A 144,179-nucleotide genomic window follows, 5' to 3' on the forward strand; every position below is an offset into this window, starting at 1 on the left:
AGTTGCAGAGAACTACTCCGGAAACGAAATTCGGACGGACGGATGGACGGGCGGAAGGACGGATGGACGGACAACGCCAAAACTATATCCCCTCCCGATTCCATCGGCGGGGGGTAATAAGAAGTGAAGAGTACCGGTTTTTGTGGCACTGCACTTTTATCGTCATTTATCATCCTATTAAGTTTCAAGTCCATATACCTATTGTAGTTGAAGAGAAATGGCCCGGACAAAATCAAAGTATGAAAATTTACAAAGGGCAATAACTCAAAAATTTAGAAGTGCAGATAACTATTTCTTGTGCACTGCACTTCGGGTTATTGAAAGAAGCATGCATACCAAGTTTGAAGTCAATCCAACTTATATATATATAGTGACTGAGCTTTGCCCGACAAGCTTTAGGGGACGCCGACAACGACACCGCCGATGCCAACACCGCTGCCAACACCGCCGACAAAAGTAACCCCTATATGTCGCCTTTTCAAGGCAACACAAAAAGGTAAGAGGCTTTGTGGGGATTTCCAATTTGCAGGAAAATTCAGTATATTTCAAATTTGCAGACAATTTCAATATATTTCAAATTTGCAGGAAAATTCAGTATTTTATCAATATGGCGATTTTTTTTCTTTGCATTAGTTATGAAAATAGTCTATTCTTTCTTAGTCTATTAATGCAATATAAAGATTCTAAGGTTTATCATTATGAACTATCATTTTAAAGCTGCCTGCCTGCAATTTGTTCAATAACTTTGAAGATTACCAGTCATCGAATTTAGCACTGGCCCGGTGGACCCGGCCGGTGAAAATTGCAACAGTAAAAATTTAAAAAAATTTATTAAATAAAAAGGGGTAGAAAAATTCAAAACTGGAAATTTGGGTAGGAATTCAAAATCTTAAATTCATTGAAATGGGTTCTTATAAAAATAAAATAAAAGTTGTGTTAGAAAAAAATAAACCCCATGAATGTGTTTTTTAACTTTAAAAAAAAAAAACGAAAATTTGAGAAAATTTCCTGATTTTCAAAAATTTTACCCTTGAATGCCAAAAACATTTAAAGTGTGAAGGCTAATTTAAAAGAGGGGTCCTTTTTAATTGTTTGCCTCATGATATTAAGGATTTAGTAATGGTAACCAAAAAGAAAAATTATTTAACAGGGCAAAAATTTAAAATTAAAAGGGGCATAAAATATTTCCCGTCATTCCTGTATAGTTGAAATTGAACCTGTAGTTCTGATAAGTAGTCCGGACAAGCTTCTATGTAGCTGCCAACAAAAAAACCACCTTTTATATTCAAGGGCCATTATTTGACCAAATATTATTCAACCTGAAAATCTGTGTAATTTGGACATGTACTTGAGCTACAGATCAAAACTGTAAAAGTTTAATTAAAATTGTATTACTGGTTAAAGAAGAGTAGTCCTGACAAACTTTAAAATAATAATTATTAAAGAGCCACAACCCTGACAAAAATCATTGAACCAGAAAATGCCCAAGATATGCACAACTTAACTTGGTACTGATAATTCCTGTAAAGTTTGGATGAAATTGCACCAGTAGTTTCTGAGGTGTAGTCCATAAAAGTTTTGTGACGAACAGACGGACTTGCTCAAAGTTTGGTATCCAAGTGGTTACTTATTTATTCTCTATTTTGTTCTTTCAGCCACATAAAAAATGGCCACATAAGAGCTTACTGAATGAATAGCATCAAAGGAAATTTACTGTTATCTATTGTTCCAATAGCCCCCTAAATATCTATATGTTTGTACAGACAGACATACAGACAAACGACGGAAAGGGTGATATCTACATGTTGCCACTACTCTGTAGAGGCGACACAAAAATTATACTTTTGTGCTATTCTTAGCTCAATTTGAGGGAAAAGCGTAGTAACTTAGTAAAACTTTTGTGTCACTGTTCACAATAAGAATAACTTTGCTGGAAAAACAAACTGAGTCAATGGTCTGATTTTTTTTAACAAAAGTTAATATCGTCTAGACCTACATGAAATAGAACATTAATCTTGAAAAAATATTTCAGTCCGGTATGACAAAAAACTCAGTGGAGTCCCTTTATACATACAAGAAGCATACATGAAGCATGAACTTAGTATAGTTTATCTTTATCTTATCTTGTCCAAATAGCTTGTCAGTAAGTTTTCTTCAACAAAGGGAGACAATGTCAGTAAGTTTTCTTCAACAAAGGGAGACAATGTCGGTCAGTTTTCTTCAACAAAGGGAGACAACAAATGTCAGATATGAAATAACAGCTCAACAGAGTTATCTTTTTAAGATTAAAAGAGAAAGAGGAAGTTAAAAATAAATCCAGAAAAACCAGAAAAACCAAATTACTCTTATTGTAAACTTCTAAAATATTTTGTTTTTCTTTAAAATACTGAACATCTAGTGACTTCATGATCTTAAATCTGCAGCAGATATAAACAAAAAGGTAAAAATTTAATGATTTCTCTACACGACTGACAAGTTTAAATTGATTTCAAAAAGTGGTCAAGTTTTGTATAGGATTAAAGATAATATGAAACTGACTAGTGTTGATTAAAATTTCAAAGTTATGGATTTGATTGAGATTTTCGATTCAGAGGGTATATAGAAATAAACAGCATAAATCAATTTTCACCAAATAAGGTACATCAAACTTGTGAATGTGCTACTCCTCAACATTAAATGGCAGTTGCTGAATTGCAAAATAGAGAAGAGTATTGAGTAAAAAAAGTTAAATTTTAATACGGGGAAGTCAAAGACCGGGCCCGCGAAGCGATTCCGGGCTTTGGCTTGCCCAGCTATAGACTACACGTGTATATGTAAAAGAAAATCAAATAAAAAACAATTTAAAAATATATAGAATTCTATACCTATCAATGATTTTTTTCAGTGTCAGTTCTAGTCGGGCGCCGCCATTTACAATGTAACTCAATGATAATAGGCGGGGTATTCCGATAACGGAACAAATCTCAACTTTTCGGATAAATGATAATCGTCGAGTGTTCCGAGTGAAAACGGAAGCGGTGCATGTAATACCGAATAACACCTTTAAAACGGAAAGAATGAAAGGAATTTTTAACGATTTCCCCGTTCATAGGCCTTGCCTAATTTCATATTAAATATATAGGGATATGTCATCATTGGAGTAACTTATTTATTCAAAAATTAAAATATGACAGTGTTGCAAAAGTTTGAAACTGAAAATTACACACATACTGCTATGTCAAAATTTGGTTTAATTACGAAGTATTAGATACAAATTCTTTCATAAACATTAAGTCAATATATCAAATTAGTGCACCCGAATGATAAATTTCGGTTAAATAACCTCCTTTACGTATTCCAAACTTTTCACGTGCTTCGGCATATATTTTTGACCCGCCATTTTATCAAATGTGTCTTTTTTTACGTCGTTTTTTCCCAAAGGATATTCTTCTTATGCTTCGCTTTTTTAAATAAATTAAAACTGATTAATATTCCCATGAAGAAAAATATTCATACACCATACCTAAATACACAGAATTTCATTTCGATCGCTTTATACCTGACATAGTAATATCTTTCTTGTATTTATTTACATTTTTCGGCTTTCTGTTGACCGCATAACGAACACAGGTTATCGGCGTGGGACCAAGCCCTACCCCTAAGGTACCACCCCCCAGGACCCACTATACTACCCAAATATACTTCAATACATTCAAAATACATGTTTATAGTATCAGTATTATATTTTTTGATAGGATTGTTTGATTTTGTATTGACATGTATTTTGAATGTATTGAAGTATATTTGGGTAGTATAGTGGGTCCTGGGGGGTGGTACCTTAGGGGTAGGGCTTGGTCCCACGCCGATAACCTGTGATAACGAAAGGAATTAAAAAATATTCATACACTGAAGTAGACCTGACCTGAAAGATCGGGTAATTTTGGCGCATATTAAGGAAAATGACATTTCTTTTATTGTTTTGTTTTCGTCTTTGTTAAAAAATATCAATATAACAAACGTATTTCAAATACACGCATTATATCATGGAACTTTGAACAATCGCGTACATTCTTTTAATTCCGTACAATTGGGCGGATATGGATTTCGTATGGTTACCCCAATGTCGTGCGCGTTACGATTACTATAGTTTGTTAGAATGGGTACCAAGTAATTAAACATGGCGGAATTGTAGACACGTTGTGGCGGAAAATCTTCTTTTCAACTTGTATTGAGTTATTACCGGTAAGATCAGATGTATTAAGTATAATTTATACACTGGTACTTTCTTCACTTTCTTTATTCCATAAATTGTTATACCGATCGGCCAAGTTGTACGATGATTTAGCATTTACAAATAAGTAACTTTCGTTTTCATTCAACAAAATGTAAACAAAAACAACAGGTTCTCGAATGCCCTGTAAAAACAATTTTATGAATTGTATTTTATTTCTTCTGAATAATTATGCAAGTGTAATATTATAATTAAGTTTTGAAGGTAAGTTAGCCCGAAATTTGTATTGTTTTACAAAAATATTTTTCAAACTAATGAAGCGTGAAATGACATGAATGAAAGTGGATATACAAGTAACCAGTATGGTGTACTGATGTGCTCAAAATTCCTGGAATTTAATTTTAAAATATATTTTATGGAATTTATTTCAATTGTTGTGTCTGTGTATTCATTAATTTGGAAATATTTTATACTTGGATAACTTGTGGTGAACATATAGCTTGAAATTAAAGGAAATATTGTAGTGGCACAAGAAAGTTTTAATCCACCAGGATGGGTAATAAAAGAAATCAGAAAGGGAAAAGACAAGTTTTTAATAAGGCCACTGGAATTCATAGTTTGAAATATAGAAGGAAAATTGTCATTAAAGATGAAAATTTGAGAAGAAAATTTAGGAATATTAAACATGTGGACCCATTCTATATTAGGCAGAAAAAACAAGGTTTGAAATTTACACTTAGTAAAATTATTATTCAGAGAGCTAGAAAATTCAAATGTTTGCTCGATAAAGAAAAAGAAAGACTGTATATAACATCATTGAAAGATAATTAATAAGGTAGTAGAATCATTAACATGCATAAACTGAAAAATCACATTTTAGAAATAACTTCACATGCCGCTCTTTGCACTGAAGCTCACATGAAAGCCCTTTCAAATGACAATGTTATTGTCCTGGAAAGTGAAACAAGAGCACCGCTAGGCGGAGCATTATATGCCCGAAAGTGATTTTTTTTTATTAAAGATGAAGCATTTGTAAGACATGGGAGTAAAATAAAGTATTACCTCCTTCAAATAACAATCCTCCTTTGAAGTTTCAATATTGTGGTCCAAATGGAACTTTAAGTTATGCCCCAGAAACTGTTTTCAATTCTAAGGTAAAAGTGACCTTGACCTTTGACCTTGTAACCCAAAATCATTAGGGGTCTTCTACCCAAAATGGACAATCATACTATGAAGTTTAAACACAGTAGGCCAAATGATACTTAAGTTATATTCATAAAACTGTTTTCAGTTTTAAGGTAATAGTGACCTTGACCTTGTGACCCCAAAATCAATAGGGGTCTTCTACCTAATATTGACAATCATCCAATGAAGTTTGAATATTGTGGGCTAAATGGAACTTAAGTTATGCTCCGGAAACTGTTTTTAGTTTAAAGGTCATAGTGACCTTGACCTTGTGACCCCAAAATCAATAGGGGTCTTCTACCCAATATGGACAATCATCCTATGAAGTTTGATCACTGTAGGCCAAATGGAACTTAAGTTATGCTCCGGAAACTGTTTTCAGTTTTAAGGTCATAGTGACCTTGACCTTTGACCTTCTGACCCCAAAATCAATAGGGGTCTTCTACCCAATATGGACAATCATCCTATGAAGTTTGAACAATGTGGGCCAAATGGAACTTAAGTTATGCTCCAGAAACTGTTTTAAGGTCATAGTGACCTTGACCTTTGACCTTGTGACCCCAAAATCAATAGGGGTCTTCTACCCATTATGGACAATTATCCTATGAAGTTTGAACACTGTAGGCCAAATGGAACTTAAGTTATGCTCCGGAAACTGTTTTCAGTTTTAAGGTCATAGTGACCTTGACCTTTGACCTTATGACCCCAAAATCAATAGGGGTCTTCTACCCAATATGGACAATCATCCTATGAAGTTTGAATATTGTGGGCCAAATGGAACTTAAGTTATGCTCCGGAAACCAAATTGCTAACGGACGGACGCCAGGGGGTATAACATAATATGTCCGAAATTCTTTCGGGCATATAAAAAGGAACGGTTTTTATACCATCATCACCTGTAAATGCCAAGGATGTGGTAAGACATTTGAACTGGAAAATAGTGATATTAGTTTGGTTATACAAATATGGTTGATATCAATGTGCGTTCAGTTTGGGGTAGCATGGTAACAGGAGGAGGTTGCTCTTCGCTCAATGAATGTTTTGGAAGTATAGGAATTCCAGGCATTACTGAAAAAAAGTACTCTTCAATTGAGAATGAGATTGGACATATGTGGAAGTCCCTTCTTGATGAAGAACTTGTGAAAGCAGGTCAGGAAGAGCGTGCATTGGCAGAGGAAAATGACGAATATTTTCAAGGTATTCCAGCAATAACTGTCATATGTGATGGAGGCTGGAGTAAGCGAAGTCACAAACATAGCTACAATGCCATGGCTGGAGTTGCCGTCATTTTCGGGGCTAGAACAAAGAAACTTCTGCATGTAGGTATCAGAAATAAAATGTGTTACATATGTAGCCGTGCTGAGACTGTAAATGAAGAACCAGTACAGCATGAGTGCTTTAAAAACTGGATTGAATCTTCCCAGGCAATGGAGAGTGATATAATTTTAGAAGGTTTTTTAAATTGTGAAAAACAACATGGAGTGAGATACCTGCATGTAATAGCTGATGGAGACAGTTCCCTGTATGCAAATATTATAAAGAATGTACCTGTTTGAGGGCAATATGTCAAAAAAATTGAATGTGCTAACCATGCCACTAAATGCCTTAGATCTAATTTAGAACGTTTAATATCTGAAAAGCCACATTATAAAGGAAAAGGTAAACTCACGAGAAATAACATTAGAAGAATTTGTTGTGGAGTAAGATGCGCTATTGTAATGCGAAGTTCTGAACCAAATAAAATGACAGCAATTAAAAAACTTAAACAGGATATACGAAATGCCGGGAGACATGTCATTGGCTTACATGATTTATGTTCCATAGATTTTTGTAAAAATAAGGAGAAAGATACAGACATAACAAAATCAAATGATAATAAAATGGAAAATAGCAATAATGATGAAGAAGATAATTGTCATAATAAGCCAATGCGAGTACTGGACTGATTCTGTAAAAAATTATTCTGAAAGTGAAATTGAAATGTTAAGAAAGGGCGGTAAGACAATATCACAGAAAAATTTTAATATTGAAGAGTTGTTAAGAGACATTTTTCTATTTCTGAATCGTCTATCTGAAAAGGCAAACCGTTTGATTGGTAACTTTACCAGTAATTTAGCCGAGTCCTGGATGAGCATTAAATGTAAATTTGAAGGGGGTGAAATGTTCAATAAATGCTTCCGTGGTTCATTTTACGCAAGATGTTATGGTGGAGCGTTGAGGTCTTTGCTAGGTCCAGCATGGTCACCACAAGTTTATAATCAACTTACAGGTAAACGCCCAGATAGAGTTTTTATTAACACATATAGACAAAGGTTTGTACGCTACAGATGTACCAAACGTGCCAAAGGTAGTGAAATAAACAGGAACAAAAGGAAATTGAAGAAAATGAAAGCATCTGTTGAAAGCAGCAGTAAGAAAGCAAGAAAAGAATATGGCGAAACTGTGCTGCAAGATACAGCTGATATCAGTCCATCACAATTAAAAAAGGAATGTGATACGTTTTATAAATCAACAATATCTACATGCAATAGTAAATTAATTGAACAGCAAACACGTGGTCCGTCAAGTAATATTAACTGGTTTGCTGAAAGAAAGAAAAGACTCACAAGTTCTGTATTTGGAGAAGTGATGTCAAGATCACAAAATAATAACCGTCCCAATTTAGTGAAAAGGCTTTTGTATTCCAACTTTAAAGGAAACATGTATACTTTGAAAGGGTTAAGTGAAGAGGATAATGCAAGAATTGAATACATTAATTTGAAAGAAAAGAAGAAAATCTTAAATACAAAATTGATATTCCGGGTCTAATTATTGACAAACTGAATCCTTATTTAGCAGCCTCCAGCGATGGCGCGTAGTGGGATCCAAAGGTCCTGAAGGTCTCATTGAAATTAAGACTTTATTACAGAACAAAAAAGCAATGATCAAAGAATCAGCAGAAAATGATAAAGCCTTTTGTTTGTCAGTGCAGAATGGCATTATTCAACTGAAAAAAAATCATAAATATTTTTATCAAATACAAGGTCAGATGAATATTATGAATTACAAATGGTGTGATCTAATAATTAGAAGAGTAAATCCACATGATATGTTTATTCAGCGCATATACTATGATACAGAATTATGGAGAAATGTTATGATTCCCAAATTAAAGGCTTTCTATTTCACCCACATGCTACCTGAATTAGCAGTTCCAAGACATGGTACTCTATCTGGAATAAGAAAACCTGAATTACCATGGGTATGTTCCCCATAAATGTAATACTCATTTTTTATAATAATAATGTTTTTGTTTTTTCAGCATATTTACATGTGCTTACATATATATCATCATATATAATAAATTACCATGAATAATAATAAAAATATATTTATTGTAACCTGTATCTTTTGTGTAATCCTTCATTTTTATATTTTACAGTTTTGTGGTACATCCTGCAAGAGATCAGAGAAAAAGAACTGTAAGAAAATTGAAGGTGACAAATTGGACCAAAAAGACTCACATACTCAGATTAAGACAGACACAGATAATTTACATTGCAACCCCATTAATACCAACACCAACACAATCAAGTAAAAGGTGATTTATTTTAATGTATATATAACTATATATAATTAAGATCTTTAAAGAATTCTGTTAAATAGGAGATATTACCAATTTGCACTCTTTTTACAGCTGTAAATTTGTTTAGGAAATACCAATATGCAGAAAACATGAAAGTGTTCTTTAAAGGCAGGTGGTCTTCAGTAACAGGTAATTTTGTTTCTTACATTATGGAAAGGGACAGTTGAAATGTACTTTTTAAGTAAAGTTGGTATCTAGCAGTATTAATGTTTAGATTGCTCTGTATACATGTACATGTATAAAGAAGTATTTTTAAATTTTTAATGATGTTTAGAATTTTCAATATACCCTTATTTGAATTTTATAATTTTTGAATGAAGCTGTTATATTAATTTATGTTCATGTACTTTTTCACTGTGTACTGTAACACAAATGTTGACAAAATATTGTGCATTACATGCAATCCTTTCCTATCATGATGGTTATAAACATATATTATTGCCTTTATACACTATAAGCAACTGTAAATTGTTCTCAAATTAACTTTTGTTTACTATTTTTAAACATTAATTTGGCATAACATCCAAATATAATTTGGCATAACATCCAAATAAATGAGCAAATTTAACTTGCAACTTTATTTTAAGTTTAGAAATGGCTAAAAATTATAAATATTTATTTCAGATTTTAAGTGCCTTCAACATGTATTTGAAAAGGATAGTTAATATTTTTTTATACAAATTTGCAGATCAACAGGTTTGAGAAAATTAAAATTCCTTGGAAGGAGAATCAACCACCAGTGGACAGAATCAGACGGCTCTCTGAATTGGTACAAAGGCACCCTGCTTTCTGTTTCTTCTGGAAAAGACGAAAATCCTGATGCAGTATATGAGGTGCTATATGAAGGCGAAGATGCGTCATATGAAGTAGATTCTTTGATCAAAGACTATAATGTAGGCACCTTAACTTTCATAGATTTGTAATGGTATACTTTATTTCTCTTCCAATTTACATTATACCATGTACTGTATGTTTTTATATTTAAAAATTGATTTTAAAAAATATTTAAATAACATTATGCATAATATCTTTTTAATATTAACATCATATTACAACAGCTTTGAATGTAATTAATCCTATATAATAATTTACAGTTTCTGATTTTATGGTTTTTATGTTTAATTAATTTTGCAAGAAGGTTATGTTTCAATTCATTTTAATGAATTATTACAAGAAGAAATATTATCCTGCTTATCTTATGGATTATTGCAGTAAATTTTTAGTCCCCTACCGGTTTAACGGAGGGGACTTTAGGTTTACCCTCCGTCCGTCTGTCCGTCCGTCCATCAGTCTGTCAGTCCGTCCACAAAACTGGATCCCGTGATAACTTGAAAAGTACTGAAAATATTTTTATGAAACTTGGTATATGGATAGATAGCAGTATGGAGATTATGCACGTCTTTTTCTTTTCTTCCTATGTTGAAAATTCTGGTTGCTATGGCAACAAATAGGCTGAAAATATGGCAAATTTTACGCATGAACTGGATCCCGCGATAACTTGAAAAGTACTGAAAATATTTTTATGAAACTTGGTATATGGATAGATGGCAGTATGGAGATTATGCACGTCTTTTTCTTTTCTTCCTATGTTGAAAATTCTGGTTGCTATGGCAACAAATAGGCTGAAAATATGGCAAATTTTACACATAGACTGGATCCAGTGATAACGCAAAAAGTACTGGAAATATTTTTATGAAACTTGACATATGGGTAGATGGCAGTCTTGAGATTATGCATGTCTTTTTCTTTTCTTCCTATGTTGAAAATTCTGGTTGCTATGGCAACATATAGACTGAAAATATGGCAAATTTTACACATAAACTGAATCCAGTTATAACTCAAAAAATACTGGAAATACTTTTATGAAACTTGACATATGGGTAGATAGCAGTCTTGAGATTATGCATGTCTTATCCGTTCTTCCTATTTTGATCAAATATCAGTTGCCTTGGCAACAAATAGGCTTAAAACATGGCAAATATAACAATAATTGTGATTAGTCAAAAAGAGCTGAAAATTTTTATGAAATTGCATCTTTAATTCAAGAGTTATCTCCTCTTTAAGAATTTTGCTTTTAAAATGTTGTATTTTGGTAACAGGGATGTTTCAAATATTAACTTTAGAGTGTCCTTCAGTCCGTCTGTCTGTTCATAAAAACTGTTTCCTGTGATCACTTTTAAAGAACTTTTCCAACAAATTTACTTAAAATAGAGAAAAATTGAAACATTAGTGAATGGCCAATGGCCCTTCAGAATGTTGATGGGGTTCTAACTGGTAGGGGACTTATGGATTGCTTGCAATACTATGATAATTGCTTGTTTTATCAGTAAGCCATGTCCATAATAGTACACCATACTTAACCTTGCACTACTTTTGTGTACATGCTATGTAAACATTGGACTAAGATAATGCTGTGTTTACTGGCCTTATTGGAATACAAATTTTCAATTGATAAATAATTTTTTCAGGTAATGGAGATTCAGTGTCACTAAAATAGATGTTACTTTAAAAGTTTTCATTCATCATATCACATATTTATCATTGGAAGGAACTTTATTTTGACATACAAGTTACATGTGCTGCAAACTGATTCAGGTAAGGCTTTTGCTTTTATTTTAATTTTCTTTTTTCTTTTTAGGCAATGTAACAGCTTCTTTATAGGTAAAGGATTAATGCCTCAACAGTTTCCTTTTCAAATGTACCTCACAATACTTCAGTTGAAAGTTTTAATTTTTGACCTAAAATTTTCAACAAAACAATATGGCTGCCATTTGATGCACCATATAAATTCTACAATACATTTGTCATAAAATAACACAATTTGATAACCATCATCATTCATTATGATGATGATATCAACTTATTTTTAAACAATTTTCTATAAAGGAAAATTGACAATTTAACAAAAAAAACAATATTAATCTGATAATGGTAATCTTAGATAAAAAAACAGAAGAAGAAGTAAAGAAATTGAATATGTTAGAAACAAACATTAATGATATTTTCAGAATGTATCAAGTACCAAATTACACCCAGACTGTGTCAATGAGATTATCAGAGGTTCTGGCTGATATAGGTGTTGATGAGAGAATGATACTGAAGAGGAGAAGAACATGGCTTCTGAGAGAATCACTAATAAATATAAATGACCAACTACTTGATAAGAATAGTATTTTAACACACATTTTTGGGAGTCAATCAGAAGGTACAACTACAATAGGAATGCAATCAGACTTAGATCAACTTATATACAATAAAACATTTAATGTGATACAAGACTGGAGTGACTGGATACCTGGTGTAGGTAATCTCTTGATGATTCAAGATAATTCTGTATCTCCTGGGTATTGTTTACTTCAATGTCTGAGAGTTGATGTACCTCTTTCTGCTAATGGTGATTCTGATCAATACTTCTTCAAAGACAGAACAGGAAAATTGTTTTTTACGAATTCTATAGTAAATATTTGCAATAGAGACCGCGAAATACATGGGCCTGCAGGTATACTAAAAGGACAATCAGGCTACAATGATTTAGATAAAGTGTTTGCTCTACATTGTACAACATGGCCCCAACAAGCTAGACAATGGTTGGATCAACAAGATGAAGATCAATGGCCGTCTGCTGAAATGAAACAATATTGCAGCAGAACTGGATGCTTTGTTGTTGGTGTTGGATGTAGAGGCAGTAAACATGAGCAACTTGAATGGAGAATATCAACATCTTTAGCAGAAAGGTGTTTAATGTTCAACCTGAATATTACACAGATTCGCTGTTATGTCTTAATGAAAGTGATCTTAAAAGCATATATTACTCCATTCTTTCAAGATGTGATATCCAGTTACATGTGTAAAACTGTAGTCTTCCACTGTATTGCTAATACACATTCTAACATCTGGAGAAAAAATAACTTACTTTCTTGTCTAACACAATGTTTATATCTCCTGTACACCAATATCATTAATGAGAATTGTCCACATTTTATCATACCTGGGAACAATTTAATGAGGGGAAAAATTTCACCTGCAGTCAAACCATATATCCTGGAAATACTCAACAATATTATCAACAGTGAAGGAGTGGCACTACTTGGCATTAAATGTGATGCTCTTGGTTCAAGGCTTCATCTCAAGTTTTATAACTTATGTCCATTCAAGGAAAGTGATATTATTTCAGGAACACTATTATTTAATCTGGCTCTCGGAAAATCTCACACACTAACAGAAACTTGTAATCTTCTTAAGGACAGTAGTCCTAATGAAGCTGTAGAAAAATTAAAAAAATATATATTAAAAGCATTCTACTGTCAATATGAAGGATTGGCTAAGACAGCCAGTCTTCTTCTGTTACGGTGGTATTGTACAACACTTGGATCTGTCCTGGCTTCACGCAACATCTGTCTATACAACACTGTATCAGCCGATGCCCTCAAACTCATCTCACTTGGTCTGACTACAGATGTTGCATCAAGTAAACTTAAACTAGCTTCAATCCTTTACTGTGTTCAAGAAATACAAAAAGCTGACCTAGTAATCAGTGAGATTGAAAGAAGTTATGATCTTCAAATTGTTGAGTCTGTCTGTTGTTGTTATCAATTTGAGAAAATATTTAAACAAGGATTTGCGCAATTATGTGACAATTATAATGAAGAAGTCTTACAGTATACAACAGCATCATGTGTTAGATTTCTGCCATGTGAAATTCACTGTGTACCAACTGAACTCAGATATGAAATGTTTAGATCTACACAAGAGGACAGAATGTTTCGTACAGAAGATGATGAATGGATGGATTGTGCTGTGGTGGATTCCCTCCCTTACCTCTACTTTCTACAATACAAAGTTTACAACCATTTAGGGAGACATGATCAGAAACAAGCTGCGCTCTTAAAACTTATCAGTACCATAAAAGAAGAACCAAACCTTGGACATCGGGAAACAGCTCTAAATATTCTTGGAAAGTGCATGGAACAAGAAGGTAGAGCTGGAGACGCTTTACAGTGTTATTCTATGTCACTAAATATAAGGAGGAGAAACAATGCTGCAAAGTTTCATATGAGTATACTCCTATCTGTACTGATAAATACAAGGACATAAAAGTTACGACAAAATATGACAATGACAAAAGCAGGACAGAAAAAGAAAGTTGGAATAACTACAAGCTAGATAAGGACAGCAACATTTACACTATTTAAATATTATATTCTTTTTGAAATAGCATATTTCTTGTAAACACTTTGGAATGTGTAATAAAATTCATCCATCCCTGTATGAAAGGATAAAATATCAGTTGATGTAGGACAGCTCACTTGACTATCCTCAGAGCTTTATAATAAAACAAATAAAACAAGAGCTTGGATTATGTAGGAATAAACTAAAATCATTAAAAAAAATACATTACATAATTTTGAGAAAAAAGAATACTTTTTGTATTCACAAATTGTCATCCATAATTAAAAGTTAAAATACATGCCAGAGTCATGGGCCTTAGAGGGTTAACTCCTATTATGATCTCAAATATGTGTAACTAGCAAATATCTTTGGTGTTTAACAAGATATGATGTTGAAAAAGTAACAAATAATAACTGTAACCAAAGTGTTATGCCAACTCCAGGATGAGAAGAACTATGAACACCATTCTTCTTTGAATATTAATATAGTATAAACTTCATGTTCATGACTGCAAGAGAGAACCGATGTGATTTGAAGTACATGACATACAAATATGTTATTTTACCTATTTTTAACCTATTCTAAGCACGGTCTTAATGGTCATATCAATACTGTAATTTAAGCAAGAGGGCTATGATGGCCATGAAATCACCCATCCGAATATAGAAACTCTCCATGACAAGGGACAAGTAATAATGTAAACTTTTAACAAAAGTAGATATAAAATCTTAATCTTAAACTGATATCATAAAGTTCATATTTGTATCTGAAATACTGCTAGTGTAAAATCATTACTGGTGGCTATTGCTAAAGTAAAACAAATGTTCCAAAAGGATGTGTACATATAAGGAAAATGAATGACCCCACCAGGCCAAATTCATTTATTAATTTTTTTAATTTTTTACAATATACATAAAAGGAAAATCAATAACCCACTTGGGCAGGGCCAATTTATGACCCTAAGGGTTTTTATGTGTAATGAACGAACTTGGTAGACATCCATCAGAAGATTTTTATTGCCAAATATCTAAGCTCCAGCACTTTTATTTTTTTTAAAAGATGTTTTAATTTTTTTACTACATGTATATACATATAAGGAAAATCAATGACTGGGGCGGTCCCAACTCACTAAAATATATTTCATGCTTAATATCTAAGCTCTAGCTATTTGTCTTTTTAAGAAGATGTATTTTAGTTTTTACTTTATTCATATAGGAAAATCAATGACCCCCCGGACAGGCTAATTTTAACCCCGTGGTATTTATTTGAACCAACTTGGTAGACACCCATTAGAAGATGTTTCATTCTATATATCTAAGCTCTAGCTGTTTGTTTTTTTAAAAAAAGATTTTTTTTCAATATATATGTACATATAAGCAATATCAACGACCCCCTAGGGCGGGCCAATTTTGCACCCCAGGGCTTTTATTTGGACAAACTTGGTAGACACTTACTAGAAGATAGTTATGCTAAATGATTTAGTTTTCACTATTTGTGTTTTTTAGAGGATTTTTCTAGTTTTCCACTATATTCATATGAGGAAAATCAATGCCCCCCAGGGCAATCCAATTTTAACCCCAGGGCTTTTATTTGAACAAACTTTGTAGACACCAATTAGGAGATCTTTCAGGCTTAATATTTAAGCTCTAGCTCATTTGGTTTTTAAAGCAGATTTCAAAGTTTTTACAACATACATATAAGGAAAATCAATGAGCCCCCCCCCCCCCAGGGTACAGCCAATTTTGACCCCACGGCTTTTATTTGAACAACCTGGTAGACCCCTACTAGCAGATGTCTCATGCTTAATATCTAAGCTGTAGCTATTTGGTTTTTTTTTCAAAAGAAGATTTTGTTAGTTTTTTCTATATACATATAGGGAAAAATCAATGGCTTTTATTTGAACAATTGTTTTACCTATAATAATGTCAACAGCTATCCCTAACAGTGAGACATACTTATTTACAGTTTATTGTAGAGATATAGTTATATAATTATACAATTAACTATTAATTTAATGATCATGTAATCTTGCTACAAATGTAGCTGGTAACTACTGACAAATAATTCCAGACAGGATTAAATGGTAAGTACTGATAAGTAATCCAGGAAAGCCGTTGATGTGGACTGACTGCCAAGTTCTTGAACTCAGCATAAAAAGCACACATACTTTGACAGTCTGAAAAATGTCAGTTGTCATTTGATTTAAGTGAAAATTCTGTACAAAAAAACTTTAAAATTTCATACAATTTATACTCTTTTGTTTTATTAGACATACAATAATAAATATCTATATGTATACTATATTTAGTTAAATAAAGTTTAAAATATGAAGCCTTAAATTGTTGTGATACTAGTATTCAGGGGTGAGTAACCCGAAGCTTTCGTTAAAATCACGCAAACGAAAGCGTTAGCGATCGTGTAACGAACACGTTAGTGATTTTATCGATTGTTTTTGTTGCATAACCAGAAAGCATCGTTATGTTATCGCTAATCAGTCGTTAGTAACATTCATTAACGAAATCGTTGTGAAATCGTTAAGGGTATACACAGCATTTTGGCACCACCTGTTATTAGCTTTTCCTGCATAGATTACATTGCACGTACAAATAATTGTTTTTAAACTGTTTATAATTTGTTTAAATTTTTTGTGCAAATGTGCAGCTATATAAATCTGTGAACACAGTTTGTTTGTTTGTTTGTTTTTTTGTTTGTTTGTTTGTTTGTTTGTGTATGTATGTGTATGTATGTATGCCATACGTTCGCCGTTAAACGAATCTAAAGAAAGCAATTCTAAGTCTTCGGATATACAAAACAGAACAGAACATTATTTTATTTTGACATGTACATAGTACATAATCATACTAAATGTGATGATACATTGATAGAAATGCATCAACAATACAATTTCAATACAAATTTTCAATGATTTTTAAAATAAACTTTGAAGATAATGTCACGTTACATTTTAATGGAGTTATATATAGTACGAGCTTCAGTAATTATACAAGAACGTTATTTCAAATCAACCAAAATTGATATTATAGTGTTGAGGATAAACTGTTTTAAACGTAATTAAATATGCATTTTATATAACAGATTTATCATCAGAAAAATTCTACAAGTTACACAAAAATGTTAGATGGAATTTGTATGTTCATTAATACAGACATATATATTCACTAATCAAATTTATCAATACAATACAATACAATACAAAACAATACATAACGTTTATTTGCTTTAAACATTATACAACGTTTCTAGCAAAAACTATAGACAAGAAATACTGTTACATGAACATAATTACAACTGAACATTTTGGATTTGTAACAAAAAACAAAAGGAGAGTATAGATATAAGTTCATGGCCTCATCTTTAAGATGTAGAATATTTTGGTATGTGTGTGATGAAATAGAGTAGTACACTATCTAAGAGTAATTGTTAAAAAATAAAAATCAATAAAATTTGGATACTTTTTGAGACAAATATACAGTGAATTATCTCCTCGATGAAATGCTATATATATACATTTATCTTGATTTGATATTTCTTTGTGATGAAAAATAAATAAAGATTTAAAACAATTTAAGAGAAAATGTTAATCATCTTTCCTTTAAAGGCAAAGTATACATTTTTTAATAAATGTGAATCATTTTTTAAGAATAAGGTTATAAAATAGTTTCAAACTTTATGATTGTTGGCCAATGGCAAATATATCTTCGCTAATATCTTAATCGATGCTTTTAAAAATATTGACGCTAAATAGCAAAGTGATTTTTGTTTTGATTTAAATGATGCAAATAAAGAAATGAATTGCTTTTTCTGTAAAACTTTCTTTACATAACCTTTGTTACACACTGGTGAAAATATTTAATAAACCTTCGTATGTTGCTAGCTTGAAAATTACATAAGAGACAAAGCAAGTTTCGATTGATAAACTCTACTTTTCATGAAAATAGAGATTAACCATTTATTTAAAGTATATGAAAGATATATAATGTTGTTTTTTTTTTAAATATAATCCGCTGAATTTCATATATAACCAAACACGTCAAAATTTATCCATATACTGTGTTACACTCTTTCATTGTACATGAATGTCTTTATGCTGAATTCTTTAATTTCACTTTGTATATAGAACTAGTATAACTTCTAAGTCTTTTAGTATTAAAAAATTGAAACTTTAATGTAATATTATATCTATTTAATTTCATACATGAAAGAATGTGATGTATTGCTAAACATGCAATACACATAGTGTTAGCTTGTTTTGAGATAAATAAGAAAGAATACTATTCCATAAGATAACTAAGGCGATTAACAGGTCACTTTGTATTCTCTATGTCAGTTGATGAAATTAATCAACCTCCTTAGAAGCATTTAAACATATAAGTGTCCAAAGTCTATCAGTTATCTAAATACTCTAGCAGCATGGCGGCCATTGTCTGCGAATGAAAAAACAACATCACTTGTATTAAGATATTTGGAATTATTCTTAAAATCATTTACGAAAGAAATGCTCACTTAAGTTTAAGACATTTACCGATTGCAACATCATATCAAGGACTTATTACAAGAAAATAGGAAGAAAATAGGTGATATAAATAATACATACTCATAAAAAGTTTGTTTAAAGAGCTTCAGACGTTGTTTTTTCCTTCAACGAAGGTCTAACGTGTACTCCGAGGTAGTCGTTATTTTACGACAGTTTCGTTAGTATTTTTGGTATAACGAACGTTTCGGGTTAGAGGGTAAATTACTAACTAGAGCTTAACCAAGGCCTAACGATGATCGTAACTCTAACGAATGCTTCTGGTTACTCACCCCTGCTTCGGAATGTTCTGGCTTATTTTGTAAACCATATACATTCATTGTATATAAAGCTGGACAAACACTTGTTCATCTTATCAATTGGTCAGTTGCAGTAAGTGAAGAGAAAAAAAGTTAAATTATACAAGATGAATTGTAATAAAGACTGTCATGTAAAAATTAGTGAAAGTCATAATCAGAATTGATTGTACATGTAGACAATCTTCAAGTAAGTTCATGTTTTTTGCAGGGTTTCAAATCATTACAGCACTGTAAAAGTCATATGGAAATTTCTTAGCGAAGACCTTAGACGTCCCTCTGCATTACTTCAGTCATGACGTTTCTAAATCAATCAAAATACATTATAATACTCTTCAACATGTACATTTATTTTCCTGGCTATGCCAACATCACTGACTGTTGTAATATTGTAAATGATACATTATTCGGTCTCCTATACGGTCTAAGATTAAACACAATGCAGTCCTCTGGGATATAGAGATTACTAGATCTGTATTCTTCTAAGTGATAGAGATTCTTTCTATTTGCTCCTACTGCTCTTGTTCAGACCATTTCCAGCACTTTTCCTATTTCCTTCAACTGATTGGTAAAATTCTGAAGAAGAAAATAATAGAATTTTACAGGTCCAATTAATATTACAATAACATCATCCACCTTATCTTGAATATAAGCATGCGACTTGAAAATCAAGTACTCAAAAGTTCTGATGTAAGGCAATTTTTACATTTTGCAAGATTATTAATATTATTAGTACTTCTTTTTGTTCTCAATCGAAGAACCGTTTTTTTTTTTTTTGGTGGGAAATAGATTGTTCTGGGAAATATACAAGTGGAAATGAGGGATAAAAAGTGATTTATTGCCCTCTAAAAATCATACAAACTTCATGAAAAACTTCTTATCACTGCTTAGTACAAATGAAATTTTATCTACTTTGGATTTGATATGTAGTCAAAACAGAAAATTGTAAGCATTGCCAAAACATCTGAAAAACCATAGTTTCAGTAACATGTATTAACTATTCTACATGTAAAATTTTTGTAAAAATAAATCAGTTGATTCATTGATGGTAAACAAATACTTTTAGCATATGTTACTATGGTATAATTTTGCCATAATTTTAGAATTTGAAATTAAAATTCAAATCAATGTTTTTCATTTTCAATTCATATTACACAATAACAATAATTATTCAAGTAAAACAGAATTGATTATTCTAGTAAAACAGAGTGAACAAATTGATCTGAAATTTTGCACACAAGTTATTGGTATAAACCCACATCAAATGGTATAAAAATCTCTATAAAAATCAAAATTAAATGTTATTCAAGTCTGTTACATAAATTTAGCAGAGGAAAGATGCAGCCAGTGCTTTCAGTGGATGATAACTACGAGTTTCTATACATACAAGGAAGGTACAGATATGATCATATGTGCATGGGTTTACTTTTCAATGGCACAGAAACAATCAAGCAAATTCAATAATAGCCATAAAAATGCATAACATTTACTATTCTATCTTTCAATACAAAAAAATAATAAATAAGAAGCTTTTGGGGATTTCAAATTTGCAGGAAAATTCAATACCCCCGGTATATTTCAAATTTGCAGGAAAACTCAGTATATTATCAATATGGCGATTTTTTGCAGCATTTATGTAAATAGTCTTTTCTTTCTTAATCTATTAATGCAATATAAAAATTCTATGGTTTATCATTATATTCTATCATTTCAAAGCTGCCTGCCTCCAACTTGTTCTAAAGCTCTGGAGATTTCTCATCAAAACAAACAAGATTGCATTTGAGAAAAATGCTATGCCACCGCATTAATACAATACTAAATAGTACTGTAGGAACAGATTTTTTTTTGTTTCAATACAATTTTAAAGATTGTCATAATGCATAGATCCCTGACCTTATAAATAATCTAATTCTTATTATCAGATAAGTGGTTAAATCTGTTGTTAACTCAATAAAAGATCAGAGTAGGAATATATCAATGCACTCGAGTCTAGTGAATTTGGTGGTGAAGGTCATATTTCACACAGCCTAAATTTCATGACTACATCAAAGGACAACACAGTAAGACACTTTATCAAAATCTAGGTCAGCTGAAATCAACGTTCACTTTACATCTTAATCTGTGCACATGGTTCAAATTTCATAGCTGTACATCAAAGGACAAGAAAGTAGGTCACATCATCAAAATCTAGGTCACCTGATATCAAAGTTCAATTTTACAACTAAAACTGTGCACATGGTCAAAATTCATTGCTGTACATCAAAAGGACAAGAAAGTAGGTCACTGTCCCCTTGGACAAGGCAACATTTTGGACCCAAGGGTTTAATTAAAAACAATCTTGATACAGGTCCACCAAAACAACATTTCAAGTCAAATATCTAAAAGCTGTAGCTTTCTTCCATTCAGAAAACATTTGTTTTATTTTCTGTTTTTACTATGTGTACATAATGAGAATCATTGCCCCCGGGCAGGGCCAATTTTGACACCAGGGTAAAAATTTGAACACCTTTGGTAGAGGACCTATAGATGATATTATATAGCAAACATCAAAGCTCTATGTCTTGTATCTTCAGACAAAAATATTTTTTATTTGTTTACTATATGTACATAATGAAAATCAATGACCCCCGGGGCGGAACCAATTTTGACCCCAGGGCTATAATTTGAACAATCTTGGTAAAGGTTCACTTCGCAAAGTCTCATGCCATATATTTAACCTCTAGCCTATGTCAATTCAAAGAAGATTTTTCAATTCAGAGAAGAAAATTTTTCAAGTTTTTACTTTATACATATAAGGAAAACTATCGCCTCTGGAGCAGGGCAATTTAAACACTAGGGGCATAATTTAAACAACTTTTGTAGAGGACCCATAGATGATATAATATACTAAATATCAAACTCTAAGCCTTGTACCTTCAGACAAGAAGATTTTAGAATTTTTTACTATATGTACATAGTGAAAATCAATGACCACTGGGGATGGGGCCAATTTTGACCCCAGGGCTATAATTTGTACAATCTTGCTAGAGGTTCACTACACAATTTTTCATGCGAAATATCTTAACTCTAGCATTTGTAAATTAAGAGAAGATGTTTTTTTTTAAGTTTTTACTATATACATATAAGGAAAACCTATGGCCCCCGTGGCGGGGCAAATTTTGACACTAGAGACAAAATTTGAACAACTTTGGTAGAGTACCTATAGATGATTATCATTTAACAAATATTAAAGCTCTAAGCCTTGTATCTTCAGATAATAAGATTTTTTTGATTTTTTTACTATTATGTATATATTGAAAATCAATGACCCCCGGGGCGCGGGCAATTTTGACCCCAGGGCTATAATTTGAACAATCTTGCTGGAAGTTCACTTCTCAATGTTTCATGCAAAATATCTAACCTTTAGCATTTGTCAATTGCAAGAAGAAATTTTTTTAAAGTTTTACTGTAAGTTTTTACTTTATACATATAAGGAAAACCAATGACCCCCGGGGCGGGGCAGATTTTGACCCCAGGGCTATAATTTGAACAATCTGGGTAGAGGTCTACCAAACAATGCCTTATGCAAAATATCTAAGCTCTAGGCCTTTTGGATTTTTACAAGAAGGTAATTTAAGTTTTTACTATATGTACATATAGTGAAAATCAATGACCCCCGGGGCGGGGCCGATTTTGACCCCAGGGCTATAATTTGAACAATCTTGGTAAAGGTCTACCAGACAATGCCTTATGCAAAATATCTAAGCTCTAGGCCTTTTGGGTCTTTACAAGAAGAATTTTCAAATTTATTCTTATAATTCCTTTTGGTTGCCATGGCAACCAGATTTCTGCATGGAATGTTATTTTTTGAACATATTTGGAAGCCCTTCACCCAAGGATCAATCCTGACAAGTTTGGTTGAAATTGGACTAGTGGTTTTTCACAAGAAGATTTTTTAAATTCATTATATAATCTATATAACACACACACACACGCGCACACGCACGCGCACGCGCACGCACACGCACACACACACACACACACACACAGATGCTGCGGTGGCATGAAAATAAAATATGTTCAGAAAACATTATATTAATGCCCCTGTGGCATCTGTTCATAACTGAAATTTCCTGAATTTTTAAAATCTGACCTTGAACGTTAAGAACATTTAAGTGTGAAGGCTATATTTCAACAAGAGCAATCAGTGATCACATAAGGCGCCTCATGATAGCCTATTGCATGTTCTAGCTACTATATAGCAAGAGACACATAAATCATTAACAGGGCAAAATGCGATATATATCTAAGGGCCATAAATTTTTTTTCCAGATAATTCCTGTTAAGTTGAACTTGAACCTGCAGTTTCTGAGGAGTAGTCCTGACAAGCTTCTATGCAGCTGGCAACAAACAAAAAACCACCGTATAAACCGTATTTTCAAGTGCTATTCCTCGGCCAAAAATTATTCCACTGGAAAATCCTTGTAATATGCGCAAGTACTAGAGCTACATATCAATCCTGTAAAGTTTCATAAAAATTGCATTAGTGGTATAAGGAGACTAGTCTGGACAAACTTTAAAATAATATTAATTAATGAGCCACAACTCTTACAAAAATCATTGAACCAGTAAATGCCGAAGATACGGACAACTAAACTTGGTACTGATCATTTCTGTAAATTTTGGATGAAATTGCACCAGTAGTTTCTGAGGGGTAGTTCATAAATGTTTTGTGACGGATTGACGGACTGACGGACATGCTCGAAGTTTTGTATCCTAGTGGTTACTAATTTATTCTCTATTTTGTTCTTTTAGCCACATAAGAAATAGCCACATAAGAGCTTACAGAATGAGTAGCATCAAAGGAAATATAAAGTTACCTATTGTTCCCATATTCCCCTAAATATTTGTATGTTTGTACAGACAGACTGACTGACAAAAGACGGAGAAGTGATCTCTATATATCACAAAAAATCATACGTTTGTGCTATTCTTAGCGTAGTAACTTAGTAACAGTTTTGTGTCACTTTTCACAATACGAATAACTTTTCTCGAAAAAACAAACTGAGTCAATGATCTGATTTTTTATAACAAAAGTTAATGGTCTAGACCTACATGAAATGGAACATTAATCTTGAAAATATATTTCAAGTCGGTATTCATGACACAAAAACTCAGTGGAGTCCCTTTTACATACAAGAAGCATACATGAAGCATGAACTTAGGATAATTTATCTTATCTTGTCTTAATATCTTGTCAGTAAGTTTTCTTCAACAAAGGGAGACAATAATGGTAAGTTTTCTTCAACAATGGGAGACAACAAATGTCAGATATGAAATAACTGCTCAACAGAGTTATCTTCTTAAGATTAAAAGAGAAAGAGGAAGTTAAAAATAAATCCAGAAAAACCCAATTACTTTTGTTGTAAACTTCTATAATATTTTGTTTTTCTTTAAAAATACTGAACATCTAGTGACTTCATGATCTTAAATCTGCAGCAGATATAAACAAAAAGGTAAAAATTTAATGATTTCTCTATACTACTGACAAGTTAAAATTTATTTCAAAAAGAGGTCAAGTTTTGTATTTGATCAAAGATAAAATGAAAAATTTCTCAAAAACCGGGTTGATTAAAAAGTTTTAGATTTGATTGAGATTTTCGATTCATAGGGTATGTGAAAATAAAAAGTATAAATCAATTTTCACCAAATACAAATTCTATAATACATTTCTCATATAATAACAAAATTTGATAACCATCATAATTCATAAAGATGATGATATCAACTCATTTTTAAACAATTTTCTATAAAGGAAAATTGACAATTTAACACAAAAAACAATATTAATCTGATAATGGTAATCTTAGATAAGAAAATCAGAAGAAGTAGTAAAGAAATTGAATATATTAGAAATGAACATTATTGTTATTTTCAGAATGTATCAAGTACCAAATTACACCAAGACTGTGTCAATGAGATTATCAGAGGTTCTGGCTGATATAGGTATTGATGAGAGAATGACACTGAAGAGGAGAAGAACATGGCTTCTGAGAGAATCACTACGGAACATAAATGATCAACTACTTGATGAGAATAGTATGTTAACATACTTTTTTGGGAGTCAATCAGAAGGTACAACTACAATAGGAATAAAATCAGACATAGATCAACTTGTGTACGATAAAACATATACTGTGATACAAGACTGGAGTGACTGGATACCTGGTGTACCTAATCTCTTGATGATTCAAGATAATTCTGTATCTCCTGGGTATTGTTTACTTCAACGTCTGAGAGATGATGTTCCTCTTTCTACTGATGGTGATTCTAATCAATTCTTCTTCAAAGACAGAACAGGAAAATTGTTTTTAAAGAATTCTGTAGTATATTTTTTTAATAGAGACAGTGAAATACATGGGCCAGCAGGTTTACTTCAAGGACAACCAGGCTACAAAGATATAGATAAAGTGTCAGGAGAAATGTCTGCCTTGATGTTATTTAATCTAAGAAAAGATTTAGTAATAAATACTAGAACCAATTTCCAAGATATGGAGGCTGGGCAGCACCGCCTGACATAAAAGTGAAATATTCTCAGTTGGAAAACTAGCATGTAATTGTTTAGTTAACACTATCTTTTTTTAGGTATTTTTATCTTTTTCTATCTCAAATCAATATATACATGTAAACAACAAACTCTGACTATTACTTACACCCAAAACAAAGAACTCTGATCATTATTTACACCCAAAACAAACACACATCATTTATCAGCCACGTATATGAAATATCTTTTCACGTATACGTCTTTTATACGAAACAAGACACCTGGCGAGCCAAGCTCTAAACAACTTATGATCAAATAACAATAAAATCACCACAAAACGAACAACACAAAAAATGAATATTTTTACAACTCGAAGATACAGTATAAACCACAAACATTCATCCAACAATATTAACTTCACGCCATCTATATCAGCATCAGAAAACAACTTAAACTAAAGCATCCATATTTACATATATCCTCAAAAACAAAGCAGCAACTAAATAATCTTGATATAATACCAAACATTCAACCCAATATCAACCAATTATATTCTTCACAAACAGATATAATTCAACAAAACAAATTACAACCAATAAACCCTGATCAATTAAGATCACCACAATTATATTCAAACCACTTCAACAAACCAATAAAACTGACTTCAAAACAACAAAATTCTCTTCCCAATAAAAAAAATAACCCCTCAACACTATAAGCGTGGTTGTGTCTCCTAACTAATGTAAAATCTCTCTCTAAACGCGCATATTTACTAGCATAAACGATCTGACATTTAAACATGTGTAGATAAATTTTACACTCCCAGCAACAGGTTTTATAAATGAAAACTGTACATTTGAAATATGATACACTTCAGTGTATCGCTGACTCGTTGTTTAAAAAAAAAAACTATGTACAGTAAAAAACTGTGATTATTCTACAGCCCCCTACTAAAGAAAACACTCCACTGTTTTCAAACAAAAATGAATAATCTACAATGTCTCTTTTCAGGTATCGAGTCTACTTAGGTAATCTGCACACACGTTGTCCTTTCCTTTCAAACAGCTACTATTCTAAACTTATAGTTCTGTAGAAATAATGCCCATCTCATTATGCGGCCACTTTCAACTTTACATTTCTGAATGTACGTTAAAGGAGCATGTCTGTATGCAGCTCAAATTCTTTCCCGTACAAATATTTGTTGAATTTCTTTATTCCGAATACCATTGCAAGACATTTCCTTTCGATAACCGAGTAGTTTCTTTCTCTATTCAACAATTTCTTACTCGCGTAAGCTATTGGAAGCAGACCATCATCAAACTGTTGAAGAAGTGCAGCCCCAACTCCGGTATCTGAAGCATCACATTGCAAAACAAAGGACTTTGAAAAGTCTGGAAGTCGTAGTATTGGTGATCGTGTCAGTACTTGCTTCAATGTCGTAAAGGCTTTTTCATGTTCTGGTTTCCATATGATTTTATTTGGCTGTCCTTTCTTCGTAAGATCAGTCAAGGGTGAAGCAATTTCTGCAAATGAAGCAATGAATTTTCTGTAGTATCCAGCTAGACCAAGAAATGATCTCAGTTGCTTCTTTGACTTTGGTCGCATAGCGTCTCTAATTTTGACTAATTTGTCATCTTCCATTTGCATTTGTCCTTTGCCAACAACATGACCGGTAAATGGTATACTTTCAAATCCAATCATACATTTAGAAGGCTTAACTGTGATCTTTGCGTTTCGTATTCTTTCGAACAATTGTCTCAACATCTTCATGTGTCTCTCCCATGTAACCGTATGTCCAAGCACATCGTCAACATAGTTATCAGTATCATTCACTCCGGAAAGCAACTTCCGCATCATTCTATTAAATGTTGCACCAGAATTGACCATTCCAAATGGCGTCTTTCTGAATTGGTAACTACCTTCTGTTGTAGAAAATGCTGTGAGATGTCTTGATTTTGCTTCAATTGGTATTTGCCAAAAACCTTTTGGTCAAATCAATTTTCGTGAAGAACTTATCTTCTTTAAGTTTCGCCATCACATCCTCAACATTACCCATTGGTTCTGTATCAAACTTTGTTACAGAGTTGAGTCGTCTGAAGTCAATACAAAAGCGGTTTTGTATTATCCTTTTTCTTCACCAAAACAATTGGAGAATTATAATCAGAATTTGCTGGTTCAATGATACCACATTCAAGCATTTTCTTAATTTCTTCCTCTACCGCTGTCCTTTTTTGCATATGGTATCGTATATTGTCTAACACGAATTGGTGTTTTGTCAGTCAACTCAATCTTGTGAGATTCAAGATCTGTAGTTCCGGGAATATCAGTAAAAATATCCTCAAATTCTTGAAGCAACGCATTTACTTCTGATTTTTGTTCAAGTGTTAATTGATCATTAATATTAACATCTCTGTATGTCTCTTCACCCTGTGTGTCTACTAGTTCTAAAAGATTTTCATCATCAACAGCCCCAGTATCATCATTATTTTCGGCTTCTATTACAGCTACACTCGCACAAATTTTATCTTCTCGTTCTTCATATTTCTTCAGAAGATTAATGTGGTACATCCTAATTCTATCACCTACTTTAACTTTGTAGTCAAACTTGTTAACTGCATCACTTACAACAAATGGACCTTTCCATTGTAACATCAGTTTATTGTGTGTTGAAGGCAGGAGCAATAAAACTTTGTCTCCTTTCTTAAGACTTCTTGGTCTAGTTTTCTTATCATAATGATGTTTATACTCTTCTTGTGAGTTGCTGAGATTCTCTCTAGCAATCTTGCATGTTTGTTCTAATCTATTTCTCAAATCTAGTACGTACTCATACGTATTACGTGTCTCTGGTACTTCTGTCTCTGTCCATAATTCTTTTAGTGCTTGCATGGGACCTCTAACAGTTCTTCCATATAGAAGTTCAAATGGCGAGAACCCTGTACTTGACTGAGGACTTCTCTGTATGCAAAGAGAACCGCAGACAAATATCTATCCCAATCCTTAGGTCGTTCTTGGCACATTTTCTTCAACATGCTTTTTAAAATACCATTCATTCTCTCACAAAGACCATTACATTTTGGATTGTAAGGGTCGTAAACAACTGTTTTAGTGATACTAGCCTACAAACTTCTTCCATAAGTTGTGACGTGAACTGACTTCCCCTATCACTAAGTATTTCCGATGGGAAACCTACTCTTGCAAAAATATCTAACAATGCTTCAGCTATATTTTCAGTCTCAATTCTTGGTAAAGCAACAGCTTCTGGGTAACGTGTAGCATAATCAACTACAGTTAATATGTACCTATTTCTCTTTTCCGATACAGCGTTATTGGCCCTATCAAATCAACCGCAAATTCTCTGAACGGAGTATCAATAATAGGCATTTCACCTAAAGAGCTTTCTGAAGTCTACCCCCTGGGCACCGTTTCTGACAAATGTCACAGGAACGACAAAATCTAGTTATTTCACTAGAAATACGCTGGCCAGTGAAAAACTAGACTGTATCCTGTCTAAAGTCTTGCGTACAGACAAATGCCACCCACTATAGATTCATGAAGCTAAAATGACATAACTCTTTTGTGATATTTAATAGGAACAACTATTTTGTCTTGTTTCGACTCTCAAATCACCTTTCACCGTCTCAAATTTCTATACAACACACTTTTTCTAACTTCATATCTAAAAATTTGTTACCGCTTTTTGTTTTCATGATCTTATTTTCCCTAGCATACTGCCACACAACGCCTGTAACGTATTGAGTCATTTGATTGTCTTTGTTAAGAACATATTTACGTAATTTCATTATTTCGACCCTTTGGAACTTTTAAGAAGGTTTCATTGCTTTCTTCTCTTTTCGGGGCCTGTGCTCTAGTAAAAACAGCAGCTTATGTTTTTACTTTTCGGCTTAAACGCCACTTCTTTTTGGGTTTATCAAGTACACCCTGAATATTTGCCCCAAGACTAATCCACAAATTCTGACTCTAAAAACCCAGTGCTTCTATTTTACCCTTATAATAAGGGTGTTCAATGTTTATTTTTGCCATAGGTACCCAAACCGGCCCGGACCCATCTATTTCTATCTTGACAAAATTTTTATTCAGCAATTTTGAATCTTCTTCCACTAACCTTTCTTTCTAAACCTTACTGCTTAAAACCGCAACCATGTCTCTAAGAAATTTCAGCCTCTTTGATTACCAACATATCCTAGTTTCAAATCCAATTGACGTTCACCTTCTAATGATTCAAGTTGTACAGCTACTTGTAATGACAGGCACAGAATTACCATTGGCTAATTTAAGTTTCCCCCTCTTCAATACAACCATCATAAGAATTTGTTGGAGAAATTGACATACATAAGCCCCGATATTTTCTTATCATCTGATCTCCAATCACGTCTATTTTCTCCAGGCCTACTACGCCACGTTCCTTGGTGAAGAATCCCGATTTGTTTTAAAGTAATTTCTATTTTGCTCTCCATATGCCATTGCAGCAGCCCCATATCTTTTCTTAGTCTGATCTCTACAATCTCTGGCCACATGACCCTCTCTATTACATATGAAGCATGTAACTTTTCTATTTTCTCTGTGATAGTGCTGTATTGGTTTCGATAGATTACCTTGATTAAGGCGTATTGGTGATTTATTTGAAAAATTGGCAACTTTTGAGCTTTTACTATTTGTAATTGTACCGCCATGAGCCTCTAAGTATTGTTCAGCCAAAGATATGACATCTCTACGATCCTTTAGCTTTCGTTCTTTAAGAAAAAGAGCTAGCTCCGTTGAACAAACTTTGACAAATTGCTCTCTAATAATAAGATCTTTCAATTTATCTACTGTATCCGCAGCATCGGCCATTTCTGTCCATCTACTGATGTACCTATCTAATCGAGCCATAAATTGGTTTACAGTCTCTCCTTGTTCCGGCTTACTCTCTCTAAATTTCGTTCTGAAACCGTCTTCTGTTAATTGGTATCTTTTCAAAACTGCTGTTTTTAATTCTTGATAATCTGATGCTTGCTCAGGAGGCATACTAGTGTAAACTTCAAGACCTTTCCCCGTTAATAACGAACTTAAGCTTATTGCCCATGTGTCTTCTTTCCATCCTTGACTGATAGAGAATCTTTCAAAACGCTCTATATAAGCATCTATGTCATCTTTTGACTCTTCAAATTTAGGCAATCTTGGCCTCAAACCGGTGCTAGGTGGGGTATCAAGGCGATCCCCAGCCTCAATTTTTAACTTCATTAATTCTATTTCTTGGTCTTTCATTTTCATCTCTACTTCAGCTTGAAATAAACGTTTCTTTTCCTCACGCTCGGCTTCTTTTTCTAGACGCTCGGCCTCAAATCGCCGTCGCTCTTCCTCACGTTCAGCTTCTTTTGCTTTATGCTCGGCCTCAAATCGCCGTCGCTCTTCCTCACGTTCAGCTTCTTTTGCTTTATGCTCGGCCTCAAATCGCCGTTTATCTTCTTCACGTCTAATATTTCTCTCTTCTCTATCAAGATATTCTGATTCTTTCTTTTGAACATAATCACGTAACTCCCCGTCCTTCAACCCAAGCCTCTCTCCCAATGATACCCATTTATCATAATCCATAATTACTTAATAATGGATTACTATTACAAAAATAATAAACTTTTACGAAACCCGTAAAATAAACACTTATTACTCATCAAAATGGTGTACCTCTGTAGCACCGCCAATCGTTATTCCAAATTTAATCTCTATATAACAATGGCACCTACCGGGCACCGACAATGAACTTGTATCAACAGTAACAACCAGGGCACTGATAATAATCTTCCTGTAGTGTTTAACAACTATGTAAACTTTAAGAAAACAACCAACTGAGCACCGGCAGCAAAAACTTTCTATTCAACTATGATAAACACTTTTATGAATAGTCACACACTGAACACCGGTTATAAACTTTAATCAACTACTGATGTTTATAACCTCAACGAATTATAAGTTATATATCTTTATCATCGATATAAACTTATTAACACAATGACTCAAACTATCGAAACAAATGTCTCCCAAAAACCACTTAATTCTATCACCGTATAAACAGTATTCAACAAAGGGTGCTCTCCTGCTAAAATGCAATAACTTCTTCAGTATAAATAAACTTTTAAACACAGCCCGTCACCGCTTCTATACATATAACTCTCTACTTAAACTCTATTGCACAGAGAGTTTACTTGTATAACACTACAACGAAGGTTTATCGATTTTCGCCTAACAGCATTTTACACTGCAGTATTTTACCAACAGATCGTAAATGATTTAAAGGTTTAATAAATTTTTTATCAAAGTTTAACAAACAATATTTTGCCAGGAAAAATTCCAACTTAAAGAGAATATCCCGGACGAGCCCCCAAATTGTCAGGAGAAATGTCTGCCTTGATGTTATTTAATCTAAGAAAAGATTTAGTAATAAATACTAGAACCAATTTCCAAGATATGGAGGCTGGGCAGCACCGCCTGACATAAAAGTGAAATATTCTCAGTTGGAAAACTAGCATGTAATTGTTTAGTTAACACTATCTTTTTTTAGGTATTTTTATCTTTTTCTATCTCAAATCAATATATACATGTAAACAACAAACTCTGACTATTACTTACACCCAAAACAAAGAACTCTGATCATTATTTACACCCAAAACAAACACACATCATTTATCAGCCACTTATATGAAATATCTTTTCACGTATACGTCTTTTATACGAAACAAGACACCTGGCGAGCCCAAGCTCTAAACAACTTATGATCAAATAACAATAAAATCACCACAAAACGAACAACACAAAAAATGAATATTTTTACAACTCGAAGATACAGTATAAACCACAAACATTCATCCAACAATATTAACTTCACGCCATCTAATCAGCATCAGAAAACAACTTAAACTAAAGCATCCAATATTTACATATATCCTCAAAACAAAGCAGCAACTAATATAATCTTGATATAATACCAAACATTCAACCAATATCAACCAATTATATCTTCACAAACAGATATAATTCAACAACAAATTACAACCAATAAACCCTGATCAATTAAGATCACCACAATTATATTCAACCACTTCAACAAACCAATAAAACTGACTTCAAAACAACAAAATTCTCTTCCCAATAAAAAAATAACCCCTCACACTATAAGCGTGTGTCTCCTAACTAATGTAAAATCTCTCTCTAAACGCGCATATTTACTAGCATAAACGATCTGACATTTAAACATGTAGATAAATTTTACACTCCCAGCAACAGGTTTATAAATGAAACTGTACATTGAAATATGATACACTTCAGTGTATCGCTGACTCGTTGTAAAAAAAAAACTATGTACAGTAAAACTGTGATTATTCTGACACTCTACATTGTACAACATGGCCGCAACAAGCTAGACAATGGTTGGATCAACAAGATGAAGGTCAATGGCCGTCTGCTGAAATAAAACAATATTGCAGCAGAACTGGGTGCTTTGTTGTTTGTGTTGGATGTAGAGGAAGTACACATGAGCAACTTGAATGGAGAATATCAACATCTTCAGCAGAAAGGTGTTTAATGTTCAACCTAAATATTACACAGATTCGCTGTTATGTCTTGATGAAAGTGATTTTAAAAGCATATATTACTCCATTTTTTCAAGATGTGATATCCAGTTACATGTGTAAAACTGTAGTCTTCCACTGTATTGCTAATACACATTCTAACATCTGGAGAAAAAGTAACTTACTTTTTTGTCTAACACAGTGTTTATATCTGCTGTACACCAATATCATTAATGAAAATTGTCCACATTTTATCATACCTGGGAACAATTTAATGAGGGGAAAAATTTCACCTGCAGTCAAACCATATATCCTGGAAATACTCAACAATATTATCAACAGCGAAGGTGTGGCACTACTTGGGATTAAATGTGATGCTCTTGGTTTCAGGCTTTATCTCAAGCTTTATAACATATCTCCAAATATATACAAGAAAGATATAAACAAGAAAAGTGACCTTATTTCAGGAATACTTTTATTTGATCTGGCGTTAGAAAAATCTAACACATTAATATATACTTATAATCTTCTTAAGGACAGCAGTCCTAATGAGGCTGTAGAGAAATTAAAGAACTATATATCAAAAGCATTCTACTGTCAATATGAAGGATTGGATAGGACAGCCATTCTTCTTCTGTTACCATTGTATTGTACAACACTTGGATCTGTCCTGGCTTCACGCAACATCTATCAGTACAACACTGTATCAGCCGATGCCCTCAAACTCATCTCACTTGGTCTGAATACAGATGTTGCATCAAGTAAACTTAAACTAGCTTCAATCTTATACTGTGTTCAAGAAATACAAAAAGCTGACCTAGTACTCAGTGAGATTGAAAGTAGATATGATCTACAAATTGTTGAGCCTGTCTGTTGTTGTCATCAATTTAAGAGAAAACCATTAAAACAAGGATTTGGCCAATTATGTGACAATTATAATGAAGAAGTCTTACAGTGTACAACAGCATCATGTGTAAGATTTCTGCCATGTGAAATTCACTGTGTACCAACTGAACTCAGATATGAATTTTTTAGATCTACTCAAGAGGACAGAATGTTTCGTACAAACGAAGACAACAGATGGATGGATTGTGCTGTGGTGGATTCCCTCCCTTACCTCTACTTTCTACAATACAAAGTTTACAGCCATTTAGGGAGACATGACAACAAAAAAATGGCTCTTTTAAAACAGATCAGAACCATTGAAGAAGAACCAAACCTTGGACATCGGGAAACAGCTCTAAATATTCTTGGAAAATGCATGGAACAAGAAGGTAGAGCTCGAGACGCTTTATACTATTATTTGATGTCACTAAATGTAAGGAGGAGAAATAATGCTGCAAAGATTCATATTTGTATACTCTTATCTGTACTGATAAATGCAAGGACATAAAAGTTATGATAAAAATGTGAAAATGACAAAAAGCAGGACAGTAAAAGAAAGTTGGAATAACTACAAGAAAGATAAGGAAAGCAACATTTATACTATTATAAATATCATATTCTTTTTGAAATAGCATATTTCTTGTAAACAATACACTTTAGAATGTGTAATAAAATTAATCCATCCCTATGTGGAAGGATAAAGCATCAGTTGATGTAGGAGAGCTCATATGACTATTATCAGAGCTTTATAATAAAACAAATAAAACAAGAGCCTGAAAAAATGTAGGAATAATCGGAATCATTCAAAAAATTACATTACATTATTTTGAGACAAAAGAATCTTATTTTATGTTCACAAAGGGCAATCCATAATTAAGTTAAAATGCATGCCAGAGTCATGCGCATTAGAGGGTTAACTCCTATTATGATCTCAAATATGTGTGTGTGTGTGAGAAATAACTTGCAAATATCTTTGGTGTTTGATATGATGTTGAAAAAGTAACAAGTTATAACTGTAACCAAAGTGTTATGCCAACTCCAGGGTGAGAAGAATTATGAACCCCATTCTTCTTTGAATATTCATATAGTATAAACTTCATGTGCATGACTGCAAAAGAGAACCAAATGTGATTTGAAGTACATGCCATAATACTGCATCTGTAAAAACATTTACTGGTTGCTATTGCTAAAGTAAAACATTACTTCCAAAAGATGTGTACATATAAGGAAAATGAATGACCCCTACAGGCCAATTTAGATTTTATTCAAGTTTTTACAATATACATACCGGTAAAAAAGAAAATCAATAACCCATTCGGGCAGGGCCACTTTTTGACCCCAGGATTTTTATTTGAATGAACTTGGTAGACATCCATTAGAAGATTTTAAATGCCAAATACCAAAGCTCTAGCACTTTCAGTTCTTTTAAAAGAAGATTCTTTAAATTTTTACTATATACATATAAGGAAAATCAATGACTGCCCGGGATGGGGCAAATTTTGTCCCCAGATGTTTATTTGAACAAACTTGGTAGACACCCATTAGAAGATGTTTCATTCTATATATCTAAGCTCTAGCTACTTGTGTTTTTAAAAGAAGATTTTTTTTCTAAATACATGTACATAAAAGCAAATCAATGACCCCTTGGGCGGTCCCAATTTTGACCCCAGGGCTTTTATTTGAACAAACTTTGTAGACACTCACTAAAAGCTATTTCATGCTTAATATCTAAGTTCTAGCTATTTGTCTTTTTAAGAAGATGTTTTTTTAGTTTTTACTATATTCATATAAGGAAAATCAATGAACCCCTGGACAGGCAAATTTTAACCCCAGGATATTTATTTGAACAAACTTGGTAGACACAGAAGATGTTTCATTCTATATCTAAGCTCTAGCTATTTGTTTTTTTTTTATATAAATATTTTTTTTCCTATATACATGTACATATAAGCAATATCAACGATCCCCTGGGACGGGGCCAATTTTGCACCCTAGGGCTTTTATTTGAACAAACTTGGTAGACACTCACTAGAAGATATCTCATGCTAAATATCTAAGTTTTCGCTCTTTGTGTTTGTTCAGAGGATTTTTTAGTTTTCCACTATATTCATATAAGGAAAATCAATGACCCCCAGGGCAGGCCAATTTTAATCCTCGGGCTTTTATTGGAACAAACTTGGTAGACACCAATTGGGAATTCTTTCAGGCTTAATATCTAATATCTAGCTCTTTGGGGTTTGAAAGCAGATTTTTTTAATTTTTTAAAACATACATATAAGAAAAATCAATGAGCCCCAGGGACAGAGCCAATTTTGCACCCAGGGCTTTCATTTGAACAATGCTGGTAGACCCTCACTAGCAAATGTTTCACGCTTAATATCCAAGCTGTAGCTGTTTTGTTTTTTCAAAAGAAGATTTTCTAAGTTTTTTTCTATATATATATAGGGAAAAATAAATGGCTTTTATTTGAACAAACAATGTCCTAAAATAATGTTAATAGCGATCCCTAACAGTCAGACATACTTATTTACATTTTATTGTAGAGATATAGTTATAGAATCATACAATGAACGATCTTTTAATTCAATGATCATGTACTCTTGCTACAAGTGTAGCTGGTAACTAATGATAGATAATTCCAGACAGGATTAAATGTAACAGGCTAGAAATCATGTTTTATTTAGTCTGTCACTTTAGATGAAATTGGTCATTACTGATGAGTTATCCAGGAAGGCCGTTGATGTAGACTGCCAAGTGCCAAGTTCTTGAACTCAGCATAAAAAGCATACATACTCTGACAGTCTGAAAAATGTCAGTTGTCATTTGATTTAAGTGGAAATTTTATCCATACAAAAACTATAAAACTTCAAGCAATTTATACTCTTTTTATTAGACATACAATAATAAATATCTACATGTATACTACTTTCAGTTTAATAAAGTTTAAAATATGAAGCCTCAAATTGTTGTGATGTTTTGCCTTGAAATGCTCTGGCTTATTGTGTATACAAAGCTGGTCAGACACTTGTGCACCTTATCAATTGATCTATTGCAGTTAGTGAAGAGAAGAAAAGTATTGTTATACAAGATTAACTGTAATAAAGATTAGTGATAATACAAGCTTCAGAAAAGTTCACATATATCTTCAGATTCGGTTTCAAATCATACCAGCACTGATATAGGTCATGTGAATTTTTTAGCATGGACCTTAGGTGCCCCTCTGCATTACTTCAGTCATGACGTTTCTAAATCAATCGAAATACAGTATAATACTCTTCAATATGTTCATTTATTTTCCTGGCTATGCCGACATCACTGACTGTCGTAATATTGTAAATGATACATTATTCGGTCTCATATACTGTCTAAGTTTAAACATAATGCAGTCTTCTGGGATATAGAGATTACTAGTTCTGTATTCTTCTAAGTGATAGATATTCCTTCTTTTTGTTCCTACTGCTCTTGTTCAGACCATTTCCAGCACTTTTCCTATTTCCTTCAACTGATTGGTAAAATTCTGAAGATAAAAAATTATAGAATTTTAAATGCCCTATTAAAATTACACTAACATCATCCACCTAATCTTGAATATAAGCATGTGCTTGAAAATCAAGTACTGTACTCAAAAGTTCTGATGTAAGACAATTTTTACATTTTGCAAGATTATTAATATTATTAGTACTTCTTTTTGTTCTCAATCAAAGAACCGTTTTCTTTAAGGGAAATAGATTGTTCTGAGAAATATACAAGTGGAAATGAGGGGTAAAAGGTGATTTATTGCCCTCTAAAAATCATAAAAACATGAAAAACTTCTTATCACTGCTTAGTACAAAGGAAATTTTATCTACTTTGGATTTGATATTTAGTCAAAACAGAAAATTGTAAGCATTGCCAAAACATCTCAAAACCGTAGTTTCAACTATTCTACTTGCAAAGTTTTTGTTAAATAAAAAATCAATTGATTTAGTGATAGTAGACAAATACTTTTAGCTTATGTCACTATGGTATAACATTCAATTATACAATTATGCAAAATATAATAAATCCTTACATTCATACACCGAATGAAAACAAAGATTTTCAACAAACTATGATAGATGCATCATGTATCCAGGACACCCAGCTTTTTGCCTACCTCAACTTACCCTAAATTGGTCCATCGTAAGTTCTAGTGGATGTGTTTTGAGATTTCCCCCTGCGTCTGCTACTGTCAAGGTCAAGGTCACAAATGGGGAGTTTAACTGTCTACATGTGTCCGAGCTCATTGCCATGCCCACTTTCCATTGAACATCAATTAACTGTAAGAGAATAAATCAAGTTCTTCTTTTAAAATTAAATGTTAAATTGGAGATTTTGTTCTGGAAATAAAGAAATTAAATAAACAATAACATTTTTTTTTTTTTGGTAACTTATTACATTTTTGTACTCTCAAATTTTGCATACATTTATAATATTAATAAAAGTTTTACTGTCTATTATTGAATAAAACTTTTAATAAAAGTACAATATTAATATTATATTGTCACCTTAGTGCAATAACTGATTAATTCTCATTAAATTTATGACTTATTCCGTTACTGCACTAAGGTGATAATTTGTTCTCATATTATTGAGTTAATCATTCAGCACTTAGCAATTTTACAACTGAATCTGCTCTATACCTTATGTCTCAAAAATCTACGAAACAACAAGTTTAATTATTGCATAGACCTTACAAATTACATATACTAAGATGTTATTAATTAATACAGGTTGCAAAACAATACAAATATTATATTGGAAAGACACTTTCATTCATTATTTCATTATGAGTATTCTGATCAGTATCACCTTAAAATCCGTAATATTATAAATGAACAGTTCCACATTCAAAGGTGGACCAGTCCAATTCACAAATTTAAAAAGGAATGGATGTAAAATATCAAATACCTGACCAACTCCCAGCACATGATCCCCCAAACTACATGACATCAGCTGCTTGCCCTGAAAATAGTTTAAGGGGTGAGGAAACTGTTATTTATAGAAATGAAACAAGCCGATGATCTAGTATACAAAAGAAATCTCCTATAGACAGCATAAAAATTATGTTCAATTTCAGACCAGTATTTTAAAGCACCCACTTTCTCATATCTGAGCCACAATTTGAAAGATTTTCCCCAGTGAAAAACAAGATTGCATTTGAGAAAAATGCTATGCCACCGCATTAATACAACACTAAATAGTAGTGTAGGAACAGAATTCGTCACCTTAGTGCAAGAACTCAATAACTGCTATTAAATAAAGAAGCACTTATTACGTTCTTGCACTAAGTTGACGACTGATTTTCTTTGTTTCTATACAATTTTGAAGATTGTCATAATGCATAGATCCCTGACCTATCTAATTCTTATTATCAGATTAGTTAAATCTGTTGTTAACTCAACAAAAGATCAGAGTAGGAATATACCAATGCACTTGAGTCTAGTGAATTTGGTGTTGAAGGTCATATTTCACACAGCCTAAATTTCATGACTACATCAAAGGACAACATAGTAAGACACTTTGTCAAAATCTAGGTCAGCTGAAATCAAAGTTCACTTAACATCTTAATCTGTACACATGGTTCAAATTTCATAGCTGTACATCAAAGGACAAGAAAGTAGGTCACATCATCAAAATCTAGTTCACCTGATATCAAAGTTCAATTTTACAACTAAAACTGTGCACATGGTCAAAATTTCATTGCTGTACATCAAAGGACAAGAAAGTAGGTCACTGTCCCCTTGGGCAAGGCAAAATTTTGGACCCAAGGGTTTAATTCAAAACAATCTTGATACAGGTCCACCAAACAACATTTCAAGTCAAATATCTAAGCTGTAGCTTTCTCCTATTCAGAAAAGATTTGTTTTATTTTCTGTTTTTACTATGTGAACATAATGAGAATCACTGCCCCTGGGCAGGGCCAATTTTAACACTAGGGGCATAATTAAAACAACTTTAGTAGAGAACCCATAGAATATATTATAGAGCAAACATCAAAGCTCTATGCCTTGTACCTTCAGACAAAAATATTTCTTTTTTTTTTACTATATGTACTTAGTGAAAATCAATGACTCCTTGGGTGGGGCCAATTTTGACCCCAGGGCTATAATGTGTACAATCTTGCTAGAGGTTCACTACATAATGTTTCATGCAAAATATCTTAACTCTAGCCTTTGTAAATTTAGAGAAGATGATTTTTTAAGTTTTTACTATATACATATAAGGAAAACCTATGGCCCATGGGGCGGGTCTTATTTTGACACAAGAGGCAAAATTTGAACAACTTTGGTAGAGTACCTATAGATGATATCATTTAACAAATATTCAAGCTCTAAGCCTTGTACCTTCAGACAATAAGATTTTTTTATTTTTTACTATATGTATATATTGAAAATCAATGACCCCGGGGCAGGGGCAATTTTGACCCCAGGGCTATAATTTGAACAATCTTGCTAGAAGTTCACTTCACAATGTTTCATGCAAAATATCTAACCTCTAGCATTTGCTAGAAGAAATTATTTTACTATAAAGTTTTTACTATATACATATAAGGAAAACCAATGACCCCCGGGGCAGGGCCGATTTTGACCCCAGGGCTATAATTTGAACAATCTGAGTAGAGGTCTACCAGACAATGCCTTATGCAAAATATCTAAGCTCACAGCCTTTTGGGTCTTTACAAGAAGGTATTTTAAGTTTTTACTTTATGTACATATAGTGAAAATCAATGACCCCCGGGGCGGGGCCGATTTTGACCCCAGGGCTATAATTTGAACAATCTTGGTAAGGGTCTATCAGACAATGCCTTATGCAAAATATCTAAGCTCTAGGCCTTTTGGGTCTTTACAAGAAGTTATTTTAAGTTTTTACTATATGTACATATAGTGAAAATCAATGACCCCCGGGGCGGGGCCGATTTTGACCCCAGGGTTAAAATTTGATTAATCTTGGTAGAGGTCTACCAGACAATGCCTTATGCAAAATATCTAAGCTCTAGGCCTTTTGGGTCTTTACAAGAAGGTATTTTAAGTTTTTACTATATGTACATATAGTGAAAATCAATGACCCCCGGGGCGGGGCCGATTTTGACCCCAGGGTTATAATTTGAACAATCTCGGTAGAGGTCTACCAGACAATGCCTTATGCAAAATATCTAAGCTCTAGGCCTTTTGGGTCTTTACAAGAAGATTTTTTAAATTTATTCTTATAATTCCTTTTGGTTGCCATGGCAACCAGATTTCTGCATGGAATGAAATTCTTTGAACAACTTTGGAAGCCCTTCACCCAAGGATCAATCCTGCCAAGTTTGGTTGAAATTGGACAAGTGGTTTTTCACAAGAAGATTTTTTAAGTTCACTATATAATCTATATAACACACACACACACAAACAAACACACACACAGGTGAATCGCTATATGCCACCGCATCGCAGATGCTGCGGTGGCATAAAAAAGGAAAAAATCCTTTTAAAATGATTACAAATGCAATAATCTTGGAAACTTTTGAAATTAAAAGTCAAATCAATGTTTTTCAGTTTCAATGCATATTACACAATAACAATGATTATTCTAGTAAAACAGAGTGAACAAAATAAATTTTTGCAAACAAGTTATTGGTATAGACCTACATCAACTGGTATGAGAATCTCTATAAAAATTCCAAATTAAATGTTATTCAAGTCCATTACATAAATTTAGCAGAGGAAAGATGCAGCCAGTGCTTTAAATGCATGATAACTCTGGGTTTCTATACATACAAGGAAGGTAGAGATATGATCATATGTGCATTGGTTTATTTTTCAACGGCACAGAAACAATCAAGCAAATTCAATAACAGCCATGAAAATACATAAACACATACTGTTTTATTTTTCAATACAAGAAAATACTAGAACTCTGCGAGTCGGATGTGTCGCCTTGTGAACAATATAGTTTAAAAGAAATGGCCAGGACAAAAATGAAATATGAAAATTTACAAAGGGCAATATTCAAAAAATAAGAAGTGCAGAGCAGCAGTTTCTGTGCACTGCACTTTTATCAATAAGATCTATCATTCTATGAAGTTTCAAGTCCATATCTTTTATAATTTATGAGAAATGGCCTGGACAAAAATAACATATGAAAATTAATAAAGGGTAATAACTCAAAATTAAGAAATGCAGAGTACCGGTTTTTGTACACTGCACTTTTTCTTAATGAGATCTATCATCCTATGAATTTTCATGTCCATAGATTTCATACTTGAGGAGAAATGACCAGGACAAAAATAAAGTAAGAAAATTAACAAAGGGCAAAAACTCAAAAAATAAGAAATGCAAAGTACAGGTTCTTGTGCACTGCACTTCTCCTTAATGAGATTTATCATTTCATGAAGTTTCAAGTTCATAGCTTTTATACTTTCGGAGAAATGGCCCGGACAAAAAATAAAGTATGGAAATTAACAAAGGGCAATAACTCAAAAAACAAGCAAATTCGTTGAATTTATATCCCCCGCCGAGTACTGGTTATTATTAACACAACAACTGAAGACATAAGGCTTTATTTCTATATTAATCATGGCATAAACAGTAATATTCTTTGAACTTGATAAATATTCAGGGCAATAACAAAGCCATAACTTTGTTTTAAATAGTAATATCTGGAAATGCCAATGAGATGTATGCATACTACATAACTAATAAAGGGCCATAAATCTGAGTTATAAGTATCTGACCGGAACAAGGCGACTATATGCAATCTCCTCTTAGTATCCCATAAAGTTTCATTGAATTCCAGCCAGTAGTTACAGAGAAGTAGCACGGAAACGATTATTGCTCTGGTTGTATAAGTTATCAAGGGTCATAACTCTAAGTTAAAATGTCTGACCCGAACAAGGCGACAATATGCGCATCTCCTCTTGGTATTGAAGGTTCCAATAAAGTTTCATTGAATTCCAGCCAGTAGTTGCAGAGAAGTAGTGAGGAAACAAATATTTTTCTATATGGATACTGCATAACTAATCAAGGGCCATAACTCTGTGTTAAAGTGTCTGACCCCAACAAGGCAATGATATGCGCATCTTCTGTTGGTATTGAAGGTTCTCATAAAGTTTCATTGATATCCAGCCAGTAGTTGCAGAGAAGTAGCACGGTAACGATATTTGCTCTATATGCATACTGCATAACTAATCAAGGGTCATAACTCTGAGTTTAAGTGTCTGACCGGAACAAGGCGACGATATGCGCATCTCCTCTTGATATTGAAGGTTCCCATAAAGTTTTTCGTTGAATTCCAGCCATGAGTTGCAGAGAAGTAGCGCAGAAACATTTTTTTCTCTATATGCATACTGCATAACTTATCAAGGGCCATAACTCTGAGTTAAAGTGTCTGACCGGAACAAGGCAACGATATGCGCATCTCCTCTTGGTATTGAAAGTTCCCATAAAGTTTCATTGAATTCCAGCCAGTAGTTGCAGAGAAGTAGCGCGGAAACAATTGTTACTCCATATGCATACTGCATAACTAATCAAGGGCCATAACTCTGAGTTTAAGTGTCTGACCGGACCAAGCTGACGATATGCGCATCTCCTCTAGGTATTGAAAGTTCCCATAAAGTTTCGTTGAATTCTAGGCAGTAGTTGCAGAGAAGTAGTGCGGAAACAATTTTTACTCTATATGCATACTACATAACTTATCAAGGGCCATAACTCTTATTTACAGGGTCTGATCGGAACAAGCTGACGATATGCGCATCTCCTCTTGATATTGATGATTCCCATAAAGTTTCGTTGAATTCCAGCCAGTAGTTGCAGAGAACTACTCCGGAAACGAAATTCGGACGGATGGACGGACGGACGGACGGACGGACGGACAACGCCAAAACTATATCCCCCTCCCGATTCCATCGGCGGGGGATAATAAGAAGTGAAGAGTACCGGTTTTTGTGCACTGCACTTTTATCGTCATTTATCATCCTATTAAGTTTCAAGTCCATATACCTATTGTAGTTGAAGAGAAATGGCCCGGACAAAATCAAAGTATGAAAATTTACAAAGGGCAATAACTCAAAAATTTAGAAGTGCAGATAACTATTTCTTGTGCACTGCACTTCGGGTTATTGAAAGAAGCATGCATACCAAGTTTGAAGTCAATCCAACTTATAGTGACTGAGCTTTGCCCGGACAAGCTTTAGGGGACGCCGACAACAACACCGCCGACGCCAACACCGCTGCCAACACCGCCGACAAAAGTAACCCCTATATGTCGCCTTTTCAAGGCGACACAAAAAGGTCAGAAGCTTTTTTGGAATTTCCAATTTGCAGGAAAGTTCAGTATATTTCAAATTTGCAGAAAATTTCAATATATTTCAAATTTGCAGGAAAATTCTGTATTTTATCAATATGGCGATTTTTTTCTTTGCATTAGTTATGAAAATAGTCTATTCTTTCTTAGTCTATTAATGCAATATAAAGATTCTATGGTATATCATTATGAACTATCATTTTAAAGCTGCCTGCCCTTAATTTGTTCAATAACTTTGGAGATTACCAGTCATCGAATTTAGCACTGGCCCGGTGGACCATGGCCGGTGAAAATTAGTTCAGCCAGTGAAAAATTTAAGAAAATTTAGTTAAATATAGAGTAGAATAAATTCAAAACTGGAAATTTGGGCTAGTAAATTGAAAATCTTAAATTCATTGACTGGATTACTCATCAACATAGAAATAAAATGTGTGTTCAGAAAACATAAATGCCTCTATGACATGTGTTTATAACTAACGAAACTGCATTGAAATTTCATGAATTTTTAAAATTTGACCTTGAATGTTAAGAACATTCAAGTGTGAAGGCTATATTTCAACAAGAGCGATCTGTGATTACATATGTCGCCTCATGATAGTTAATTGCATGGTCGAGCTACTGTGTAGCAGAAGACACATAAATTATTAACAGGGCAAAATGCCATTTATATCTAAGGGTCATACATATTTCCAGATCATTCCTGTATAGTTGAAATTGAACCTGTAGTTCTGATAAGTAGTCCGGACAAGCTTCTATGTAGCTGCCAACAAAAAAACCACCTTTTATATTCAAGGGCCATTATTCGACCAAATATTATTCAACCTGAAAATCTGTGTAATTTGGACATGTACTTGAGCTACAGATCAAAACTGTAAAAGTTTAATTAAAATTGTATTACTGGTAAAAGAAGAGTAGTCCTGACAAACTTTAAAATAATAATTATTAAAGAGCCACAACCCTGACAAAAATCATTGAACCAGAAAATGCCCAAGATATGCACAACTTAACTTGGTACTGATAATTCCTGTAAAGTTTGGATGAAATTGCACCAGTAGTTTCTGAGGTGTAGTCCATAAAAGTTTTGTGACGAACAGACGAACGTGCTCAAAGTTTGGTATCCAAGTGGTTACTTATTTATTCTCTATTTTGTTCTTTTAGCCACATAAAAAATGGCCACATAAGAGCTTACTGAATGAATAGCATCAAAAGAAATTTACAGTTACCTATTGTTCCCATAGCCCCCTTAATATCTATATGTTTGTACAGACAGGCTGACAGACAAACGATCTAGAAGTGATCTCTATATGTCGCCACTATTCTGTAGAGGCGACACAAAAATCATACTTTTGTGCTATTTTTAGCTCGATTTGAGTGAAAAGTGTAGTAACTTAGTAACAGTTTTGTGTCACTGTTCACAATAATAATAACTTTTCTGGAAAAACAAACTGAGACAATGATCTGATTTTTTTAACAAAAGTTAATGGTCTAGACCTACATGAAATGGAACATTAATCTTCAAAAAATATTTCAGTCTGGTATGACAAAAAAAAACTCAGTGGAGTCCCTTTACACATACAAGAAGCATACATGAAGCATGAACATAGTATAGTTTATCTTTATCTTGTCCTAATATTTTTTCAACAAAGGGAGACAACAAATGTCAGATATGAAATAACTGCTCAACAGAGTTATCTTCTTAAGATTAAAAGAGAAAGAGGAAGTTAAAAACAAATCCAGGAAAACCAAATTACTCTCATTGTTGTTAGCAACTTGGAAACTTCTCAAATGTTTTGTTTTTCTTTAAAATACTTGTGACTTCAGGATCTTAAATCTGCAGCAGATATAAACATAAAGGTATAATATAAAGGTAAAATTTAATGATTTCTCGATACTACTGACAAGTTTTTATTTCAAAAAGAGGTCAAGTTTTGTAATTGATTAAAGAAAATTTGGGAAATTTTGTCAAAAACTGACTAGTGTTGATTAAAAAGTCAAAGTTTTGGATTTGATTGAGATTTTCGAATCATAGGGTGTATAAAATTAAACAGTATAAATCATTTTTCACCAAATAAAAATTCTATATACATTTCTCATAAAATAACAAAATTTGATAACCATGATGATGATGATGATGATGATGATGATAACAACTTATTTTTAAAAAAATTTCTATATTTTAAGGAAAATTGACAATTTAACAAAAAAAAAACAATATTAATCTGATAATGGTTATCTTAGATAAGAAAATCAGAAGAAGAAGTAAAGAAATTGAATATGTTAGAAATGAACATTATTGATACTTTCAGAATGTATCAAGTACCAAATTACACCCAGATTGTGTCAATGACATTATCAGAGGTTCTGGCTGATATAGGTGTTGATGAGAGAATGATACTGAAGAGGAGAAGAACATGGCTTCTGATAGAATCACTATGGAATATAAATAACCAAATACTTGATGAGAAAGCAGTGTTAATGCACATTTTTGGGAGTCAATCAGAAGGTACAACTACAAATGAAATGGACTCAGACATAGATCAACTTGCGTACAATAAAACAATAAATGTGATACAAGACTGGAGTGACTGGATACCTGGTGTACTTAATCTCTTGATGATTCAAGATAATTCTGTATCTCCTGGGTATTGTTTACTTCAACGTCTGAGAGATGATGTACCGCTTTCTGCTAATGGTGATTCTGATCAATACTTCTTCAAAGACAGAACAGGAAAATTATTTTTAAAGAATTCTGTTGTATATATTTGTAATAGCGACAGTGAAATACATGGGCCAGCAGGTGTACTAAAAGGACAACCAGGCTACAAAGATTTAGATAAAGTGTTTGCTCTACATTGTACAACATGGCCGCAACAAGCTAGACAATGGTTGGATCAACAATATGAAGGTCAATGGCCATCTGCTGAAATGCAACAATATTGCAGCAGAACGGGATGCTTTGTTGTTTGCGTTGGATGTCAAGGCAGTAAGCATGAGCACCTTGAATGGAGAATATCAACATCTTTAGCAGAAAGGTGTTTAATGTTCAACCTGAATATTACACAGATTCGCTGTTATGTCTTAATGAAAGTGATTTTAAAAGCATATATTACTCCATTCTTTCAAGATGTGATATCCAGTTACATGTGTAAAACTGTAGTATTCCACTGTATTGCAAATACACATTCTAACATCTGGAGAAAAAATAACTTACTTTCTTGTCTAACACAGTGTTTATATCTCCTGTACACAAATATCATTAATGAAAATTGTCCACATTTTATCATACCCAGGAACAATTTAATGAGGGGAAAAATTTCACCTGCTGTGAAACCATATATCCTGGAAATACTCAACAATATTATCAACAGTGAAGGAGTGGCACTACTTGGCATTAAATGTGATTATCTTGGTTTCAGGCTTCATGCCAAATTTAATGACTTATCTTCAATCAAGGCAAGTGACTTTATTTCAGAAGGTCTATTATTAGATCTGGATCTCGGAAAATCTTTCACACTAACAGAAACTTGTAATCTTCTTAAGGACAGTAGTCCTAATGAAGCTGTAGAAAAATTAAAAAACTATATATTAAAAGCATTCTACTGTCAATATGAAGGATTGGATAAGACAGCCAGTCTTCTTCTGTTACCATTGTATTGTACAACACTTGGATCTGTACTGGCTTCATGCAACATTTGTCAGTACAACACTGTATCAGCCGATGCCCTCAAACTCATCTCACTTGGTCTGAATACAGATGTTGCATCAAGTAAACTTAAATTAGCTTCAATCTTATACTGCGTTCAAAAAATACAAAAAACTGACCTAGTACTCAGTGAGATTGAAAGTAGATATGATCTACAAATTGTTAAGCCTGTCTGTTTTTGTTATCAATTTGAGAAAAAATTATTTAAACAAGGATTTTGCCAATTATGTGACAATTATAATGAAGAAGTCTTACAGTATACAACAGCATCATGTGTTAAATTTCTGCCATGTGAAATTCACTGTGTACCAATTGAACTCAGATATGAAATTTTTAGATCTACACAAGAGGACAGAATGTTTCGTACAAAAAATGATGAGTGGATGGATTTTGCTGTGGTGGATTCCCTCCCGTACCTCTACTTTCTACGATACAAAGTTTACAGCCATTTAGGAAGACATGACCTGAAACAAGCCGCCCTCTTCAAACTTATCAGTACCATAAAAGAAGAACCAAATCTTGGACATCGGGAAACAGCTCTAAATATTCTTGGAAAATGCATGGAACAAGAAGGTAGAGCTGGAGATGCTTTATACTGTTATTTGATGTCACTAAATGTAAGGAGGAGAAACAATGCCGCAAAGATTCATATTTGTATACTTCTATCTGTACTGATAAATGCAAGGACATAAAAGTTACGACAAAAAAAGTGAAAATGACAAAAGCAGGACAGTAAAAGAAAGTTGGAATAACTACAAGTTAGATACAGACAGCAACATTTATACTATTTAAATATCATATTCTTTTTGAAATATTGACGAATCAGACGTATCTACGGCAGTTTGCATTGAGTCAATGCAAACTGCCGTAGATACGTCTGATTCGTCAATATTTGACCAATCGGCGACACGCTAATACACTGTGGCTGTTTGTTGACAATTACACAAATTACACAAAATGGCGACAAATTCAATCAATTTTCGCCTATTGAATGATTAAAGACCTCTGCATATACATAATTGCTGCGGTGTTTTGGCGAGTAAAGATAAACAATGCCCAACGTCTTAAAGGTGTGGTTATGTTAGAAACCTCGATTGTTAAACATTTTTTCGGAGCACTTATCTGTAGAAATTATGTGAAGATTTGTATCTAATGTTATATTAATACATTGAACTCCGTAAAGTAAAAAGGCTGATTATACAAAATTAAATGCCTTTACAGTAACATCCCATTTGTAAAATTGAAATTTAACATTTTTTTACAAACAGATTTATCAATATAAATTACATTTTTAATCAATATGTAACTTTTAAATACTAATGTAATGGTGTAGTTTATAATCTTAACCAATTATACATGCAATTTTAATGCTGTCTTGTTTTTTTATAAATGATATTTGGTATGTTAAATATCAATAAAAAATACAATTAAACCCTAAGTATGGTACTATCCTGCTTTTCAACAAAATATTGGTATGATATGTTCATATATCCTAATCATGTAGAGACTGTCCACAGTGACTCCCTGTCTATAATGACCTTTTTTCTTTTCTCCCATCGAAGGTCACTGTAAACAGTTTTTACTGTTGCATATTTCTTGTAAATAACACACTTTGATATGACTTGCATAAAGAAATTCATCCATCCCTGTGTGGAACAGCTCATTCAACTACTCTCATATAATAAAACAAGATAATGTAGGAATATAAACGAAAATCATTCAAAAAATAAATTACATAATTTTGAGACAAAAGAATCTTTTTTTATTTCTTGTGCACTGCACTTTTCAAAGCGATCTATCATCCTATAAAGTTTCAAGTCCTTTGCTTTTATAGTTTAGGTGAAATTGCGGGACAAAAATAAAGTAAGTAAATTAACAAAGGGCAATAACTAAAAAATCATGGAGTACAGAGTACTGGTTTTTGTGCACTGCACTTTATGTCAATGAGATATATCATCCTATGAAAGTTCATGTTCATAGCTTTTATAGTTTATGAGAAATGGCCCGCACAAAATAAAGTATGAAAATTAACAAAGGGCAATAACTAAAAAATCATGAAGGATAGAGTACAGATTTTTTAAACACTGCACTTAATCTCATTGAGATCTATCATCCCATGAAGTTTCCAGTCCATAGCTTTTATATTCATGAGAAATGGCCCGGACAAAAATAAAGTATGAAAATTAACAAAGGGCAATAACTAAAAAAATTGAAATGCAGAGTACCGTTTTTTGTGCAATGCACTTCTCCTTAATAAGATCTATCATTCTATGAAGCTTCAAGTCCATAGCTTTTATAGTTTAGGGAAAATGGTCTGGACAAAAATAAAGTATGAAAATTAACTAAGGCCAATAACTCAAAAATTAAGAAGTGCAGAGTAATGATTCTCGTGCACTGCACTTTGGGTCATTGAAAGAAGCATGCATTCAAAGCAAGTTTGGAGTCAATCCGACATATAGTGACTGAGTGATGCTCCCAACAAGCCAAAGGGAACGCCGCCAACACCCATTAAGTTAACCGCTATGTTGCCCTATTCAATGCGACACAAAAATGTCTATCAATCAATGATGGGGAAGCAAAATCTAACAACATATATGTAATATGGATTTAAAGCATACAGTTTACAGTCTTTTTGAAAACAAAGTTTTTATCGATTTTCAGAAATCAATGTTTTATCATATACTTAACTGCAGTAGAATCCCTACTTATGACCAAATCAGATTTAAGACCACCCCGCTATTAAGACCACTTTTTAAAAAACTGGAATTTTCTTATCTTTATTTCAAAAGTTACATTCTACAGAATTAAGACCACCCAGGTTATCCACTTTTGAGACCACCAAGTTCAGTCAAAATTCTTTGATTTATTCTTTTTTTGAACTCACTATTGAGACCATTGATTTTAAAGTCAACCCCTTCTAAGATCTCATATTTGTTTGAATGCTCTTAGGCATGACACTTGATTTAACAAGGTGTCAACAACTGTCATTATAAGGTTATTGTATGAAATAAGGTGTGAAAGTACATTTTTAGGTTACTATGGTTCTAAGAATAATATTTCAGTGGATGAATTTTTTGAATACTTTTCGTCTATTGGAAACGACATTTTTCAGTCAACAAATGATGAATCTGAAAATTTTGAAACAATGTATGATTTTAATTATACTGACAATGGTGATGAAATTTTAGATAGGCATTTTACTATTGAAGAAATTACAGCGGCTGTTAAAACATTGAAAAGGAATAAATCTCCTGGGAATGATTTTTCTTTTAAATGAATACTTCATTGAATCTATTGATATATTAGGGTGTCATATTTGCGATATTTTTAATTGTATATTAGATAGTGGTTTTTTCCCCAAATCCTGGACTGAGGGTGTTATTATCCCACTGCATAAAAAGGGAGACGTAAAATAATGTTAATAACTATAGAGGTATTACACTAGTTAGTTGCTTGTCTAAATCATTTACAATGATTTTAAATAAAAGGATTATGGATATTTTGTGAACAAATAACTTGTTGTCTGATGCACAGTTTTGGTTTTTCGGAAAGGGAATTCAACTGTAGATGCCCTGTATATTTATTGTCTGTTATTCAAAAATACCTAAATGAGAAAAAAGTGTCTATACTGTGTATTTGTGGATTTCAAAAAAAGGCCTTTGATAGTATTTACAGAAAATGCTATGGCTCAAGTTATATAATATTTGGTATTAGAGGTAAATTGCTACGTATTTGTTAGAGATATGTTACGATAAGGTTAAATCTTGTATAAAAACATTGTAATTGTTATTTTCTGATTTTTTTTAATATTGCTGTAGGTTTCTCCGTCAAGGGGAGGTAATTTCACCGATAATGTTTCTCTGTTTTTATTGATGACGTCGAGTTATTCTTAGAGCAGGATATAAACAGTGGACTTCAATTAAATGATATTATACTTTATGCTTCTACTTTTTGCTGTGATGACATGGTAATTTTGGGTGATCACCAGAACAGATTAACAAAAGTTTAAATCTTCTCTATTCATATTGTGAAAAATGGAGTCTGAATGTTAATATTGATAAACTAAAGCAATGGTTTTTAGAAAACGTGGTGGGTTGTTATCTAATGAGGAATTTTTGTATAATGGTGAAAAACTCGAAATTGTTAGTAATTTTAATTACCTTGGAGTTGTTTTTTAATTACGCGGGCACGTTTGTTTTAAATCAGGAACAGATAATAGGAAAAGCCTTAAAGCATTAAATGTTCTACTTATAAATTGTAAAAAGCATAAACTTAATCCCAAAATATTATGTCAGTTATTTGATGTGTTTTGTCGGATCCATTCTTTGTTATGCCTCGGAAATTTGGGGAAATAGTAAGTCAAAAGAAATTGAAAGAATTCATCTTAAGTTTTGTAAAAGAATACTTTATGTTAAAATGAAATGCATGTAATGCAAGCAGTTTTATGGTGAGCTGGCTCGTTATCCTTTATACATTACAAGATATTTACAGATAGTAAAAAGTTTGGCTGAAATTATTACAAATAGACAATATCATTCTTAAAAAGAAATTTATAATATATCTTATGAAGACTGTATAAATGGTAAGAAAAATTGGCTTTCAAGTTGTTAAAGATTTATTATCGTCGTATGGTTTTATGTATGTATGGCCCAATCAAGGGGTTTTATGTAGTAAATTGTTTTTATTAGAATTCAAGCAGCGTTTAATTGATTCCTTTTGTTACAAGCTGGCATGCTGATATTGTAAATAGTCCTGTTTTATTGTTATACAAGGATATAAAAAATGTGTTCCACAGTATGAAAAAATCTGGATTTATTACCTAGTAGCCTTAGGCATTATAATTAGTAGAATAAGATTATCAGCACATGTGTTACTTATACAGTCTGGTCGTTATGGTTCAAATAGGATACCAAGAAAATGAACGTTTTTTGTATATACTGGAGCTTACATGAATTGAAAGATGAGTACCACTTTGTTTTGGTTTGCATGTGTTACAATGACCTTAGAAAGAAATTATATTAAGAAATTTTACTACGTTTTAGACCTAGTATGTATAAATTTTTAGAATTATTAAATAGTTGATTTAATAAGATTATTTTACGTAACCCTTGCTTGTTATATACGAGAAGCATTGGCTATGAGATAATATCAGTTACACATCGTTGAATTCACGGTTAATCCTCTGTGTAACATAGCGTAGATAAATAAGTATTGATTGCATAATGTCTAACTTTAAATATAGATTACATTTTGCTTTGATAATATTTTGCATATGTTTTGTATTAACGGAATTATAAATTAAGCAATAAAAACATATGCTTTGCTAACATTTGACTATGATATTATTATGTAATGTGACTTATACTTAAATATATTTAATTGTTTGTATTGTGTAGACGATGTATTTTGTACAAGTCTGAAAATAAAGTTTCTGTTCTGTTCTGTTCTATTTTCCTTTCAGTACATTTATTTTGTAAATAATTGATTTCTTATATGATAGTTGAAATATGTACATTATATAATAATTAATATTGAAATCAGACCAAAGAGAATTTAATATTAAATTTCTTCAGAAAAAAATGTTTTGCTCTCATATGATTAAATATTATAACATATTTTGTATTTGTTATACATATTGTTTGTTCAATCAACATGACTAAAATAGACCATGGTCATAAAGTATGTAAGCAATGATAAGAATATTCACAATTGAGACCATTGAGGGTTTTTTTGTACTTGTATATAAATTTTTTCAAGATATTAAAATTCTTGTAAAGGCAGACAGCTTGAACATTAAGGGGTGACATAGGAGGAGTATATATATGGGATACCTGAGTGGACCATAAGTTACATAATATGGTGCAGGTCTTATCAGAAAATACCATACTAGAATCAAGCTCAGCTGTTAACTCTTCTACGGTCACACGATATCTTGCTGCCGACCTAAAATAAGATTTCATGCAGTGAACTTGACATATGAAATAAAATGTCATATCAATACATGTATGATATTAGTTATTAAGATATTTTGACAGGTTATATGACCCTATATAAACAGTTTATTGTATATATAACCCAAGCCATTAGGTGAGTTATATTGCAATTAACCATTTATATATGGTCATATGACCTGTCAAGAATCTCTATAACAAATTTATAATACTGCAAACATCCTTTATAAGAAAAAAATTGAAATAACTTTATGAATCAACTGTAGCCGTTTATATAAATTACATAAACGTCATGATTATCAAATGAAAACAGAGCTTATACAACTTATTGTATATAAAAAGGCAAGTAATAAGAATTGTATATACTTCTATGACAAGAGACAAATTATTCAAACAGCACCTCTTTACTTTTATACATGTATTCCATCATCTCTTAAACAAGAAAGGGTCTAGACACCAGCAATAAAGTGTCAATTAAAAGGAAAATAAATCATTTACTTATTATTGTAAGTATAGACCAAACCTGAATGTATATATCAATGCATTTATTATGCTCTGAGTTTTCTGCAAATCATTCCCTTCTGCTGACTCTTCCAACTTCTGGAAAAAAGTAAAACAAAAGATTAATTTTCTAATCTATTTCAGTATTTGATTATCTTTAAGCCTGCTGGGGGTAACAAATTCTACCTATGCAACCAGTGCAGACCAAGATCAATCTGCACATGTTTAAAGATAACACATTATTGCCTTATGCAGTTCTAATCTACTCATCATTTTACGTAGTATATTAATATAACCACAAGATACTAGTGTATCTAAAGATCCTGTATGTTTTGTGATTGATATTGTTACTGTATGTATACCACACTTGCAAAAAATCACATATGTATATAATTTTGCAAATATAACATCGAAGAATATGTAAAATGTGTACTGCAAATATTTGTGCACATTATATTTAATCAATAGATTACATGCATTCATTTCTTATTGGAAAATTTGACTTAGAATTCATAGAAAATAAATTTCTAATTACCTCCCTTTATTTACATGGAATGTTAAATTGGGTAATATCTTTATAAATAATGCTTATTGGAACTTACAATATTGACATATCTTATTTTGAGCATCATATTTATGAAATAAAACCATGAAAAAATTGTGTTACAGGATCTTTAAGGGCTAATTTAAGACAGAAATTCTACAATATTCTTAAAAAAGGGGAAAGAGTGACCTTGTGGTTAAATAGCCTGCATCTCAACCCAGGGATCATGAGTTCCAGCTCTACTCTGGTAACAACCACAATTTTTCATATGACACCAGTATTGATTAGTTCCAGGAAGCAAACACAAAAGTGATTAATATAAGCTGCAAGAACTTGTATCAAGCTAAAATATCACAATCTATCATAATACAGACTGCTTCTCTGTTTGCAAATTTTCCCTCATCATCAGATACCCATGGCAGAACCATTGTTAATCAGCAGTGGGTATTGTGTCATTTATTTTCCCGTATTAAGATCTTGTGCCCAAAATTTTTCTTAAAGAAAACTGAGAGCAGATTACTTAACCTTTCTCCATTTTTCTGTATTTACAGCACCAATTTTATACTGTAGAAACTGCAACACTTCACTGCCCTGTAAATCATATAAAGTAGCAAATGTTAAGTTCCTAAAACTAATAAAGCAAAAAAAATGTGGCACAGATGACAATGTTACTAGTGTCTGTTAATTAATAACTTTCATAAAATGCTTTTTGCGGAACACAACTAAATCATTTTGTATATTAAAAAGAACACCAAATGTGGTGTTAATGCTCATCTGCTTAAAAATTCTGTTTAAAAGGGGCATAGCTCCAAAATTATTGCTTTTCAGAATTATGCCCCTTCTTTGAAACAACTGCACCTTGTATTCCAATTTTTCATGTTGATAACTTTTAAAATGTTTTAATAATTAATAATGGACTACATTAAGTTTTTGCATGACCAAGTTACAACAATTGACAGCATTTCACAGTGATCATAATTGCTTGACTTTTCTTCAAAACAGGACAAGAAAAAAATGGTGTATAAATTTTTATGCGAAAAAAAAAGATAGACTTTTTTCACTATAATAAGTCTAAATAATAAAAGAAATATATTAAATTAAGTTGTTTTCAAAATTGATATTGTGCACACTGTTCTGAGAATGTATAAATTGTCACACAATGTAAGTATTATAGTTTTATTTACCATTACAGAAAGTTTTCCATTATGAATTAAACATGATAGTACTTCTTTTTACACAAATATAATTACCAATTCAGTGAGATCCTCATGCTTCAAAGAATTTATCAATTCAATAGCAGATTCATATCCTGAAAACAAATACATGTATATGTTACTATATTGTATAAGATTACGTATTGCTAAATTTTTAAACGTTTACAAAGCACTATTAATTGTTTTTTATGAATTGTCAGTTAGTAACATCTTAATTTGATTACTGGGATATAATCTGGCAAGCAACTGTAGATAAGCAAGGTTCTGACCCAGAACAAAAATATCTCGGAATCTAGCTTTTACGCTAGTATGCTCGAAAATATTTTTGACATAGTATTGTCATTTTGGTTGCGTACGATTTCATTATCAAATAATCCCAACTTTGCTAAAAAAAAAAAAAAAAAAAATCACATAAATTATAGACAATAGTTCTGGTAAATTTGAAAAATGTATTGAACTAATAATGTTTATACAGGGAGTCAAAGGCCAGGATCAAGTTCATAGGTCATGCCTACCTTCATATTAGCATTACATGAGAAAATAATTTGATTAATGTATCCAGAGACATAGATAACATATTAGCCCAACAAATTGTGCACTTTAGGGCTTTTTATTATATTGACGATAGTTGCCCTAAATTGCATCTATGTAATATCAGATTATAAAATTGGTCGGTCTTCAACTCTTGCAGTCGAAATGTTGAGACTAATAACATCTCTGATGTATTAATTGGTACATGTATGTACATATGTTTATTGATTGTAATGGAATTGTGGAGAAAAATGTCGGTGCATTAGAAAAACCGGAAAAGCACTCAAATTTCTCATAAAAAATATGAAAACGTTAATTAATCGGTTTGAAAGTGTTACCCCCAATCGATTTATTAGATTAAAATCTTTCAGAAAAATCATTTTTTAAATATATATTGATAATTATTTACGAATATTTCGGAAAATAGATATATCCGAGTGCTCTTTCCGGTTCCTGTTAAGATACCATGTACATTACCGGATAGCAATCATTGTTTATTCAAAGTTATAACATTTGAAAAACTTTATTTTTATTGGTTTTGAAAGTGTTTCCAATCGATTTATTAGGATCAAAAATTTTACAGACAAGTCATTTTTAAAAAAAATATGTGATATAATTTTTACGATTATTTAGGAAAAATTAGATATCGTTATCTTTCCCCGGCCTGCTAGGTAAATGTACATTACCGGATTAGCAATATTGAATATCAAAGTAATACCATTGAAAAACTTTTATTTTATTGGTTTTAAAAGTGTTACCCAATTCGATTTATTAGAGATCAAAAAATTTTCAGACCCAACATTTTTTTTATAAATATCTATAATATAATTATTACGAGTATTTTAGGAAAAACTGAATGATATCGAGTGCTTTCCGGTCCTGCTAAGAACATGTTACATTACCGGATAGCAATATTGTTTATCAAAATTAATACATGACAAAAACTTTATTTTATTTTGGTTTGGAAAGTGTTACCAATCTATTTAGTAGTTGAAGATTGTATAATCATGACCCTTTTTTAAATATTTTATGTTTCATTACCGCGAGATTTTCAAAATTGTTAAAAGTTGTATTGGTTGCTTTCCGGTAATTGCCTAAAGTTTAATATACTTTACCGAATACCACTCGAATATTTATATAAATCACACTAATCCTTCATATTATTATGTGAAAGTGTTATAATTGATTAATTAAGTTGAACTTATTTCAATTAAAAATATTATGATTTAGTTACACGATTTTTCAATCTTGCTCATACCATAGATCAATGTATCATATTTCTAATATTTTATAGGTTGTGTAAGGACAGAAAGAGGCTGTGTAAAAAGGTACCAATAAAGTTATCCAAAGCATCGAACCATATTTTTATTATTTATATTTTTATATCATGTTAAATAAAGAAAAAACTTATAAATTTTCGTTCAGTTATGTCTTTATTTTTACCATACTATGTGTACCGAAAAAGCAATGTGGTCATCATCCAAGTGAAAAGGACAGTAGTTGTTGTATTTGTTTACTCACACGTGCTAATCCTTGTGATTTAAAAGACCTTGTATATTGTAGCACACAAAGGTATGATTTAATCAAATTTTGTACACAATTATGATAATTGAGACCTGCACATCAAAGTTGCATTAATTAGACACCAAAGCTTATTACATCATTGGAGGCATGTTAAATGCATGATATAGTGGCAAGACAATCGTTAAGATTTATCATATATGAATATAGAAATATAGAAATTTATAATCAAACATTAATTTCTCTAATGTAATCCGAAGAAGAAGAAGATGAAGACCATATTACTATCTGATTGATTTATTCTATACTGACACCCATTCTATTACTAACTTACGCAAATTTAAATTCGCAGAACCCTGAAAATTAAATGGCAACATATAAACAAAAAATATTTTAATATGTTAAAAAGCTTTTATTATGGGAAAACAAATTGACAATATAAATCTGGATTTCTTTCGTAATATATGTTGGGCCCTTAAAAGGGCCGTTTTTACCAGCAATACGTTAATATGTTTTTAAGCTACACAAAACTCTGCCGTAGTTTGCACTGATATTTGTGCATGCCGTTATTACCCGGTGTGCTTTACCCTCTAGATGCACGAGATCTCGCGCATAGTCCCCAGGAAATTTTATGTTAGGAAATCTCAAGAAATTGTTTTTGAAAGTTTTTGCTAAATTCTTATTTATGTGTACCCGCTGTTTATCAAAACATTTTTTGGTTAGCCCCGGACACTTGGAAAAATCACCACGTGTCAATATCTCACATACAAACACGTGCTTAGTTCCTCGTGCCTACTGTTTGTAAATACAATTAAATTATAAGTTTAAATGACTTTTCAATATCATATATAATACCTCAAATAATCAGTCAGTTAAATACATCAAGTTATTGTGTATTATTAACACCTCTTTAAATGTGATAATTAAATCAGCGTGTGTCCGTTCAATCAGCGTGTGCCCGTGTAATAAACGAGGCGTGAAGTGTACCTTGATTGATTTCAATATCATACTTATTTTTCAAGTCAAAGTCAAGTCAAAAAACATTTTATTCTCTCATTCCATGTACAAACATGACATAATGGAGTAATAAACATGAATAAAGTATAATGAGGCTCAAATAACAGTTAATTAACATACTAGCGAAAAATATAATAGAATTGTGCTTCCAGTCTTTAGGTACGTGGAGAGCCAAAATTGTTGTGTATATATATATTTACTAAAACATATATTAATAATAAAGAAAGCTAGTATTACATTCCAAAGGTATTTTTTCATTTTTTCTCGTCACACGCACGCGCACGCACCCAACACACACACACACACACATATATATATATTATGAATATACTTTCTATTTCAACAATGTGTAGTATTAAATTGACGATTACTGCTCAATAGTCGTAACGACAATCAATATTTTTAACGTAGATGAATATACTACAAAAATTTAAGTAACCATACGAATCATTTTTTAAGGTATAAAAGGGAAGTCTAAAAGTTATGGTATAGAGATGCGAATAGTAGATGAGGGGAGATAACAAAAAGGCTTTGTACGTAGATGTTGTTGCATCTTTACTTCCCTTTAGTTTAAGTGTTAGGTAATATTCAAGTGTTTAGTTATGCAGAGTGAATTTGAATATGATCTAGAAAAAACTTTCTGATCGGCGGGAACTTGGGGTCTCCGTCTACTCTATCGTGGACCTGAAATTCAATCAGAGCACGACCTTGGGCATGGAAGCTCCAATAAGGTCTTCCTGCGATGAAACGCTCGCCCCAGGCCGTGCCAAGTGCACTCCTGTTCCCTCGACGTTCCAATGGCGGTCGGGAAGACAGGAGTACCCCCCACTTCACGGGTGAGTCCTATTACAAAGGTGTCGGAGGCCACAGTTCCCACACGATCTTTACATATTTAATTAGCGAAAAGGCTATATCATAGTCCAAAGAGGAAAAAATAGTTCTTTTGTATAATGTAGAAAGAAATAACACATTTTCATATAATGCCGAAAAATACCATTAGATATTGAGATACAAAAGTGGAGTTGATTAGTATTTCTAAACCTAGACAACTTCTTCTGACCTTTCCTTTAGAAAAATCAAAGATCTGTGGTCTAGTTGAAATGCGGGATATTATAAATGTGTGCCACTGGGTCTCCCAAAACGAAACAGAGACTTTGCAGCACTTTTGATATTCGGAGAAAAGAAAGTTATGTATGTATATATGTTTGCTAAGTTCTGTTTTATATCTGTTTATTTTGTTCTTAGTAATTAGTTTCGTTTATTTTTATTCATTGCACTGTTTATTGTCAAAAATAAAAAAAAACATCACTGAAACAATTATTGTTCTTCTCTTTCTGCTATTTTGAATCCTCTTGTCTTCCATATAGCCTACAACAAATAAATATATTAATATATTAGACAAGGTACATACATTTTAAATATTTATATCCCATCTGTTTGTCTGAGGTAAGAGGACCAGTGCTTTTCGGTGATGTATTAGACTATTACTTCACAGGACCGGAAAGCAATAATGGAGGTGTGCAGGACCGGAAAGCACTCGATCTATATCTACTTTAATATCTATTTTAAACTTTTTTCATATAGTAATATTATTTATAAAAAAATAATGTCCTGAGAGATTTCTTCCTAATAAATCTCTTGGTAACGTTTTCAAAATCAATACAATGAAGGTTGTACGTTTTTTTTAGGGAAATTTCGAGTGCTATTCGGTAAATATACTTAACAAAACCGGAAAGCATCCTCAATTTCTTTTAACATTCCTAAATAATCGTTATAATAATCATATTACAATTATAAAAACATGTTGTCTGGAAAATTTTGATATATTAAATCGATTGGTAACACTTTCAAATCAATAAAAAAAGTTTTCATGTATTAAAACTTTGATATAAACTATATTGCTATCCGGTAAAAGTACATGTACCTTAGCAGGACCGGCAAAAGCACTCGATATATCTTATTTTTCCTAATTACTCGTAATATTTATCATTATATATTTTATAAAACATGTTGTCTGAAAGATTTTGATCTAATAAATCGATTGTAACACTTTCAAACAAATAAAATAAAGTTTTTCATGTATTACTTTGATATTCAATATTGCTATCCGGTAATGTACATGTACCTTAGCAGGAGCCGGAAAGCACACGATATATCTATTTTCCTAAAATAATCGTAAAAATTATCAATATATTTTTATAAAAAAATGACTTGTCTGTAAGATTTTGATCTAATAAATCGATTGGTAACACTTTCAAACCAATAAAATAAAGTTTTCATGTATAACTTTGATAAAACAATAATGCTATCCGGTAATGTAATGTATCTTAACAGGACCGGAAAGCACTCGATATATCTATTTTCCTAAATACTCGTAATAATTATCAAATATATAAATATAAAAATGACTTGTCTGAAAGATTTTAATCTAATAAATCGATTGGTAACACTTTCAAACCGATTAATTAACGTTTTCATATGTTTTTATGAGAAATTTGAGTGCTTTCCGGTTTTTCGGTGCTATCCGGTGCTTTCCGGTTTTTCTATGCACCCAGAAAAATGATTTCAATGTCCATCATTGGCCTATCAAACTGTCAGCTGACAGGAAGGTGGCTGTATGGAGAAAATGCATAAACACTACAGAATGAAAAGTAAATATTAAATAGTTAGCAAATTTCGACAGTGAATGTGTATTTACATGAAATTTTAACAATTCGTCAATTGTCAACAGGAAATTTTCCAACCTCATTTTCATCTATACTTTTTTTTAATTTATCTACTATTTTCTCCATGTTAGCCTTTCGTATTTTATTTTTGTTATATTTAAGCAATATTTTTGCTTTAATGTACTTTGTTTTCAGTGTTTTAAAGCCAACAGATGCGCAAAAAAGTTTATCCTTACCATTCGGTGCCTCTTTCATTATGGAAGCCATTTTGTAAACATCAAGCGTTTCACTGATAGTAATTTATAAGCGTCTGTTGACTTGAGAATCACGTGACATGTAGACTCGAGAGAGTCACATGATCAGGATGGGTTGGTTAAAGCAGACAACCAAATTACTTATTTTATTATATTTAGTGGATACAGTATTGTGTCAAGAAAAATGGCCTATACCATACAAGTATTTATACATTTTCTTATTATTTTAGTAGGTTTAATTCACAATTTAAAGGATAATATGTAAGAAAACTGAAATTATAGATAGGGCAAATTGCGCAGGTTCTCAAAAAGAGGACACTTCTTATCAGTTTATCAGTTAAGTTAAATTATACTGATCATATAATAATAGTTTATGTAAATACTAGATATATTTATCATGTTTCATATTTAACTAATGATTAATAAACCTTTAAATAAATTTTGAAAAATTGTATTAAAGTGCATGTTTTCCTCATAGCTGGCTACTGATTTCGCTGAACTACATTGTTGGGGTATGAAAGAAGTATATACATGTATATGTAAAGAGTGCACATAGGTTACCAAGGATTTCAGTACTGGACAGCGATGCAGTGACCTTTAAACTGTTGATTTCATTGAATCATGCAACAGTATCTCAAGACAATTGTTAATGTATTGATCTGTTTGATAAAAATGCTTAAAAAAATCTGAATGAAATATGACATTTGTATATATATACATTGTTGATCAAAAGCTATAAGTTATTTTCTCATTACAATCAACAAAACAGATTTTTCAAATTGGTAGATTCTTGCATATTCAGAATCTAATAACTTATATTACTGATTCTTTGCAGGAGGTTCAATTCTCGCCCAGAATTCAATTCATACTGTCAGTCTGGAGTGGTACCATTCTGTCCAACTGGCAGGGCTTCCAACACTATGCCAAGATTTGCTGACACTGATAAAGTAGAGGTGTATGCCCTGAAAGCTCCTGTTTTTGAATTTAAATTGGGAGGTCTTCTTGGTGACTTTGTAAGTTTCTAGATTTTATTTGACAGACTTTGTCTGCCACTTTAGTTCAATAGGGAGATCATTGGATTTATGATCCAGGGGTGGCCTGTTTGATCCTTTGGCATGGCGAAATGTCTCTGTGACAACTGTTTCTTGCTACTGATTCAGAAATCATGTGGAATTAGTAGTTAGTTGCTTGCTGAAAAATTTGTTATAACTGGTTTGTTATCCAGGATCACCTGTTAGTTGGATTGATTGCCAAATATATGTTAAAATTGGCATAAAAACAAGACAAACAAAAAATTTGTAGAATTTCAACAGTCTAATTTTGATTTTAATTTATAGTTTCTATAGGATTATATTTTCAAAGAAACTTATACAGACATTGTAAGTTATTCTATATCAACAGAATTACTGTTCTTTCTATAGGACTATATTTGCAAAGAAACTTATACATAAGATATTTCATATCAACAGAATTTCTCTGAAACTTGACAAGTGTTCATTTAAATGCAGAATCAATAAATTTACTTGCTGAACTACAAATATAATTCTGTAGAATTTTAATTTGCTGAACAATATAATGCTATATGTCTTTCAGGATATAATGCATGATGCCATGGCATTTAAGAATTTAAACACTGGATTTAACTACACTTTGGAATGGTATGAGTTGGTTGAACTATTCAACTGTACATTTGCTCATGTGTTAGGTAATGATTCATTACTGTGGTGTAATCAAGGTGCTGCATGTATCTATGATGGGGTGGATGACAAACACTGGACAGAATATGGAACTCTGATCAAAGTGGCTGATATATCAGGTAAATTAAGTAATGGTATATGTACAATATATGAGCTGTGTCATGACAAAACCAACATAGTGCGTTTGCGACCAGCATGGATCCAGACCAGCCTGCGCATCCGCGCAGTCTGATCAGGATCCATGCTGTTCGCTACCAGTTTCTCTACTTGTAATAGGGTTGGTAAGCGAACAGCATGGATCCTGATCAGACTGCATGGATGCGCAGGCTGGTCTGGATCCATGCTGGTCGCAAACCCATTATGTTGATTTTGTCGTGACACGGCTCATATGTATATCAGGTTAAAAGTAATCTTGTAAGTACAAATGAAAGGAAATGTCTAGAATTATTTGGTCAAAATTCACCCTTTTATATCAGGTGATATTGATATATCCTGTAAGTTTACCTTCAAGCTAAAATTCCGTATTAAACACACACAAACAACTGCCATTTGTTTGAAAGAATACAACACAAAATAAAATTTGTTTAAAAGCAGTTCTCTCCTCTGATTATATAAGGTAGAGTTCAAAACTAAATTGTTTCAGGTTTGACATTGATTGTTTCTTTTTGGCTATCTATATAAATGTATGTATAAACATGGATTGAATTCCAGAAGTAGGCATTGGGCAGCTTAAAGACCATGGGGGGTTGAATAGGGGTGTTTGTTTATTACAGAATTTATGGTTATAAACAAGAAGTGGACCAAATATCATTTTGGAAGTCCTTTAGCCTCTCTTCCTTTATATTTTCAAATATAGAATAATATGCAGCAATCAATAGTAACTCTGGCTGCCCCCAGCATCTAGGGGAAAGTGAGGACTTTCACAAACTCTGACAAAGGGGGACAGTCAGATGGAAAAATGACAAAATTCCATTGTACTTAGAGGTGGACATCTCCATTGCTATTTAGGAGCCAGATCAACATCACTACATTTATACTGGCAGTTGGGAAAGAGATAAAAAAAAAGTAAAAATTAGTCTCATTCGAAGATAATCCCAATCTCTTTCCTTTGGCTGGGGGACCTATGTTATAATTTACTAATGCATGACAATTTATTTAGATTTTCAATCTGTTTTCTTCTTTCAGGCTCTCTCTATAACAAGTTTGCAGAATGGGTTCTACATGATAATGATACAGCCATCTACTATGAGACATGGACAGTATGGGATAAACCTGGTAAATCTCTCAAGATAGTGTTTTTATGCTTTCTGTCATGAGAATTGCTTTAACCCTGAACTTTTATAATGTATATGTTCCTAGGTTGAATTTAGAAAAGTCCTTTTAAAGATTAAGTGATTTCAAATCAGAAATTAAAAAAAAAACTGAGGTACCAATATTATACCTGTGTTAGGGAATAACACTTGATACCATCTGTATAGACCTTAGCCAGTCATTGAAGTCTGTCCAGACCATATAATTATGTTTTTTGTGGGAGTGGAGCAGGGTTTACCAACACAGTGGTGATTATATAGCAACTTTCAAGCTTTACTGGTGGAAAAAAGACTTCAAGTGCCCCTTCATACATTATTTCAGTCACAAGGTGGCACCTGAGTTGAACCATTGACGAGTTGTAAGCAAGCTAGATAGCTTCCTTACATGAAAGAATCCCAAGTCCCTGGTGGGCTTTGAACCTACAGCAAAGGGGGGCAAGTGGTTTGAAGTAATTAACCAATCAGCCACAGATCCCAAATTCTTTGCAGGAAAATTCTATTACATGTATACAAATTATATGAATTTAAATACATGTAGCATTAGGATTAAAAGATAAAAAATGAATTTTATCATAAAGCAGAATAAAACGTTTCGAAACAAAATATTCAACAGCTATTTTTAGTAGGTTTAGCAATGATTTTGTACATGCTCCATCCACTTTGTCAAGTATTATTCTTGCAGTTTAGGTATTTTGATAAGCTTTTTATAAACATGCAAACAAATATTTATTAGGAACAGAAGGCAGATTGTTTCTAAATGTGCTTTCATTCTGAATTTATTAAGATCCTGAATGTATACCTTTAATCATCTGAAAGGGAAGATACAATTTCAAAGTTAGTTATTTGTTAATGGATTGTTTCAACATATAACATTTTTATATTTGTTTTTCCCAGGTGGACAGCTATTCTTTGATTCCTTTGACTGTGCCAGCTTCATATTGAGGGCTTTTGAAGAACTCGGAAACTTGGGTACGAAGTTTGACCAAAGTGTACATCTAAACTATACGAGGATCAACCTGTACACAGATCCCCCAGTGCATCTTGGGAACTTTTCAGAGATCCTAGCAACCAATGAAACACTTGCAGAAGATATAATTCATTTCTATAAACAGTTCCAGTCTCACCAGCCTATTCAACAGTTAATTGTTCATCTTACGGAGGCATACGAGGAAATATTTATACAAAATAAGTTCTTTTTGTTTTATAATTATGAGTACTGGTTCTTACCCCTTAAAGCACCTCATATCAAGTTGACGTATTATGAGGTCCCTCTTCCGAAACCAAAAAATGTTACAGACACTTTGTATTTTGAGAAATCCCATAATTGATGATACAATTTTATATTTTTTTACATATCCATGTCATGTAGTATTTTTTTTTAAATGTCATGCTCTCAAGGTTTGTCATTTTGTTCTGATTGGACAAAAATGAATATGTTTTGTTTTGTTTTTTTGAAAAAAATTGTAACCAATTATTCAGATTCATTCAGTATTAGAGCGAGTGCTGTTAATATCATTTTAGAAAATTAATCAAACACAATTATAATAATCTTAAAATGGCATGCCTTTAAAAGATTTTTTTCTGCTTTCAGAAAATGCAGTCACTAATTAATGATTTTTATATTTCAAACTCTTAAGATTTTTCATTTGTTTGAATAATGTTACATATTTTTTATATTGTTTTAAACTGGTAAATTAATGTACAAAATTAGTCATAAATATTGTGTAGTGGACGTAAACACAAATTATGCCCATAGCCTTGACCTTTTTATAGATCATTCTTGAAATTTATTTTTGTTTTTTTTTAGTTGAACACACACCTTATATTGAATTTTAATAAAACAAAGCATTAGATTGATATGACACACAAACCTTGTGCCAATAGTTGCATTTCATAATTGCTTTCATAGCAAGAGGTATATATGAACTAAAATTTAATTAAATTGTGAAAGTCAATTAAATACCATGTGTTTGTTTGTTTGCTTTTTATGCCGATTTTTACACATTTTTGGTTGGTTACCAACTTTCATGCATAAACTAAACAATAATAACCTATTGTCTGCAAGTAACCAATTAACTGGTACTTACCCTACACAATCCCTGAATCAGAGGGGAGAGACAAATGACCATTAGACTCAATTTGCGATCAATTTTTACTGATCAATTTCAGGATCAAACAATGAAACTGCAGGAATACAAATCTGATGCTCCCCTTTTGAAACAAGCCAGCAGACTAATTTGTATATGACCGAGGCATTCAGATATAGTATGTAAATTATATTTCTTAAAAATGATATTAAATGAGTGAGACTAAAAAAAGGTTTGGAGCACCACAGTAAATACCGTATTCCGGTACATACCGGACAGGAGGCTTGAATGATTAAATCTCGCCTTTTCACCTTACGGAACGAGTTTAAAACCTCTTATTCATCTTTTCACACTGATTTATATATATGATAAGGAATGAAAAATATGATAATCAGGGAAAAAAAACATATTTGTCCATTTTGTATTCATGATTCTGCAAGCATCTAGGGGTACAGCTCCAATCCTGTATCGAGTTAAATCCTTCAGATCTAGTATATAAATTTTATTTCTTAAAAATGATTTTAAATTTTTTATAATTTAGTTAAAACTCGATTGAAAAAGAGAACTAAGATTGAATGAATATAACTCATTATGTGTAATGCTTCTAATAATGTGCAATATTTTGATTAAATTTGTGATATTACATTTGTTTTCTTTAAAAAATTTCAGTTTCATGACTATGTTTCAAGTCTATCCTGTTTCCTCCTTGGTTTAACCCTTAGCTTACTGGCAGAAACAGATTTTACCCATGAGAACAAGATCAGCCAGTGATGCTGTCCGATTATGAATTGCATTGCTCGCTATTCAGTTTGTACAGAATAAAAAGATTGATAAATCCATTTAAAGGATTTCAGCTTGATAATTTATTGTAAAACAATTTTCTAAAAAAGTTTAACAATCCCCGAGTATCCAGAAACGATTAACAACTACCAATGCAGTCATTGCATAGGAAAGGCATTGAACATCGACTAGCAAAGCAATACACAAACATAACTTTGGTTTTACCAAGTACTGAGGGTAAAACCCAAATCGACCAGAGTTCATATAATGAACCAAAATGTACCACAATGACAGTGCCGGCATCCATGAATGGTAGAAGCAAACATTTGAGAGACGTTAAAGGTCACTTTTGATGTGATTATGAAATCCTTTCTATGGTCAAAAACAGAAAAAAGAAACAACTCGGAGGTTCAGATCTCTTTTTTTTATATAGACAATTTTGATCATAAATATACATATTATATGTACATAATATAAACACATTCATAGCGTCTAATGAACACTAACATTTTATTCATTAATAAAAAAAACTTGGTCTTAAAAAACTTTGTGTCCCTTTTATTTTTTCTCAAGAAAAACAATTATCACACACTATAAGAGAAATTAAATTTTAGGATGAACATTGCAAGATGTTTTAGATAATTAGACCAAAACCTGCTGAATTTGTGTAATGGATTTGCCCAACTTTGAATTTGGAACAGTCCATTCAAATTTTAAGGGAAGTCAGTATTAAAATACAAAAATTGAGCTACCAACAGCACAGAGACTGGTCGGACTGCACAGATGTGCAGGCCAGCCTGGCTTAATGCTGATGGCAAAGGGCGATCACTTTTGTTTCCAGCAGGTTAAGGGTTAGTGGTGGGAATGCACACTCGAAGAAAATTTACAAGGAAATACATAAAACAATAAACATCCTATAACAATTGACCAACAAATTTACAATTTTAAAAATAATAAAGTTTCACAGCTGTGACTCAAAAAATAACTTGTTTGCTCTGGAATTACTTATTTATAAGCCTTCTCTATTTCAACCTGGAAGAGTTTGCTTTTTTGTTGGGTTTTTTTTCCGAAGAAAAATATTACTCAACCAAACTTCGGAACATTCACAATTTCCTATTGCTTAAAATACTGATGTCATTGTGTATGGATTAGGACCTTTAAGCAATAAGCCATCGTTTTTTTTTTTTTTAAATCTAGTCATCCAATAAGAAATATGAAATAGAATGTAACTGTACAGCGTCATTCAATCATTCAATAGAATATAAAACAAAAAATACAGTCTCATTAATTCAATGAAATTTCCGGAATGTCTGAAAGAAAAATGGATTTCAGATGAAAAAAATATTATGAATCATAAATGAAACACTGTTGTATCTGTTTGTTTAACCCTGACACCCCTATATCTGTATAATGGACTGATCATATATGTATAATGGATTGGTCCCACTTTAAATTTGGAACTGTCCATTATTAATGTAAAGGGTTTGGTTCTTGATGTGAAAGGCTAAAATTGAGCATTGAACAGAGTAGATTTGGGTCTGATGCAGTTTATCCTAGGTTGTTTACTGGTGGCTAAGTTTATTATCATCAACTGATAGCAGTTACAGGGTTAATTATTCAAATCATTTACAACAGTCTTCCACTAAGATGATGAAATGGCAGTTCTTATTTAACACAATAGGTAGACAACCCTTAGAATTTTTACATCAATATCAACAAATATTTAAGTAGTGAAAAATGGAGTAAATATAATTTCTTACAAAATTATGTTTATGTCACACATCACTCAAACGTAATATCCTAGATGAAGAAATGGATGTAATTTGTTAAGTTTGAGATGAGTTGGCCACATTAACAACATATTTCTGAGTACATTATCTTCCTCAATACACCACTAAAAATGTAATATTACCTTGCAGTGATGTGCATGCTTGACCGACCCTATCAGTTCAATAGGTCTGGGGTTGTTTTTTTTATCGCTGGAAGAGATCAAAATGTGAAAGGGACTTCTCGTAATTTTTTTTTTTAAATTCTAATTTCTAGGAAATGAACAGCGGATATAATGGGTGTAAAATGAATGAACAGTTCTATCACAATATTAAAGTATTGTTCAGTATAAACTTGTCTTCTTCATGATGCGTAAAAATTCTTCCTGATTAATTTCACCATCACCATCTCGGTCTGCCTCGTCAATCATTTCCTGAAAGATAAAAAAGTTACATATACATGTACGATAAAGTCAAATAAACCAAACTGCAGAAACTGTACGACAAGAGCGATCAAAGATCACATGTGTGGCCTGATGATAGCCAAATAACTCAGTTGTATTAAGGGGTTATTGGACATTTTGTCCCTTATATGTATGTAGCATGTTGCAGCTACTGTGTAGCAGACGACACAAAAATCATTAAAAGGTCAAAACGACTTTCTTATTCCAGAGCCATAGCTTAGCAAAACATCATTCAAACAAAGAATTTGTCAAATATGTTCAAGTACCTGTTCTATCAATTAATTCTTAACATTTCGTTCAAATTTTTACTATATTTTAATAATGGATTTAAAACGTGTGCTGCTTATCACCAAAAGAAATGACCGTTGAATGTAAAGTGATTTGTGATATTATGTATAAAATGTAAAAAAATGTGTATTTTTACTTCCATACAAAAAACTCAAAATGTAAACTAATGGGTATTTTTACTGCCATACAAAATACTCAATGATTATAATTGTACTAATTGCCAATATACAAAAGAAGCAAAATATGGATAAGCAAATCACTAACTTTTTTTGAAACTGGCACAAAAAAATTAAAAGCTTATGAAAAATATAAATCATTTCATTTTTTTAGCTTAATTGGCCTTTAACTTAAATAAGAAACTAAAGGTACCTGTAACTCTTCATCAGTGAGATTTTCGCCTAATTCTTTAGCTACTCTTCTAAGATTTTTGGCTGAGATTTTTCCAGTTTCATCATCATCAAACAGTCTAAATGCCTTCAATATTTCTTCTCTTGCATCCTTCTCACTCATCTTGGTTGTCATTATTGACAAAAAGTCATTAAAATCTATTGTGCCTGAAATGTTGGAGAATTTTTTTATCTTGGTTGTCATTATTGACAAAAAGTCATTAAAATCTATTGTGCCTGAAATGGTGGAGAAATTTTTTATCTTGGTTGTCATTACTGACAAAAAGTCATTAAAATCTATTGTGCCTGAAATGGTGGAGACATTTTTTATCTTGGTTGTCATTACTGACAAAAAGTCATTAAAATCTATTGTTCCTGAAATGGTGGTGATTTATTTTCAACATATATAAATATTTGATCTTTTTAAAACATTTATAAATATTTCAGAGTTCATTTAAACAATAAATTTACTTGTTTTTACGTTTTGTTTTGATGCACCTTGTCAAATATTGTAGAGTGAACTTGACACATTTCAAATGGCACTTACAATCCATATTAAAAATCTTTATTTTCATTCAAAACAATCTAAGACATTTTCTATAGAATTTAATATTCTATTATGTAATTTACACACACTGTACAGAATAAAGTTTTTAGTTCAGTGGAACCTGTCTGAGCGGAACGTGTTTAGACAAAATATAATGTTCAGATTTGAAAGGTTTATGAACTTGGAGAGTTTCATGCATATGTTGTCCAGTATTAAAATTAAAATCTTTTGATACTTATATAAAAACAAGAAATTGTACTTCATAAGTGATTGAAATTGTATGATTTTATAAATGTCATTTTTTCCTGAAGAAAACAAAACGATGACAGGTAAAAAAAAAGCTTTTGTTTTTATTGAACTGAATTTATTATATAAATTAGACCAGAACATGTTTCAACAAGTTTACCTGTTCCTTCTTTGTCAATCTCTGCAATCATTTTCTTTATCTCTTCTCTCTTTGGTTCAAAGCCCAGGGCTCTCATGGCAACCTAAATGCACACATAGTCAAGTCTTAAATCAACATATACATATCAACAGCTTATCTTACCTGTCAAGTGTAACAGTGGATTAATAGTTGCATAATCAAAATTAATACATTGAGCTACCAACAGTACAGAGCATGTGCAGGCTGGCCTGGCTATATACTGGTGGCAAGTTATGGTTAAGAAACCTGCCTAAGTCTGCCACTATCTTTCATGCCAAAAACAAAATCATTCAATTTGATTATTGTGCACTGTTGAATTCAACTTTTCTTTTTTACAAGTCAATTCCATATGGTCCCCACACTGTTGTAACACTGTGGTGTTTTTTTTAATGTTTTATGTTGATACACAGAGGACCCCTCTTATTTGTATGGCTGGCTATACAAGGCTCATGAGAAAATATATCAAGATTTGAAGGAAAAATAAAACAGAATTCATTGGTGATTAATAGAACAATTATGTGCCATGCTGTCTAGTACAGCATAGGTTAAATTCAATAAATTAACATAATCTTACGATAAAATGTTCTACAGTATAAATTACACCTTTTAACCATGCAGAACTAGCCCTTGCAGATAATTTCACACAGATAGATTTTCAATGAATTGATTAATCTTACTTTGAGTTCTTTGGCATCAATAGTTCCTGATCCATCAGCATCAAAAAGGTCAAATGCTTCTCTGATTTCTTGTTTCTGTTCTTCTGTCAACTCTGGTTTAGGTCCTGTCTTTTTACGCCCACCACCAGCCAATGTTGTCTTTTTGTAATTTGCAGCCTATAGGATAAGAAATATGCAATATATAATTTTTATAAAAAAAATAAGATTTTTTGTCAATTTGGATTTCAGTCTGCAATCCAACTGTATGAAATCATCCTTGCTGATTTAATACAATAATAATAATTAGGAAAATCCATACATGTTTGAAACTTTGATACATTAGTCATTAGAGTGACTATTTAGAGATACTCTGTGATAATATATAGATAGTCCAATATGCGATAATATATAGGTAGTCCAATATAACAGACGTTATGTGAGCCATTTCTATTAGACGTCAGGCTTGTTATAGTTTATGTCGGTCAAGTCCGACGTCTAATAGTTATTACTCACAAACTCATAACATCATAACAAAATCAAAAAATGTCTATTGTCTTGCCTTTTAAGCTTTATTCAAAAGTTAATGATAAACTTTATCAAATTTTCTTTCAATATCATGCTCAATCATAAACAAAAACTCTCAAATAATGTTGTTATCAATCTAAAATGAAAAATAAACATCAATCTATTATTGCCTATAACAGCCATATTGGTGAAGTAAAGCCCTTTACAGATTGGTTCCAAATTTTTGAACGAAAAAATATATATGTACTAGCTGGCGGTGCATGGGCAAATATTTTGTTTGAAACTTTTGACTCATTTAAACGCTTGCATTTTGAATTAGCCAATCAGATTTCACACTCTGTGTAAGGAATTTAACTAAATAAGAAGATTAAATCATGCTTTTTCGGATGTGACAGTTTCATAATTTTGTTAAAAGGTTTTTATTTTTTACTTTTGTTCATGAATACATGTAGGTCAAAATCAATGAATTATAATATACCAGAGCAACAGATAAGCTTTAAAAGTGAATTGGGTATTACTCCATCATTTCCTTTGTAATTGGGTATTGGCTCCATTTAATTGGGTATTCCAAAACTCGATACCCTATGATTTCAATATCAATTGGGTATTCAATTATGAAGATATGAATTTTATGGTTTCAATATCAATAAAATTTAAACTGTTTTAAAAAGAAAATAGGATTAACAATTTACTAGAACTTTTCACAATTGTTTTATTTTTTATATAAAATGCTCATGTTATATTTCATAATATTTTTAACAAGTTCGTTTTCTGACTGATTTTTGATTATTTACGATTGTTATGTTTCAAATCATTTTCCCTTTTGTACGACGCCATATTGCTTTGATACAGGTGGGGCCTACTTATTAACGGTCTCCGCAAAATCAACGGTCTCTGCCTGTCTGTAAAGACTGTCGACCTGAGTACCCAAATCGACGGTGTCATGCTTTATTGATATGACTTAGTCGGTCTTTGGAGACCGTGACCGTAGAAGACCAGAGACCGTTGATTAGTAAGCATTTATTCGGGAATATTGATTATTCGGATAGCATGCATATCGATATAATTTATCCAAAACTAGGAGCGTACGACAGATTAATTTTGCGGTGATGAAAATGACAATACGCACGGGTTTTTTAAGTCAATTGCGTATTTTATTTTTTTTATGGGTTTTGATACGCATTCTTAAAAAATCAATTGTGTATTTTATAAAATTAATTGAATAAATACGCAAATACGCACGTTATCTGTTGCTCTGATATATGCTGATTTAAGAATTTTTTTGTCCCGCCAGATTTTCTTGTAGAATGTGCTTTGGGTTTTTGAGCAATTTCAATAGGACGTACGGTAGCTTTGCCCTAAAGCAAAGTGACATCGTATAAATTTATAATTATTGGACTAATATATAGGACCAGTATCTTCCTTTGTCATTCCAAAATTCACATTCACTACATAAAAGCACTTTTAAAATGATTACAGCAGTGTACAAGTTATTTTTCATGATATATGTATTTTCTCTTGTATAATAAATTTCTTTCCTAGTCAGTAGTGTGGTTTTCATGACTTTAGATAAAAATTAAGATTATATTTGAAAGGCATTTTACTCTAAACACCTTACTATTCAGTCCTTTTAATCAAAATCGGAAATTCAAAAACAACTAAAATAAATCAAAGTACGGCCCTACATGTTATACAAATAACAGTTTATAGACACAAACAATGCAAACATAGTCGTGCTGGCTATATCCTGGATTAGACCCCGGGGTCTAAACCAGGAGTATATATAAGGTTCATTCCGTTTTCTCTAGTGTATTATATATACAAGTTTTACTCCTGAAAAATACATAGGGGTCTAAACCAGGAGATTGCCGTCGTGCTGTATCATGCAAAACATGCACTGAGCATTTCTACTTCCAAAATTTGCTGTCCAGCTAGAATTTTTACACTTTCAGTGTGTTTGCATATATTAAACAATAACGACCATTTCCAATTCTGTACCAAATGTTTCATTTTATCATGTACAAAGAAAAGGTAGGCCTTTTCTTACCATATTTCACTGTTTTTGTTGATCTTCGAAACCGCGATACTAACCGGAAACGCAGGAACGGACAAGGAATTTGTTTACATTATGATTGGTTAAAAAAGTACTAGGCTAAAGTCCGTTTTACCGTTTAATCAAATGTACGGTTATCTCAATCACAAGCATTCAACGCTCCAATCGCAAAGCAATGCGTCTTACAACGGCATTTTTTGGTGCTTGGTCAACTTTCAACATAAACATGACAAATTAAGGTGATTGCAATAAAATAAACAGCATAGTAAATTTTAATTAATAATATACAAACATTATTTACTGAGTATATTTCATATTGTTTAAGAAGGAAAACTATGCACATGATGAATTATATATCAAATTTGCAAACACATATACACTGCGTGGGCTGGGTAATTTGGTCGTAAAAACACAGATAGTTGCAAGGAAAATCGAGCTTTTATATGCTTATCAATGTTGTTAACAATGGAGTTAGAATCTGTTGGATACTTATATTTTCTGGTCCTTCGGGATCATTAATATTGATGCCAACACTTTAAAGTGTTGAGAATTGAGTACCGCTCAAGCCGGTGCTAGGGGGCGTGAGGGATGTTGCACTTATTCATTATCCCTCATGTACAGACTCAATCAAACCGAGTCTGCAATTCTTATGTTATTTTGTTGTGCTTAATGCTTCCGAGGGATCACTTTGTTTCCAGAATTTTTTACTTCACAACAGCAGGTGTCAAGTGCCGTGTGGCAGCCGTAAAAAGTTGCCCCGTATTTCACTTCAGTGTTGTTATATTTTCTGGTCCTTCGGGATCATTGATGCCAACACTATAAAGTGTTGAGAATTGAGTACCGCTCAAGCCGGTGCTAGGGGGCGTGAGGGATGTTGCACTTATTCATTATCCCTCATGTACAGACTCAATCTAACCGAGTCTGCAATTCTTATGTTATTTTGTTGTGATTAATGCTTCCGAGGGATCACTTTGTTTCCAGAATTTTATATAAATATATCACATATTATTTGAATAAAATTAAAAATACTGACTGTGAAATAATTATAATTATTAATTATTTTTAATAATTATTAATTATAATTATTAAATTATTATTATTATTATTATTATTATTATTATTATTATTGTTAATAATTATTAATTATTAATTTTTTTTTATAGTGAGCAAATTGTAACAAATGACTTTTCTATAGCAACAAATGAATTTCTTTGCAACCACTGAATATTCAATTTCCTTTTAAACTTTTGACTTTTATAGCAATCATTGACATTCCTTAGCACCCAATGTTTTTCCTAACAACCATTGACTTTTCATAGCAACCATTGACTTCCATAACAACAAAATTAGCTTCCCATAGCAACCAGTGACTTCCAGACATGAGATTGACTTAATTTTGATGGTCACTATATTGACTTGATTTTCCCTACAAATGACTTCTTTTACATATTTCTGCTATTAATGATGCAGATTTTAATTTTTCTATCGCGATTTTGACTTGTTTTTCATTCATAGTTATTAATTTTTAATTCAGATGAGCGATAAAAACCGTTTGTATATTCATTCCTCTTGAAAAAGTCTAACCTTTCCAATTTTTTTACATATTTTTATTTGATATCATGAAGATATTTTTTTGTTTTAGTGGAATATGTAATATATTTTCACGAAATATGATAAAATTGGAGTCGGAACGAAAAAAAAACATTCTTTCTATCTAATTTTACCTTGAAAGAACAAATTCTTTACACAGTTGCAATTGTACATCGCGCAGTAACGTTTAACGTTTATACATGTCGGCGCACGAAACACAATTGACGTTTTACTCTTTCCTAGTTACTGTAGCACATAAGCGCTGAAAATTGTTTCCTTGAACGGCTTTCAGCGTTTTCATTCTTGTCGATGAATGGCTGTCGATGTTATCATTTAAAAAAGGTGAACGGCTGATGATGTTACTAAAATTTTGATCACACTCAAACTTAAATACCCTATAACTTTAACAGAAAAGCATTTTTGAAGATATGAATTTAAATATTTAAGGACGAAATGTTGACGTTCACGAATCGTATGATAAAAAAAATATTATCATGAGAAAATATAAGTTTTTGTGACTTAAAAATAAAAATGCTGCATCTCATCGGATAGTGTGGTTATTTTTAGTCAAAATTCACCTGAAGTAAAGCTTGCACAGGGCTAGTCTGGTTCCTTGCCTACATTTACTGCGGAAAGTATAACGTAGTATAAGGGGAAGGAACTCCAGACTAGCACAGGGCCAGAAATTTGTTAGCATGCTCCTTTGGATGTTGACTATGAATCCATAACATTGATTTACTCAACACAGTTGGGATATGTTAGAAATAGATGAATACTTTACCGTCCGTCAATTGTGTTTCGTGCCCCGACAATTGTATATACTGGTACAGCTGTCGACGTTGGAACTGCTGTCTGTCCATTTGATTGTACGGTGTGCTCTTGAAATAAAAACGATGCTATATTGATACGATTGAATCCAATAATGATTTCTATTGGATCATCACATGGAGCTAAAGCTGAAAGTGCATTGGTAATATTTTATATGATGTGAAATTTTAAATATTGGGCACTAGCCGAAGGTTATAATTATGTCAGCAAGGCTATATTATTCTGTATATCCAGTCAGCAACTTGTATTATAATGCATTTTTACAATAATACAAATTGTTTGATTGAGGAAATGTTCATAAAAAAATCCCGAAACTATAGAATATTTTAAAAGAAGAGGCTCAGGTAAATAAAATGAATGCCTGACATTCAACGTCTACACTTACACTGCTAAATAAAAAGTAATTCAAGTGTAAAGTCATTATAGTGGTAAAACAGTACTGTTCCCAATAGAAAATAGACATTAAAATTTCCAATTTTTAAATGTCCCGAAATGGCTTTTCAAAATTTCCACAAGGCCAATAGATTTCTCTGAAATCATTTAAATCCAACATATTCATATAAATCATCATTCAATAGTTCTACCTGGACAGTGGAAGCTGTTAGCTATCTTTATTCATGATGACTATCTTATTTTTGTAGCTGAAAAAATGCATACCCCCCCCCCCCCCAATTTAAGTCAAAATAACGCATTTTTTTCCCAATCAGTCTGGTACCGGCACCATTCCCAAAGTAGAGAAATCAAAGTGCTGCAGCACTGAATGCGACGGACATGCAACCGGAGAGACATTTAGGCTTTTTTTTTAGAAAAAAAAAAAAAAAAATAAAACACAATAGATAACAGAGAAAATTTGTTCCATACAAGCTCGAGATTTGTAGAGCAATATATGTTGTGTCCCAATCTGATATAATTCAGATTTTCTACTTTCAAGCATTTAAATACAGAATGAAATTTATGCCTAAAAACTCTGGTCAAACTTGTAAATCAGTGTCCTTATCGATTTATTCCAAGAAATGATATGTAAATAGAAAAAAAACTGTCAACGAAATATTTCTAAAATAAAACCATGCAAAATATACTTCAAGCATAATACATTATACATGTGAGAATGTTATTTAGAATTTCTTCGTGTCATAACATAGTGGGCATATAGACAATAAAATATAAGTCATTTGTACATGTTGTATTTTTATTTCTCTTGGATATGTCTCATTAAAAATATTTTTGGTTAAAACACGGATTTATATTACAATATAAATCAGTGGTTAAAATCATCAGCAATTAATAGTGTATTTTTTAGATTTTTTTTATTTACAAGGGCCAGAGCACATCGTTTTTATTTTAATCTAAATGTCACTTAAACACTACAGTGTTTAGTTGTCCTTTTCATTTTCACACTAAATTCCATTTTCAACTTGTTTGCTTCTTACAATTGTATTGAAAGTATTGCATGTAAACAAAGTAAGTATCCGCTGGTTTACTACATGTGTACTCCCGAAAATCAGGTGAAGCAGAATCTATTTTTAGAATAGCGAAGTTTAACTCATACCGTGACCTAGAAAAATATGTAAACAAACCACAAGAATCGGCAGTAGAACTGATATCATAACTTCCTTCAATAAAGATTACCATGAAAGACTACATGGTGGTAAAGTGTTGAAAAACTCTCTTGCAAAAATAGATATTTATAGTAACCATTGTACTGTATCTAATTTATTAATAACTGCTGAATATTCAGCTAAACCCGCGGTATGAGTCACGAAAATAGTTCTTCTTTTATTAATGCGCGAGTTATTCTAGAGTCACGAAAAACTTTTGATTTGTTAATAATAATGTTTTGTATAATGTAGAAATATTTATTTCCTACTAATAATTTATTGGAACTTAGAGCTTACACCTGTATTATAGTATAATTTGCTGTCCTACTTTTTCGACAGCGGTCAATCGTTTCGGCAGTAATTTGCATATTGCGCAAAAATACTACGGGACTACAACGTTTTTATCAATCATATACGTTCATATTTCAACTTGGATAACTTAATTTGAAATTGAAAAGGCTTAATATGGAAGATTTTAAGATATCCCGACAAAGTATGGGAGTTTTTAAGGATCAAATTCATGTACTTTTTCTTGGGCTGTTAATCGGTTGAGGACACTTTGCGCGCTTGTAGCAGACGAAATCCGATGTGTAGATGACTTAGCTCTGAACGCGCCTGAGGGCGCGTCCGTCGCAAAAAACACTGTTTTGCTTTTTGCCGTCTGTCCATCCCCAGTCATCTTGTCCGGCTTTCAAACTCCTTTAAATGACCTTGACCATCAAATGATTGAATTTTGCTTATACAGTCAAAACTGTCTTAATTAAGCAGCCAGCCAAGGTATGCAGTCATTTTGGCTGCCTAAGACAGGTGGCTGCTGAATGGAGGATCAAGTTTTTATCCAATTATATTATTTCTTTGTTTATAAGATAAATCTTATTTAATTATAAATAAAGCAATCTGATACATCATTCATCATATCATCATCATCATCAGGTTTTTAACCATTTACACAATCATGTACACACCTTCCAACATAAAACTTTATGTGAATGTAACACAGATAAACAAATGCACTCACAATTAATTATGTCAATAATTGACACAAATTATCCCACTAAAATATTATATTTTTGAACAATAGTTTAACATGAGTAATCTATTTATGACAGTTTTTTTATAACTTTTAATCAATAGAACAATGTGTACAAGTCTTCTAAGTTTCTGCTCTTCCTTTGATGTTTTGGATTAAACAACATGGACTACATGTTTGTAAACATCAAAGATTCTTTTGAAAAGCGGGCAATTCACCTCTCATAGGTCATCTTGTGTGTGAAATTAATGGATGTAATTTATCAATGACATCACTATATTTATGAAGTTTATTTTCCACAAATAAGAGCAAGTGTTTTTATGGGTTTTTTTACCAAGGAATTTAGACAGTCGGTGATGAAATTCATTTTCATTTCTTTGGTAAGTATCATGTTCCACCAAATTTATCAGAATCAATTTCAATTTTCAATTTATTTACAAAATGCACAAGTCCCACAATAGCGGGAAACATCAGCAGTATATATACATAAACATATACAAATACATAATGGAAAACGGCTATATTACATTTTTAGGATAATAGTAATATATAGTTACAATTTGGTGAGAAAAAATATATATTATAGTAAAATATTTAGTATGTATGGAAGCCCTGGGGGGACATTTTAAATTAATATTTAAAACTTAAAACTTATTATTTGAAATTTAATTCTTAATATTTAAAATTTATTTTTTAATATTTAATACTTAAATCTCATCATTAAAATGGACGCGGGAAACCATTCCGTTGACAGATTGACGCCACAAGTAGCGGCACAGAGAATACGAGTAGCGAAAGAAGTAAAGTAAGTTGGACTTTATATACAAAAAAAACTATTTTGAATCACACTAAAAGCTAGGACACGCACGTGCACTTAATATCATGGTGAGGACTGGCTTGGGCGGGTTTATTTATTTATTTTGCAAAAGACGATCCGTCCCAGATTGTAGGGGTTAAAGGTCAGAATTGGGCTTAGGAATATGAAATAACATGGTACAATTGTTCATCGCCATGACAAGGTGTGTCGCACGTAAGACCCATGCTCAAAGGTCAAGGTCACATTCATCGGTCTTTTTTAAATCTATATTTACTAGTCCATTTTTGATGCAGTTAACAGCGTCTGCTATAAATTTAGCATTACAATCAAGCAGGCTGGACATGCTGCCCTTGGGGATTTAGGTACTATAAATCTTAATAAAAAAGCCTTGATTTAAAGACGAGTGTTTAGGGCCACTATCATCCTACTAGTATGATCATTGATTTGCATTGGAAATTTACATTATCAGTCTTATAGTTTGTAGTAGTGTGTTGTTAAATGCCTGCAGTTTGGAAAAACCTTGCCACAGGTTTGGTAAACAAAACTCCCTACATCTAGCAGATTATATTCTCGAACATAAAGTTTGTGCTCAATGAAAGTAAAATGATAAACAAATACAATGTCAAAGAAGAATCTATGCTGAAAGAAACTTCATTTTACAGCAATTTATCTATTTAGAGGCGTTCGGAAATAATTGTATCAACCCATTAATTGTACAGCAACAACCCTACATAGATTATTGACTGGTTTACAGTACTGCAACATACAATTTAACAGCTGATTTTAATTTTCGATAATGTTTAGGAATCTATAGCTAAAACTTTTAATTTAAGTTATAATATTTTCAAAGATTCTGTTGTTTATGTTTTGGAGGTTATTTAATTTGACATCAGTTATAAGGTATGTCCCTCTAAGGCCAAAATTGTATGAAATTGGTTCTTAATAAAAACTCTAATATATTTTAGGCAACTGCTGTGAAGAAAGGCAGAGGACAAAGCAGTGCATGTAAAATGAAAATGGGATGACAGAACTACCGAGATGGAAAGTACAGAGTACTGAAGCAAAAGGTGGATAAGCACGCGTGATGTATTACACATTTGAGGAAAGTCTGGCAGTAGTAAGAATAAGAAATGAAGCGCTTATTAACTATTTCCTGGACGAAGAAAGTAACATGGACAGTGTGGAGGACTACGAATTTTCATTGGCTTAAGCATAAGGACAAGTAATTGACAGTTATACTGATGTAGACCAAAATGCATGCAGTTTCATAGAGTATTTTTTTGAACTTACAGTTTGTATGCGTCACAGTGCCATATATACCTGAGATAAAAAAGGAAGGAGAACAAAGGTTTCATGATAAATGGAGTCCCTGTAGAAAAGGGCGACAGAACTATTAACATAAAGTACAGCAAAATCAAGCACTCATTATATTCTGAAGAACAATCTGAAGTATTTGCCAATCAATATCGCGGTGCTTTAATGGGTCTTGGAGTCCTGAAAAATATAATTCATGAATATGATCCGTTTGAAGGAAGATGGGTATGTGGTTTCTAGAATAGAAGTACAGAACAGAGTCTTCCTAGAAAAAGATGAAAACGTTTATATTTGTCCAGAAGCTTCATCGCAGCAACATTTTGTATCGAATGTGCTAAATCAAATATTTGTTTTTTAAGTTGATAACAGTAATTCTTGGTAAATCACAGTTGTTCATAATAATAATTACATACATTAAAATTGGTTGCTAACGGAAATTTATTTTGTAGTAGTATCAATCGTTGTTCTGTTTTCATGTGAAATTGTATGCAACTGACATATATACTGTAACCCTGTGATAATTATAAGCATACAAACTAATTGACAATTATAGATTATTATGTGAGTTTGATTATTTTAATAATGTTTGCTTCTTAAACACTTTTATCAATGTAAAAGGCTAGTTTTTTTGTACCTGCCAAATGCTCACAGCACATTTGTGGCATATGTTTATTTTAAAGGCAGTTATTGTTCTATTTAGTTGAAAAATAATCATATTATTGAGTTTGCCTAGTTGAGGCTTCAGTTCTCACCCACATGGCAAAACTTGCTATGTTTTTCACTTTACCTGAAAACATAAATCGTGTTATGAATACCCCTTTTTATGATGTATGCTGTAGGTGGCTACCCCAGATTGTTATTAATTGGAAGTTGAACCTGAAGCGATTGTAGATATCTTTGATTTTGTACTTTTATTAGTCACTGTAATTAAAGAGTAAAAGTTGTTACACTGACTTTACTGCCTTATTTTTGAAATGGACTGTAATTAAACTTTTTAACAAACAACTAAAGCCTATCTATACGCCATCAGTAAGGGAAATAATATTAGCATAAGGGATGATAGCAAAGATGTCAAAGTACTTTACTACTTTTTATATAGCGGAACCTGTAACCAGATATCAATTTCTTGTAACCAACTGTTTATAAAAAATGTCGAAAATGTTGGGGGTTTCTTGTCATTGTTAATTTCAGCCATTTTAGCTCACAAGAGTTAATTAAATCTTTTATAATAAACGCAAAATAAACAAAATATAGATGTTTTAAAAGCTTGTCATAGACTTAGTGGGATCAAACAATAGTATACAAAAGTTTGCTTGCCAGTTTATTTAAAACAACATTTTAGATGCATAACTATTTGCATTCAAAACTGTTCAGAAATGAATAAAAATTTGTGTTTAATTCAATAAAGAGAAAATCTGATATATCTTGATTCCTTTTCAGCTCAGCTCAAAGGTGAGCTTTTGTCATTGCCCGCTGTTTGTCGTCTGTTGGTGTGTTTCTTAACATTTCCCTTGTGAACACAATAGAGGCTACATTTTGTATCCCATTTTCATCAAAATTGTTCAGAATGTTTATCTTATTTATTTTCTAGGTCAATTTTTAATCTGGGTTATCTGGGGTAATAAACTAGGTCACTAGTTCAACTCAAAGAAAAACATAGGGAACACTTTAGATGCTGTATTTTCAACTTGAACAACTTTCAGAATATTTGTCTGGATAATCTTCAGGTCGAGTTTGAAGCTGGGTCATATGCGGTAAAAATAGGTCAAATCAAAGAAAAACATTTTGAACACTACAGGTCTTTTTCAGTTGGAACAACTAGAAACTTTTTTAGGTCATATATGTAGATCAAAGTTGAAATTTGGTTTTTTTGTGATTAAAAAGTCCTAAAATTTGACCCTTCTGGAGAAAATTTGGCAAAATTTTAGTACTGCCTACAAATAGCTCATAAGGTTTATCTCCTAATTTTCTATATACAGTACAGTTTACTAAGATTTCTAGTAATGTTTACTCTTGTCATGCAATCATCAATGTAGAATCAGAATGTTTCAAGAGAGGTCTCGTGTTTAATTAAGTTCTTTTATATTTTTTTCCGTTTGATTTATGACCTGTTCTAACAATAAGTAACGCGAACTCGTGATCGGCCTAGAAATTTTAACTAGCAGTTAAACATAAAAAGCACATACTACGGAAAAACATGAACATCAATGTTTATTCATTAAAAAGTATACATATTATTGTCTAATGTTCTTCAATCATCTGTATTTGTTTCATATTCAATATCCTACAAATCAACATTAACACCATAATCAGTAAATAGTACATTAAACAACATTTTGTTTCTGTTTCTCCAGTACAAGTGTCTACATGTTTCTGTGGTTGCACATTGTGTAAATTCCAATGGATACAATGCAATAAAGTCCCGCTTGAAGAACATCCGTTACATAAAATCGCAAGCATTTTGCATAAATAGGATTTGACGTGTCAATACGTCCACGAGCTCTCAAATCCTTCAACGTATTCATCCACCGTGTTACAATAAGCCGTCTCCGCTAAACTGCAATTCTTTTTCTACTGTACCTGTACGATTTCTTGTGAAGTATACATGACACGGTGACGCCCTTAATTATTACAACGAAGTATCCTCTTTAACTGACGAAGACCAAGACGTATGCTGTGGCGACAAAGGAGAAGTAAAACAATTTCTGCGTACTTCAAGTCAGCATGAAAGTATTGCGTAATCACTTCTAACCTGGTGCTTCCGTTTTCAGATGGCAATAGGGATGACACAACTGTTGACACAGGAGTCACTGTCAATAAAATGATAAAGGCAAACATCAACGATATCTCCCTGTTTACGACCTTAAAAAAATAGAAATAATGAAATATAACGTTATAAAAACAAAGGGCTTGGGCTGTAAACATGTTATATTGTTATCCACCACCAACAACTAAACATTATCGTTAGACAACCCTAACCCCCTGTCTATTTGACACCATGTAATCAATAAAATGTAAAGCGGCACCGTATCTGGCGTCTTTGATAAAACTAACAAATCTTGATCGTTTCAACTGTTAGCATTAAAAATATAACAATCGAGATATAAAAGTTCACGGAATGTTTGTTGTATATATAAAAAATGGCAATTACCTGTAGGCATGTAGGCAACTACATCGAATTTCCCAGTTTTTCTCGTGCACAGACCGTTGGATTCAAATACCCGCGTCTTATGTATTCTGATCTTAATTTTTAAGTATTAAGAATTGATTTTTAAATATTAAGAATTAAATAATAAGTTTTAAGTTTTAAATTTTAATTTAAAATGTCCCTCCAGGGCTTCCATAAGTATGACTAATGGATCAAATAGAATGTTTACACCTTTCATAATAACCTGAACAAAACGAAACGAAAGCCTATCGAAAAAAAAACAAACACGAAAGATATCCAGGTTATAAAAAGGTTCTAACAATTTAACATTCATTTCAGTATCAATTGTTTGTAATGAAACAGAAAGTTTCATATTTGAATCTTAGATTTGCTTGAGAGAAAAATAAAATGTGCGAAACGTACTTATAGCATAAAGATTGTAATTTAATACTTAATGTAAAAGTGTGAAATTATATATATTATACATATAGCCGAGATGACATAGTATTTCAAATATCTTAAGATATTATACTTTTCAAATTTCAACAAAGGTGATTGATTACATGTTGCATAATTTCAACCTTTTTAAGAAAGATAGAGAGAGACTTATATTAAGTACGTATAACAAAGAAACAAATTTTCTTTTAAATAATTCAAATGCCAAATAAATAAAATATATTTATATGCTTTAGTCAATATATAATTCTTAATTTTGTATATTTAACAATATAAACTTAACTCTTTCATGATACACAAGAAAATGAAAATAATGCAATATATTTGCAGCATAAAGAGCATTTTTGTCAGTAATGTCATTTCAGAAGAATAGTAAATATTCTAAATTTTCTAAAAAATGTAGTATTTTAATGTTTCACAATGTGACATATAAGTTTTAGTGAACCTTTCATAAACATCCTATGTGAACTATGTGAATAAAAATTACAGAATATACTGTTTTTAAACAGAAATCATTAATATCTAATACATAAACATGGTATATTAGTATGTTGACATATTTCATCTACCAATACCTTAATCTACAGTGTACATAACATAGACAATATATGTAACATAGAGAATAATCAAGAAAAAACAAAATATTGCATAATTTTATTACAACAGATACTTAAATTTTCTAATTTCTTCATATTTCTACAGTTTAATAGTTCTATGAATTTAAACATACTTGGTCTTTGTCGGTAAAAATTATCTATATATTTTCTTCTTTCGTTTTCAAATATTGGACATTTAAAAATGTAATGAAATTCATCTCCTATATCTCTACAAAGAGTGCATTTACGATCGTTTATGGGTATGTTTTACCAACGTCCCGTTTCAATTGGAAGTCGATGGTTCCTTGTTAAAAACATAAAAAATTTCCTAGCAAAATATAGAGGTAATGTGTCTATGTAAGCGCTTCTACAAAAGTTTTCTTTTATATATTTATACAAATTTGAGTCTGACGTATTGTTAATTTTAGCTCTCCAGCTTTGAATATAGATATCTTTTAACTTTTGAAAGTTTGCTTTAATAAGCCATTTACTACTGCTAAAACATTGAGCATACCATATTCCAGAAAAACCTGTCTCACATAAATATTGTTTAACATTTTCTATCCAGAGTGACTTAACTAAATAATTATTTTGTAGTTCCCTTAAAACAATATACAACTTTGATGATAGTTTCGCTGTTTCATTACTATTTATATTATCAATAAGTCTTGTCCAGTATGATACAACCCTATTTTTAATATGAATTTTTAAAGGAAAAATGCCTCTCTCCGTACACCATATAAGACGGTGTAGACTTTTTTAAATTAAAAATATATTTGTAAAACTTCAGTTGAACTTTTTCCAAAACAGAAACATCGCCAAAGGATCAACTGTCTAATATAAAGAAAAACAATTCAAAATATTTCTTTCCGCCATCGACAAAGCATTTTTTCTTCTTATAATTATTATTTTAATTGCTTAATTGGAAAATAACGCAACTCAAAAGAACAGATTGCAAGTGAGTGCAGACATTCCAATTGTTTGTAATTACAATGACACGGTTGAGTAATTGTGCAAAGTTCTTAAAATTTTGTAGTTGTGTTAATATCTGGCTGGTGAATAGTAGCTTTTGTTAATCCATGACACGTGTCATCTTAACAGCAGATTGTCTGGCCGTTTCACCTCGCTGATCGCTTAAGAATTGGTCGAGTTTAAGATTCGGAAAGCATTTTAGGTGACCGTTGACCGCGGACAGCAGGTGACCATTGAACAGATGTATAAAATAGAGTGATTTTTGTTGGGGGCATCAAAAAGTAGCTGTTGAGGTCAGGTGATCCACCCTGTCCTTTTATGAGAGGGTTTTTGTCCGCCCTGTCAATTTCATGGGGGCTGGCTTTTATCAGCCCTGTCATTTTGGACAGGATAGCTGTTGTCCGAGAGGGCTTTTGCCCTACATCAAGCTTGCATGTTCAGTTGTAATTAAGCTGAAAATACATGTTAATGTATGTCTAAATGTGTGGCTATAATGTGTTTTCGGTTGTTGGTGATTCATTTTAGACTTCCCCTTTTTCTATATTTTCCTCTTTATATAGCCACAGTCATGAAAAAAAATGTTAATGGTCTATTATGGCTGTTAAAAATATGAAGATAAAATTCTAAATATTGAGCCCGGTAAGATGGCAGGATCTTAACAAATAATATAAATTGTACACATAAATGTGAATATGAGACAGAGTGAAGGAATTCAAGATCAGTTAATTAAGATACAGATATGAATAGCATGATAAAAGAAAACTTATTTTAGCTTTAATAGTCACAGTTCATGTGAACAATATTGATGAACCCAAGGTATATCCAGTGGCGCAGGAATGTGAATCGTGCAAAAATAACACTGACTCTTAGTGCAAAGCTTGTATAATGGCTAAAATGGGTGAAATAGTCAGCAAACGAACCAAAATATTTTATAGAATATCAAATTAAAAGAAATGAATAAGCACATATGGCTGCTATGACATTATACTTTAACCAGGATTACAAATGTGTCCAGTGATAATTTTTGATATGTATACTTTTCAAGATCATTCGTGAGAAAGACTTCACCGTTTTGAAGGCGACTTTTGACTTTGGTCAATATTATTGAGTACATTAATGCATTTAAAACTTCATTGTTTTGATATTTGGTTTACCATTGACATCACTCTGATTGACCGCGGACAGCAGGTGACCATTGAACAGATGTATAAAATAGAGTGATTTTTGTTGGGGCCATCAAAAAGTAGCTGTTGAGGTCAGGTGATCGCCCTAAAGAGGTGACCGTTAGTACAGTTTTGACTGTATTTGCTTTATTTTGTCATTTATTCATAGTGCTAAATGTCAAATATAATGATTCATACTTGCACAAAACAACAAATGTGACTAGACAGACCTATTAAAACTAAAAAAAAAAAGGAATAACTTTTTTTATCCCTGTAACTTTCTTTTTAAAGATTTGTTTAAATAATTTATTTGCGGATGCGCAGGCTAGCTGGTCTGGATCCATGCTGGTCGCAAACCCATTATTTTGGTTTTGTCATGGCACGGCTCATATACTTTCACATTGGAAATAATTTAAGATATATATGATTGCTATTGTATGTTCTTAATGTGTAACCTTCTTTAAATAAAGATATTATTATTATTGTTATTATACCTTTTTCCTGAACCATGCATTTTTTGTATACTCAAAAAAATCACAATTTTTATATTTGAGATTGTGTAAAAAAATGGTTACTGTGCATAGCACATAAACAATAATATATGATTTTATAGCAGATACATAAATGATTTTATAGAACATGCATAAATGATTATACAACATAAACATAAAAGATTATACAATTCAAAAATAAACATATAAAAATGATAGTACATATATACATGATTATATAGTACATGTACTCATGGTAGTATAGTGTACCATATATATATATATACATGGCAGTATAGCACATATCATTCAGTCCAATGCAGCAACAGTCCAACTCCCATTAAATTTAACGCACTGTTACCTATTACCAAATGATTCAATCATTTGAGCCGTGTCACGACAAAACCAACATAATGGGTTTGCTTACAGACCCTATAACAAGTAGAGAAACTGATAGCGAACAGCATGGATCCTGATCAGACTGAGTGGATGCGCAGACTGGTCTGGATCCATGCTGGTCGCAAACCCATTATGTCGGTTTTGTCGTGACGTGGCTCATTTACTCACCTCTTTCGATATTTGATATACATATTGAAAACATGCTAATTTCCTGCTCATTTTATTTGATGTCTTTCAGGGGAAAATATGCAAAACAACTAATTTTTCTTCCTGTCATATCATTTTAAAATTATGTGTTTTAACCCATTACTTCATGAGCATTTTGTGAAAAATGGCTGTTTTCATTGAAAAGTCTCCCGTTACAAGTTCAAATTGCTATAATACTATAAAAAAAACTGCTTCAACACTAATCAAACTTGGCACAAATGTTGACTGGACCATTGCCCTTAAAACAACATGCTCAGGCTTAAATTTTCTGTTACCATGGCAACGAGGGGACATCTCAAAATTGCCAAAAATCACTATTTTGCGTTGATTTTTTCCATCAAAATTGATTTCAAAGTGCTGCAACTTCTCAATGGATTGAGATAGAGTCAAATGCTTTTCAGCGTTGGTTACACATTACCTTAATGATCAATCTGGGTTCATTTATAGCCTCTCACAAGTCCAAAATTTTCTTGGCGATGAGGGGGATTCTGCCCCCTTCAAACCCCCCAAACAGGGGGCACATCTCCCTTCTGGCAACCCCCCGATGTATCTTTTGGTTGGGGGCCGCGCCGAAAAAATGGTCACTTTTTTAACAACATTTCTCGAACAAAAACAAGTGTTGGGGGCCTAAATAAGGCATTTTTTCACCATTAGAGACAACAAAAAAAAGGGGGGGGGGTGAAAAAGGCGTTAAAGGCGTGTATATCGCGTAATGGGTTAAATCCTATGCTAAGCTGCTTTTCATGTTGATACTACAAATGATAAAATATATTTAGTTTTCTTAAGTTGTAAGGAATATTCTGTTTCTATTCTGAATTAAACAGACTTATACAGTCTATTCTAGGATTTGAAAAACATTTTTATCGAAAATGAGAATTTATCACATTTGTTGATCTTTTTCCTTCTTTTTCTTTCTTTCTCTATGTAAATTTCCACCCTGCCTCTGAAAAATAGGGGGGAATTCTCAAAAATATGAGTGAATCCCCCCATTCCCCCTTCTAGAATAGACGTACACTGCTTATGGTCAAAGTTAGGTTTATCATTCATTCTAGAGTCTATATGATGTTTCCTGTTTGAGAGAATTTGCAGCATTGTGATCTGGACGATGGTTAATTGAGTTGTTGTAGCAATCTAATGCATCATCCAACACACATTCCTGCTCCATGCATTGTGCCAGTAAATTTAAGGCTGTTTCTTTGTGTCCAAGGTTTGGGTCATTGGCTATTGCTTGCCTAAGTTTATTAAAAGCCGTCCATTTTCTTCGTCCGTTACCTTGCTGGGAATAGACTTTATATTGTAAGAAATGAAAATAGGGAATAGAGTCTACTACAGCCCAGTCCATCCAGTCATCCTGCTGCTCTCTGTAACAATGCATGCCCGATACTGTGCGAAAATACTCGTGTTTTAGCTCCTCCGGGACACAATTTACCTCACATGGCAAGAACCTGACACAAAAAGCCGTGTGCTTCAATGCATGTTTTATATCACCTTCAACACAAACTTCCTGAAATTCAGGCTTTTGCATTCCTCTATCTCGACTCTGGTAGCAACAACAAACCGATTGCAAACGTTCAATGCTATATTGTTGATCTATTTGATCAAGTATGCCTCGAACCAGAAGAATGTCTCCTTTGCAGTAAAACACTGATGCTTGTTTTAAGCTACATGAGAAATCAGTCATTGAACCTTGTTCTATCATAAGAAGAATGTTTTCTGTAATCGATTCATTCCTAGAAATACACCGAGAAGCAAGAACTGATCCATATGACATGTATAAGAATGATGCTAGGACGGTACAGGCTGTCTTTGCATTGTAATCACCTTCAGGATAAATGCTTCCAAGCTTGTCAATATATTGTGATAAATTTTGAACAACAGTTTCAGTTTTGCAGTCAGTCAAAGTAGACATAAGGTTCTTATTGAATGCACTCAAAAAGAGCATGAAATTATAAAGCAGGTGTCCCGATAATGATTGCCTGATTGTAAATCCTGATGGTAGTACTTCAACTATAACATTGTTGTGACCATACACAGTTTGATTATACTGTCCACTTAATCTCATACCGAGATGGTCAATTTGGATTTCATTTAAAGCATTACCATCACTATCTAAAATACGTTGGATTGTGGTAAGAATTTTTGGTTTGACGTCTGGTGGAATGCGTCTTGCCATAAGATTGTTTGCCGGTATAATAAAGTGTGGACAGCGTTCGGACACAACACAATCACGCAGAAACTTTAAGCAAATTTTAAAACAGGTTAGTAAGTTATCATCTTGCCAGAGATTTTCTTCCTCTCTTTGAATGCAATGAAGGAGGACTGTTTTACAGATAAAACTTGAAAGGGCATCATCAGAATCAAGGGTCTGGTCAGATTTTAGAATCATTTTCATTAATACATGACACCTTATTTGAACTATGTTTAAGCTGAACATAAGCCTGCGTTCTGTTAATGATGTTGATATTCTCCATTGAAATTCCTCATTTTCAGTATCACAGCAGCCAACAGGTACAACAAAACATCCATCATTTATAGCTTGTCTCTTCAATTCTTCAGGAGGCCAATCTCCAGGTCTTGTTGTGTCTACCCACTGTCTTGCCTCCTTTGGCCATGATTTACAATAGAATGCATGCACAGTGTCATCATCAAAAAATCCTTGTAAACCGCGTGTGGACAATGATGGTCCATGTCTTGTAGTACCCTCAGGCATTCTATCTACAAACCAGTCATTCCTTACAAGGTCTCTTCCGGTTTGTGGATGAACAACTGGCCTAGGATTGTTGTCATATGTACTCTGTAAAAGACAATACCCTGGTGGTGTATTAGGGTCATGCACCATCAACAGATTTTTATACCCTTCACGCCACTCTGCAAGATCTTGTATTATATTTAAACGGTTGTCTGAAACAAGGGTGTCTGTATCTGAATTAAGCCCTATTGTTGTGGTGCCTTCTGTCCGGCTCCCAAAGTTATACAGTGTCTTATTGTTCCCTAGCATTTTTTGCTGTATTGTTTTAATAGTTTCATTTGCCAACATTATTTCTCTTCTTTTTCTGACCATGGCATCATTTACACCAATGTCATCAAGCACTTCAGAAAGTCGCCGTGAAAAACTCTGTGTATGGTTGGGTCGGTTCGACATCCTGCAAGAGACAGACTATTAGTGCAATTCCAATGAGGTATTGCAACATCATTGCAACAGAAGTGGGATCCCAAGTGAGAAGACTGAAAATCTTATTAACTGAAAGAAAGACTTTAAAACACAGGCCAACATGACTCACAGTATACTACAAATATATATATATACTTCATATATATTTACTTTATTTAACATATTTATGCCCTCTTCCCCACAAAGAAGTGAGGGGTATATTGCTTTGCACATGTCAGTCTGTAGACCAAACAGTTTTTGACCAATAACTTCAGAACGGGCTTAGAGACTTCAAATTTGGTATGGAGTTTTGTGATGACCAATAGATAAACTCTATTGTTTCTTTAGGGCTCTATGTCAAGGTCAGTCACATTGACCTTTTATATCAAAATTGTTTCCGACCAAAAATTGACATCTCATGGGCCAGTGCCGTTCATCCTCAAACTTAACCGATGCATTGGTCTTGGCAAGTACAATGTAGTTGCCCTAAGTGATTTTGGGGTCAAAGGTAAAGGTCACATTCAGACCATGTATATCAAAATGGTTTCCAAGCAGTATTATCTCAACAACCCATGAGTCCTCTACCCTCTAACTTTGGTCTAGATCTGTAGATGACCCCTTTTGATTTTGATGTTGCAGGGTCAAAGGTCAAGGTCACAATGTCCCTGTATGTCAAATGCTTTCTGACCAAGTACATTAACAAATTATTGGCACTTGACCTTCAAACTTCAAAGAAACATTGGTCTTTGGCACCTCATGACCCCTTTTGATGTTTGTGATGAGGGCTAAAGGGTCACATTGAATTTTCATGGGAGAGCTTTTTTCCACCCTGTCCTTTATGAGAGGGTTTTTGTCCGCCCTGTCAATTTCATGGGGGCTGTCTTTTATCAGCCCTGCCATTTTGGACAGGATAGCTTTTGTCCGAGAGGGCTTTTGCCCTACATCTAGCTTGCATGTTCAGTTGTAATTAAGCTGAAAATACATGTTAATGTATGTCTAAATGTGTGGCTATATTGTGTTTTCGGTTGTTGGTGATTCATTTTAGACTTCACCTTTTTCTGATTTATCATACTATATCTTCCTCTTCATATAGCCACAGTCATGAAAAAAAAATGTTAATGGTCTATTATAGCTGTTGAGAATATGAAGATAAACTTCTAAATATTGAGCCCGGTAAGATGGCAGGATCTTAACAATAATATAAATTGTACACATAAATGTGAATATGAGACAGAGTGAAGGTATTGAAGATCAGTTAATTAAGATACAGATATGAATGGCATGATAAACGAAAATTTATTTTAGCTACAATAGTCACAGTTCATGTAAACAATATTGATGAACCCAATGTATATCCAGTGGCCCAGGAATGTGAAAATAACACACGAATCGTGCGAAAGTAACACTGACTCTTAGTGCAAAGCTTATATAATGGCTAAAATGGGTGAAATAGTCAGCAAACGAATCAAAATATTTTATAGAAAATCAAATTAAAAGATATGAATAAGCACATATGGCTGCTATGACATTATACTTTTACCAGGATTACAAATGTGTCCAGTGATAATTTTTGATATGTATACTTTTCAAGATCATTCGTGAGAAAGACTTCACCGTTTTTAAGGCGACTTTTGACTTTGGTCAATATTATTGAGTACATTAATGCATTTAAAACTTCATTGTTTTGATATTTGGTTTACCATTGACATCACTCTGATTAAAATCAGCTCTAAATAACACTCTGGTGACTATTCACACAGCCAATTATCGGCGAGCTTTCATAATTTTGAAAGCGATGTGGTTTCTTATTTTAACCCTGAGTAAACCATTACTGAGTAGTAATTTTCACGATTTCAAGAACAAACATGGCATTGTCCATATAGCCGACAGGTAAAATAGTTTTGTCGGGAAATCTGAATTATAAAGAAGGCGAAACAAATACGTTCGTCTTCAGATCTACATAAAAGAAATAAGTAGATCTGAACTTTAGTCAGATTGCCGTCGACATTTGCCAAACTACTTATGTCATGTTATGCTGACAGGAAGCAGATGAAATATAATTCACTGGTACTATTTATAAAGTAATCACCTGCATGGTTTTGGTACATGATGCATGAAATTGGCATTACCACTTAAAAATTATTTTAATCACAATTTGTCTGCTAATTTCAATGTAATGGGGCATGATTTGTTTGGAAAATGTCTCAGGTGTACCAAATGTCAAAATCAATCATGTGATTAAAAATATACGCTAATGTACTTCAATGCAACTTCTGAATACTGACTTCTAAAATTCCAGGAACAATTTTTCAGGGTCCTGAAATATTACTCCTTATGTTTTCTATATAATTCATACCTCTGAATTCTGGAATTCAAAAATTCTGGCTTCTGAATGAATTTCTGGAAAAAATTTGAGTAATATCAATTAGATTTTACTTCCGCAATTTGGAAATTGAAAAAGGGTGTGAAGGATTATTATACTTGAAATTATAAATCCTGCAAAACATTTGTATCTTCCAATTAGCATTTATCATTAGTCTTGACAACTCTTAGATTAACAACCTGTCAAGCATGTCAAGCCTTTGATTAAAGTGTGAAAATTAAGAAATTTTGAAGATGATTACAGGTTTTTTCTCCAAATCACTCTCGAGTCGTGCATGTCAAGGCACAGGGCAGGTCAAAGTCGAGTCATCTCAAGTACCAGAGATGATTGGTTGACCTGTTGTGACTAACTTTAGAGGGCTGTGATTGACGAGCCGTTTTTGTTTGAAACGTGACGCCTTGGATACTATTGTCAACTCTTTCCACCAACAAACGAAGAATATGCTTCAAATTGACTGCATGAAAAGATGTCCCTGATGCGACTACTAGTGTGAACCAACATGGATTCACGGAATCTCGGACACCGACAGATGGTTAATTCCCGCGCCAAGAATAAATAAACTTAAAATACTACTCCTGTTACTACTACAGGTTAAAAGCTGGTACATGTATCGCATCATACATGCTAAAGGATAAATTGTGATGACTTTACAAAGTCAGTTATAGGTGATGATAAACTTTTAAGAATCATCAAATTATGCCATTTGAAACATTTTATCAGCTTCTTATATCAACAGTGAACACTTTAACAGTTATGTCTTAATGAAACTGCTAATTAATGTTTCTTGATTCTACCTTGAATTCTGGAAACTTTCAAAATCCGAAGTTTTTTGCTATACTCCCACAGGTGTTTGGTTTTCAGATATTACACTGTATTAAATATATATCAATGAAACACTAAAGTTGCCTTCAATGTACTAGCCAGGTTGTCATTCTCATGAATGATCTTAAAAAAACCCAACACTTCCCTTGAAATACTTTTAAAATATTATGAAGTCTGCGCAACAATGGCAAATAAATTTCTTTTTTTTTGATTAATTATAAATATGCTTACCAAGGTGCACGTTTCGACCATGAAATTGCACAATTCTGCATTACTGTTGAACAATTCATGCATTATTTTAACATTCTCTAAAATACTTGATATATGAAGTCATCATTTTCATGAATGATCTTGAAAAGTAAACAATTTTGTGGAATAATGTTGATGAGGGATGAAGAGTTATGTCTTTGCAGCCGTATGCGGCTATTGATTTTTTTCAGTTCGGTTAAAAAAAAAAATATTTTGGCCAGTTTTCTTACAGTGTTGGAAATCCTGTCAGGTATCCGCCATTTATTGCACAATTCTGCGTTACTTATTGCATGAATCATGCATTATTGTAACAGGATATACACGGTGCACATGGTGTGTGTTTTTTTCTCAAGAATTATGTCCCAAGACGAAAATAATACATGTAGATAACATAATAAAAGATATAGAAGTGATAAAAACATGTCATATTGAAGTCTAAATGATGCATACAAGCTTAAATACCATGTAGAAGTCTTATATAATTAAAAGTTACAAGTTTGCTTTCTACCTTTGCCCAAGTTTTGTTTTATGCATCTTTGATAAAACATTAGTTAAAATATACTCACATTTATGCATACGTCATTTATAATCTCTGAGTCCTTATTTTATCACTCTTCTGTCAGTCCTTCTTATTTTGTCACTCTTCTGTTGTAAGAAGACAGGACTGGTGCAATTACAAGCCTTTCAAGGGTAAATGATCATTTTGTTTAATAAATCATAACCTTTACGTAATAAGCTTCCTGATAATACCAAAATATAGGGATATTAATTCAAAGGAAAAATATTGAATGTCTACCTCTCCATGATTTTATTTCCATAAGAAGTTTGTTTATTCTTCCAGAAATGAATACCTGTAATTTGAACTTCTGAGATTTTAACTGTTTCGGGGGTATACTATATAAATGTTATCACTTAAAATTTTTATGAGCACTTGTATGTAGTATTCGGTATTAAAAGACATTCAGTGTTGTCACTGTTTGGAGGTGATGAGTAACATTTGCATGTTCAGTTTTAGGTCATCATGACCCCTCCTATTAGTTAGCTTTTCATCCTTATTCTTTATTTCCATGCCCTATCCTACTTTTCAGTTTTCACCACAAGAATTTACGTATTTTTCAGCAGTTTTTCAGTATTTTTTCATAGTGACAAGGTAAGCTTTTGTAATCGCAATTCATCTGGTGTCCGTCCGTAAATTTTTACTTCAAAAGACATCTCGCCATAAACCACTTAGCCAATATCATCCAAACTTCCCTGGAATATTCCTTTGAAGGGATCATTTGAAAAATGCTCAAAGAATTGATTCCATGCAGAACTCTGGTTGCCCTGGCAACAGGAAGAAAACTTTAAAAAAATCTTCTTTCAAAAAACCATAAGAGCTAGAGCTTAGATATTTTGCATGAATCATCATCTAGTAGATGTCTACCAAGTTCAAATAAAAGCCCTTGGATCAAAATTGCTGCTGTCAGAAAGGTTTAATATGGGTCACCTGGGGTCAAAAACTATGTCACACAGCCCAAATATGGTTAAAAAAAACAAACAAACTTATTAACACTGTAGAGGCTACTGTCTTGATCCAAACATCCTGAAAATTGGTCAGAAAGGTTGTTTTGGTGATTTTTAGGTCAAGTTCTAATATGGGTCATCTGTGGTCAAAAACTAGGTCACACAGCCAAAATAAAATGGTATTAAGTCTGCATAGTCAGGTGAACAATATAAGGGCCATCTTGGTCCTCTTGTTTACATAGCAAACAGTGTCTTCCATAGCAAACATTTACTTTTCTAAGTAACAAAAAAATCTATCATTGTATTCATAGCATTCAGTGACTTCCAAAGAAACCACTGATTTTGTATAGCAACCAGGGACTTTTTAGTAACTTGTTTTCCCTCAGCAAAAGCAACCATTACTTTCTTACACAGTCACCTTTACAGATACAAATATGAACTATATGATAGCTTTTGCTTAAAGACATTTGATCTTGTTCTGTAAAATTATCGCGTCGGGGGGTAGAATTCTTCGTACTGGCGCCCTACATCTGTTATGTCTTTGCCTGAAAATGTGAAAGAAATGAAAATACCTTAATATGCAATTTATCGTGTCTACGTCCCGAAAGTCAAAGAAAAGGTATTTGGCCAATCCATCGAATCTTCATATTGCCCTGTCTTCGCCCTGAAAGTCAAAGACATGATAAGTCAGCCAATTATTGTGTCTTCACATTTTGTGATAATGACACGAGAAATATAAGGCGCCAATACGAATATTTCTATCCAATGACACGATAATTCTGCAGAAGATCTTTAGTCATTGCCTATTAAAATATCATTATTTGGCTTTAAATTTATCGTGTCTTCGTGTTGGCGCCCTCAAAAGTCAAAGGTGATGACACTATAAGTGAGCATATATTTCACGAGCATATATTTTCCTCTATATTACCACTTGTTGTTTTGGATTTCTATGCAGTCTTCATCGAGATATTCTTTCCGTCGTGGGTTCTGGTGTGTCCAAAACATGCAATGTGAATGAAAAAAATGTCACTAAACGGACTAAAAAAACAGAGATTTTACGCAATCTAACTACAGGTCGATGCTAAACATTCAAACAAATCCTGGTTTAAACATTTATTGAGATTTAGCTACATACAAGGGAATCGCTGCTCAAAATTACATTTGAGCTCCAGATGTGCTGAAGAGATTCATAAGTGATGTAGAAAAACATCTACAAAACTACGGGCCACTTCCATAAAATATCATTAAATGGCCAATGTAAAGAAACAATTTAGGTTTTGTAGCTTTGGCTGAAAGTTCAATTGTAACATTAGTGTGTTTGATTACCACAATGGCAGAGCTTTCTAGCTTATGCTAGCATTAGAAATACTAAAAGGCCCGAGTACATGAAAATGTTGACGCAGAGCGGATAGTACTCGTATGATAAACAATTCACTAATAAATAATATGTAACTTGAACCAACCAAACTGAAAGTATTGAACTTTGTAAAAGCTATCGTGTCATATAATATGTTTCTATAATAATGTTTACATTCATAAAAAATATCTATCACTTAAATATTCCACAAGTTATAGTTATAGCGACAGACTGTTATGTGGAAATATCATGGCCTGGTGCGACATCGAAGATTTTTCTTTACAGAATATGGGCCGAGAACATTGTCTGTAAGGAAAACCCGAGATGCCGCCCCAGGTCATGATATTTCTTCATAATAGTCGAGTTCGATATACATGTATTATAACTGTTTTATCGCATGATAAACAGAAATAAGAATTTTAATAAACATAAAATTTCAATTTATGATTGGCTTCTCTCCATAAATTAAATTCCCCACTCGAAACCTCGGTTACTTTTTATGTAACTTGTCAATGACCGATATTGTAAACCCCACACCATATGAGCTAATCGGAAGTGCGTTGGGTGTTCCTGATTGGTTGGATGACCAAAGACACAGAAAAACATTGCTGTAAATAATTGGGACGCGCCAGTACTACACTAACCGCCGTTTCATCAGCATTTTAATGGCATGCCAAAAGATGGATTTTTAATTTTATATCAATAAGTCTATTATTAACGATTATCGTTATTTTCTCGGGGACTTGAAATGGATAATATTGCAAGTAATGCTACTCATGAAAAGATTCATAGAGGCAGTGCCTCCTAGCGCAAAATAACATGAAAAAAATTAAAAGGTTGTTGTTTTTTTGTTTTTTGTTTTTTTTTTTTTTTTTTTTTTTGGGGGGGGGGGGGGGTTCAGCCTAAATTTTGGTACCGTCCAGTGACCCATGTGCACTGTGCGTTATTGTCAATAGAGCATGCTACTGGCGTATAGCAGTTGAGGAGTATCAAAGAAAAATCACCGCACCACGTGATAAATGTATCTAATAGATGTTCAATCACAATCACAAATATTTGCTTGCTGGATTCTATGCAGTGATATACAAGTAATTAAACCTCCTCATAAGAACTGTCCCATAAGAATTATTCTACTCTAGTTCGCGTAAACAACGCAAAATCAAATGAATATTTTAAATGGAAGTGAACCATGTAAATGTTATGTAGGGACGTTTCTTGATGTGAAAAATAAATATGCAAATCTTCTTTGAAAAGTTTATCACTAACTTTCTTACAGCATCATAACAAATTCAAACACGCTTCCACATTACTCCCCTATGAAGCAGACAGTGCAGTCGAGTGAATAATTGAGTTATTAATTAATTAATGCATGGCGGCATAAAAAGGGAAAGATTGCAATACACACGACGTCAATAAGTCAAAATAAGCAAGGCCTTCCCACCATATCTACTATTTTCAAAACCGTTCGTATGCAGAATGTCTTATATCTCTTTCTATATGGATACTATGTTATTCAAGCTCGTCTCGTGAAAATGTGTCTATTTCGGATAATAATATTTATTTCAGAATGATACACAATAGAATAAATTCTAGATTGCTGTATGAAAGTGATGCATAATTATGTCGCTAATTATTTATGTTATGCACATATGAATCTTTTCAGCACATCTGGAGCTCAAATGCAATTTTGAGCAGCGATTCCCTTGTATGTAGCTAAATCTCAATAAATGTTTAAACCAGGATTTGTTTGAATGTTTAGCATCGACCTGTAGTGAGATTTCGTAAAATCTCTGTTTTTTTTAGTCCGTTTAGTGACATTTTCTTCATTCACATTGCATGTTTTGGACACACCAGAACCCACGACGGAAAGAATATCTCGATGAAGACTGCATAGAAATCCAAAACAACAAGGGGTAATATAGAGGAGAGTCAGGAGGGTAGAATCACATTTCGATTTTCTTAAAAAAAGGATTGAATTTTATATAAATGTTTAAAAAGATGAAAACTTACCCTGCGATCGGCCTATTTTTCCAGTCACATCTGATGTTATGCTTCACATCTGGTGCAGCGGAAATTCACATATAATTTTTACCGATGCTCATTTTTGAGATTCATATGGGGTTCCACCCCCGTGTATTTGTGTCTTTGCCTTGGATTTGAGGGGCAAGGATAGGAATTGGCAAAATCAGTCACCATAAAACTTCAGTTGTAAACTGTTGTTATAGGAAGTTAAGTAGAGTAGAACTCATTCTCAATATGATTTTTCATTTAAAATGTTTTCTTAACATTATTGTTATTTCTTTAAGTATTAGAACAATTAGATGATTTGTGGTACCATCCTTTCATGTTTCATACTTTTCTGTACTTTTGTATTGACGTACCACTAAAATGTTACTTTGTGATGAACATGTATATGTTTTTTATTATATATTTAATTTGACGACTTGACTATTGAAAAGAATCTAATCATGCTGGAATTTACATCGAGGTTGAATAACAAATTTCTCAAAAATGTTAAACGTCCTTAAAGCGGCCTTCAGCTTTTCTAAAGGTTAAATATGTTATTTTTCGATTAATCTTTTCATAAATATGCAAATCAAAAGAATTAAGGTGGATAATCAAATTTGCCGATGATAAAAAAACATAACAATTAGGAAACTTTGATACCATATATATGGAAGCCCTGGAGGGACATTTGAAATTAATATTTAAAACTTAAAACTTATTATTTAATTCTTAATATTTAAAATATAATTCTTAATATTTAAAAATTAATTCTTAATACTTAAAAATTAAGAACAGAATACATAAGACGCGGGTATTTGAATTCAACGGTCTCTTGCAAAAGGTTGTTACACGAAGAAAAACTGGCAAATTCGATGTAGCTGCTTACAGGTAATTGCCATTTTTATATAAACATTAAACATTCCGTAAAAATTATATCTCGATTGATATATTTTTCATGGTAACATTTGAAACGATTAAGATTATGTTAGTTTTAACAAAGACGCCAGATACGGTGCCGCTTTCTTACATGGTGTCAAAAGCAGCGGGTGAGAAAGTTTATCATTACATTTTGTTCTGGTTGAAGCGTTAAATCTGACAGAAATATACCTGCTAGTCAGGGGGTTTGGTTTGTCTAACGATAATGTTTAGTTGTTGGTGGTGGATAACAATATTACATGTTTACAGCCCCAGCCCTTTGTTTTTATAATGCTATTTTTCATTTCTTTCTATTTCTTTTAAGGTCGTAAACATGGAGATCCCGTTGATGTTTGCCTTCATCATTTTATTGAAAGTGATTCCTGTGTCAACAGTTGTGTCATCCCTATTGCCATCTGGAAACGGAAGCACAAGGTATGAAGTGTATGGAAAGCCATTCTGCCGTGCGAATTGCTATTTGCGAATTGCTATTTGCGAAATGACAAATGCGAAATGATATTTGCTAATGATAAATGCAATATGCTTATTGGCACAAGGTTATTTCCGATCAATTTCCACCATTAATTCAGACCGCTGTCTTCCAGGAAGGTAGGTAGTAAACAGATATTTGCGAAGTAAAAACAAGATAAACAGTAATAAAGAATATTTTTCACATGTTTGGGTTTTTTAAGCTTCAATTAAGTCGTGTTGAAGGATAAGATCTACGACAGTATCCTCAAAGTACTTAATGCAGGGGGTACTTTGTACCAGGAATGACCAGATATTACAAATAATATTTACATAATAATATTTACATAAGAAATTTCTTTTGTATGCAGTGTTTTTCTTATTAATTTTATACAAAATATGGCATATTTTGAGGAAAATTAAAGTTTTATTAACCATATTCACATAAATGTAACCAGTGATTTTGTTAACGATTTGGACCAAACATGACATTTTAAATGTGTGTGCCAATGCTTATCAAATGTTTATCCTTTTACTGTGTGATAAATATTGAATAGAACTTTAGTATCATTAGCAGTAATTGACCATTTATATATGTTTTTAACTTTTTTATCAATTGTTTAAAAGTCATTTCCGGTATTTCGCTTGTATAAAGTGTAAATAGTTATTAAAATTAATAAATATCCAAGCTACAGTTTTAAATACTTTTGATATGAAAATGTCTGTAATAGATTGTGCTTTGTGAATATTTAAGCATCTCAAAATGACCAAAATGTCACACATTGTTGGAAATTCCATGAGACGCTCCATTTTAAGGAAACATTTGCTTTCTATTTGCTTGCTTGCTAATATAAATAATAATACTCTGTCAAAACATTTTATAGGTAGTGCTCCTACTTTAGAAGAACTTAAATGGAAACTCCTGTCCTTAAAAGCATCAAGAAAGATGCCAACAAGTTCTCCAGTTGTTGCAACAAAACAGAAAATAAAGGTAAGTTTTTTAGCTCCAAGAATATTTCAAGATATTGTACTCACCCTGGTGTCGGCAATCGCGTCAGCTTCACAGCTTGGTTAATTTTTGCGGGCAAGTACAGTAGCCATTGTCACAAAGATATCTATTTTTTTTAAAAAAATACTCATTATGACAGCAGGCAGCTGTTATTGTAGATAAAGGTTTAAAACTTTGACCAAGGCCTCACTGAAAAGCCATCCATAGTTATCTGACAGTTCCTATTGTTGATAGTAAAAATTTAGCAATAAGTTCTTGATAAATGATCCACCCGAACCAAAAAATACATACAAAAACTGAAGATAGAAGACTGGGTTTGATTTAGACTATTCATTGACATTAATGGTAATGAACACTGCCAATGCCCTGTAGCAAGTAACTATAAATAATTACTGTTATTGTTTCGTATTGCAGGCTGAGGAGTACGTGATACGCTGTGGGGTGAAGGAGAACAGGGCTGGAGCTTAAGTTGATGCGCTCTATAAAACACAAAGTATTGGAACTGCACTTAGGTTGTAATGATGACTATGAAACTGTGAGAAACAGACTGCTAGTAGATCTTTAATTTCATGATGAATGTTAAAATGAGGGTTATATAGTCATTTTAATTATGGTGGACGAGATGTTTGATGAAGATAATTTTTCCTGTTTTTAACTACATTCAACACAATAAGAAGTATGTTGGAGCCACAAGATTATACAGGGGTATGCAAAACAAACCACTGATGTACTTCAGTGACTCTTAGGAAAAAGTGTGTCCAGCTGAAATGTCAGCAAAACGAAGCAAACCGGGAAATGTAGGTTGAGCTAATGCGTCATCGGAGCAAAGTGGCTCAGCAAATGCGCAAACGGAGAAAAGTGTGTCAAGAGAATTCAAGGACTTGAAAAGTAGAGGTGATAATTTAGAATCAGTAGATCGATTACGTCGATGCTAATAAATTCTGTCCAGTATATGCCACCAATCCAAAAAATAGTTTGTTACTGTGAAGAAATGTGATGTGACTTGCTGGAATCTTATGCCAGGACTTAGATAAAATGATGGTCATTAAAGTAATGGAGCATTTTTACCTTCTTTTCTAATATTTAAACTTTTTATACTGATATTGTAAATTTTGATTGTATCTCTGTCAAAATCTCTAATATAATGACAACTTTGAATACACAAGCTTTGGCTTTAAAACGACCAACTCTTGTTTTAATTCTGTTCAATAATACAAAAGAAATTATTTCAAAAGTTTGCTTTATTTTTTTCTTCAGAAAAATCAAATGCACTGCCCTATTAAGGTCCCTTCATATCTAGTTTTCTTTTTTATTTATTTACATGTTGAATAGTTTAGTGTCATATTAAATAAATATGCAAGGAAATGAACGCTTTCATAGTCCTTTCTTTCAAGACATTTTGTTAGACGAAAATATATTTGTTTAAAATTTTGGGTATTCATATAACAAGAATTTATAATGTTACTTCCTATTACTAGTACATGTATGTACTTCACCTCTTATTTTATGTACCAAAATGGTATTGGTGTGGAGTTTCCCTATACTAGAATGAATTGTTGTGTACCTGGATTTTGTTCAATTAATGAAGTTGTCTGATTATCTGGCTTTTATTATTACTCAGTTTGAAATATGTAAGAATTATTAACGACATTTTTACCCTATAAACTGGATAAAGTTAACTTGCAACCTGATGGACAGAATATTGACTTTTATGAATGAAACTTTTGAATAAACGAAAAAGAAATGAAGTTGTTTTTTCAGTATTGTATGGGACATTTATCATGTTTATTAGTTATGAGTACAATTTAACAGAATTTATGTGTGGGTTGATTCTGCTTGTATTATTATTTCAGTCTTTGCTGTGTATTTTTTTATTCTAATGTGCAGTCATGTGATGCCAAAACAACAATATGATGCTACATGTATGTTTTCCCTTGAATGAGTCCGAATAAGTACAGGGTTCAACTTCGTTGTCCGTCTGTCTGTCCGTCCATTTGTCTGTCCGTCACACTTTTGTGTCCGCTCCACAACTCTACTATAAGAGGTATTCACTTGAAACTTGATAGGAAGCTATATCACATGAAAAAGTGCAGTGCAAAAGAACCATAACTCTTCCTTTCATAGTTTATGAGTTATTGCCCTTTGTAAATTTCTATACTAAATTCTTGTCCGGGCTATATCAAAAAGTATAATAGATATCAATTTGAAACTTTGTAGGTAGATAATTGCATAAATGTGAAGTGTATTACACAAGAACCATAACTCTTTTTTCATAGATTAAGAGTAATTACCCTTTGTAAATTTCAATAGTTAATACATGTCCGGGCCATATCTCAGATAGGTCATAATAGGGCATTTATTAAATGCCATAAATGACAAATGTTACATAATAACAAACATGTTATGTACATATTTATATCTAAATGACCAAACTGGGTGGTAAAAACCGCCCACACATGATAAATGCATAAAAGCATATTAACATAATGATAAATGTATAAAAGCATATTACCTATGACTAGATTCACAAGTATTTATGATAATAAACATATGAAAGCAATAAGAGTAATCAATGACTAGCTTAACAAATCTTACATAACAATATAAAAAAATGTACATCTTTATTAGTTGCCCAAGTATTAAAGCAAAAGTGTGAACAATGACTAGCTTGACAAATCTTTGCATAAACCATATATAAAATGCATTAATTATATTCGTAAATAATAAATGAAACGATTGTATCTATCTCCTTAGAAAAATTCAAGAGGAGGGTGGAGTCGGAGGAGGTGGATTTTCTTAGTAAAGAATGGCGAGGAACCTTCCACGCCAAAATTATTTCTTTGTGATTAATCTAATGCAATGATTGGTTAATCTGCATCATGTGACTTGGATCTTGATATTGATTGGCTTAGAATAATCACAATCTTGCACTAGGCTAAAACCCTGACGCTTAACGGGTAAAATTATGTACAGCAAGGAGAGCGGGGTCAATGACATAAATTATTTTATGTGGGCATAAAATCTTATTTATGTATTGTCCAGGTCAAGGGCAATTTAACTAGCTAGGCGAACTTGTTTGGTCTAAGGTAACAACACAACACATAGGTTGAATGAAATAGGGCATTTATTAAATGCCATAAATGACAAATGTTACATAATAACAAACATGGTATGTACATATTTATATCTAAATGACCAAACTGGGTGGTAAAAACCGCCAAAAAGGGGAAACCCCGCCGCCACCCAGAGAGACTTGACTAGGATGTGAGCTTGACCTGTGTTAAAGGTTGATACAGAGAAAAGTTTACTTATCATGTATAACTATCTATTATAATGAAAACATATATACCAGCAAATTTTTTGCTGTTTAATTAAATCATGTTCGGACAAAAATTTAAACATTATATATCTATCTAATTCTTTCCATATGTAGCCTGCAGCCTTGAACTGTCAGGAACATAGTACCTTATATGCTATTGTAAAGTAGCAACTAAATTCAGTGTAAGCAAATGGTATACATGTACATTGTAAACATGCAGAAAAATGTATAAAATTCATGTATAAATTCATGACAAGATAATAAATGAAACTGTTACAAAAATATCAAAACATTTAATTACATTTGAACATGACAACATTTAAGTGACCTATAGCTAGAGACCTTAAGTAACAAATATATACACATATTATTTTACATCTATTCATACATTGTTGCTGTATCAGTGTAAGTCTAACTTGTATTTATCAGTGAATGATAATTATTTAACCTGCAGCCTTGTACTGTCAGATTAATTGAACTTACATAAAGCCAATTTAACAAAACATAAGTCTAAGTTGAAAATGAATACGTTCATAAATGAAATTATGGAACAAAGTAAACATACAATGTACTGCGGCCTTGCACCGTCAGCAAAGAATAAAACTGCAGCCTTCAACTGTCAGTAATTTGAAATTTGTAATGGCATTCAGTTAGCTTTTAATAATATGTCTAATCTTTATTACCTAAAGATCTGCTGCTTGAACCGACAGATCATAAAATGTAAAGGAAATTTCTGAAATACGATTCAATATGTTATCTTGCTCTGACAGATATGTCAATATTTTAATTATTTGGAATTGGGCGAGTTGTAGAACGAATGTATTTGAGATATGCTGTAGACTTCCATCGACCTAACTTCTGTATTTGCGATGCTGGCATATTTGATTCATAAGCATGAGTAGCCCCTCCAATACGAAATGAGTGTGCAGTATATAAGTTTGGGTCCATGTTATTTGCAATAACACAAGAGCGTAAGATTGATCGAAAGAAAGCAGTAGAGATAGGCTGACCATTACGATCTCTAAACAATTGACCATTATCATTAGGAGCAATTCGTAAATACTTTAACAGAGCATGTACTGGGCATAACTTTTTGTTACTTTGGCGTGCTAAGGGAACTACTGAGATGTTGCCTTGGGAGTGTTTATAGTTCCGAATTGTGATGGACATAGAGGAAATAGTTGATCGTTTATATTTGAAAACTAAATCCTCTCGTCTAATAACGTTTTGCGAACCAGTTAATGAGTGAGCTAGTTCACCTACACGAAAAAGCCCCAAAAAGGCTACTAAAAACATGGCTTGCATAATGATGCGAGTGAAACCATCCGAAACAATGACCGAAAGTGATTTTAAAATGTTTCTTATATTCGAGATTGTAAACGGTTGGCGTTTGTCTAACTGCTTATGCCTTCTGATACTATGTAACATTTTCTTTACAACAAAAGACTCGGAAGGGGAGACCATATTGTGAAGTTTATGGATATATGCAATAGCAGAATTATAAGAGGTGATAGTAGAGGCTTTAAGGTTCCGTTTGTGACAAATAGCTATGAATTGCGCAAGACGTTCTGTAGAAACGGGTAGAAGTGGGCAATTGGGATAATACGTGTCATGGAAAGTTCTGTAATGTGTTAAAGCATTTCGATAACTACATTTAGTAGATGGTGCTAATGCAGAATCTAAGAGATGATATACATCTCTGTTTATTGAAGCATGAGAAGGTCTTGTGGAACTAATGTTGGAGTTTTGTCCATGTACGGAGCAGTAGCTTGAAATTTCTGGATCTGTAAACGAGAAAGAAGGTCGGGTAATATATTATATTTGCCTGGAATATGTTCCGCTCTTAACAGGATATTATATTTCATACTAGCTATAACTAAACGACGTACCAGAGCCATAATGACAGGTACTTTACATGTCTGCTTATTTATAATGTGTACTACTTGCATTATTGTCATGTATGCAGGACTATTGCATTGCGGTCTTTTATATGCCGAGCCCCAAATTTCTAATGCTAAAACTATAGGAAGGAGTTCTACTTAAAGGTAATGTTTTAAGATAACCAAGCCATTCTGGCCAGGGTGCCGGGTAAAACCAAGTGCAATTGTAATATAGCCCCATTCCAATAGACCCAGAGGCGTCAGTGTGTAAATGTAAAGTATCGCGGACGTTACCCAACGTTTATGTAAAAGTAGGTTTTTTACCGTTGAAATAGGGTTTGACAAATTAATTGCCATGCCCTTAAATATCTTTACGGCTTTACTTTGTTTAACTTTATCCTATGGTGTGATGTGAAACCTTTTTTTCGTTAAGTCTGTGAGGCGACGCAAAAAACATCTACCCGGGGACTACCACTTGGCAACAAAAAAAATTTAAAAGACCTAGAAAAGATTGAAATATTTCAAAGGGGGATTTTGGCTTTTTACCCATTGATGAAAGGGTTGATCTTTTAGTTTTAAACCCAACTTGTTTTTGGGGGAAAACCCGAGTTTGCATTTTTTTTTAGAATCAAGTTCTGGGCCCCATAAAGTTGAAAAAGGGTTCTGGCGTTCTCAGTTTTTTCTTTTTTAAATTTAGGAATTTCCCAATTTTTCAGAAAAAAAAGCAAGGAATTTTTTAAAATGGGGTTCGACAGTTCCGGGGGGGTGGGGGGGACCCAAAAACAAAAATCTTTCCAAATAGTATCAGGGTGTCAAAATTTTTAAAAAATTTGGTTAGAGAAAATTTTCCCAAAGATTTTAGCTAAAACGTTCAAAAAAAAAAGCACATGAAAATGATGCCCCCTTTGGGAAGAAAAAGGTATTCTTTAATTAAAAATGTCCCGGGAATTTTAAAAAAATAGTAGAGGGATTTTCATCCGGGTGAATTTTGGGAATTAAACAAAAACCCAAAATCATATCTGTCTTCCCAAAAACAATTTGGTTCCGGCCCTTTAATTCTAGAAATTTTTGGTTACGGGCATTTTTCAAAATTTTAAAATTTAGCTAACTGTGGAAAAATTTTGGGGGTCGAAAAAATTTCCTTTTTATAAATTTCCCCCCGGGGGGGTTGCTTAGTTTGATGGTTTAAAACCTAAAGACCGGGGGATTTCTTCGGAAAAAGGGCCCTTAATGGGACTTTTTGCGTAGATTTGGAAGAGGGGGAACTTTCAAAAGGCCCTTTTAAACCCCGGGCCCCCGGTTTTCCCCCAGTTAAAACCTTGAGTTTTTTGTAAACAATTTCTGGATTTTCTTCACAAGACTTCAAGTTTGGTGATGTTGAAATATGATAAACAAGATCAACAAAGAAAGGCGGCGTTCAATGAACGCAACCCCCACATGACCCAGCAACAAGAACCAATGGCAAGGAGCCCAGGGGGACCCCAAACAAAAACAGGAAACCTTTAATTGACCAATGTAACCTAGTTTAAAACCTTTTGAAAATCCATTAATTAAATATTGTGCTAACGGATAATTTTGTAGGAAAGGGGCGAGGGCACTGACTTTGATAGGTGTGATAAATTGTAATCTATTTTGCTGGTCTTGAGGAGTTACTTGGTTGGGATAAGACTTTTGCGGCTTGTTCCTTGCTTGTAAATTTACAGTTGTAAGCTGCGTGGGCACCCCTGCAAAATCCACATATGTGTGGTTGGGTGCATTTTTGATTGTGGCATTGGGAGCGTTTATTGAAATTCCAGCAGGTTTTTTCGAGAAACCGTCTGGAACTGTTAAAGTTGTTGTTACGTGTGGGTTGGTGATTAGACCGAAAGGACTGCTGGGGTTGTTGTAACGCCATTAACCAAAATTCCGTATGTATACGGTCCCAGGGGATGATAATGGATTCACGAAACAACCGAAACTGAGTGTCATAATACAAAAGGGCTAAACCTGGGCGTCTCCGGGCTAGATCCCTTACAATTTCCATATATTTGAGTAATTGCTGAGATTCCAAAGGATATTTGACAAGGTAGACAGCCATGAATCTTATGAAGGCTGTCGTCCAGGACTCAATATTGGAAATTTTTTCCAGTACGGCTTGTTGGGTTTATCGTAAATTGGGAATTCGAATCCATTTGGAGGGTGTACTGAACAGGTTGGAGATTTTGAGAGGAAGGGAGGAGGGTAGCCATGTCTACATATTTGTTTTTCCAAATGTCCTTACATAAGGACTTCCTTACTTGGTTAATTATAGGCGTACTTATGGGCTCAGCAAACTGAATGCCATTACCTGACGTAATAATATTTTGAGAATGTTGGGCAACTGCCTCTTGAAAACTTGGTAAAACATGAATGCCAGCATCTGTTTCTGTTTCATCTTGATCGGAATCTGATGATGGATCATCAGACATGTCCGTGTCTTGCATATGGATAGGCAGCTGTTGTGTGTTGACCAAATGTGGTATGAACTGATTTGTTGAACTTGATGTACTCGGTACTGAAAGGTTTGTAGCAAATGTCTGAGAATTATTTGTTGTAGGCGCATCATTATTGGGAGTTTCGACCAGACTGGATGTTGAGTTGAATGGTAAACTCTCGGTATTTGCCTGCTTTCTAGAACTGTTCCTTGGACGTTTCTCTGCCACTTTTTTGTTTTTTGTGGGTTGTTTACCTGAACAGCAAGTACATTTGGACTTAGCTTTACCACGCCTTGGCGGTTTCATCTGAAAAATACGGACTTATTTGTTAGAAAAGAAACATTTTTACCATGTAAACTAAACCATGTATAATACATATGTGTGTGAACTTAACTACAGTACAGTAAATATATGTGTACTGTAAACTAAAAAATCACATGGACTGTAAACTAAACCATGTGTTGAAAAATGTGCATGAACTGTAAACTAAATCACGCAGACATGGACTATAAACTAAACCATGTATAATACGTACGTGTGTGAACTGATAAACTAAATCACACTCACATGGACTGTAAACTAAACCATGTATAATACGTATGTGTGTGAACTGATAAACTAAATCACACTCACATGGACTGTAAACTAAACCATGTATAATACGTATGTGTGTGAACTGATAAACTAAATCACACTCACATGGACTATAAAACTAAACCATGTGTTGAAAATGTGCATGGACTGTAAGCTTAATCACGCCAACATGGACTATAAACTAAACCATGTATAATACGTATGTGTGTTAACTAAACAATGTGTCGAAATGTCAACTAATTCTCGGACAGATTACATGTATGTGCTAGGTCATGTAAATGCGACCATTAAACTAAATCACCATACAAAAATTGTAAGTTAACTAAACACGGGCATGAAAGAACTGAAAACTAAAAAAACCCAAAAAATGAACGAAATTTTTAAAACATCTTTAAAAATGGGCACAAAAAATTTTACCCCAAATTTTACAAACCCACTTTTACTTAATGCTCGAGTTTTAAAAAATGCCCAAAATTTTAAAAAAAAAAGTAAAAATTTTTAAAAAAGTGAACAACATAACCCGGTCAAAATGTGTTTATTTGAATAATGTATAACAAACTGAATATTGTCTTGACCAGTTTTTGTGCAAAATTTATAATTTTGATATAAACAAATAGAAATAATTATAAACTAATTCGTAAGTATATGCGTCCCAAAATAAATATGCCTGACTTATAATGTATTAAGTCATGATTAATCGAAATATCCATAAACACGTAAATATATAGTTACATGGATATCAATTATAAATTCATATAATTATCTTGTAGAAATATATTGGGATTTAAAACACTCAAGTATATAACTTCAAAAATCGATAAATTTTCTTAGTAAAGAATGGCGAGGAACCTTCCACGCCAAAATTATTTCTTTGTGATTGATCTAATGCAATGATTGGTTAATCTGCATCATGTGACTTGGATCTTGATATTGATTGGCTTAGAATAATCACAATCTTGCACTAGGCTAAAACCCTGACGCTTAACGGGTAAAATTATGTACAGCAAGGAGAGCGGGGTCAATGACATAAATTATTTTATGTGGGCATAAAATCTTATTTGTCCTTCATGTTAAAAGAAACATTCCATTCTGCAATATATGAGGCGAGACACAGCTACTTCCGTTTCCGAAAGGACCCGTCCGGTTTAAAGTTTGGTTTGAGATCACAATGTAAAAACATTATTTAAATAATATAAAACTTATTAATATCTCATTCTAGCTGTATATTCTATAGTGGTAATATTCAATCATAGCATTTGTATTTGATATAATATCTGTATTTTAAGCAAGATTTTTCCCAATTCATATAGTGTTACCCATAAAATTTAAACTTTGCTTGGAGATACCTAACTTTTCAATATGCTAATAAGTTTGTTAAGTTAAACGTGTATTTCTTTTGCCTACTTTTGGATATTTTGTATCTCTGTTGTATTATAACATGCATGTTTCTGAGATTTACAGAAAGAAGAAAAAGAGTTGTGTCACTACGCAACATAGTGGGTCAGAAGCTTTGCTGCTGTTGTTGATGATGATGAAGCTTGTTAATTTGTACTTTATAATTGACGTGTTTCTTCCCTTGTGTCTTCTCTCCTTTAGTTTTGTTCTCTGTTTGAATCAAATAAATAAGACACATGATTTTTACAAATTTGTTGATTTTTTCTCAAATATCTATCTACCATTACTGTTAAATCCCTCTCAGGGACAAGTACAGTCGTCCTGTTTTACCCAGATAAAGAGAGAAGGGGAGTTCCAGTGAATTGTGCAGGCACATAGCACTCTAAACCCACAATTCATTCATTGATACGAACTTTTACGCTATGTCTAATGCTTGAAGAAATACAAAATAGGTCCCCGTCGAGGATCGAACTTGGGAACTATCGCATCACATGCGAGCGTCCTACCAGTGGACCAACTCGTCTCAATTTGGGGGATAGCCTATTGTTCTAGGAAAAATGTTAGTATTTTGCATTTTGACCAAAAAGAGGAACATGAATTCATAAATGAGAATACATACTGGAGAGATACCAATTAAATTTAGTACTGTTCAGCAATGTCGCTTATGTAACAACAACTAAATAAATGTTCTTCTATAATTATTGCCAACTTCGCAGCTTGTTTATAAGTTACATATAATGCCTCGATAACCATATACATAATAAATTTAATGAATTTACTTGTTCAATCTAAAATTGTCACAGATGCGAATAATAGCCCCCCGCACAACAAACTTTAATTTCATGCAGGAATAAAGCCTTTATACATAAAATGTCTAAGTTCAAGGGCACATAACTCTGCAATGCCTGATTTGCCAGACCATAATTTTGTGGCATGCTCATATTCACTTCATGATTATGATATAATTCAAGATTGAAGCCAGTCACTTAAGAAATGTGAAAGCAGTTTGCTCCACAATCTTTTATGTTCAAATAATACATATGTGCATGTCTATATTCAAGGGTATCTGCAATGCCTGGATTGCCCTAACTGACTTTTGTAAAACTTCACTTCATGATGATGATGTACTGTAAGTTTGAAACCAATCCCTAAAGAATTGTGAAAGAAGCTGGCGCCACAAGAATGTAGGTATTTATGCATACAGACCAACAGAGCACCCCAACAACCGACTCAATAATTTCCCTTCTTAAACTTCTTTTGCGGGAGTATTATAATGGTTAAATAATGTACATGTATAACAAATGAATCGATAATTCTTTATACTAAATTTTACTGTGACACCATGATTTTATTTACATGTATTCAAAGTCTTTTCACTTGCATACATTTCCATGATCAAATTTGAAAACAGTTCAAATGCTCTATCAAGATTAGTTGGCATCTGCCATCTGTATTGTTCAATGACAGAAAGGGAAAACATTTTTGACAGCAATACTGATTACGTTCAGAACAGTTTTTATTTGCAAGCAATGATCAACCTCCACTTCATCAGCATCTCTGCTCTGCTCGGTACAGTAATACAATTCAGCAGTAGTGTACATCATGTTTGGTATTTCAGAAAGAGATCTTACATTCTTCATCTTTCGCACACGATGCTTATTCCAATTGTGTGCATGATGTTGAAGTTCATTACGAATTGCAGGAATGAAACAGAACTTCAAGCAATATGTATAAAGAACGTTGTCTATTTTTGCAAAACACCACTCAAATTAATCCATGCACGTCTGTAACAGGAATTATCTCAAATATTGCCAAAACCATTCGATCCTTTGGTTGTGATTCGTTGCACTATCCATATTACAGCACATCTTGTAAACATATCATTGTGGTGAGAACGAAGAAGCATTTTGACATCAGCAATATTAACATATTCTTTAGCCGGTCCATATGAACGGAACCTTCTTGAGCTCACGAACTGACTTTAAAAAGTAGGTGCAAGTCAGACATGGATTTTTGTTTGTTTCGTCTACTTTGAGTCAAATCAACCTTCTGCTCCAACCATCTTTTGCCCCATGAATACAAATCCCTAAAGGCTTTAGTTTGTCGTTTCCATCTATATGCCGCATATTGTTTGAACCTTTAACTCTCTGTAATTGATGCAGCTCTTTGATAAATTCTAAAGATAAATTCGTCAATTTGCTTGTCATCCATTCCAGCCCCAGAGAGTAAGAATTAAACGCATATAGCAATAACATTTCGCATTTGTCATTTAGCAATAATCATTAGCAAATGTCATTTCGCAAATTGCATTTCGCATTTTTCATTAGCAAATGTCATTTCGTAAATTGCAATTGGCATTGCAGAATGGTGTTCCATACAAATTTGCTTATTTGCCAATTGCTAATTTGCTCATTTGTTAACCGCTGGTTTACGTATTTGCTTATTTGCCAATTGCTAATTTGTTTTTTTGCAATTGAAATAGTTTACACTGTGCCGGAAGTATATGGAAAATCTGACTACAGACAACCAGTTGAGTCAGATCTGTATTCAAGTAAATTCAGTGTTTTTCCACGAACACTGTTGGTCAATGAATTTAGTTGCAGTGATGCTACGCAGATATATGTCTATAATTGATGGCTGACATGTCCTTGAGAACAAAGACGTTTGGGGTCAGATCCCGTACCCCAACGTGATACGCCCCTGTAAACACTCTATTAAAAATATTTTAATATTTAAACACAAACTGGACATCGATAAAACTGGTTTTCAAACAATTTTTACATAAACCGGTATGAAAAAATATCATATACCACCAAGTCTCAATAAAGTACTTCATGGTTTTATTGTTGTAAAGGATGTCCAATTCGTATTTAAATATTACAAGAGCGATCAGTAATCACATGTGTCGCCTCATGATGGCCAATTTCATGTTGGGACAAATTTTGTGACAGACAGACAGACAGACAGACAGACGGACAGTGCACAACTAGACTTGGTACTGATCATTCCTGTAAAGTTTGGATAAAATTGCACCAGTAGTTTATGAGGAGTAGTCCGGACAAGCTTTTGCGTATCTGGCAACACACAGAAAAAAAGACATTTTTATCAAAGGGCCATAACTCGGCCAAAAATCATTCAACCGGAAAACCCGTGCAATATGCGCAAGGACTTGAGCTACAGATCAATCCTGTAAAGTTTCATTGAAATTACATTAGTGGTATAAGAGAAGTAGTCCGGACAAACTTTAAAAATAAAAATTATTAAAGGGCCATAACTCTGACAAAAATCATTGAACCGGAAAATGCTGACAATATGCACAACTAGACTTGGTACTGATCATTCCTGTAAAGTTTGGATGAAATTGCACCAGTAGTTTATGAGGAGTAGTCCGGACAAGCTTTTGTGTATCTGGCAACGACAGAAAAAAACACCTTTTTGTCAAAGGGCCATAACTCGGCCAAAAATCATTCAACCGGAAAACCCGTGCAATATGCACAAGGACTTGAGCTACAGATCAATCCTGTAAAGTTTCATTGAAATTGCTTTAGTGGTATAAGAGAAGTAGTCCGGACAAACTTTAAAATTAAAAATTATTAAAGGGCCATAACTCTGACAAAAATCACTGAACCGGAAAATGCTGACAATATGCACAACTAGACTTGGTACTGATCATTCCTGTAAAGTGTGGATGAAATTGCACCAGTAGTTTATGAGCAGTAGTCCGGACAAGTTTTGTGACGGACGGACGGACAGACAGACAGACGGACAGACAGACGACGGAGAAGTGATCCCTATATGTCGCCACTACTCCGTAGAGGCGACACAAAAATAGTTTTGATATAGTGTTTACAGAGGCGTATCACGTTGGGGGCAGGATCTGACCCCCAGCGTCTGTGCTTGCGAATGCCTAACAATCCGTTGCAGCTATAGATCTGTTTGTGCAGCTTAAGTCAGAGATTGATGGCATAATAAACACTTGATTAGTCATATATAAGTGAACATTATTGGGTAAAGATTGAAAATAAAAGAACTTGAAAACAAAACTATTTCTTATTTTATGGCATATAAAATGTCGTCATTCTCAGCAGATTTGTCTTTTAGTGGGTCGAACACATAGTATCACGAATGATATACTTGGTGCATGCTAAACACGGGTGTTTGTCTTTGCACTTAAGCAATAGGCTTTGTTATTAGCTCTGTTAGATTTTGAGATCACTTATGCCTGTGTGTCCATCAACCTTTTGCTTTGGTTCAATGTTTTTTTGAAATTTGGTCACACTTTTCCATTTCTTCATGCTGAACATTTTACATGCAATCAGGTGACCATGACCATGATCATGACCTAGGGTATAATGGACAAAGCCTCTTTGTATACTTTGTATGCATGCTGCCTAATGCTTATGTAAAGTTACAGTTAGATATAAACAATAGTAACAGAGATATGGCAGAAAATCAAAGGCTTCGTAGTACAATACATTGGTGACCTTGACATTCAGTATATAACGGGCACAGCTTCTTCATGTACTTTGTATGCATGCTTGTAACGCAAGACTTGTTATGTCATATCAAACAAGAACTTCGCGAGTCGGACGTGTCGCCTGACAATAGCATACAAATTTATGTATATAAGCAAATAAGCAATTAGCAAATAAGCAAATTGGCAAATCATCAATTAGCAAATAAGCAATTCAGTAGTTGGCAAATAAGCAAAGTGGCATGTCCCTACCGGCATTCCATAATACTTCAGATATCTAGAGCGGATATTTGTCTTGCTTATATTCTGTCATTCATGTAAACCATTCAGCAATTTCTCATAAAATTCCCTTGTCAAACAGAAATGTTCAACATTTACGAGCCTATCATTTACGGGACTCACCTCTTTCACATTCTCTTTTAATTTTTTCTGCTAAATTTGTTGAATTATTTCAACCTGTTGATGGACGTTGGTATCGTTGGAATAGTATTCTTCCACGAAAACAAAGAAGTATCTATGTGTTTTAAACATACGCATCTGAAATGTGTTTTTCACTTGCAGATAGCTTCTAAAAATCATAATTTTGATATTGTAATTGGTATTCAGACGTTTTGACTATTATAGAGTTCAATGGATACTTACTTTCATAAACGAATACATTTAAACTTATTTTTCAATCACAAAAATAAGGTAAGCATGAAAACAGGCGTGTCCCATATCTGGCTAAACTGTCCCGTGAATGGTAAAATTAATTTTGGAATATTCATTCGAGTAATAGGAAATTTCGCTTATCGATGTAAACGCAAAAATATTGGAGTAGCTTGTATTAATTGTAAGACAGAAAGGTTTTTTGGAGCAGATATGGTGTGAACTACCCAGTATTTGTCGTTAAATAAATACATTCTGAAAACTTTATAACATTTTCATAGATTTTTCAGTTAAATGGGATATCACTTTTCATGCATCTTGATATAAAATATGTTATTTTATCTAGATACTTAATATCTGTTTAAACAAACATATTGTACATTGTTTTGCAGTTCAATTATAAGATAATAGTAATAAGATTGATTTGTCCCGTGTCGTATGGTCCTTTTCAGATGTATGAATGGTCTGTTTATGTCTGTACAAGGACATAAACATACGCCTTGATAAATAAATAAATAAATAAATAAATAAATAAGACAACAATTTCTGGCGCAAACCAATAGAAATATTTATATCAAAGTGCGCATGCGTGAGGTGGATTTTCCGGGAAGTTTGTAAAAACTGAGGCCCGGCATGCAAATTATGTCAAATGAAATATGAGAAATTAGTTGTTATAATAAGATGATGAAATGGAATGATATAGGAATGATATGGGATAATGGATTGTATATCGGACTGTAAACAGACAAATACAAGAGATATATATACAAATACAAGGACAAAATGATACATAAAAACGATATTCAAAAACACGAATATCGACCACATGACATACTTCCCCACTTTGGGGAATGTCGCCCCGACATTCATAAAATATTAAAGAGGAAGAGCTTGAATCAGACATTGCAAGTAGTAAGCTTAGACCATAAAGTAACTAAACTACTAGGTACTACAAAACTAAATCTAAATACTGAAGGCAATTACAACCTGTGAGTAAATATATAATACCCGGGCAAAATACCTTAAACTCAAGCATGTTCCACAAAAATACCGTAAGCCGCGAATCGCGAATAATATATGTCACGCGGAAACAAAATTTTAATTTATCAGTAGAACTGTGAATTCATTGAAGAGGTGCACTCTCAACAATAAATCCTTTATTTTTAAAGTACTGTAAAGTACATTTATAAATTACCAAGGTAAAATACATGGTACATGGTATAAAACATAAAACGAAACACATCATGTACTAAGCAACGCCTAACTTCAAAGTTGAAACACACCTAGACAATAAATCAAAAGAAAAAGCATTAATCTAATTTCCAGTTATCATTAAGCATCCATCCGGGTTTCTTTCTTGTACGTTTCTGTCTCTGTAAATTGTTGTTGTTGTCCTTAGATGGATTTCTCAGTGCAGGAATGACATATTTTGAACCTGTAATAGAATGAGATGTTTTATTTGGAACAGAATAAGAAGTTTGAGTTGTTGACGTGGCATCTTGTTTGCTGTTTGATGTTCCTGTAAAAGAAGTTGACTCACAATTGTTAGAATCATGTATTGTGGCAGAATTGCTTTGTGAAACATTTGATGGACTTGATGTAAGTGAGGAATTGAAATCTAACGGAGCTGTAATGGAAACATCAGAGAAGGGATTGGAGAACGAGTTCTGATCCAAATGTAAGTCAGAGGAAGCGGGCTTGTATAAGGACTCAGTTGTTTTGCACAAAGGCATCCACATAAAGGGAAGTAAAAGGTTCCTGTGCAAAACCCTGGACCTGTCCTTGCTGTTTTCCTTCTTCACCTCATAGATGGGAATTCCAGAGGTGGGCTGGCTGAGAATGGTATAGACATCTTTCTCCCATCTATCGGCAAGTTTGGATTTTCCCCGAACACCTACATTTCGGACCAGTACTCGATCCCCGGGCTTCAATTCCGCTTCTCTCACACGGAGGTCATAGTACCGTTTATGTTTCTTGCCTTGTTTCTTGGCCTCTCGGAGTGCAACAGAATATGCGAATTTTAGTCGGTTCTGGAGACCTGAGACGTAAGAATGGTCCTTGACAGGAGATTTGTCTGGCTCGATGCCAAGAAACGCATCGATGGCAAGCCTTGGGTGGCGACCAAACATGAGAAAGTGGGGAGAATAACCAGTAGAATGGGGAGTAGAGTTATAGGCATGGACAAGAGCGGGAACATGAGACTTCCAATTGACCTTCTTGTCATCTTCTAGGGTCCCCAACATATTCAAGAGGGTTTCGTTAAAGCGCTCAGGCATCCCATTTCCCTGTGGATGATACGGAGTTGTCCTGGTCTTGTCAATATTGGCCAACTTGCACAACTCCCGGATAACTTCACTTTCAAAATTTCGCCCTTGATCACTATGGAACCGACTAGGAAAACCATAGTGACAAACAAAATTTTCAAAGAGAAGTTTAGCGGTTGTATGTGCAGTTTGGTTCTTGGCAGGGATAGCCTGAACAAAACGAGTAAAGTGATCAGTAATGATCAAGATGTTTTCATAACCACCCCGAGACATCTCCAGAGAAAGAAAATCGATACAGACAATTTCCATTGGATAACTCGACTGAATAGGATTTAACTTAGCAGTCGTTTTATCCAATGACTTTCTCCGGATACATCTGGGGCAGTTTCGAACCCTGTGTTCGATATACTGTTGGTTCAAATGTCACAGGGTGAGAAAAATGTGCAGCCTGACCGGGACTCGAACCCGGGACCCTCGGAATACCGTTCCGCGGCTCTACCGACTGAGCTATCCGGCCGCTTACACATCTTCTCCCCTAAATAGTGAACAGTTCTGAACCGTGACATACTCCCCTGCTTTATTGAAATTCGTCCTCGAATTTCACAGAGTTACAGAGCAATGTAAATTAAACTCTGAGCATATTCAGTCACGGCCCCACGTTGGGCGCCAAATGTCACAGGGTGAGAAAAATGTATGAATGGTCTGTTTATTTCTGTAAGGACATAAACATACGCCTTGATAAATAAATAAATAAATAAATAAGACAACAATTTCTGGCGCAAACCAATAGAAATATTTATATCAAAGTGCGCATGCGTGAGGTGGATTTTCCGGGAAGTTTGTAAAAACTGAGGCCCGGCATGCAAATTATGTCAAATGAAATATGAGAAATTAGTTGTTATAATAAGATGATGAAATGGAATGATATAGGAATTATATGGGATAATGGATTGTATATCAGACTGTAAACAGACAAATACAAGAGATATATATACAAATACAAGGACAAAATGATACATAAAAACGATATTCAAAAACACGAATATCGACCACATGACACCCGTAAATGACCAGAGCGAAAGAAAATTATAAAACAGTGAATTTCTCAATGAAAGTGATATTTCTATGAGAAAAATTATTTGTTTTGCTTCGTACTATTGTTTTCGTTTACTCTAACTTGGATTTACATGTATATGCAAATCTAGCAATTTTGTTGAACTTCTTAGACCATCTATACGATCTTTTACTAATTTTTTTACTATTTTCAGTTCAATTGTTTAAATATTGTTAATATGGCCCAACCTTGCCAAAGGAATATCTGCTCCATTTCATATATAAATATAAGTTAATCTTAAATCATTATAAATATATAATTCAAAGTATTGACATTAATTTCTGTCAATCCATAGCATCTGTAAACTAGGTCACTTACGGGACAATTGAAAAATCATTTACGAGTCCTTAATAAATTGTCAATATACGAGATGACGTAAATTATTTCACATTTGACAATTGAAGAATAAATAAGTAGGTACTTTCAAGAATTCGTCAGTAATTTTCACATTTTCTCACTCATCCATTGTATGGATCTGTGGATTTTATAAGGTTATTCATTTTGAAAATGAGATTTAAGCATATTCGGTATGAAATGCATTTCCACGAGTTGTTTTTAAAAAGATGTATTTTTTGTCAGTTCAATGATTGATACCCATTTCAAGATGTTCATATAAAAAGATGATAGAAAGTTTATTTTAAGAAACAAAATAAAATCGCCATACTATATGCACAAATTTAAGGACCATTGTCACGAAAATGACGAAATTTATTTTCTGGTTCTATCTAGAAAACCTGTCATAGGGGAAAATCTAGGACATTTGTACTAGATATGCTTTATATTTAAGATGCCGAGTTACTTATAATTTAAGAATGGAATAGAATTATAATATACAAAAAAGTTAATTTTTCAGTTCTAGAATTTATGAAATGTCGTAGATCTAGATCTCTAGATCAAGATCTACTTAAGTGAGAATGAGTGTGTGTCCATTTTAAGATAGATCTAGAATCTACAATATTCCATCATAATAAAAAAAACTTAGATCCTTTATATAAAAGTAACTACGGTTGTGATGCAATAAAGAACGTGTACAAAAGTTAAACAATAAACAATCTAATGCCATACTGCAGTAGCATCATCCTTGGCAACGCGCATTGGAAATTATCTTTTCCCGCTTTGCGAACTTTTTGGACTAAACGTCATTTTGGCGCCAAATAACCACGTGGAATTTGACTGACATGTAATGCAGTTAACTGGAAGCAATGACGTCATCTTAAAATGACGATGGTAAAAACCGCGCGTTTTCAGGAGAAACATGGCAGACTACAATGGTAAGAAACGTTTTTAGAATTAGAATAAAAGAAAAAATCTAGATTTATTCAGATCTTTCATGTAGAAAAAAAGATCAAAACCCTTTTTTGTAAAATTTTGTTGTTTATTGATCGTCATTTTATTTATGTAGATCTAATAGATCTAGATCTAATTGGAAATCCACAGGTTTGCCAAACGCACAGACGATTGGGGTCAGACCCTGTCCCACCCCCCCCCCCCCCCCAACGTGAATTTACTTTCGGTTTTAATTAAATGTTGATTTTCCTATTACAAAGAGATGTATAAATGTTTATTCTGATTGCATCTAGGAGATAATTATAATTCTATTTTCTATTGATTTACACCGGAAAAGTCACGGTAAGGTTTACTGGTTTGGGAGATAAACTCGGCCGAAAATCAGTGTTTTGGGGGGGCATATTTCATTTATTTGTTTACGTATTCTGATGAATCTTGCACCATAATAAACTTCAGCTCTTCGATTTTCCGGTATCACCATAAAAGTTATATTTAGAAACATAACAGTAATTTTGAGAGGCCCTGGAAGAGGTACATAAAAAGGATATTTTTAACGCGCGCGAGTAGATAATTCCGGCTCTTTGTTTTTCTTCTTAAATGAGTAAGTTAAAACGTAAAATAACATGTTTAGACATTTTATTATTTCTTTGCTGTTCATTTATGACAAATAAAAAATATTTGTTACCAAAATTGTTGAGCATCACGTTAGTATAATGAATATCTATGATAACACGATATTTATATGCAATGTACTATGTAACATATAAATCATTTATACGTAAAAACACATGCATTATCATTTATTTACGTTAACGAAATATGTAGTTAAAGAATTAGTGATTCAAATTTATTTTTGCTTAGCTTAACAGAGTGAAGCAGAAATTAATTAAGTGGTATTCAACCTACACATTAACATTATCAAAGGAGCATTTAACATCAGTCTTTCAATCCATTCCACTTAAAGATTACAATTGTGTAATCAGCCTTTTTTTCTGAGTTAGCAAGACAAAAGTGAGTCTGAATTTCATCTACAAAATGTATACGTAAACGTCGTCTGCTTTACCGGTAGTCGGTCAATATATAAAAGTACCCCTGTGCGAGCCTCAAAATGAGCATCTGCTGCACATGCGCACAACAATGGGATTCCCTTACTTTTTATAGGCACGTTTTGTAAACAAACAGGTAAAAGTCTGTGTTATTTTTTAAATATTTTACCAAACTTGACCAAATGTCCAGATATTGTCGAATTCCAGTGATAGTATGGATAAGATAATTAAAAATTCCGATAACTCGATTTAATTATAAAAAGCCGAGTTTATCAACCAGCCGAAGTTATCTCCCCGACCAGTATTTAATAATGATTTATAAAGGTTTTATTATACAAGGGTAATCGTGTTTACATTTTGGAGTCTGCAATCTTTACTTTATTGAGACTTGATGGTATACGGTAATTTTTTTCATGTATGTTAAAATTGTTTGAAAACCATTTTTATCGTTGTAATAGATGTCCCATTCGTGTTTAAATATTAAAATAGTTTTGATAGAGTGTTTACTGGGGCGTATCACGTTGGGGGGGGGCAGAGTCTGACCCCCAAGCGTCTCTGAACTTAAGGCCACAAATCCTACATGTTAACCGGACAATCAGTTTACTAGACAGAATCTATTCCTGTGAAATAAGGCTTATTTTTTTGCTTCGATTAAAAAATCATTTGACTGAATCGTACACACACTTTCTACTTCGAAGTAAATATCAACAAAATCACTCTCAGGCAAATATTGTTGATTCAGCTCTTTATTTACTAACATACCCTTTTTGTGTCGCCTTGAAAAGGTGACATATAGGGGTTACTTTTGTCGGCGGTGTCGGCGGCGGCGTCTGTGTCGGCGTCGTTGTCGGCGTCGGCGTCCGCTATAGCTTGTCTGGAGCATAACTCAGTCACTATAAGTCTGATTGACTTCAAACTTGGTATGCATGCTTCTTTCAATAACACGAAGTGCAGTGCACAAGGACCGGTACTCTGCAGTTCTTATTTTTTGAGTTATTGCCCTTTGTTAATTTTCATACTTTAATTTTGTCCGGGCCATTTCTCTTCAACTAAAAAAGCTATGGACTTGAAACTTCATAGGATGATAGATCTCTTTAAGAAGAAATGCAGTGCACAAGAACCAGTACTCTGCACTTCCTAATTTTTGAGTTATTGCCCTTTGTTAATTTTCATACTTTATTTTTGTCCGGGCCATTTCTCCTTATGTATAAAAGCCATTGACTTGAAACTTCATTGGATGATAGGTCTCATTAAGAAGAAGTGCAGTGCACAAGAACTGGTACTCTGCATTTCTTATTTCTTGAGTTATTGCCCTTTGTTGCTTTTCTTACTTTATTTTTGTCCTGGTCATTTTTCCTCAAGTATGAAAGCTATGGACTTGAAACATCATAGAATGATAGATCTTATTGATAAGAAGTGCAGTGTACAGAAACTGCTGCTCTGCACTTACTATTTTTTTAGTTATTGCCCTTTGTTATTTTTCATATTTTATTTTTGTCCTGGCCATTTCCCCTAAACTACATTGTTCACAAGGCGACACATCCGACTCGCGGAGTTCTAGTGTTTACTAGTTATTCCATGACCTGGTCATGAGGGGGAATAATCTGTTCTGTGCAGTCCCGAATATTGAGGCCCTTGATGGGTTATTTTAGATAGGTTTTACTTTTAATTCTTCTCAACGTTACCTCAGGAGACAATCGTAACATATTTTAATGATTAAAAGTAATTTTAAATCTCGTTCAAACAATATTTCATTGTTCATTGTTGTCTTTTACAAAGAAATGCAAATTAAAAAACAAATACTATAAAGGAAACGGGTTACGCCCATTGGAGGAATCTCTACATGAAATGTACAAAAAATAGACTTTTATGGCTTTTGCAACATGCTACATGATGATCAACTGGAAACTTTTGAGAGAAAGAACAGAATTCCATTTGAATATCAAATGTGTCATACATTTAAGGATCATGAAGAATCAATACGTTAATATGAGTTAAAAAGTGTTAATTTCAATTACACCCCTATATTGACCTCTTCGGAACAAGCATGGCTGCTGTGTCTATTTAAGTGGCATACTGGGTTTTTCCAGTATCTTAACATTGCTATTCAATAGTCGTAGTTTCCTTGCTTAATTTCAATTTAAGACTTCAAAAAATTTTGAAACACAATGTCTGGTAAATTGAGTTATCTACAAAATTTGAATATTATTTTTTTTAAGCTCTCCAAAGGGTAAGCATATAGTCACTGCTTTGTCCATCTGTGACTCTGTCTGTCCACTTTTCTTGTCCATGACATAACTCTGAAACAACAAGAGTTATCTACATAAAACATAGAAGTGCAGTGCACATTAAACAGTAACTCTGCCTTGCCTAATTTTGGAGTTATTTCCCTTTGTTCATTTTTATACTTTGAACTTTGTCCGGGACATAACTCTGAAACTATAAGAGATATCAACATGAAACTTTGTAGGTAGATATATCTCATTGGATAGAAATGCTGTGCACATGAACAGGCTTCGCGAAACTGCTGAAAAATTTGCCTGACATTCGGTCAGACAAACTTTCAATTCTTGTCTGACCGAAAGAACTTTGTCTGACCGAATTTTTTCCCCCAAATATATGTATATGGTAATACCTTGGTGTTTTTTTTTAAAGACATAACATCTTTTAAAGATTTGCAACACAATTTTATTCCCTTAAATAAAACATTAGTTTATCCAGATTGATGGACTCACAGGCGCTAGTCACATATTCAAATATTTTACATAACCAGTCTATATAATTATGTATATATAAAGATATATAGTAATTAAAGCCCATATAAAACTTTAAAAAGTTTGTTTCAAGCACGGTGAGGCTGTGGATGGACTCTGTTTGGAAATCAAAACATTCATGATCGAAGCGGCCATTTTTCCATTTTACCCACAAATTTTCTTGGCGGGCGCCTGGACCGGTATGCCTAAAATACGAAAGTGAGATTTTTGACGAAAGTGAGCGAAAGTGACTTTTAAAATTTGAATTGTACCGTTTTAATTGAATTTTACAGTAAAATTGCTATTTGCAGACGTATATTATTAGCAACTTATAATATTTCTTTTTCAAAAATAATCACTATGATGATTTAATCGCCATTTATTTGCATAATTTCTATACACAAGTTCTGAGATCTTCCTTTCGCTCACTTTGAAAAATACGAAAAAGTGACATGTAAAATATTGAATATAGAGTTTTAAATTTTAAATTTGTACTAAAATGTAGACGTATGTTATCAGAAATATATAATATTTATTTTCAAAAATAATCACTATGATGATTTAATCTTCCCTTCGCTCACATTGAAAATACGAAAGTGACTTGTAAAATATGAAATAAAGGGTTGAATTGAAAGTTATACTAATATTGCATTTTTCAGGCGTATATTATCAGAAATTAATATTAATTTCTTATAATATACGTCTACAAACTACAAAGGGCTCGGTACGTTTTTGGTCAATTTTGGCCTATCAATAAAACATATTCAAATTTTGATATATCAAAATTAAATTATATTTATAACAGATGAAGCAAGATTTAGTCAGATATCTTTTTAAACAAAAAAGTTATATAAATATCAAAACAACCTATCAAGAAAACAAAATACTACAGTTTGACGTCATCAACGTCACGTATTATTTTGAGCGCATCGCTTCGAGTAATTAAAAAAATATAATGACGCATATGTATTTTTTAAATTGTTCATCGTGTAATGCAAAGGAGTTGGTGATACATTTGATTTACATTTCTACCGTTCAATTACGATTGCAAAGACATTAATATTTAGTCACAGTGAAGTATATAGGAAGACATACAATAGCTTCTTTTTATATAATTTACTACCCTCTTTAAGCAGTTTGTTCAGCGACTGCTGTTTTATAAGATACACATTTACTTCAACAAATTCATATTTGAATTTCCGGCACTGAACTGTTTTCAGTTTAAAACAGCTAACCACAGAAATATGTTAGAAGTTTGCACGAAAAGGCACATATTCGTTCGTAATGTTAACGCTATGACAATTGAGCGGTAATTACATAATTTTATTAACTTCAGAACTTTTTATGTATGCGAGTATTTGATTATTATTATTATTATTATTATTATTATTGTTATTATATGATGATGTTGATATTTCACATAAGATGTAAGCCTCTTACTCGACTTACCGTAATCGGCGGGGAATTACCAAAATCGGCGGGGAACTACCAAAATCGACCTGTAATTTTGTTATTAATGAGCTTTAAAAGAATACTCTTGCATATTATAAGATATCAAATTATCAATATGTCAAAAGATTTGGTAAATAAAATCGTTTTTGATTAATAAAACCAGAGATCTAAGATCGGAGAGTTACTGCCATATTACGGAGAGTTACTACAATACTGCCGGGACCGTCGAGGGATGACCGTTATCGGCCTGTAATTTGGTTATTTATTGCACTTTTTAATATTTTTTTTTGCATGCTTTTATAAAACTTAAACATTATGATTGACATCAAAGGAATTGTGACAAATATCGCTTTTTAAATAATAGTGGAAAAAAATATATTCAAATCGGCAAAAACGGGAATAAACTGCCGGAATAGGCGATTGATTACTGGATCGGCCTGTACTTTGCTTATTTATGAGCTTTTTACCAATTTTCTTACATTTATGATTAAATATAAACAATATCAATGATATTTTAAAATTATTGTTGTAAATATAATAAAACAAGAGATTTAATATCGGCAAGTTATTGTCATACTGTCGGAATCGACGAAGGATTACCGGAATCGGCCTTTAAATGCATGGTCTTTTGAACGTTTTAACGTTTGCATTTTCTTTTAAATATAAACAATATCTATGATATTCAAAAAATAAATTCTACAATTTGCTTTTGGTAAATAAGAAATCTAAGATCGGCGAGTTACTGTCATACTGTAAAATAGTCGATTGATTAGCCTCACTTGAATTCCTGCCAAAATGTCATAACATTAAAAAGGGAAACCACCTGGCTTGTAAAACCACGTACGTGTTAGATTTGATATGGATTTATTAGTTTTTATGTACTCGGTATATAGATTTTGCCATGTCTTTAATATTCCACAGTATGTAATACAGCTAGAATTTACACGAAACAAATGATTTTGGATCTTCCAAAACTTAATTCTTGAACACTGGATATTTCCCTGTTTCATATATCTGTCGGCGATCACCGCGGAGAACTTGCTTTTAATATTTTAAAATGACGTTTAAAACATAATTGAATTAATAGAATGAAATAAATAAATAATAATACAATGGAAAAAGAAGAAAAACATAAACTAATGTACACACATACAAAAAGTCGGCATTGTTAAGTGGTTTTGGTATCGTTCAAAAAACAGATCATCATTATAATACGATGATGCTATAGGCTAAAATATATTTATATTCTGTTGAAAAACTCAAATACAAAAAGAACATAGTACACACGATTTGTTTGTGTTACGGATTTGTTTCTTTTGCAAGGTATATGCACGGATAATATAAACTACCGTTGTCATTAAAAACTAGTAATTTGTTTTCAGATAAAAATATTTTCAAACTTGCTTAGAATACTGTTTTAATTGAAGAAAATAGGAAAAGGCGGTGATCAATCAACATAATCTTTGTTCCGGATTATTTACACCAGTATTCATGTTTCCTGATAATGAATAATACCACATATTTCATTGTCAGATTTTGAATATTCAGATTACATATCTAATAACACAAAGCACAAAATAGGTTTGAATTCCTTTTCCTTTTATGATGTATAGAATACACATGAACACGTAAAAACAGTGCATAAAAAATCTTGTATCATAGTTTGGGGACCTTTCTGTTGAAAATGTGTCAGAGTTAAATCGTATACATGCATACACAGTGCGTTAAATGGAGTGCAGGTATTATGTAGTTACCCGCATTCCAGAGCATGCCCATTGATTGGCTCATTTTTGATGGGGTTTACTTTTTGTGACTGCAGATAAATGATATCATATTCAGATGCTCGTTCATTGGTATTTCATATTGTGACAACATGGAACGTGTTTTTATGTTTGACTATGATACAAAAGAGAAAGAACATCAAACACTCGACAATCTGGCTACGCCCCTCGATCAAATCAGATAGCCTCGTGTTTCGATGCGCTTCGATTAACTAGCTTTTTCAATGACATATTCCATTGGTGAAACAGTACTGTAATATACTGCAATTAATTTGCATAGCAGTACAAAAATACTCCTGACGAGTTACTAATTTTCAGTTTTGTTTCAACACAAGTTATGACTCATAAAATATAGGTACAATTGTCGACAAAAAAGCTTTTCCAGCTATTTCGATAACATACATTTTCGTTTTATCATATTTATCATATTTGATGTAATTCAATATATCACCGGTGAGCACAAAGTTGAAATTCATAATCATTTACAAGGTAAACCTGTATGTAAAAACTATAACGAATACAACTAAAAAAAAAACATAAATAAAAAAAAACACATACATGCCATGAATCCAAGACTGATTTAAGGGACACTTTAAAAATGTTACTAAAATTAACATAGCAGTATATTGTAACTTTACAATTTGCAACTTAATATGATACAGTAAAGCATGCACTATGCTTTTATCATTGTGGTAGCGTAAGGTATTCAGCGTACCCTTTTTTATACCTGACCAATGCCGCATTTGACAAAAGAAAAAAACACGTTAAAAAGTGACTTATAAAGTTTTTGAAACCAGAGAGACTCGTATACCCCCAAGAAAATACACTGTAATAATTCACCATATTGTTTACATAAAAAATATATTGTGCAAAATTATGTAGAGCTATGATTAGATATATCTGTCTGTCTGTTAAAAATAATTACCAAAATTGCGACACTTCCAAGATTATTGCAAGCATGCAAACATTTGAAGAACTTTTAAAATTATGTCAATACAAATGTATAAATTAAAATCGCAACTAATGACCTATATTCAGAATTAGAATTTTTTTGACAAGATTTAATTTCACACCACCCTTCTAAATAAACTGACGCTGGAAACAAGTGATTGACCGGTGCTAGAGAGCATTTGGTGCGCTAAAAGTGTCAATCATCATTGAAGGGCGGTTTTATCAAGACTTCAAAAGACTTTGCCGACGTGCGTACGTGACAAACTGCTAGGTAAATGTAGGCGGAGTCATTTATGCAGACAGTTGTTGGCAAAGCAGTAGTGTTACAAGGTTACACATATTTATCAATCAGTGGAATAGTGTCAATATTTCTTGTGTATTACTTAATTGTCTGGGGAAAATCTATCTGATATAAACGTCTTAGACTAATTAATATGCAACTATTATTGCATATTATTGGAATTGTTCACTATAAAGAGAAATACTTTAGTTTATTAAAATGTACGGTGATATTTATCTCTCCACTAATTAAAGAACTGGAGCCTCTCTTACTACCAATATATACTCGATTACGCCCCTTAACCAATCCGTCGCCATTTGCCAGAATGTCAACAGCATACTGACGGAGTGTAAATTTTGGGTAATTAACAGAACTGCGCAAGCAGTAACCACAAAAAAGTTGGTGATAATTTAAAGCTTATATTTTATGGTTATAAAAAATGTAAAAACCTAAGCGGTTAAAAAATGCGTTGACCTAATATTTGTAGAATCACACCAAAATTTACCAATTTTCGCGAATTTTGCCCGAACTAGATCGTGATTGACGTCATCCGTGACGTCATCTACGTTGCCGCGATACAAAGGAACGTCAGTTTTTAATTACATATATGTTGCTTTGTCATTTGACATTAAATTATTTATTTATATTTAATATTTAATTTCCTCAAAATTTTGGGCCAAAATCGACCAAAAACGTACCGAGCCCTTTAGTACATTTTCAATTTAAACTCTATATTTAATACATGTAGTTTGTCACTTTCGTATTTTTCTATGCAAGCGAAAGGAAGATAACTAAACTTTTATATTTAGAAATTAGGCCAATAAATGGCGATTAAATCATGATTATGGTTATTTATCATAATATATATAATGTGTTGCTAATAATATACGTCTACAAACAGCAATTTTACTGTAAAATTCTATAAAACGGTATAATTCAAATTTTTAAAAGTCACTTTTCGCTCACTTTCGTCGAAAATCTCACTTTCGTATTTTAGGCAAACCCCGCCTGGACTCGTATTCCTTTTGTTTCGCTTTTTTTTTCTTCATTGGATAGTTTACGATTTTTGCCGGGCGTAGCGCCAGCGTAATAATGTAGTAACACCGACATTTTGGTTATTGAACAGTCGTATGTATCGGACACTTATAATGAAACGGCGAATCAAAAAACTCGGTTTACATTTTTTTATTCAAGGGAGAAAACTCGGTCATGATCGGTCTTGGATATATCCCGGTAATTCCTACCGGACATAAGGTCCGGAACTCCGAAAAAAAATATCGGACCGGCCTGATTTTTGCCGGACATGTCCGACGGTCCGGCAACTTTCGCGAAGCCTGCATGAACCGTAACTCTGCCTTGTCTAATTTTGGAGTTATTGCCCTTTGTTCATTTTTACACTTTGTACTTTGTCCATGACATAACTCTGAAACAATAAGCGATATCAACATGAAACTTTGTAGGTAAATAGATCTTTTTGGGTAGAATTGCAGTGCACAAGAACCGTAACACTGCCTTGCCTAATTTTGGAGTTATTGCCCTTCGTTCATTTTTACACTTTGACAGGACATAACTCTGAAACTATAAAAGATCATGTCAACAGGAAACTTTGTAGGTAGATAGATCTCATTAGGTACAAGTACTGTGCACAAGAAACGTAAGTCTGCCTAATTTTAGAGTTATTGTCCTTTGTTCATTTTTTCACTTTGAACTTTTTCCAAACTACAAGTAGTATACTTTTCTGTGTCCTTCATCTGTTCAACCAGCTCTTGTATTATTAGATCTACAGTAGATCATTAGATCTATAAACAAGATAAAAAAAAGATAGATCTAAAACATAAAATGCAAAAATGAATTATTGAGACTGATTTTCAGCTGTTTGAACGAAAGTGGTGACTTAAGATATCTACTGTACATAAGGTGATAGTAGTAAAAGACCATGTTTTGAATACCTTATTTAATATTAGGCCTCTTTTTTTACTTTACAACCATTAAAATTAGTAACCAGTGAAATCCAAAGCACCAACTTTCCATAGCAATCAGTATTTTCTGTAGGATCCAATTACATTCCATAGCAACCATAACAAATATTGACTTTCCATAGCTACCAGTGACTTTCTTATCAACCATTAGTGATTTTTCATAGTAACCATGTGACTACCATAGCAAACATAGACTTTATATAGCAACCAGTGACTTTCAAATCAACCATTAATTTCCACAGCAACCATGTACACAATTTTAGATGCAGATTTGAACTTTGATATCAGTTGACCATGATTTTGATTTAATAAATGTACCTTGTATCTGCTGTTTTATTCATAGAAATAATTGTTGTTGTTTAGACCATTAATTCAAAGTAAGGTGAGTGAATTTAGGCTCATATTTGCCCTCTTGTCATTTTTGTTCAAAAAGTTAAATTAAGGTATTGTATAGACTTACAGTCATGGCGGCCTTCCCAGGCCTATTGCCGTAAACTTTATCATGAACTTTTTTTAAGTTTTTGTGTATTGTGTTCATACTTTTACGAACAAGACTTTAAGGAGACTTTACAAAACTTGACCTTCATTCATTTATAAATGACTTTGACCTTCCAAGATCAAATGTCTAAATTTTGCTTGATTTTTGCTATTATAATTAGTGTCTATAATTTGGATTTCTTCAAACTTGAACACAACAATCTTTTTAGGATGGACCTTAAAGTAAATTAGACATTTTCTACCCCCCCCCCCACCCCCCCCCCCACCCCCCCCCCCCCCCCCCACAAACAGGGCAGGGGTTTTCCTTCCACAAAACTAGTAAAAGACGCTGACCTTGATTGTAAAATTATTGAATTTTTCATTGATTTTTGCTATATATAATTGACTGAAACTTGCTAATTAATAAATAGATTAATATTGTTATAATTGGACAAAACAATCTTTTGAACAAGACCTTCTAAAAAGTTGAACTGACCTTGACCTTAAGTTTTAAATGATCTTGATTGTCATCATGGTCATGGTAAACCTTATTGAATTTTGGCTAAGTTTTCATCATTTTGTTATTTATGTAGATTTGATTCAAATGTGGACAAAAACAAGACTTGTGAACAAACGGACATCATCATGTTGAATAATTTAGATATGACCTGGACCTGTAAATGTTCTTGACTCTCAAGGTCAGATGATTAATTTTTGCTTATATTTTCTTAACTTTGTCATTTATTCATGGAAATGAGTTATTTTCAAAACAACAAGTGTGACAACACTGAGTCCTATTAAAATAAAAAGTAAGAAGAGTTCAACTTATTTTTCTTTTGAAAAATTTGTTTTATTGTTTGTTTTTAGTAAAGTACAGTACTGGTCATTGTAACATTAACTATAAAATCTTGTTATATTAAGCAAATATTTCAATAATAGGCAGTTGATTCAGACAGAAACAATTTTGAAAATGTTAAAATTTCAACCAAGGAAATCACATAAAAATTAATGAAAACAGAAACTTAAAAGGGAGTGATTTGATGTTATTGTTTACAGTAACACAGTTTATTTATAAAACTATGCTGAGGGAGTAAAATCTGATATTTCTACATGTTTCAGACTAAAAATCATTAAGATTGTGAAGAATGTCAAATTTTTGTTGGAAAAAAGTGGTCTATGTATGTATTCTAGGCTTAATGAGGGTCAGTCTGCCCTTTCAGGCACTGAGACTATTGACCCTAAAAATAGCAATCTACTTTAAATAATGACATTTATATTCTTGTCATTTTTTACAGGTGAAAGAGTTTACAGCTCTTTGACGATTATTGTTTGGCTCATTTTACAGTTGACAGGTAAGAATGATATGAGCCGCGTCACGACAAAAGCAACACAGTGCCTTTGCGACCAGCATGGATCCAGACCAGCCTGCGCATCCACGCAGTCTAATCAGGATCCATGCTGTTCGCTTACCAAGTGGAGAAACTGATGGCGAACAGCATGGATCCTGATCAGACTACATGGATGCGCGGCTGGTCTGGATCCATGCTGGTCGCAAATGCATTATGTTGGTTTTGTTGTGACGTGGCTCATTTGATGTCTCAAGATGTTTTTGTACAAGCAGTTTAAGTAATAATGTTTAATCTGATATAAGATTTAGTAAGTTAAAAGAATTAACTTTTTTTCATGGCATTCATTTAAGGCAACCAGTTTGTATCTGTTCCACTGAAAATTTGGAAAAGTCCTCAAGATTTATAGTGAATTGACACAATATTAATCTATTTTGACTTCTAATTTATTTACATCAAGAATATACAGGGTAGTGAAGTTTTTCTTTAAATACAGCCAGAATTTATTTTTATTGTGGTTTGAAAAATATTTCATGAGTGACGGTAGCCACAAGTGAAATATGTTTTTCATACCATAAGTATGTGAACTCCTGAAATGAAAATATATAAATAGACACATCAATATAGTCACATATATGTAAACACATGAATATATATATGATATATAGATATACTCACATCAATGAACTCACATCAATGTACCCATATTGCTGTCCTCATTCTATTTTCATACACCAAAATATTAACAACAATGAACTCACGCCAATGTCCTCAAGGTCCTCACATCAATTAATTCACATCAATGTCCTCATGCCAATGTCCTCACATCAATGAGCTTACAACAATGTCCTCACAAATTGATGAAGTCACTTGTCCCTACATTAATATCCTCATATCAATGTCACATTAATATCCTCATATCAATGTCACATTAATATCCTCATATCAATGTCACATCAGCATCCTCATATCAATGAAATAACATCAATGTCCCCAGATCAATGTCCTCATGGCAATGTCTCCTCATCAATATCCTCAAATAAATATCACATTAATGAACTCACATCAAAGTCCACACATCATTGTCCTCACATTAATGTCCTCACAACAATTTCCTCACATAAATGTCCTCACAACAATGTGCTCACAATAATTTGCTCACTTAAAATGTCCTAACATCAATGAACTCACATCAATGAGCTCGCATCAAATTCAATGTCTTCACATAAATGTCTTGACATCAATGTCCCCACATCAAAATCATCATATCAATGTCCCCATATCTATGAACTCACATCAATGTCCCCACATCCAGTCCCAGTGAAACTTGAAATGATCTTACAGGACAATAGATCCTGTGAAAACTAATATTTTACAGGGCCTTGGTGACAATTACAGGACTTAAAAATTTTGAATAATTTTCCCCATTTATAGTACATGTAGTAATTATTAGGGATAAGTTTTTGGGGACAAGGGCAAGTGCATACAAATTGCATTTTTGGAAGTGTTGATATTCCATTTTAAATAAGATTGACCAAACATTAGGTTGACTAAAACAATGCATGTACATATAAGTTTAATAAATATTATTTTGTAACAATAAACAGCAAAATGACAAATGTTGTAAAATGAACTGAATGCTTGCAGGCAGTCTTGTGTTTTTTCTTCTCTATCATCTTTATCATAGGTTTCATGTAGCTTGTTATGATTTACTCACTGCAGCCAGGTGACTTTGTGCTGAAATACAAAAAATAAAAAATCATATACTAGTAATTCATCAATTTCAATATTTCCCCAAAAAAGTATTTCTTGTCAGTTGACATTGCCGAGTCCTAGTTAATATGAACTTAATAAGGTTCATGTGGATGTTGTTTTTCCACTGAATTCCTCTAATACTATCAAACTGCATCCGCTGCAAATTAAAATACTTTAAGTTACATTTTATTCGAGCTTCACGATCAACATCACAAATAAATTTTAACGTCTTTTATTTACAAATGTTCTTACATAAATTCATATAAAGAATAAATTATCGGATATTCACCACTACGAGTGTTTACAGAAGTTTATTTGCCAATCATTTTCAGTCGCCATTGACGCATTTGACAAGAAAAATTGTAAAAATCAGAAGGTTTGGCTGAAGTTTATCAACATGATCACTAGACTTACCGACAAATTTATGCACTAAGCAAATTTATGCGCTATGAATGTCCCTTATTGGTCTTAATTGACATGAATCGCCGCTTATCTGTCAATATCATTGTTTGTTGATAGGCAATTATCAACACTCCGGAGATGTCACCTGTTGACTTCCAACATCCGCTCAATTGTATCGCAGCGTTTCACTGGTTTTCCAATTATACCGACCAATGAAAATTGGTTTAATAGACAATTTTGATATAGGCGGAGCGTGGAAGATTTTGATATTTGGAAAATTATTGCACGTGTTTATCCTAATAAGTGCGACACTGTTTTTGCTTTTTCTAAGCAAACTGGAGACAGAGCGCCTAGAAACGTGAAAAGAGTTTCTTTTTAATAGTTCTACTGCTAAAAAAAATTACTGGACAGTAGGTCCGGGAGAACTTTCTAAATTTGTCAGACCTTTCAAAAAATTACCAGACATGACAGACAGTCGGACGAGGTTTAGCTTGGACTGCACATCTATGAACTCACATAAATGATTCACCTCAATGAACGCACATCAATGTCCCTACATCAATGTCTCCACATCAATGTCTTCACATCAATGTCTCCACATCAATGTCTTTACATCAATGTCCCTGCATCAATGTCTTCACATCAATGTCTTCACATCAAATTCCCTGCATCCATGTCCTCACATCCATGTCCTCACATCCATGTCCTCACATCAATTTGAGCACAGAAATATCATCACATCAATATCCTCACATCAATGTCCCCAAATAAATGTCTTAACATTAATTTTCTCACAGCATTGTTCTCGCATCAGTTAATTCACCTCATGCCCACATGACAATAGACTCACATCAATGCCCTCACATCAATATACTCACATCAGTGTTTCTATATTAATGTTCTCACATCAGTAAACTCATATCAATGTCCTCTCATCATTGAACTTTCATCATGATCACATCAATATGCTCACATCAATGTACTCACATAAATATCTTCACATCAATGAACTCTTATCAATATGTTCACATCAATGTCCTCACATAAATATCTTCACATCAATGAACTCTTATCAATATGCTCACATCATCGTGACATTAATGTCGTCACATAAGTGAACTCTCATCAATATGCTCCATCATTGTCCCTACATCAATTTCTTCACATCAATATATTCACATCAATGTACTCACATAAATTTCCTCACATCAATGAACTCTTATCAATATGCTCACATCAGTGTTTCCACATTAATGTTCTCACATCAGTTATCTCACATCAATGTCCTCTCATCATTCACCTTTTACCCCATGAGCATTTTGCGAAAAATGGCTGTTTTCATTGAAAAGCCTCCTGTAACAAGTTCGAACTGCTATGAAACTATAAAAAATGCTTTAATACTAATGAAACTTGGCACAAATGTTGACTACACCATAGCCTCTGTAACAGCATGCTCATGTGTAACAGCATGCTCAATGGTAAATTTCCTGTTACCATGGCAACCGGGGACGTCTCAAAATTGTAAAAAATCACTATTTTGCATTGTTTTTTTCTCCATCAAAACTGATTTCAAAGTGCTGCAACTTCTCCATGAATTGACAGAGTAAAAGGCTTTTCAGCGTAGGTTACTTGTTACCCTAAGATCAACCTGAGGCCATTTTTAGTCAGTCACATGTCCAAAATTTTCTTTGGCGATTAGGGGTACTCCGCCCCCCTGATGTAATATTTGGATGGGGGTCGGCGCCGAAAAAGTGGTCACTTTTTTTAACAACATTTCTCAAACGAACAAACAGTGTTTGGGGCCTAAATAGGGCATTTTTTTCACTGTTTGAGGCCTCAAAAGGGGGGGGGGCAAAAAAAGCCGTCGAAACACGCTTATATAAGGGAAAAGGTTAAACTCGCATCATGATCACATCAATGAACTCACATCAATATGCTTGCATCAATGTTTTCTCATCAATGTCCTCACAATAATGAACTCACATCATTGAACTTGCACAGGGGCTTTATGCTCAAATGCTTAAGAATGTCTGTCCACAGTGAATTTTGACATTTTACTTTTGAAGCATATAATTATGTTCTCATATATTCATCATAAAAAGATACATGAATAGTGGGGGAGGGGGTATTCAAGTCATGCAGTGGCAGTTTCAGTTTTGAGGTCAGTAGGTCAAAGGTAAAGGTCACTTTTATCCTTGCCACTTAACATTCAGAATACATAACTAGGCAATGCACCGGCTTACCACCCTCAGATTTGGCAGTGAGGTTGTCCTTGAGCTCTAAATGACCACTGTTGATTCTGACAAAGTGGTATGGGAGGTATACATGCCAAGGCAGTGGCAGTTCCAATGAAATTGAATACATCTTAAAAACTTTGTATAAAAAAATGCAAGTTAAAAATGTGATCCTGATCTATGGCCGTTAAATATTATTCTCGAGGTTTTTTTTTTTTTTTTTGGTTTTAGGGGAAAAAAAACACTATTTAATAATTTTCATTGTGGAATGGGGCCCATTATTCGGCCCCAAATTATACAGTACAAGAGCCCTGTCACATCAATGAACTCACATCAATATGTTCACATTAATGTTCTTAAACCAGTATAGTCACAGTGGAATATGTGTAAATTATGTGTTAGCACACATTAAGGTTACTGGTAGTCACATCAAACACACTAATTACAGTTCTCATAAAAATGATACAAAATCATTTTATTAAGTTTTCTTATTTCAGGATTTGTCAGTTCTTTTTGTCCCCTAGGAAAATACCTTACCGCTTCTATGGTATGTCGTGATTGTGAATTTGGGTATTACTGTGACTCTACTGGAATTAAGCCATGTCCTATTGGTACAAAATGCTCTGAACGTGGTAAGTACCTTAAATATAACTTATTTTGTTGTAATGTTAAGTTTTGTTCCAGAGGGAATTGTGAAATTTACTTGTGATTATCAAATGAAAGACAATAATGGTTATATATAGAAGGAGAGTGATCTAGGAATCATATTTCACCATAAGTCAAATGAGCCAGTCGTCACGACAAAACCAACATAGTGCGTTTGCCACCAGCATGAATCCAGACCAGACCAGCCTGAGCATCTGCACAGTCTGATCAGGATCCATGCTGTTCGCTATCATATTCTCTACTTGTAAAAGGGTTGGTAGGCGAACAGCATGGATCTAGATGCGCAGGCTGGTCTCGATCCTTGCTGGTCGCAAACGCACTTTGTTGGTTTTATGGTGATGCGGCTCAAATAAGAAAAAACAGCTGCTTGCAATGCTTAAATGTACATTTACTTTCATATCTAGATCTTTAATCCTATGTCTAGATGAATAGCTCCTCAGACCTATGTTGGACTATTGCCCTCTGGTTTAGGACCCATCAACAAAGAAACTTTGTCCATTTTTGAAAATATACATAATAGATGTACTAAAATCATTATGTCAAAACTAAACAGGACAAGACACTAGCTGAGCTTTTGCAGCTGAGTCCAATATAATCAGTATTGGTCTTAACCATGTTTAATGACCTCTTTATTTTACACCACCATTTTTTTTTAACATTTTGATAGAACTCGTTACTTCAATTACAATAAAGATTTGATATGGATTTTTGATTATCAAAAGTTGAAAAGAAGACCAGATAAGTTGCAATATGCATTTCATATGAGCCTTTTTAATTAGACTGTGGAAAGACTATAAGGGGTGTGATGTGGATTTTATACGGGCTTTTTGGACTCTTGAAATAAAAACGATGTTATATTGATACGATTGAATCCTATAATGATTTCTATTGGATCATCACATGGTGCAAAAGCTGAAAGTGCATTGGTTATATTTTATATGATGTGAAATTTTAAATATTAGGCACTAGCCAAAGGTTATAATTATGTCAGCAAGGCTATATTATTCTGTATATCCAGTCAGCAGCTTGTATTATAATGCATTTTAACAATAATACAAATTGTTATTGATTGATGAAATGTTCATAAAAAAATCCCGAAACTATAGAATATTTTAAAAGAAGAGGCTCAGGTAAATAAAATAATGCCTGACATTCAACGTCTACACTTACACTGCTAAATAAAAAGTAATTCAAGTGTAAAGTCATTATAGTGGTGAACTTTTAGCTTTTTATACCCCCAAAAACGAAGTTTGGGCGGGGTATATAGGAGTCAGCTGGTGGTCGGTCGGTTGGTCCGTCTGTCCAGCGGTCCGTTGCATTTTCCTTGTCCGGAGCATAACTTGAAGACTAATGGTTGGAATTCAATATAACTTCATACAACGGTCAAGCACATTAAGAGGAAGTGCAGTGCACAAGAACCATAACTCCATCTTGACTAATTACAGAGTTATTACCCTTTGTTACTTCCTTGTCCGGGGCGTAACTTGATAACTACTGGTTGGAATTTAAAACAACTTCATACAATTGTCAAGCACAATAAGGGGAAGTGCAGTGCACAAAAACCTAACTCTACCGAAAGTAATTTACAGGTAATTGCCCGGACCCTTGGTTTTTTCCAGACCCTGATGATATTGTTGGAATTTCAACATTATTACATACAATGTCAAGTAAAAGAGAATGCGTTCAACAAGGAACCAACTCATATGACAATAAGAAGTACTGCTGTTACTTTTCATTGTGAATAACTTAAAAGGTGTCAAATTTTAAAACATCTGCAGTACAATGGTCAAGCACAAAATAGGGCAAGAGCAGTGCAAATAACTGTAACTCTTACTAATATGTAATGACAGAATATATGTTCCTTGTGGTAACTTTTTGACTTTGTTTGACGAGCATAAGCTTGAAGACAATGGTTTGAATTCAAAATGTCAATAAATGGTCAAAAACGTGAGAAAGATGCAAATAATTCAAAACCCTAAATTCCATTGAAAACTGACTAGTGGAATTTAGGAACTTTTTCTCGGACCGCACGAGTTTTATTCAGCCAGGACCGAGGACCGACGGACTTTCGCACAGACTGAAAACCATAACTCTACCTAAAGTAATTACAGAGTAATTGCCCTTTGTTATTTTTCCATTGCTTTCTTTTGTCCGGACTATAACTTGAAGACTAATAGTTGGAATTCAACATTACTTCATACAATGGTCAAGTACATTGAGAGGAAGTGCAGTGCACAAGAACCATAACTCCATTTTGACTAATTACAGAGTTACTGCCCTTTGTTACTTTTCCTTGTCCGGAGCATAACTTGAAAACTACTGGTTCGAATTTAAAACATCTTCATACAATGGTCAAGCACAATAAGGTCAAGTGCAGTGCACAAAAACCATAACTCTACCTAAAGTAATAACAGAGTAATTTCCCTTTGTTACTTTTCCATTGTCTTTTGTTTTCGAGAATCCAATAAACTTCTCAAGGAACAATGGTAGGAAATCAAACATACAAGTAACACACTAAGAAGTCAATGCCACAACCATAACTCATTTGCAACTAATTACAGGTATTCTTTGTTAACATTCCTTGTCCGACAGCATAACATTTGACTACTAGTTTGGAATTCTATACAACTTATTGCAGTTGTCAAAGCAATTAACGAGGAAATGCATGCAGTGCACATGAATTATAACTCCATTTTGACAAATTACAGAGTTATTGCCCTTTAATAATTTTCCTTTTCCTGAGCATAACTTAAAACATACTGGTTGGAATTTAAAACAACTTCATACAATGGTCAAGCACAATAAGAGGAAGTGCAGTGCACAAGAACCATAACTCCAGTTTGACTAATTACAGAGTTACTGCCCTTTGTTACTTTTCCTTGTCCGGAGCATAACTTGATTACTACTGGTTGGAATTCAAAACAACTTCATACAATGTTCAAGCACAAGAACTATAACTCTGTCCAGAGTAATTATAGTGTTATTGCCCTTTGTTACTTTTCCATTGCTTTTTTCTTGTCCAGAGCATAACTTGATAACTACTAGTTGGAATTTAAAACTATTTCATACAATGGTCAAGTATATTGAGAGGGAGTGCAGTGCACAGAAACCATAACTCTTTTTTGACTAATTTAAAAGGTTTTGCCCCTTGTTACTTTTTATTGTCCAGTGCATATCTAGAAAATTAATGGTTGGAATTCAATGAAACTTTATACAATGGTCAAGGGCAGTGAGATGAAGTGCAGTGCACAAGAACAATAACTGTTTGGACTAATTACAGATATTGCCTTTGTTACTTTTTTTTAGTCCAGTGCATAACTTGAAAACTAGTGGTTGGAATTCAATACAACTTCATACAGTGGTCAAGCTCAATGAGTGAAAGTGCAGTGCACAATAACCATAACTCAATCTTCAGTATTTTAGAGTTATTGCCCTTTGTTCCTTTTCCTTGTCTTTCTGGACTTATTACAGAGTAATCCAATAAAACTTCATCAATGGCCAACCACATTGAAAGCCTAAGGAAATGCAACATACAAGAAACACAACTGTCTTTAATTGCCCACAACCATAACTCTATTTCAATTCTTTACAAGGTATTCTGTTACTAGTAACATCCTCATTTTCGAAGCAGTCTTGCGGGGGTATTAATCAAATTTATCATTAGTTCTAGTTTTTTTTTTTTTAAATTATTGACATTTGAATTGAGAAATATACAACACATGTACACATGTATTGGCCAGTGGACTATATACAAATTATAGACAAGTCCTGTTTTTCAGTTTCATTGTCTTTGGGTAATTTTAAAGGCAGCTTTCCCCTATTTAAAGCCGGTTATTTATATATTTCAGGAATGGCAGCAAGCACGCCATGCAAGAACGGGACTTTCCAGTCATTAACAGCCCAGGTGTATTGTATTGAATGTCCCATTGGACGTTACTGCCCCACGGAAGGTCTTACCG

At 33.0% G+C, this 144,179-nt stretch overlaps 8 protein-coding genes across 10 annotated transcripts in view; 5 read left to right on the plus strand and 3 right to left on the minus strand.

Annotated features, from left to right (window-relative positions):
- Positions 1 to 2,311: 2,311 nt before the first annotated feature.
- LOC132722866 (uncharacterized) lies at positions 2,312 to 16,411 on the plus strand. Its single transcript, XM_060707450.1, has 2 exons — positions 2,312 to 2,440; positions 12,029 to 16,411. The coding sequence occupies exon 2, from the start codon at positions 12,030 to 12,032 to the stop codon at positions 14,112 to 14,114; it is 2,085 nt and encodes a 694-aa protein (XP_060563433.1). The 5' UTR covers positions 2,312 to 2,440; position 12,029; the 3' UTR covers positions 14,115 to 16,411.
- Positions 16,412 to 19,225: 2,814 nt separating this feature from the next.
- Positions 19,226 to 62,247, minus strand: LOC132722868 (COMM domain-containing protein 6-like). Of its 3 annotated transcripts, none has more exons than XM_060707453.1 (8): positions 62,197 to 62,247; positions 56,262 to 56,320; positions 55,537 to 55,602; positions 54,490 to 54,566; positions 53,847 to 53,958; positions 38,940 to 38,993; positions 38,156 to 38,308; positions 19,226 to 19,613 (listed from the first exon to the last, which is right to left on the minus strand). In XM_060707453.1, exons 1-8 carry the CDS (start codon positions 62,225 to 62,227, stop codon positions 19,563 to 19,565), a joined length of 603 nt encoding a protein of 200 aa, XP_060563436.1. In that variant the 5' UTR covers positions 62,228 to 62,247; the 3' UTR covers positions 19,226 to 19,562. The 3 variants fall into 3 exon arrangements, with proteins under 3 accessions (XP_060563436.1, XP_060563437.1, XP_060563435.1); XM_060707454.1 differs by lacking the exon at positions 19,226 to 19,613 and adding an exon at positions 36,917 to 37,527 and having other exon boundaries at positions 38,146 to 38,308; XM_060707452.1 differs by lacking the exon at positions 19,226 to 19,613 and adding an exon at positions 36,948 to 37,527.
- Positions 23,908 to 26,554, plus strand: LOC132722865 (uncharacterized). The gene is made up of 3 exons (XM_060707449.1): positions 23,908 to 24,532; positions 24,955 to 25,486; positions 26,507 to 26,554. The coding sequence occupies exons 2-3, from the start codon at positions 24,956 to 24,958 to the stop codon at positions 26,552 to 26,554; spliced, it is 579 nt and encodes a 192-aa protein (XP_060563432.1). The 5' UTR covers positions 23,908 to 24,532; position 24,955.
- On the plus strand, positions 46,620 to 49,665 carry LOC132722875 (uncharacterized). Its single transcript, XM_060707459.1, has one exon. The coding sequence runs from the start codon at positions 46,620 to 46,622 to the stop codon at positions 48,705 to 48,707; it is 2,088 nt and encodes a 695-aa protein (XP_060563442.1). The 3' UTR covers positions 48,708 to 49,665.
- An 11-nt stretch (positions 62,248 to 62,258) lies between the features above and the next one.
- Positions 62,259 to 67,945, plus strand: LOC132722867 (ceroid-lipofuscinosis neuronal protein 5-like). The gene is made up of 5 exons (XM_060707451.1): positions 62,259 to 62,416; positions 63,050 to 63,227; positions 63,808 to 64,030; positions 65,097 to 65,186; positions 66,116 to 67,945. The coding sequence occupies exons 1-5, from the start codon at positions 62,316 to 62,318 to the stop codon at positions 66,547 to 66,549; spliced, it is 1,026 nt and encodes a 341-aa protein (XP_060563434.1). The 5' UTR covers positions 62,259 to 62,315; the 3' UTR covers positions 66,550 to 67,945.
- A 548-nt stretch (positions 67,946 to 68,493) lies between these two features.
- Positions 68,494 to 75,325, minus strand: LOC132722870 (uncharacterized). The gene is made up of 5 exons (XM_060707455.1): positions 75,192 to 75,325; positions 72,641 to 72,796; positions 71,946 to 72,027; positions 70,976 to 71,160; positions 68,494 to 70,288 (listed from the first exon to the last, which is right to left on the minus strand). The coding sequence occupies exons 1-5, from the start codon at positions 75,192 to 75,194 to the stop codon at positions 70,199 to 70,201; spliced, it is 516 nt and encodes a 171-aa protein (XP_060563438.1). The 5' UTR covers positions 75,195 to 75,325; the 3' UTR covers positions 68,494 to 70,198.
- Positions 75,326 to 89,647: 14,322 nt separating this feature from the next.
- LOC132722871 (uncharacterized) lies at positions 89,648 to 97,831 on the minus strand. Its single transcript, XM_060707456.1, has 2 exons — positions 96,978 to 97,831; positions 89,648 to 92,949 (listed from the first exon to the last, which is right to left on the minus strand). Coding segments are annotated over exons 1-2 (2,097 nt in total). The 5' UTR covers positions 96,980 to 97,831; the 3' UTR covers positions 89,648 to 90,854.
- A 25,168-nt stretch (positions 97,832 to 122,999) lies between these two features.
- The window catches only part of LOC132722873 (uncharacterized), a gene marked incomplete at its 3' end in the record, with an annotated part of 99,022 nt that continues 77,842 nt past the window's right edge, over positions 123,000 to 144,179 (plus strand). Inside the window, 4 exon segments of the mRNA XM_060707458.1 lie at positions 123,000 to 123,082; positions 135,113 to 135,169; positions 140,052 to 140,186; positions 144,069 to 144,179. The exon segment at positions 144,069 to 144,179 is cut by the window's right edge and continues 42 nt beyond it. Coding sequence (XP_060563441.1) covers positions 123,067 to 123,082; positions 135,113 to 135,169; positions 140,052 to 140,186; positions 144,069 to 144,179 — 319 coding nt within the window.

This window comes from Ruditapes philippinarum, unplaced genomic scaffold (genome assembly GCF_026571515.1).
Source record: "Ruditapes philippinarum isolate M1 unplaced genomic scaffold, ASM2657151v2 ctg6909_1_1_1_1, whole genome shotgun sequence".
Lineage (NCBI taxonomy): Eukaryota > Metazoa > Mollusca > Bivalvia > Venerida > Veneridae > Ruditapes > Ruditapes philippinarum.

Coding starts and splice junctions, on each gene's coding strand:
- LOC132722866 (XM_060707450.1), top strand. CDS start 12,030: ATGTATCAAGTACCAAATTACACCCAGACTGTGTCAATGAGATTATCA.
- LOC132722875 (XM_060707459.1), top strand. CDS start 46,620: ATGTATCAAGTACCAAATTACACCCAGATTGTGTCAATGACATTATCA.
- LOC132722870 (XM_060707455.1), bottom strand. Junction 71,161..71,945: donor GATTGACAAAGAAGGAACAG/GTAAACTTGTTG, acceptor CCAACATTTCAG/GCACAATAGATTTTAATGAC. Junction 70,289..70,975: donor TCACTGATGAAGAGTTACAG/GTACCTTTAGTT, acceptor TTTATCTTTCAG/GAAATGATTGACGAGGCAGA.
- LOC132722865 (XM_060707449.1), top strand. CDS start 24,956: ATGTATCAAGTACCAAATTACACCAAGACTGTGTCAATGAGATTATCA. Junction 25,487..26,506: donor GCTACAAAGATATAGATAAA/GTGTCAGGAGAA, acceptor ATTATTCTACAG/CCCCCTACTAAAGAAAACAC.
- LOC132722868 (XM_060707453.1), bottom strand. CDS start 62,227: ATGGCTTCCATAATGAAAGAGGCACCGAATG. Junction 54,567..55,536: donor ATACAGAAAAATGGAGAAAG/GTTAAGTAATCT, acceptor ACTTTTTTCCAG/AAGTTGGAAGAGTCAGCAGA. Junction 38,994..53,846: donor GTAACTTATGGTCCACTCAG/GTATCCCATATA, acceptor AACTATTTTCAG/GGCAAGCAGCTGATGTCATG.
- LOC132722867 (XM_060707451.1), top strand. CDS start 62,316: ATGATCAGGATGGGTTGGTTAAAGCAGACAACCAAATTACTTATTTTA. Junction 62,417..63,049: donor AAATGGCCTATACCATACAA/GTATTTATACAT, acceptor GATTCTTTGCAG/GAGGTTCAATTCTCGCCCAG. Junction 63,228..63,807: donor GAGGTCTTCTTGGTGACTTT/GTAAGTTTCTAG, acceptor TATGTCTTTCAG/GATATAATGCATGATGCCAT.